Genomic DNA, 144,179 nt, shown 5'->3' with positions numbered 1-144,179 from the left:
CTACTGTAGCACCACATACATTGAATGAAATAAGTATTTGATCCCTTGCTGATTTTGTAAGTTTGCCCAATGTCAAAGTTATGAACAGTCTAGAATTTTTAGGCTCGGTTAATTTTACCAGTGAGAGATAGATTATATAAAAAAAAAAAAAAAAAAAAGAAAATCACATAGTCAAAATTATATATATTTATTTGCATTGTGCACAGAGAAATAAGTATTTGATCCCCTACCAACCATTAAGAGTTCAGCTTCCTCCAGACCAGTTACACGCTCCAAATCAACTTGGTGCCTGCATTAAAGACAGCTGTCTTAAATGGTCACCTGTATAAAAGACTCCTGTCCACAGACTCAATTAATCAGTCTGACTCTAACCTCTACAACATGGGCAAGACCAAAGAGCTTTCTAAGGATGTCAGGGACAAGATCATAGACCTGCACAAGGCTGGAATGGGCTACAAAACCATAAGTAAGACGCTGGGTGAGAAGGAGACAACTGTTGGTGCAATAGTAAGAAAATGGAAGACATACAAAATGACTGTCAATCGACATCGATCTGGGGCTCCATGCAAAATCTCACCTCGTGGGGTATCCTTGATCCTGAGGAAGGTGAGAGCTCAGCCGAAAACTACACGGGGGGAACTTGTTAATGATCTCAAGGCAGCTGGGACCACAGTCACCAAGAAAACCATTGGTAACACATTACGCCGTAATGGATTAAAATCCTGCAGTGCCCGCAAGGTCCCCCTGCTCAAGAAGGCACATGTACAGGCCTGTCTGAAGTTTGCAAATGAACATCTGGATGATTCTGAGAGTGATTGGGAGAAGGTGCTGTGGTCAGATGAGACTAAAATTGAGCTCTTTGGCATTAAAGAGGCTCTGTCACCAGATTTTGCAACCCCTATCTGCTATTGCAGCAGATAGGCGCTGCAATGTAGATTACAGTAACGTTTTTATTTTTAAAAAACGAGCATTTTTGGCCAAGTTATGACCATTTTCGTATTTATGCAAATGAGGCTTGCAAAAGTACAACTGGGCGTGTTGAAAAGTAAAAGTACAACTGGGCGTGTATTATGTGCGTACATCGGGGCGTGTTTACTTCTTTTACTAGCTGGGCGTTGTGTATAGAAGTGTCATCCACTTCTCTTCACAACGCCCAGCTTCTGGCAGTGCAGCACTGTGACGTCACTCACAGGTCCTGCATCGTGTCGGCACCAGAGGCTACAGATGATTCTGCAGCAGCATCGGCGTTTGCAGGTAAGTCGATGTAGCTACTTACCTGCAAATGCTGATGCTGCTGCAGAATCAACTGTAGCCTCTGGTGCCGACACGATGCAGGACCTGTGAGTGACGTCACAGTGCTGCACTGCCAGAAGCTGGGCGTTGTGAAGAGAAGTGGATGACACTTCTATACACAACGCCCAGCTAGTAATAGTAGTAAACACGCCCCGATGTACGCACATAATACACGCCCAGTTGTACTTTTACTTTTCAACACGCCCAGTTGTACTTTTGCAAGCCTCATTTGCATAAATACGAAAATGGTCATAACTTGGCCAAAAATGCTCGTTTTTTAAAAATAAAAACGTTACTGTAATCTACATTGCAGCGCCTATCTGCTGCAATAGCAGATAGGGGTTGCAAAATCTGGTGACAGAGCCTCTTTAACTCAAGTCGCCGTGTTTGGAGGAATAGAAATGCTGCCTATGACCCAAAGAACACCGTCCCCACTGTCAAGCATGGAGGTGGAAACATTATGTTTTGGGGGTGTTTCTCTGCTAAGGGCACAGGACTACTTCACCGCATCAATGGGAGAATGGATGGAGCCATGTACCGTCAAATCCTGAGTGAAAACCTCCTTCCCTCCATCAGGACATTTAAAATGGCTCGTGGCTGGGTCTTCCAGCACGACAATGACCTGAAACATCAAGCCAAGGCAACAAAGGAGTGGCTCAAAAAGAAGCACATTAAGGTCATTGAGTGGCCTAGCCAGTCTCCAGACCTTAATCCCATCGAAAACTTACGGAGGAAGCTGAAGATCTGAGTTGCCAAGCGACAGCTTCGAAATCTTAATGATTTACAGATGATCTGCAAAGAGGAGTGGGCCAAAATTCCATCTAACATGTGTGCAAACCTCATCATCAACTACAAAAAACATCTGACTGCTGTGCTTGCGAACAAGGGTTTTGCCAGCAAGTATTAAGTCTTGTTTGCCAAAGGGATCAAATACTTATTTCTCTGTGCACAATGCAAATAAATATATATAATTTTGACAATGTGATTTTCTGTTGTTTTTTTTATATAATCTATCTCTCACTGGTAAAATTAACCTAGTCTAAAAATTCGAGACTGTTCATGTCTTTGACAGTGGGCAAATTTACAAAATCAGCAAGGGATCAAATACTTATTTCCTTCACTGTACATCCCCCCGTAGGGAGCATCACACACAGCCCCCTATAGATAGCGCCAGACAGCCCCCCTGTAAAGAACGCCACACACAGGATACGGTAGATAGCATCACACATCCCCCTATAGCTACTGTAGCACCACATACAGTGAATGAAATAAGTATTTGATCCCTTGCTGATTTTTTAAATCCCTGTGGATAGCGCCACACACAGCCCCCTGTAGATAGCGCCACACAGCCTTCCCCCTCTTGTAAATAATCCCACACAGCCTTCCCCCTCTTGTGAATAATCCCACACAGCTTTCCCCCTCTTGTAAATAATCCCACACAGCCTTCCCCCCTTGTATATAGTGCGACACAGCCCTCCCCCTGTATGTTGCCACAGTGATCCCTCTGTATGTTGCCACACAGCGCTCCTCCTGTGTGTTGCCATACAGTGCTCCCCCCTGTATACTGCCACACAGCGCTCCCCCGATGTATATTGCCACACATCGCGCCCCTGTATATTGCCACACAGCGCTCGCCCTGTATATTGCCACACAGCGCACCACTCCTGTATATAGCCAAAGCACTCCCCCCTGTATATTGCCACACAGCGCTCCCCCCTGTATATTGCAACACAGCGCTCCCCCTGTATATTACCACACAGCGCTCCCCCCTGTATATTGCCACACAGAGCTCCCCCCTGTATATTGCCACACAGCGCTCCCCCTGTATGTTGCCACACAGCGCTCCCCCTGTATGTTTCCAAACAGCGCTCCACCCCTGTATATTGCCATACAGCGCTCCCCCCCTGTATATTGCCACACAGCGCTCCCCCCCAGTATGTTGCCACACAGCGCTCGCCCCTATATTTTGCCACACAGCGCTCCCGCCTGTCTATTGCCACACAGTGCTCCCTCCGTATATTGCCACACATCGCTCCCCCTCTGTATATTGCTACACAGCGCTCCCCCCTGTATATTGCCACACAGCGCTTCCCCACTAAAAAAAGAAAAATATATTGTACTTACCTTGCCCCGTTCCCTCGACGCTCTGGTTGGATGCATGCACATCCTGAGGACTCAGATACAAGTGAATGTGGCTGTCGCTAGCACCAGGGCCCCCTCCGGTGTTAGCGAAGCGACCGGGCATGAGGGGGCCCGTGCGTTTCGGACGGCCATGCACCCCCTGGGAGCCTTGAGCCGCGGGCGGCCGCCCGAACCGCCCTAAAGATGATTCGCAACTGCATATATAAACATAACAGTTGAAGAGGTTCCTACATCCTTATGTATATAAGCATAAGCAAAAGCTACACTCCAGCACAGTGTTGGACTGTGGTTCCTTAGGCCTGCCAGAGGATTTGATTTTGAGGGCCCACCCTCCATCTATATGGAATATGTCTACTTTTTATTTCATCATAGTTCTTGTTGTTATCATTGTACACACAGGAAATATCAATAAGGTCTAATTTGTGAATCAACTCATAAGAACTAGACCCTAGTGGCAAGTGATTACTCGAAAGTCTCCTCCAAATGGGGTTGTCTTCTGCTGGACCTTTAAGGCCCATTATTGTGTTAGAGCCTGGGCCCACCAGAGGATCCTCTGGTTCTCTGGTGGGCCAATCCTACCCTGCTCCAGCACTAATGGCAGAGAATGCAGAAATCCATAAGCCATTTAGACAATGATTGTAGTGTCTACATTATGTCAATAGGGGATCCCTTCATAATTTAACTCCTGCATCAAAATCGCTGGGATTCATTGGTAGACCCTAGGGCTGTGATATGCCATTACATTATAGTTAAAGCGACTTTTCAGTCAGATGGTTACTTTTTCTAAAATATTATGGGCTGATTAGCGATATATTATTTCTGTGAAAAAAAAAAATCACTACTGCAATTATAATGGTAGTCATGGCAATGGATGTTGTCATCATTTTAGAGTAATGCTTTCCCTCCTGGGACACAGGGAAAGTGATAGTCTGAAACTGCCTCCTGAGACCGTCCCGCTCTGAAGACGTCACCCAGCGGTTGGTTTAAATTAGACATTTGGCTGGATACATTTGCCTGTGGATTAAGGTACATTCCAATATGACTAGTTATGCTGTGTTTTGACCATGACTCTAACTCTAACCGTTGCCCTGCCTAAAAATGTTGCCTACGTCTTGATCCTTCTGGTTGTCTGGTACATGTAGTTTGATGTCTTTGTCTGCTCCTTTGGCTTTCCACATCTTGATCCGCTCTCTTGGCTTTGTACTAATTTTTCTCTTACAACTGCTGCAAGTGTTTTTACGGCGCACCAGCCCCTAATTGGTGACTACTTTGGGGACCGCAACCTGGGAATTCCGACCGGAAAAGACTGTACCAGGGAAGTTAAATAAGACCTACAGAACACAACTTTCCATTACTTTCAATCACTGCACTTACCAGATTGTTTATTCAGTGCTGGACTTCCGTTTTTATAGACTGCTGCTATGCAATGGCCCCGATGTGATATTTAGTGATAGAAGCAGCAAGAAAAAGTACACGTAAGAAGCTGACACATGTCGTGCTTTAATGGAAAACATGGTAAGTTTTAGTTTTGGGAGAAGTTTCCCTTTACATAAAGTAAATTTGAGCAATGCTCTGCGACCTGATAGGTTACACCCAGGAGTTCTTAAAGAATTCAGTTCATTTATTTGTATACCCCTGTAGATAATACTGACATAGTACTGATGGACTGGCACAAAGCAAACGTGGTGCCTATATTCAAAAAGGACTCTATAGACCAGTAAGTTTAACATACATTGTGGGAAAAATACTTGAGGGGCTCTTAAGGGACTATATCAGTGGCGTCGCTATCACCGGGCACCTGGGGCTCAAGCCCTGGATTTTTGTCCAGGTCCCCTGGGACGACTGCCACATTCAAATGGATCTGCGTGCTCGGGACTGTAAATAAAGTTTAAAAAAATACAAGTACATAGAAAAAATATTTTATTGAAATAAAAACACCCCACACAATCCTCGTTAACCATTTTATTGAGAATAAAAAAAACGCCGTCATCAAAGCAGTCTTCGAATCTGAAGTGGTCGAACAACCGAACCTGTAAAAAAATACAAACACAAGAAAAAAACCCGATTTAGATGTGTGATGGCTTTTTTTTTGCGGGGTGAGCTGTAGTTTTTATTGGTACAATTTTGGGGTATATGCGACAGTTTGATCACTTTTTATTTAATTTCTTTGAGGAGCTAAGGTGACCCAAATACAGCAATTTGGGAGTTTTCAAGGTTTTTTTTACCGAGTGTGTTAAATAACGTTATATTGTAATAGTTTGGACTTTTTTTTACAGACGTCGTGATACCAGTTATGTGAACTTTTATATATTTTTTAACATTACTTGAAAAAGGGGGAAAGTGTATTGTTTTGAACTTTGAATATTTTTTTTGTACATTAAAAAAACTTTAACTGTATTATATTTTTCTTTAAGTCCCCCCAGGGGACTTGAACCAGCGATCGTTGGATTGATTGCATGATATACTTCAATACTAATGTATTGCAGTACATCGCTATACTGACAGTCTCCTATGAAGCCCTGCTGGAGACAGGGTTTCATGGGATTACAAAGATGGCAGACCTAGGGACCTTCATTAGGCCCCCTTGCTGCTATAATAACCATCAGCACCCCGCGATTGCATTGTGGGGGGGGGGGGGGTGATGGCATGTCGGAGGGAGCCAACTGCTTGTTTTAACAGCTCAGATGCTGCGGTCGCTATTGATCGTGGCATCTAAGTGGTTAAATGGGCGGAATCAAAGTAATATTCGATTCCACCTATTGCAGTTGGGTGTCAGATGTAACATACAGCTGACACCCGCTCAGTATGGGGCACGCTCAGCCTGTGAGAGTGCTTCATACTTCCCCTTTGCAGCTGTTACGTACAGTTATGTGACTTGTTGCCAAGGGGATAAAAAGAAGAAATCAAGGACTCCTCCTAGTTTTAGGCCCTCCATTTCTAATCCTATAATGAAACATTCTCTACATTTATGGGATAATATTAAATATTCTGCAGGACTTATTTTTCCTGATATCCCACTTCTTCCTGTATATATTATATGCTTATTATATTATATGTTATTTGCCTAAATAAATCCCTCATCTTATTTTCTCAATGATTGGACTATCAATGGACTTTCATTGGTTTATGATTTCTTATATCGAGGTGGAGGTATACCTTTTTCCTGAATTACAGGAGAAATACCAAATTCCAGCAAGTGAAATAGTTCATTACCTACGTTTGAAACATTTTCTTGATTCCCATCTGCAAAATACTGATAATTCATTGAAACTTACTGCATTTGAGATTAGATGCCGCTCTTCCATTCAAACAACAGGTCTTATATCTTTTTTTATACTTCTGTCTTAACAGCGAAGTTAATAGTAGTTCCCCTCCATAAGGGACTAAATGGGAATCTGATATTGGTTCCAAATTACTAGAAAGTCAATGGCAACAAATTCTGGAAAGTACAGCTAAAAGTTCTATTAACACCCTATTATTAGAATCCCCTTAAAAGGATTAACTTATCTGGTATTTAGTTCCTACAAGTATTGCCCATACAATACCTAATTGTTCCCCTAATTATTTTAGAGGTTGTCATTTTCCTGGTACCATGTACCACATTTGGTGGGAATGCCCTATAGTATCAAAGTTTTAGAATAAACGTTACAGGCTCATTGGACTTAACCGGTTTTAATATTTCTGTATGCCCCTGGGAAGCTCTTCATAACAAATCCATAAGTGATATTCCTCGGGTCAAACAGAAATTAATAGAATTTTTTTCTTGGCCGCCAAGCAATCCATTACACAGGCATGGAAACAAACTGTTCTTGATTTTTCCCAAATTATAAAAAGGCTTCATTTCTATATGGTGAATGAGAAACTAACATCCATAACCCATGGTAGAGATGATTCTTTTGAAAGGATTTGGAAACCTTGGAAGATTATGTTTCCTTCTTTTTAATTATTTATTCATGTTTGTCTTTCTTATTGAACCTAATAATTATTTATTAATTTACCTACCCCCCCTTCCTTTCCTTCCATTCTTTCCTCTTGTATTCCTGTTTTTGGTGATTTATATTATTTATTGATACATATAGTTATATATGTTGGAATTTATATTTATTAATAATCTGAATGACCATATTGTTATCCTATGCTATGTTTCCAGGAGTATGCTATTATACTAAGCATTTTATTATTTATGTATCATACTGTATATTGTTTACTTGAAATTTTGAATAAAAGCAATGTTGAAAAAAACCAACCAAGAAATCATCTGTTATATTTCAATAATTCTCATAAACAAGTTTTTATGGTGAATTTACAATGAATTATAATTTCATAACTTTTCAAACACATGTCATAATTATACTTTTATGGTATTCGAACCATCATCTTTTTAATGAATAATTACGTCTATGGGTGAGATTGCTTATATCACACCAGTGGTTTATTTGCAGCACTGCTATGTAAACTTTACTTCTTAGATGCACCAGCGTACTTATTTAGGCTATTACCATATAATCCAGTAAATTGGAAACCGTAAAACACTTGGAAAAATTACATTTAAGTGTAGGTCTATTTTGCGCTTATTGCTACAATTTGTCCCTTGGAAATATTTACTTTATTTGGCTTAAAAACACATTTTTAAGGAAGAGACAATTATATGGCACCTAGAGGTCCACGTATTTCTATCACTCTTGTGGTTGCTGTCACTGGTTTTCCAAATATAATTATCTGCTTCCTGTGCTGAAGTGCTACAGATCAGGTTCACATCATTTGATTCTTAAATGTGTGGAGTGATTTTGCTGTTAATGTAGCATGCTGAAAGAGGTAAACTCATTGTAACCTCTACTCGTTGCACTACAAATGGTGTCCACTTGATTCAACTGTATTTTTCATATTGCCACTTCACTTTGTACACCACATTTGGTAAGGTATGTGTTTTTTAATGTAGAAAAAAAATTCTAGGTTGCCAAAAATGTGCAGACATATGCCTTAAAAAATACACTTCGCAAAAGTATGGTCAACTATGTTTGAAAATATTTTACAAAAAAAAATACTTATTTACCTTTGCCCTTTCAAAATCAATTAATACAATGTTTACAGCTGGGCAATATGGGCAGTGCATACCTTTACTATATCTCTGTATGCATTTGATTACATAAGGAGGTGTAGAGAAGTTTTATTTTCCTTAAAGAGCACTTATTATTAGCATTAGGGTACTTGTTTTATTAAAAAACAAATAAACATTAGCCCCTTAACCCCTTGATACACCATGATGTGCCGGTACATCACGGTGCAGGGGGAAAAGTATGAAGCGGGCTCACGCACTGAGCTCACTCAATATGCTGCAGGTGTCAGCTGTATATTACAGCTGACACCTGCACTAATGGTCAGGAACAGGGATTGCGCTTTTCCTGGCCGTTTAACCACTTATATGCCGTGGTCATTAGTGACCGTGGCATTTAACTCTTTAGAAAGAGGGGGCAGCCCCCTCCGACAGCCCATTGCCCCCCCCCCCACGACGTGATCGCGGGGTGCCGATGGTTATCACGGCAGCCTGGGGGCCTAATGAAGGCCCCCAAGTCTGCCTTCTCTCTGCCTCTGTTAAACCTTGCAGGGATTAACAGAAGCCTGTAAAAATGACTATACACTGTAATACATTAGTATTGCAGTGTATTGAACCAGCGATCTGACTATCGCCGGTTTAAGTCCCCTAGGGGGACTAATAAAAAGTGTAAAAAAAGTTAAATAAAGTCTTCAGTAGTGAAAAGAATAATAAAAAAAATTTAAAGTAAAAAAAAAACCTTTTCCCATTTTTTCTGTAAAATAATGAAAAAAAAAAATTAGTATAGCTGCGTCCATAAAAGTCCGAACTATTACAAATATAAATATAGCATTATTTAACTCACACGGCGAACGCCGTAAAACAAAAAAAATATTAAATGCCAGTATCGCTGTTTTTTGGTCAACTTAGCAGTGAAAAATTTTGGGGATAAAAAATGATAAAAAAGTCATATGTTCCAAAAAATGGTACCAATAAAAACCACAGCTCATGTTGCAAAAAATAAGCTCATATCGCTCAATCAATAATAAAAACAATTAAGGTTTTGTCTTTCACAATATGGCAACACAAATATTTTTTTGTTAACCAATAGTTTTTCTTTGTAGAAGGGGTAAATCATTACAAAACTATATAAATTAGAAAGAAAAGAAAAATGGAGGAATCACAGTTCTTCCCAATTCCACCCCACATAGAATTTTTTTTTCCGTTTCCCAGTACATTATATGGTACTTTAAATGGTGCCAATAGAAACTACAACTCCTCCCGCAAAAAAACAAGCCTTCACACCACTCCATTGACGGTAAAATAAAAAAATATGGCTCATGGAAGGCGGAGAGTAAAAAACTAAAATGAAAAAAGAAAAAATAGCTTGGACTTCAAGGGGTTAATAACAAGACCATTTTAGTAACTACATGTAATTAATTTTTTTTTTTTTTTTTCTTAAAAAAAAAAGCTCCTTATATGATCTAATTACAATGTGCTTTCTGAGCCTGTAGGCTGCTGTGGGGGATTGTGGGAGGATGCAGGGTATGCCAGGAATCAACAAAACCCAACAGTCGGGTTATTTGCATATTCAAACATTGTCAAGTAAGGAACTTTTTTGAAAAGCTAAAATTTTTATGACATGTATTTACTAAAGAGTATTTTATTAAGAGGCTAATATTTTTTTTTAAATAAAACAAGTACCCTATTCATGATGACAGGAATTCTAACTCTGTATAAACTTGATAATAGAAAAAACGCGGCATACTCTATTGGACTCCGTGTGCTACCATACAGCCTCTGTGTTGTGTGCATGAGGTCTAAATCTTTTGGTGTGATAAATGGGCAACACTGTTTAATATTTTAAAAAAAATCTGAATACTCTCTGGAATTACTATTTCTTAACTCTGGTGTAAAATAATTAACTCTGGTTCCTGTCAATCTTGGCTTACCCCTTGGTATGTCCAATAGACATTTTTTTTGTTATTCTTCCCCTTTATAATGTCTTAATTTTCATTAGGCACTTATGCCTGACCCTAAACATTTGACTTGTTTATTCTCTGACCCTTTGCCTGGGGATATTTTTAAATACATCCAGGGCTGTCACTATAATGCATCGTGCCACCTCTGCCATTACCCCATATCCTTGTATCATTATGTATAGCCTCTGAAAAGCTCACAACAGACACACTTTGCCATGGTTCATACTTCCAAACATATTCTCCTTTTGGATAACTTTCGGCTGTGGCTCTACGGCGACTTTTTGTTGCACAACTTTCCAATTTTAACTAGTAGAATGCTGCAGTCCACAGAAGTACAATGCAACTCAAAATATTCCTGTGAACAATAGCTGTAGCTCAGTAATTAAAATTGGAAAGTCGTGCTACAAAAAGTTGGAGTACCAGCCTAACTCTTTGTGGCAGAAAGTATTCATCTAGAACACCGTTATTACTTAATAAAATTAAAGTTCGTTTTGGTGCTAATTGCCCTCGCTGTGGTTTTGCTTCTTTTGACCTCTTACATATATTTCGGACATGAATATCATTGGGAAGATATTTGAATGATATTACATCACATATCCAATCCGTGTTTCAGGTTCAAATCCCACAAACACCGGTAGGGTGTGTCCTTGGGTGCGTCGGGGACATCCTGTGGGATGAATAGATGAAATTAGCTCTTATGCGTTTACTGTACCAAGCTAGAAAGTTGATAGCCTCCAGCCGGCTTGTTTATAATGTACCCACTAACGGAATTATTGGGTAAGATACATAAATGAACAAGATTAGAACATGGTGTACATTAAAAAATGTATGCTCTGGGAAAATGTTAGAAAGTTTGGGGATTATGGAGAAATGTATATGGTAGTGCTTCCTCTCTGTGTTTAGATTCAACTTCTGAAAGGGGTTTTCCAGCCACTAAAAATTGATGGCCTATCCTGACGACAGGCCATCAATAGCTGATTGGTCAGGGTCTGGCTCCCGGCCCCTTCAAAACAGCTGAATGGCAGGGATCCCAGGAGTCGGACCCTAACCCATCAGCTATTGATGGCTTATTCTGAGGATAGACCATCAATTTTTAGTGGCTGGAAAACACCTTTAAGACATACAGTGAAGGAAATAAGTATTTGATCCCTTGCTGATTTTGTAAGTTTGACCACTGTCAAAGACATGAACAGTCTAGAATTTTTAGGCTAGGTTAATTTTACCAGTGAGAGATAGATTATATAAAAAAAAAAAACCAGAAAATCACATTGTCAAAATTATATATATTTATTTGCATTGTGCACAGAGAAATAAGTATTTGATCCCCTACCAACCATTAAGAGTTCAGCCTCCTCAAGACCAGTTACACGCTCTAAATCAACTTGGTGCCTGCATTAAAGACAGCTGTCTTAAATGGTCACCTGTATAAAAGACTCCTGTCCACAGACTCAATTAATCAGTCTGACTCTAACCTCTACAACATGGGCAAGACCAAAGAGCTTTCTAAAGATGTCAGGGACAAGATCATAGACCTGCACAAGGCTGGAATGGGCTACAAAACCATAAGTAAGACGCTGGGTGAGAAGGAGACAACTGTTGGTGCAATAGTAAGAAAATGGAAGACATACAAAATGACTGTCAATTGACATCGATCTGGGGCTCCATGCAAAATCTCACCTCGTGGGGTATCCTTGATCCTGAGGAAGGTGAGAGCTCAGCCGAAAACTACACGGGGGGAACTTGTTAATGATCTCAAGGCAGCTGGGACCACAGTCACCAAGAAAAAGATTGGTAACACATTACGCCGTAATGGATTAAAATCCTGCAGTGCCCGCAAGGTCCCACTGCTCAAGAAGGCACATGTACAGGCCCGTCTGAAGTTTGCAAATGAACATCTGGATGATTCTGAGAGTGATTGGGAGAAGGTGCTGTGGTCAGATGAGACTAAAATTTAGCTCTTTGGCATTAACTCAACTCGCCGTGTTTGGAGGAAGAGAAATACTGCCTATGACCCAAAGAACACCGTCCCCACTGTCAAGCATGGAGGTGGAAACATTATGTTTTGTGGGTGTTTCTCTGCTAAGGGCACAGGACTACTTCACTGCATCAATGGGAGAATGGATGGAGCCATGTACCGTCAAATCCTGAGTGACAACCTCCTTCCCTCCACCAGGACATTAAAAATGGCTCGTGGCTGGGTCTTTTCAGCACGACAATGACCCGAAACATACAGCCAAGGCAACAAAGGAGTGGCTCAAAAAGAAGCACATTAAGGTCATGGAGTGGCCTAGTCAGTCTCCAGACCTTAATCCCATCGAAAACTTATGGAGGGAGCTGAAGATCCGAGTTGCCAAGCGACAGCCTCGAAATCTTAATGATTTACAGATGAACTGCAAAGAGGAGTGGGCCAAAATTCCATCTAACATGTGTGCAAACCTCATCATCAACTATAAAAAACGTCTGACTGCTGTGCTTGCCAACAAGGGTTTTGCCACCAAGTATTAAGTCTTGTTTGCCAAAGGGATCAAATACTTATTTCTCTGTGCACAATGCAAATAAATATATATAATTTTGACAATGTTATTTTCAGTTTTTTTTATTTTATATAATCTTTCTTTCACTGGTACAATTAACCTAGCCTAAAAATTCTAGACTGTTCATGTCTTTGACAGTGGGCAAACTTACAAAATCAGCAAGGGATCAAATACTTATTTCCTTCACTGTATAGGAATTACTGTGAATCTTACATGCCTTCATTATTCTACGCTTCATGGTTTATTGAATCTCTGTTATACATGACATGTAATCTGTTCTTTACATTGAATGTACTGTGGAATATGTATGTTACATGATCAATGCTTGTACATATTTTGGGAGGAGGGGTTGTTTTATACTGTTTTTTCCTCTGTTTTTTTTCTCATTTGAATGTAAATTGGAAAACCTTTAAGAAAAAAGTATCTAATTAAAAAAAAAAAAGTATTCAACTGGATTAATGATAAGAATTTAGTTCAGGTTATCAACATTTTCAAACATTTTTCTACTTTCTATTTGTATCCTATGCCGGATTCGTCAAGATGCACGTTCTGTTGATTAATCTGGGGCACGCTGCATTACTCTAATGCATTTTTTTAACCACAGAAAAAAGGAGACAACTGTATTCCAACCGACTGTATACAGTTGGAAATAGTAGGTATCCATTTGACAGATTAAAGCAAGTGAAGTTTTTCACTTATCTAGAAAAAGTATTGGCTTCCATTATGTGTGGTTCTGAAAGTGTTGTAGCATATGCTTTTGGGATTCTTAAGAATGAGCTATCTAGATATACACCTTTCAAATTAATGCAAAAAATAAAAACTTTTGGCATGTATCCACACAGTAGAAACCGATAGGTATGCTACAGTATATTTCTATATATACCGTATTTTCCGGACTATAAGACACACTTTTTGTCTTAAAAACTATGCTGTAATCTTGTGCTGTGTCTTATAGTCCGAATGCAAGCAGCTGCCAGTGTACGAAGAAACAGGAGACTGAGCTCCGTGATTCAAAGACCCTTGCAGTGAAGTATTATATATATTCTGTAAAATCTGACTGTTCAGTATGCAAATAACACACAGCACAGTAAATATATGCAGGTACTAATCTGCAAGGACCTTCTAGCTATGCCCCCTCCTATGAATGAGCAGCATCAAATCTAAAGCAGTGACCTGAGCAGATTCATCCCCATTAACCCCAGCCTCTCTACTACTCTGATGTCTGGTGATTTCAGCAGAGTGTGAGGGCACAATAGCTGCCAATACATTGTATCACTGTGGCTAGCATTGTAATGGGACACTGTGGCTGGCATTGTGGTGGGGTACTGGACTTGTACCATATCGCCTGAATATTATCCATATGAAATGTACAGTAAAAAAAAGAGCAAAAACATTTTTCTCCTATTTTATGGTCCAGTGCATCCTATAGTCTGAGAAATATGGTGCTTATATAAGTCAAGTGTAGGGCAAAAATAGGATCTAAGGAGTCTAAGTTTATCATCTCTCTCCCTCTGAGCACTCATTTTATTATGTTAAGTATTTTTCTTAATCATCAAATGTAAACAGATTAACAGCAGAGATCAGCATTTATTTTATTTTATTTCTGCTGCGTTTCAATTATTAAATGGGGTCTCTTGCTTTAATAAATTACCCTCATTTATCTCAGCTTTAGAAGTAAATGACAGGTTGTGAATTTAGTGCAGAATTTAGTAATTTGTTCATCCACAAGGCATTTTATTTTGAAAACTAATTGGGTGGTCATGTAAGACAAGGCTGGGCCAAGTTCTCCAAAGTTGGAGCCATTTTTAGCAGTTTTCCATTCTAGCTAATAGAAAGAGGTCTTACAGAGTGACTCTCAGTTTGGTTTATAAAGGGGAGTCCCGAACGGAGTATCCTACTACGTGACATCCATATGCCCTAATACTTTATATGTCAAGATTTGTTTTTACAGACATTGGTTATATGCTCCAGGTCTGCCCATAGAATTTTCCTGACAAGAAAAAAATTGACATTTTAGCTTATTATCCCCAAGTTTCTCTATATCTTTGCCATGTCAGTTTTTTGTTACTTGATGCGTAATGACACTTAACACCTTATACATGCATAACCTTACATGTTGCCATAATCTAATTTGCCAGTTCAGCCAGACCATTCACTTTCTCTGTAGTAGCCCCACTATAAACTGTAACTCTACTTGATTTGTTAATCTTTTTGGTTACATGATAGTAGAAGAATAAATAGCCCTAATATATAAAAAAAATTATATTAATAATTTCTTCTGTTTGGTAGAATTAAAACAAAAAATGAACAACTCCTTTTTAAAAGTTTTCACATACAGCATGGGTTACTGGATGACAAGACCTCAGAACACCTTTTGCTATATCTTTGATATGTAAGGTGTCCATATCACGACACACAATTTGACCATGAGGCCAATCTAGTTTATTCTCTGATTTATTTTATACATATAACATGAACACACACTTAAACAATGGTAATTTTTGTGGATTCATTAATTACACAGGAAACCGCAACCGTAATTCGCAGGAAAAAAACCACGTTTTTTATGTGTTTTTCGGTGCGTTTTTTACGTTTTATTGCATGAATCGCTGCATTTTCATGCTGCGGGTTTTGCTGCGTATTTCTGTAGAATTGCAGTGTTAGAATTCGCAAGCAGAATAGCGAGATAAATTTACATGCTGCGTTTTTTAAAATACGCACCGCGGGTCAATTTACGGGTCAATTTACATCCCGAAAAATACAGCAGAGTGAACATGACATTACCTGGAATCTCATTGACTATGCTGGTACTGTATTATGCTGCGGTACTGCTGCATTCAAATACGCGTGTCAAAACCGCATTTAATACGCATCATGTGCATTGACCCTAAAACTTGCAAAAGAGGAAGGGATATCACAGCACCGAAATATGGGATAAATGCAAAGTAATGGGTGGAAGCCTCAAAGGAGCCTGATCCAAAGTCCCACAAATGTAATCCACAGAAAAGAGAGACGAGATAGCACTTTCAAAATAAATTGGAATTTATTCACCCACCAGTGCAGGTGGGTGAATCAATTCCCATCTAATTTGGAAGTGCTATCTCGTCTCGCTTTTCTGTTGACCCTAAAACTGACTCACTATCCAGACCAGTGTTTCCCAACCTAGGATGCCTGGGGCTCCTTGACCCCTGGTCAGGGGTTTCCCAGAGCAAAAAACTTGTCACTCTTACAATAGAGAGGGCAAACTGATTTCAGCCTGTTCAGGAATGTTTATCTAAGCCAAATTATAGCATTGGACAAGAATTATAGAATGCTATACCTGCCCTTTCACAAGCTTCTCCAGAGTTTTTATATTTTTCAGGGGTTCCCCTGTGGTAACAAGTTTGGGAGTAAATGATATAGACACTACTGTGAACAGACATCTTAGAGACACCATGTGAACATATCCTTGTATTTGATAGAGATTGTACAAGATTAGAAAAATATGACTGATTTCCTCCAGAAACAGCCCCACCCCTGACCATAGGTTGTGTCTGGTATTGCAACTCATCTACACTAAAGTAAATGTGGATGAAATACAGTACAATACACAACCTGTGGACAGGTGTGGCACTATTTTTGGAAGAAAGCAGCCATGTTTTCCTAATTCCTTTGATTCAGATCTGTTATATTCGGGTCACTTATCTGGAAGCAGCATATTATTGAGCAGAGCTAAGCAGATAGTTTATGGGAAAAGACTGAGTATAATTTATTATAATGTATTTCTTTAAATTCCTGCTCACTTTGGGCTTACATGAATAAACATACCTTAAAGAGGCTCTGTCACCAGATTATAAGTGCCCTATCCCCTACCTAATCTGTAATGCAGATAACAACAGTGGTTTATATTTTGAAAAAGTATAATTTTTGAGCAAGTTATGAACAATTTTAGATCTATGCTAATTAGTTTCTTAATGCCCAATTGGGCTTTTGACCAAGTGGGCGTTGTAAAGAGAAGTGTATGACGCTGACCAATCAGTGTCATACACTTCATACGTCATACACTTCTCTCCATTCATGTCCAACTGTACTCACAGCACAGCGTGATCTCGCGAGATAACGCTGTGCTGTTACATAGACCCACAGTAACTTTACCGAAGTGTCTTGAGAGTGAGTAGACATTGCCTCCAGCCAGGATGCGATGTCTATTCACACTTCTAACACTTCGGTAAAGTTTCTGTGGGACTTACTCACAGCACAGCGTGATCTCGCGAGTGCTGTGTGAGTAAGTCCCACAGAAACTTTACCGAAGTGTCGGGTTTGTGAATAGACATCGCATCCTGGCTGGAGGCAATGTCTATTCACTCTCAAGACACTTCAGTAAAGTTACTGTGGGTGTATATGACAGCACAGCGTGATCTCACGAGATCACGCTGTGCAGTGAAAGAAGCTGGGGTGGAATGAAGAGAAGTGTATGACGCTGATTGGTCGGCGTCATACACTTCTCTTTACAACGCCCACTTGGTCAAAAGTTAAAAAACGCCCAGTTGGGCATTAAGAAACTAATTAGCATAAATCTAAAATAAAAACCACTGTTGTTATCTACATTACATCGCCTATCAGATTAGGTAAGGGATAGGGCATTTATAAACTGGCAGTATCTATGGGGGGCTGTGTGGCACTATCTACAAGAGGCTACCGTTCTCCACTCTAGGGGCTGTGTGGCACTAAGTACAAGAGGGGGATGTGTGGCACTAAGTACAAGGGGGGATGTGTGGCAATAAGTACAAGGGAGGGCTGTGTGGCACTAAGTACAAGGGGGTTGTGTGGCACTAAGTACAAAGGGGGCTGTGTGGCACTAAGTACAAGGGGTGCTGTGTGCGACTAAGTACAAGGGGGGCTGTGTGGCAATAAGTACAAGGGAGGGCTGTGTGGCACTAAAAACAAGGGGCTGTGTGGCACTAAGTACAAAGGAGGGCTGTGTGGCAGTATCTACAAGGGGGGCTGTGTGGCAGTATCTACAGGGGGGCTGTTACACTATCTACAAGAGGCTACCGCTCTTCACCCTAGGGGCCATGTGGCACTATGTACAAAGGAGGGCGGTGTGGCAGTATCTCCAAGGGGGTCTATGTGGCACTAAGTACAAGGGGGGCTGTGTGGCACAAAGTACAAGGGGCAGCTGTGTGGCACTATCTACAAGGGCGGACTGTGTGGCACTAAGTACAAGGGGGGGCTGTGTGGCATTAAGTACCAGGGGGCTTTGTGGCAGTATCTACAAGGGGGCTATGTGCCACTATCTACATGGTGGGCTTTGTGGCAGTATCTACAAGGGGGGCTATGTGGCAATAAATACAAGGGGGGCTGTGTGGAACTAAGCACAACGGGGGCTGTGTTGCACTAAACACAAGGGGGGCTGTATGGCAATAAGTACAAGGGGCAGCTGTGTGGCACTAAATACAAGGGGGGCTGTGTGGCACTAAGTACAAGGGAGGGCTGTGTGGCACTAGGTATGAGGGGGGCAGTGTGACACTAAGCACAAAGGGGGGCTGTGTGGCACTAAGCACAAGAGTGGCTGTGTGGCAGTATATACAAGGGGGGCTATGTGGCACTAAGTACAAGGGGGTTGTGTGGCATTAAGCACAAAGGGGGGGGGGGGTGTGGCACTAATCACAAGCGGGCTGTGTGGCAGTATCTCCAAGGGGTCTATGTGGCACTAAGTACAAGGGGGACTGTGTGGCACTAAGTACCAGGGGGGGGGGGCTTTGTGGCAGTATCTACAAGGGGGGCTATGTGACAATAAATACAAGTGGGGATGTGTGGCACTAAGTACAAAGGGGGCTGTGTTGCACTAAACACAAGGGGGGCTGTATGGCAATAAGTACAAGGGAGGCCTCTGTGACACGAAGTACAAGGGGGTGCTGTGTGGCACTAAGTACAAGAGGGGGCTGTGTGGCACAAAAAACAAGGGGGCTGTGTGGCACTAAGTACAAAGGAGGGCTGTGTGGCAGTATCTACAAGGGGGGGCTGTGTGGCAGTATCTACACTCTAGGGCCCGTGTGGCGCTATGTACAAAGGGGTGCTGTGTCGCACTAAGCACAATGGTGGCTGTGTGGCAGTATCTACAAGGGGGGCTAAGTGGCACTAAGTACAAGGGGGTTGTGTGGCATTAAGCACAAAGGGGGGGGGGGTGTGGCACTAATCACAAGCGGGCTGTGTGGCAGTATCTCCAAGGGGGTCTGTGTGGCACTATGTACAAGGGGGGCTGTGTGGCACAAAGTACCAGGGGGGCTTTGTGGCAGTATCTACAAGGGGGGCTATGTGACAATAAATACAAGGGTGCTGTGGGGCCCTAAGTACAAGGGGGGGCTGTGTGGCATTAAGTAACAGGGGGCTTTGTGGCAGTATCTACAAGGGGGCTATGTGCCACTATCTACTTGGGGGACTTTGTGGCAGTATCTACAAGGGGGGCTATGTGGCAGTAAATACAAGGGGGGCTGTGTGGCACTAAGCACAACGGGGGCTGTGTGGCACTAAGTACAAGGGACAGCTGTGTGGCACTAAATACAAGGGGGGCTGTGTGGCACTAAGCACAAAGGGGGTCTGTGTGGCACTAAGCAGAAGGGGGCTGTGTGGCACTAAGTACAAGGGGGGCTGTGTGGCACTAAGTACCAGAGGGGCTTTTGGCAATATCTACAAGGGGGGCTGTGTGGCAATAAGTACAAGGGGCGCTGTGTGGCACTAAATACATGGGCGGTTGTTTGGCAGTATCTACAAGGGGGGGCTGTGTGGCTTTAAGTACAAGGGTCTGTAAGGCACTAAGTACAAGGGGGGCTGTGTGGCACTAAATACATGGGGGGCTATGTGGCACTATCTACAAGGGGGGCTGTGTGGCACTACGTACAAGAGGGTGTGTCTGGCACTATATACAGGGGGCTGTGTGTGGCACTATATACAGGGGCAAAAAGCGGGCATTATTTCTGTGTGGGGGCACGGTTTCTGATGGGGCACTTTTATTGTATCGAGCACAGAGGGATTATTATTACGATCTGGGGCACTGTTGATTACAAGTTTGTTTGGTGGATGGGATATAGGTGTGGAGGGTGATGGAAAAAGAAGAAACTAACATGTCTGTGTGTCAAACTCTGCAGAGACGAGTCGTGGCTGGAATAAGTCGTCACAGTCGTCTGGGCCGGATGGAGAAAAAAAGGGAAAGTGAACGACTAATCAGAGAAAACATCAACTGTGCGTCACTGGATTTAAATATTCTGTAATCACTTATATCGTCTGCAGAGCTCCTTTGTATAACTGACACTACAACTACATCGTCACTACATGGTGGTAATATTGTTCTTTGTATAGTGTTTTTTATTCAGTAACAGTATGGGGGTATTATTCAGTCACTATGTGGTTATGGTGTGGCGGTATTATTCAGTAACAGTATGATGGTATTATTTAGTCACTGTGGTTATGGTGTGGCAGTATTATTCAGTGACAGTATGGGGTTATTATTGTGTTATTATTGGTAATATTGGTCTTATAATAGTGAGTTGTGTTCAGTAACAGTATGCAGGTAATATAAACTGGTATAGTGGTATAATTTAATAACTGTACATGTATATAGATAGATTTTTTTGCGTGAGACGGGGAACATATGCTTTGGGGCTTGCATCACTCCGGACATGCTAGAAATCAGCAATGCAGTTCTCTGCACACCACCTTCTGAAATTACTTCATTATTGATACAGTAATTCAGCATTTGGGGTCCCACTTCTAACTTTGCCTAGGGCTACACTTTGTCTAAAACAGGCCATTGAGGTAGCGGCGGTGGGAATGGAGTGAGTGGTGAGTGAGTCTGACTCACCAATCACAGCCCCACTTGCAGAATACCCACGCTACGTTAGCGGGGGGAAAGCTACAAGCGGGGCAGTGATTGGTTAGTCACTCCTAGCACAGTGCACAGGCAACAATTTTGTAATGTGTCCGTAAAAATTTGAGTCTGTCTGTGATTTTTAGCTCAGTTGTCCTAAAATTACTGAAGTGGAGGTTGGCAATGATCTTGTGCAGTGAGGTTAGAGCTATACATGAGCTGTACTCATGTACTCAAATCTGTTACATTAAAGTTATAATAAATAATAGACAACATACTTAGGCTTCAATTGAATTTGTCAATCATTTACTGAAAGAAGAAAAACATACAACGATCAGAAATGTTGAAAAACTCGTATGACAGAAAAGATTTTATGAATGAACATCTAAAGCATATGTTCACATTTGAATTCCATATTAGAGTTACAAAATATAGATTTAATCTACAAACATTACACAACCTTACATTGCATATCTTGGTCCTGACTAACAGCCTGTATTATTCTCCAGAACTGCCTTCACAATTTTTCAGGCTTCAGAGTAAAGCTTTTTCAGGTGATTCGATTCCTGAAAAGTTTAGTCATTTTATATATATATATATATATATATATATATATATATATATATATATATATATATATATATATATATATATATATATATATATTGTGTTAAAAATGCTCTTAAATGATGGACGAAAAGAAATGTGAAATAAAAACTTAATGTTACTTGACAGAATTAATAACATTCCACCATATACACGTATATGTTTGAGAAGGGTACTTAAACTTGCCAAGTGTTTGAGATGAAGCTTGTCTTGTAGCAACCATTTGTACAATGCACACTAGATTTATTTTATTTCATCTTAACAAACTTTGCAATAAAAATCAAGCTTGATGATCACATCATAAAAAAATAGAGCAACATCCCATAGAAAGAAGTCAAACACCGACTGACCTTTACAAATCAAAAACTGTGACTGTTTTTTTTTAAGGGTAACAGCACTGTTATTGTTTCTGTACTAGTTTTAGATAGGACCCCGACATGCCTTACAGTGTGAGTTCAAAGAGCAAAAGATTAGTGGACAGGGGGCAAACGTAGCGTGACCATAGCAGGACTAGTGTTCACGTAAGTGACTTCTGGAGATGTGATGTTGCCAAAAATAGAGTACTTTATTACAGGCAGCTCTATCATATAAGGTAATATCACCCAACTCTTGTCCATTGACTGTGTTTGTTACTGCAGCTCAGCCCCAGCTGTAAACATCAGGCTTGAGGTTGTAACCAATTTGAAAAACAGCTCTAGCTACTGTTCTTATAAAAGATTAATATGTGTAAATGGGCCTTAGGCTATCTTTAAAAAAAAAACTCTGAATTTCTGTACTATATGACTGAAAGGAGAAGAAGGTCAATAAAATAATATGTAGGTGGCTGAAAAATCTGAGTTGTCCAGTCTTTGCAGTTGGCTTTGTTAATATAAAGGTTGCTCATTAAATACCATCTGAAAAGAGAAGACATTATATATGTAAATGTGCAACGCTTTTCCCTGCCATACATGATCCAAAGTGTGACTTGTCTTTAGGGGCGTAACTATAATGGGTGCAGAGGTTGCGGTTATGTGGAGACCAGTACTACAAATGACACATGATAGTTTGGGGCCCTGTTACAGGTTTTGCATTGGGGCCCAGGAACCCCAAATCATGCCTCTGCTTGTTATCTCTTTATTAAAATGATGTCCATGACTGAGGAACTCCCCATTCTTCATCCACATCTGTTATAATCTATGGAAGAATACATGTCTTGCCTTGGATTTACTGAGTTATGTATAAGCTGTCACATTATTATAATTCATAATGTCAAAGCAAATATGCATTCCTTATAATGTATAACTAACTTTATACATTATCCAAACTGTATGGTTTAGTTACCAGGCAAATTATAGCCTCCTAGGCTGTGGATACACTGGATAAACTATTTTTAAAGGGTAACTTTACTTTCAGAAAACTTTTGACATGTCATACTGACATGTCAGAAGATTTGATCGGTGGAGGTCTGAACACTGAGACCCCCACCGATCGCTAAAACGAAGCTGCAGATGCGCTAAGCTGCTTGGTTTCTGATCAGATTTTCTCTGAAAGCCGAGCAGTCGGTGTACGGGCTTATAGACTTTCTTTTGAGCCCGTACACCAACTGCTCGGCTTTCTGAGAAAAGCCAAGTAGAATCCAAGGAGCTCAGCTCTCACCTGAGCGCTTCTGCAGCTTCATTTTAGCGATCGGTGGGGGTCTCAGTGCTCAGACACCCACCGATCAAAACTTCTGACATGTCACTGTGACATGTCAGAAGTTTTCTGAAAGTTTAGTTACCTTTTAAGCTTAGGAATAAAGAGAATACAAAGGCTTACTAAAGCCTGTTTAATAGTTTATTGATGCACCTTCATCTTTATATATGTAGTAGGGGTAGTCTATGGGGTAACACAAATTGAATCTCTATGTCTGTATCATTAAAACACACCATTATGGTGTTAAGTGATAGAAAATCAACAAGGAACGGGTACATGATTTATTTTAGATTGGGTTTTTTCTCTGTGGTGCTGCAGTTTGTTATAATAGGTTTTTAGCAACCCTCATCTATCATAATCAAATAACATATAGCGTAGTCTGTATCTCCCTTGATGAGCAACAATATTGTATGTATAAGTGTAGCACACTTATAGTTCAGTATCGGAAACAGTTTGTTTCTTAGTTGAATGCCCATTAGTTGCAGCAGGGGAGACTGTTTGACCTGTTCCATTCTCCCGGCTCCCACTGGTCGGTTTGTCCTGAGCATGGGCAGATACAGATACCAGAGTGTTTCCTTGGCTATCCGTTTCGGTACAGTATGGGTCTTCACCCTATACAGACATACAAACAGCAAGCAGGGTTAGTGTGGAAGACATTACAGCCAATCAAGCTTCAAGCTATATCATGCATTAAAAATAAAAATCATGATGGCTGTTGGAAAAATAGCAGCATCTAATGATCTACACATGACTTGACATGCACTAAGCTTTGCACTCAATATTAAGCAGAAACAATGGAAAGGAGCGCTAAATGTTGAAATATAAAATTAGTAGAGCACTGTATATCAAATTTATTTACACTATTAACATTTTAATGTCCACTGTTTCAAAAACTAAATACAGTTGTTTAGTGAACTGCACCAAGGTATAAAACCGCTCAACCGAGTGCTCATTTTTTTTTTTTTTTATTCAATTATGACACATCGCTTAACAATTACATCAAATTTCTGGTAACAAAAATTTTTTGGGTTCATTTTCCTTGAGGTTTTTCATGAAGCACCCACTACTGTATCACTACATGTTAACATTTAATTTATAGTACAGTTTTTAATGGGGAAAAAATATCCTTCTTGTATTTATGTATGTTCTAAAGATGTTCCTTAGTCAAAAATATTTGTCTGTAATACGTTACATGTCAATTTATGCTGCGTTTTCCTTGCTTTAATGTTGAGGGGTTTTCCCAATGAATACAATAAGGATGTAAAACCTGCAACAAATAGCCAAGTGTTGCGACTTTTGAGGCAGAATCATAACGATTCCGTCGCAAAAATCGAAACTCAGAAAAAGAAAAAAAGCTTATACTTACAACACAGGCTTTGTCATAACGACACTTTCTTCTGTCCTCCTTCCAAGCCAGCCTCGTGGGATGAGGTTTCATCTCATGTGACTGCTGCAGCCAATCACAGGCTGCAGCGGTCACATGGGCTGCAGCGTCATCCCGGGAGGCCGGACTTCACGTCAACGGAGGGACATGTCGTGATTACTACGGCCGGGGTAAGTATGAAAGGTTTATTTCTCTTACTAGCACTGCTTTCCACAGCGGAAATTCTGTGGGTGCTATGGGAACCCGGCCTAAAGATATATTCACACACAACATATTTGTTGTGGAAATTTCTGCAACTGCAAACAGAAAAAATGGGACATAAATATCATCAAAACCACAAAAAAGGCCATACTCACTAGGTAGGTGGGTGGGTGAAAACCCGTTCCCATCAGGACGCAGACGGGTCAAAGAATGCTGCAGAAGGAGTGTGCATTAAATAGTGATAGCCCCTCCCACTAGTCTTGAGGGGAGTGGCGGACTAAGTGCTCAAAGGTGTGCGATAAATGTGTGACAGTGAAGTGCTAGGGTGTGAATGGATGGTAAAAAATAAATATGTATGTATGAAAGTGTCAGAACTGTGTAATAATGTAATAAAAATAAATAAATAAATGTGATGAATAGGGGTCAGTGCTGTGAATAGTACATGGGGTGTCAGTACTATGTGTAATACGTGGAGGGATAATGTGCTGGTCGTCAGGCATGGCGTATCTTGCCGAATAACAGCCTATTTGTAACGCCGCTAGTGTTAGCTAAAGAAAATCTGTACCACGTGAATGGGGTTGTTCCTGCAGCCATTCAGATGAATAAGACAGTCACTGAGGTTTCTGCAACAAATTTGCCACATGTGAACACACCTTAAGATGACACCATACACTCTGTGCCTACAAGGGGTAGGCAGGTGAAGAAGTCGCATAGGATCACATTGTCCCCCAACTTGATCATTAGTAGTGCTCTTGCTGAGCATACAAAATGAGTCAGATGTCCGAAGACAGCTTTATGCTTCTTTTGGTGTGAATAAAGTGCTGTATCTCAACGTCCTTTAAAAAAACTATTTGGTTTTGGGGATTAGGATAGAGTAGGAAAGCCATCTTTACATTGTTATACTCATTAAACTACACTCTACAAACAAATGTTTTACTTGTCTTAGCCATGTTTACAGTTAGTCTTTCATTGCATATGTATCATTTTGGTATAATACCCTAAGGTTCACACTAACTACATGGCTTCCGATCATAATGGAGCCATGACACAGCTATGATGGATCTATTTTCAAATGGATCCCAATCCCGATTGCTCGAATAAACTTATAATGGGATCTGTCTGTTCCGGTATTTTTTATGGCAAATATTGCACAGCAGATTATGATATTCTTGCTGTGAAAATACTTCTGACGGAAATGGAAAAACGGTGATGTAAACAAAGCCCAAGCCCGACAGATGAAGCAAATTGATTCATCGGGGTCATAATTTACAATTTATAAATTTGCAAATGTTTACACATTGCTACATATAGGGGATAAGATTGGGTATTTTACAAAGCCTTGTCATATTGCTATCATAGATCCAGAGATGCCTTGTGAAGGCAAGGTTTTTATATGCTTCACTTTCGCAGAATTTCCAAATGTTAGAAAGAGCTTATTAATTCTTTATTAGCTTTGGGAACACATTAACCTGATTCTGTATTTTAGGTAATGAAATAGAGAGAACAAAATGTGATAATTGGCATTAACTGTCACTTTGCCAGCTGTATAAACTAACCAGTCTCTGTCTTCCAGGACTCCAGCTCTCTCTGTTGGAAAGAAAGTATCCAGCCAGAATAAAAGCAGCCAGCAAAACACCACAAGTGACTAAGGCAATCATAGTCTTCTGTGATCTTGTTTGATGATCAGAAACTTGTCCCCATTTCGTCTCGGTGGGTAACTGTAAATGAGAAATTATATAAAATGGTTAAAAATCTGGCTGTAGAAACTCAACAGATAGTTGTAATGTGCATTCATTGCCATGAGTTTACATGTCCAGGCTAAAATATTAAAATGTGTAAAATGTGAATATGAAGTTACATGGAGGCATTGGTCTTTTACTGTGTAGATAATCTATTTTAAAGAGGCTCTGTCACCAGATTTTGCAACCCCTATCTGCTATTGCAGCAGATAGGCGCTGCAATGTAGATTACAGTAACGTTTTTATTTTTAAAAAACGAGCATTTTTGGCCAAGTTATGACCATTTTTGTAGTTATGCAAATGAGGCTTGCAAAAGTCCAAGTGGGTGTGTTTAAAAGTACAAGTCCAAGTGGGCGTGTATTATGTGCGTACATCGGGGCGTTTTTAATACTTTTACTAGCTGGGCGTTCTGATGAGAAGTATCATCCACTTCTCTTCAGAACGCCCAGCTTCTGCCAGATCACGCTGTGACGTCACTCACAGGTCCTGCATCGTGTCAGACGAGCGAGGACACATCGGCACCAGAGGCTTCAGTTGATTCTGCAGCAGCATCGGCGTTAGCAGGTAAGTCGATGTAGCTACTTACCTGCAAACGCTGATGCTGCTGCAGAATCAACTGTAGCCTCTGGTGCCGATGTGTCCTCGCTCGTCCGACACGATGCAGGACCTGTGAGTGACGTCACAGCGTGATCTGGCAGAAGCTGGGCAGAAGCCTCATTTGCATAAATACAAAAATGGTCATAACTTGGCCAAAAATGCTCGTTTTTTAAAAATAAAAACGTTACTGTAATCTACATTGCAGTGCCGATCTGCTGCAATAGCAGATAGGGGTTGCAAAATCTGGTGACAGAGCCTCTTTAAATAAATTACATTACTTATGATATCCTGAACTAAAGCTATTAAAGCTTATTCTCAGGCAGAGGAGCATTTACAATTCTACTGGCTTCAAAGCTCACATTCTCCAGCATTTCATGCTTGTTCTGTGTTTGGGCGTAGTTTGTTCTGCTGATTTACATCCTGGGACTGTACAATAATCTGATAAGGAAAAACGAATTCTCATAGATTTCAGGGAAACAAAGAGCTTTGCATTTTAAGGAATCAGCTAAAGTATTAGGCTCTGTTCACATTAGCCTCATGATGGCTTCCATTTATAACAGAATCATGACAGCTACAATATACCGACTTTGTTTGCAAGCAGATACTGGTAAAACTTGACAGACTCCATTGACTTTAATAGGGTTCAGCAGGGTTCAGGTTTGGAAAAATTTACGGAAACCCTGGCGAAGGCTCTAAATGATATTGTGAACAGAACCTAAAGGGTGTTGTTTTTATTTTTTTTGACAAACAGTCAGTAGCAACCAGCAAAAATCTAAATGCACCTCTCGGCTATATTGTATTCAGTAACTCAGCATTAGCACAAGTAATGCAAATAATGCTAAGGATTTGTAAAGTTAGCGAGTTCACTATTTTGTTAAAAACAGATAATGAAGGATCAGTCCGTGGATCTTATTCAGAGGGATCTGCTCCATTTGTAATTGGAAGGGGAAGGCTAGGTGGGTATTAATTTTAGGTGCACTTTTTCTGTGTGGGGAGGCACTATGGGTGCATGATACTGTTTGGGTGTACTATGGAGGCGTAATACTGTGTAGGGGGCACCATAGGGGTGTGACACTATGTGGGGACACTTTGAGAGCATGGTATCGTGTGGAGGCACAATTGGGGCATTTTCCGGTGTGGGTAGCACCATGGGGGCATGATACTGTGAGAAGGCACTATTGGGTCATGATACTGTTTGGGGGCACTATGGGGGCATGATACTGTGGGGTAGCACTATGGGGCATAATCCTGTGTAGGGGCATTATACTTTGTGTGGGGCACTATGGGGCATTATACTGTGTGGGGGCACTACGGGGGCATCGTACTATGTAGGGCATAATGAAGGCATACTGTGTGGGGGCACTAAGGGGGCATCATTACTATGAGGGAGGACTTAGGAGCTATCATCACTGTGTGGGAAAACTATTATTGTGTGCCACAAAAAGAGGGTACTCTGAAAGTATATAAGGTACTCCTACTGCATGTTAAACAAAGGAGGGCACTATTACTGTGTGGGGGCACAAAGGGGACTGGGTGTGTATATACAGGGTTTAGGCAGGGTTAGAGATGTGGCTTAACAATAAAAAAATGTGCCGCTAAGTGTGCCACATAAGTGTCTCCCTTAACAGTCTTGGGAGGTATGCATATACTGCACTGTAAGTATTAGATCTTGTGTACACAACTAGTATGACCGCTTGTAAACAAGTTCCTGTGCTGTTCCTGCTGGAACACACCTCTTAAAGGGAATGTGTTGCTAGGAAAAAATTTATTATTTTTTTTTAGTTAAACAATTAGTGTGTAGGTGATTAAACATTGTTCTAATTTTTTTTATTTTTTTCACGAGTCAGGAAATATTATAAATTAGATTCTAATTTATAATATTTCCCAGCACTGGTCACTAGACACATACAGTTAATCGACACATACAGAAATGGAAAAAAAAATGGCAGCCCCCATAGGGAAGAAAAAGTAAAAAAATAAAAAAAAGTAACACACAAACACACAAATAAATACAAACGTTTTTAATAAAACACTAACATCAAACTGATATAAAAATATTTTTTGGGGTGACACTGTTCCTTTAAGAATAGTGTTGGGCTCATTGAACCTAATGCCTCTGCCAATAAAATGAACAGTTATAAAAGCATGTTGGACAGACAGGATCTTCAGACACTGGACCTTTTTAAATGCCTGCACTGATCACATGAAGATTAGAGACATTTAGGCATAGGTATTAATAATCCCACTGGTTTAGGGATATTCACAACAGGAACAGGAGTGAACCCTAAATTTAACAGAAATGTCAGAAGGATGTCCTGAATTCTGTGTGAAATAAACAAAATGAATATAGCATAGTATATATGATAACAAAAATCCACCCAAATGAATAAGTTATGGAAACATGAAGTTCTTTGCTGGCTGCCAATGCAAATTGCTAACAGATTTTCATGAGCTAAATGTTACCAATAACGTTATTACTGTGAATCCTGTTGAGCATTGTTCTATTTGTCTAGGTTTTTGGATTAATTTGCTCTTTGCACTGGAGCCAAAGATGTTGGGCGGATCCATCCCATTTAAAGGTTATTAAACTAGTCATACTGTGCCTAATACAATGAACTGTGTATACAGATGGGATCTGCAGAAGTATTCTGCTGACAGATCTGCTATGCTGTACTGCCCTCAGATGCTAAAATACTTTGATAACCTCTGTCTTATTTTGTAGCCCTTGATAGATGAAGCTGATCTTGAGAAGAGTATTTTTTCTCCATTTACTTGTGCATGCAGTGACTGCCTGGTGTGACAGACACTTTAGATATGATCAAGGGGTGTATAAAGGCCGACCATGCAACTGCTATTGGGTCCTTGGAAAGAGAGGGTCCAGCTGGTTGGTCCCATCCGGTTTGCTACTGGGTAGTGAGAACCTGTGCAAGACTGCCCTCTCCAGTGGAACAGCATTGTGTACTAGCCAGGGAGTGGGAAATTGGCCTAAGGGTCATAGAAAGGATGTGGGTGTAGGAAAAAACACCTTTGTCCTCGGTGGCAAAACCTGGAACCATAATGAGGGGCCCATTTTGAACTTTGCTATGTGGCTTCCCTTCTCTTCTATGTACGCCATTTCATTTGATGTCTGGTTTGAATAGCTTGAGATACTTGAGAAAATTCTTAGAAATGTTTTTTTTTAAATGCAATTTATTTTTGGGGCAAATATATTATTAACATTTGTCTTATGGCTGCAATATCACACAGAGTAGTCACAATCTAACATCAAACTGCGTAAAGCCATTAGTTAAGAAGGGCAAAAAAATATAAAAAATTGGATTTGGTTCGAACACTGTTTTATAACTGCAGTCTCCCACAGAAAACTGATAATAAAACCAGCCAAGTCATTCAAAGACACACCAAGCTGCACCATGACTAAATTGTAGTTTCAAAGCTGTGTTCACATTGGCATTATGATTTTCACTAAAATATCTATCACTAGAGATGAGCGAATTTCACAAAATTAGTTTCAGGTCCAATTCTATCAAACCAGCTATTAGATTCAATATAAATTTGTCCAAATCAAAAGTGCCCCGATTCCCCTGAAAACTCTTGTATAAGGGGACTGCATCCAACCCCTCTCAAGCTCTCTAGCACTAATGTCAAAGTGACAACAACATATATGGCTATGGACAAACAGATAGTAGCCGGTGGTAACAAACAGCCTGTTTAAAAACACACTGCACTGTCGGATATTTTATGCTTTTAAAAATTGAAAATGGTCCAAAAATTATCCTTTTTTGGTGACAGATGCCTGCCAGTGTTTATGTACACACGGTGGTATCAGAAGAGGCAAAGGCTTTTTAACCCCTTAGTGACCAGCCCATTTTAGGCCCTAATGACCAAGCTATTTTATTCGTTTTTCTATAGTCGCATTCAAAGAGCTATAACGTTTTTATTTTTTCATCTACATAGCTGTATGAGGACTTGTTTTTTGCGGGATTAGTTGTGCTTTTTCATAGCACCATTTTTGGGTACATATAATTTTTATATTAACTTTTATTAACCTTTTTGGGGGGGATTATAACAAAAACCTGAAATTCCGCCATTGTTCTATGCGTTTTTAAATTGATGCCGTTCACTGTGTGACATAATTAACATGTTACCTTTATTCTATGGGTCGGTACGATTACGGCGATACCACATATGTAGAGGTTTTTTTTATGTTTTACGACTTTTGCACAATAAAAACACTTTTGAACTAAAATTATTTGTTTTTGCATCATCGCTTTCCAAGAGCCGTAATTTTTTTATTTTTCCATCAATGTAGTGATTTTTTGGGCTTGTTTTCTGCGGGACAAGACGTAGTTTTGAATGGTACTGTTTTGGGGTGCATGGGACTTATTGATTCATTTTTATTATGACTTTTTTGGGGGGCAATGGAAAAAAATTGCAATTTGGCCATGGTTTTTTGCGTTTTTCGCGGCGATACCACATATGTGTACTTTTTTTTTTTTTTTTTACACTTTTACTAAATAAAACCACTTTTTATGGAAAAAAATGATTTTATTTATTTTTTTACTGTACTTTTTATTAATAATCTTTATTTCACTTTGATGACTTATTTTATTAGTCCCACTTATGGACTTTACTGTGCGATGTTCCGATCGCTGCTATAATGCTTTGGTATACTTCGTATACCAGAGCATTATTGCCTGTCAGTGTAAATCTGACAGGCAATCTGTTAGGACGTGCCTCCGGCGCGTCCTAACAGGCATATGTCCAGGGCAGACATGGGGGCTTTTATCAAGCCCCCGGCTGCCATGACACCCCATCGGAGACCCGCAATTGCATTCGTGGGCCGCCGATGGGTGACAGAGGGAGCGCACTCCCTTTGTAAACAAAGTTAAATGCAGCGGTCGCTATTGACGGCGCCATTTAACGGGTTAAACGGCCGCGATCGAAGTAAACTTCGATCGCGGGCATTGGAGCAGGAGCTCAGCTGTCATCAGACAGCAGAGCCCCGGCTCCTGCCTGCACGGGAGACCCGTGCAAGACTTAGACTAGGCTGACATGAAAAGGCGTCAGCCTAGCCTAAAGCCCATTAGTGACTCACGTGAAAAGGCGTATTGGTGGTCACTAAGGGGTTAACAAGTGGTCTAAAAATTATTCTATTTTGGGGGCAGATGGCTGCCAGTGTTTATACACATGGTGGTATTGGAAACTGCAATGCCTTTTTAACAAGCGGTCTAAAATTATCCCTTTTTTAAAGTAGCAAAAGGTTTGGTGTTACTTTAAAGAAAGTATATACATATTCTATCCACCACTTCCCCCGCCACGACTATATGTGTCAATGTCCGTGTGCCTGATCGTCCTGTAAAGTACAGAAGCAATTGTTTTTTACAAAAGCAATCAAACAATTATCCCTTTTTTTGAGAACAGGTTCAGCTATGTTATATTTACCCTGTGCAGGGTAGGATTTCCAGCAGCAGCAGCATAGTATGGAACATGATGGAAAAGGCAGGAGATGTGTAGCTGTGTAGGTGTAATAGTAGCGGCATCAGCGGTACAGTATGGAACATGATGGACAACGCAACAGATGTGCGACTGTGTAGGGCTAGTAGTAGATGCAGCAGTGGCAGCAGCAGTGCAGTACAGTCTAGAACATAATGGACAGGCAGACACCTGCAGTGGCATCATTGGACCAGTGATAAATAGCAAGTTCCCACTGTCCACAATGGCAGATCTATTCATTGGCATCAGACGGAGGTGTGTGAAAATCCTCATGGATCCATGCCTGGTTCATTTCACAAATATAATGTTTTCCACACTTGTGGAGGACTATTTTGCTTGCTATGCTGTGACGACACCATCTGCCATGATGAATACTCTCTCTGACAGTACACTGGATAGTAGACAAAACAGATGCGGTTTCTATGTCCTGCCCAACAACTTCAAAACGTTCGTGAAGAGCACAGGTAGCAGAATGAGAGCGACAGAACACTGCACCATTCTGCCATGACCACCTTGCCACTGCATCTTAATACTGGGAGCCACAACAAGCTATACGCAAGAATATAAAACCATCTAAGGCCCTGTTCACACTGATTTTTTTGACAAGTTTTTTGACGCGGAAACCGCGCCGCAAAACTCCTCAAAAACCGCCTGAAAATGCCTCCCATTGATTTCAATGGGAGTTGGACGAGTTTTTTACCGCGAGTAAAAAAAACGCGCCGCGGTAAAAAGAAGCGTCATGACCCATCTTGAGGCGGTTTCCGCTTCCAAAACCCCATTTCAATCAGTCAGAAAGAGGAAAAAACGCCTCGACGAGTGTTTTGTTGTGTTTTTGTCAAACCACTGTGCAAAAACCGTCTGGAGCAGTTTTTGCTGGAGGAATTTTCCTCCCGCAAAAAAACTCTGTGTGAACACAGCCTAAAAGGCCTGATCTCCCCTGACGATTCTGAAGCCTGGAGGAAACACGTTGGGAGAAAAATCCGAGAAGTGAGAGTGCAAACGGGATCCCCCTTAAAAACAATTCACCCAACAGAGAGAACATCTACAGGAATGGGTAGGGGGGTTATCATAGATAACCCCAAACTCAACTACAGTCCTAAACAACTCATGTATGGGAATCTTATTGAAAACTATTTGCACTCCACTAGTATAATGTATGTAGTAGTTTGTGGCAGATTAACCTACTACATAGTGTAGACAGTCACTATAAGGGTATGTGCACACACACTAATTACGTCCGTAATTGACGGACGTATTTCGGCCGCAAGTAGTGGACCGAACTCAGTGCAGGGAGCCGGGCTCCTAGCATCATACTTATGTACGATGCTAGGAGTCCCTGCCTCGCTGCAGGACAACTGTCCCGTACTGAAAACATGATTACAGTACGGGACAGTTGTACTGCAGCGAGGCAGGGACTCCTAGCATCGTACATAAGTATGATGCTAGGAGCCCGGCTCCCTGCACTGTGTTCGGTCCGGTACTTGCGGCCGAAATACGTCCGTCAATCATAAACTCATGTTTTGCTGCAGTGATTTATTATTCGAAAAGTATCAATTAATGAAATCATCCCCATGGTAAGGGAAAATTGCCATTGTCTATACGCCACAGTCGGGTAGGGGAAGTATGTTACAGCCGACACTTCAGAGTAACTAGCGGCATTGCGCTCGAGCACGATCCCGCTAGTTTAACTCGTTAAATGCTGCGATCAATACTGACCGCAGCATTTAAATCGTCAGAAAGAGGGGGGCGACCCCCTCTAACAGCTCATTGCGCCCCCCGCAACACAATCTGGGGGGGGGGGCGATGGTTGCTATGGCTGCCTGGGGGCTTAATGAACGCCCCCAGGTCCGCTGTCTTTGTACACCTATTAAGCTTTGCCTCCGACAGGGCTTAATAGGTGCCTGTCAGAATCACGATATACTGCACTACATTAGTATTGCAGTATAATGTACAAGCGATCTAACGATCGCTGGTTGAAGTCCCCTAGGGGGACTAATAAAAAAAGTAAAATGAGTTCAATAAAGTTTTTTTTGGTGTAAAAAAAAATAAAAAAAATTAAAAGTTCAAAAAACTCCCCTTTACCCATTTTCCCCATAGAGCATAGTAAAAAAAAAAAAATACACATAATTGGTATCGCCGCGTCTGCAAAAGTCTGAACTATTACAATATATAATTATTTAACCCGCACGGTGAACACCGTAAAAAAAATAAATTGTAAACGCCAGAATGTCTATTTTTTTGGTCACCTCATCTCCCACAAAAAATTAAATGAAAAGTCATCAAACTGTCGCATGTACACCAAAATGGTATTATTAAAAACTACAGCTTATGCCGCAACAAATAAGCCCTCATACCACTTAATCGACGGAAAAATAAAAAAGTTGTGGCTCTCTGAATTTGGCGACGCAAAATAAATTATAAATTTTCTTTTTTACATTTAGGTTTTTACTTGTAAAAGTAGTAAAATATAGAAAAAACTATATATATTTGGTATCGCCGTAATCGTATTGACCCACAGAATAAAGGTAACATGTTGTTTTAATTGCACAGTGAATTCCGTAAAAACGGCGCGCAAAAGACCATGGAGGAATCGCTGTTTTTTTCATTTTCTACCCCACAAATAATTTTTTTCCCGTTTCCTAGTACATTATACGGCAAAATAAATGGTGCTACGAAAAAGGACAACTCGTCCCGCAAAAATCAAGCCCTCATAGTACTATATCGACAGAAAAATAAAGACGTTATGGCTTCTGGAATGTGGGGAGGAAAAAACGAAAATGAAAATCTGAAAGTTGTTTACGACGGGAAGGAGTTAATACTGCCGGACACTTAATAATCATTGTCACCATCCCTGCGACTTTCTCAGACTGTGGTATGTAATTGTATTTAAATTTAAAATCTATTTATTTAAAATAAAATTGTCACCTGGACACAGGCTGATGTATAATCTCGTTGTATAACTGTTTGGTGCAGAATAATACACCAATTTTTGGTGGCACTATTGTTAGCAATTAGATATGTGAAAAACAATGAGTGATGTCACATCCTTGATGTGCGCATCAGCAGCCAGCGGCACGCTAGCAGCACCAGGATTTAAATTTTTATTAAAATCTGTTTATTTGAAAAAAAATTGTCACTTGGACACAGATTGAAGTATAACTGCGCTCTATAAGGGCAAAGCCACACGTGGCGGAATTGCTCTTGAATTCCGCTGCGGACACTCCGCAGCGTTAATCCGCAGCGAAGCCGTTTCTCCATTGCCTTCCACTTCTTTTTAGTAGGCTTAGTTTAGACGAGGCTGAAAATTCCGCTGCGGAGCATAGGCTGCGGTGCGGAATTTGGTGTCCGCAGCATACAATGGATGTTGCGGACCAGTGGCGGACTGGTTGCGGACTCATTGCGGAAGTTCTCCATTGACTTCAATGGAGATTCTAAATTCCGCAATGAAGTCCGCAGCTGTCATGCACATGTTATGTGTGCTGCGGATGCGTCTTGCTTTTTTGACATGACATTTCTTCATTCTGGCTGGACCTATGTATTTCTAGGTCTACAGCCAGACTGAGGAAGTCAATGGGGCTCCCGTAATTATGGGAGCGTTGCTAGGAGACGTCAGTAAATAGTCACTGTCCAGGGTGCTGAAAGAGTTAAGCGATCGGCAGTAACTGTTTCTGCACCCTGGACAGTGACTACCGATCCCAATATACAGCAACCTGTAAAAAAAATAGAAGTTCATACTTACCGAGAACTCCCTGCTTCTCTCTCCAGTCCGGCTTCCCAGGATGACGTTTCAGTCTAAGTGACGGCTGCAGCCAATCACAGGCAGCAGCGGTCACATGGACTGCCGCGTCATCCAGGGAGGTCGGGCTGGATGCCGAAAGAGGGACGCGTCACCAAGACAACAGCGGGTAAGTATGAAATTCGTTTACTTTCACTAGGGAAAGTGCTGTCCCTTCTCTCTATCCTGCACTGATATAGAGAAGGGAAGCACTTTTACCGCAGTACGCAGCAGCTAATCCGCATCAATTTACTGCACATTTTGGGCAGATCCGCCACAGAATCTGCAACGCAGATTCTGTGCTGCATTGATGCGGACAGTTGCGGAGGAAAACCGCCACGTGTGGGCATGCCCTTAATGCTTGACACAGAACAATACACCAATTTTTGGTGGCACTATTAGAAATATGCAAAACAATGCGTACCGTCATGTCCATGATCTCTATATCAGCAGGCAGCGGCACGCTCTCAGCACCAGGATTTGAATTTAAACTTAGATCTATTTATTTAAAAAAAAATTGTAACTTAGACACATACTGTAGTGAATTTATGAATGATCTGACGAAGATTTGTGATTCTCAAATTAATGTAAGAATAAATTGTTTTGCTGCAGCAGCAGCACTCACTTACATCAATGGCTGTCTGACTGTGCCTGCCTAACTAACACACTGACTGACTCCTATCTCTCTCTAAAGTCTATCTCTTTATCAACACGGTAGGGTTATAGGTTGGACCTGAGTGTTTTTCTCAATCTTATTAACTATGTAAATTATTGTAATTCTAACTATTCTCGAAACTCTTCTCCTTACTATAAAACACACTCACTGACACTAATCCACTATCTATCTGTATTCTCTGGTTTTGCTATCTCTCACTCTCTGTCTGACGTCCTCTCTCTCCTTCTCCGCACAAAGGACCAGCATTTCCTGGTTGGGCTTTTATAGTGCCTATTATGACTAATATCACTGTTATCTATTTCATTAGTAACGCACACACTATACGGGCTTATTCAGACGAACGTATAATACATCCGTGCAATGCGTGTGATTTTCGAGCGCCTCGCAAGGACCTATGTTAGTCAATGGGGCCGTTCAGACTGTCCGTGATTTGCACGCAGCGTATGTCCGCTGCGTAAAACTCACGACATGTCCTATATTTGGCCGTTTTTCACGCATCACGTACCCATTGAAGTCAATGGGTGCGTGAAAACTGCGCACGGCACACGGAAGCACTTCCGTGTGCCGCGCGCGATGTGCGCTACAGTAGTCAATACTATGAATGAAAACAGAAAAGCACCACGTGCTTTTCTGTTTACAAACATACAGAGTGTCATAATGATGGCGGCTGCGCGAAAATGCACGCGCAAAATGCACACGCTCGTGTGAATCCAGCCTGACACTCATGATTGACTTTGCTTGAAGGAGAGCTGCCTGCAAGGCATTATGAGGAATCCTGCCGGGCTGCCGCTTGAGTTTATGTAATCCTTCTTTTATGTCTTCTTCTTTTCTGATCTGTAAAATGGCGGCTATCATTTTGAGCGATTCGTGCGGGACAAATCCCCAAATTTTGGGATTCTCTAAAATCCGTAACTTTTGAGAAATTCGTAAAGAATTTGATTTGTGTAGAATCGATTCGCTCATGTCTATCTGTGACGCATATTACCAATCTAAGTTTGCATTGGCAAAGTGAGGCTGGGTTCACACGACCTATTTTTAGGCGTAAATGAGGCGTTTTACGCCTCGAATTACGCCTGAAAACACGGCTCCAATACGTCGGCAAACATCTGCCCATTCATTTCAATGGGTTTGCCGATGTACTGTGCCGACGACCTGTAATTTTACGCGTCGCTGTCAAAAGATGGCGCGTAAAATAACAGCCTCCTCAAAGAAGTGCAGGACACTTCTTGGGACGTAATTTGAGAAGTTTTTCATTGACTTCAATGAAGAATAGCTCCAAATTACGTCCGTAATGGATGCGCCGCAAAACGTGAGTACATGCAATTACGTCTGAAATTCAGGAGCTGTTTTCTCCTGAAAACAGCTCTGTAATTTCAGCTGTAATTGACGTTATCGTGTGCACATACCCTAAGCCTCCTTCTATGCAGATACAACTATGCTACAGTAACCAAATTACCCAACAGGAGGATTGCATGCAACACAGCTTTAGGGTATGTTCACACGGCCTATTTTCGGACGTTTTTCAGGCCGTAAACGCCCAAAAAACGGCCAAAATATCTGAAGCAGAACGCCTCCAAATATCTGCCCATTGCTTTAAAAAAAACTGCGTTCTGTTCCGACGGGCCGTTTTATTGCGCGGCCGCTTTGAAAAACGGCCGCATAAAAAAACTGCCATGAAAAAGAAGTGCAGGTCACTTCTTGGGACGTTTTTGGAGCCGTTTTTCATAGATTCTATTGAAAACAGCTCCAAAAACGGTCGCGAAAAAACGCTGCGAAAAACGCGAGTGGCTTAAAAAACATCTGAAACTCAGGAGCTGTTTTCCCTTGAAAACAGCTCCGTATTTTCAGAAGTTTTTGAGTATGCATGTGAACATACCCTTACACACCCTTAGGGTATGTTCACATGCCCTATTTACGGGCGTAATTCAGGCGCTTTACGCATCGAATTACGGCCGACAAAAAACAGCTCCAAACCTGATTTTTTTACGCGCCGCTGTCAAAAGACGGCGCGTAAAAAGACACCAGCCTCAAAGAAGTGCATGTCACTTCTGGGGATGTAATTGGAGCCGTTTTTCATTGACTCCAACGTCCGTAAAAAACGCTGCGAAAAACGCGTGCACAGCTCCGTAATTTCAGACGTAATTGGCGTTGCCGTGTGAACATACCCTTACATAGATTCTCCTTCCCCTGACCTGCTCACCTAACCTTCTCATTGACCTCGTGTGCGGGACATTGTTAGGGTATGTGCACACACACTAATTACGTCCGTAATTGACGGACGTATTTCGGCCGCAATTACCGGACCGAACACAGTGCAGGGAGCCGGGCTCCTAGCATCATACTTATGTACGATGCTAGGAGTCCCTGCCTCTCCGTGGAACTACTGTCCCGTACTGAAAACATGATTACAGTACGGGACATTTGTCCTGCAGAGAGGCAGGGACTTCTAGCATCGTACATAAGTATGATGCTAGGAGCCCGGCTCCCTGCACTGTGTTCGGTCCGGGACTTGCGGCCGAAATACGTCCGTCAATTACGGACGTAATTAGTGTGTGTGCACATACCCTTACAGTAAGGGTATGTTCACACGCTGAGTCAAAAACAGCTGAAAATTACGGAGCCTGAAAGGCGTTTTTGAGCTGAAAATGAAGCTTCTTTTAATTTGGAGCTTCTTTTGAGGCTTCTTTTCAGGCTTCAGTGTTCAATGGAAAATCAGCTCCAAAAAACGTCTTAAGAAGTGACATGCACTTCTATTTACTGAGGGTCTTTTTACGCTCCATTTTTTAAAACAGCGGCGTAAAAAGACGCCCCGTATGAACTAAATGCTGTTTTTCCCATTGATTTCAATGGGCAGATGTTTGTAGGCATTCAGCTTCCGTTTTTTCAGGCGTTTTTCGAGGTGTAAACCCCCCGAAATACGCCTGAAAACACTGCGTGTGAACATACCCTAAGTGGTTAGTATATCAGTTCTTACTAAGGTGAATATGTAATTGCCTCCTCTGTTGATTTTCTTGCAGACCTTGCAGAGACATGCAAAAAGGTCTGTAATGTTAGGCTGGGTTCACACACCCTATTTACGGATGTAATTCGGGCGTTTTAACCTCGAATTACGTCCGAAAATACGGCTCCAATGCGCCGGCAAACATCTGCCCATTCATTTGAATGGGCTTTACGATGTTCTGTGCCGACGGTCATTTTTTTACGTGCCGCTGTCAAAAGACGGCGCGTAAAAAAGACGCCCATGTCAAAGAAGTGCCTGTCACTTCTTGGGACGTAATTGGAGCCGTTTTCCATTGGCACCATAGAAAAACAGCTCCAATTACGTCCGTAATGGACGCAGTGAAAAACGCCGGCAACATGCCATTACGTCTGAAAAACAGGAGCTGTTTTCTCCTGAAAACAGCTCTGTGATTTCAGCCGTAATGGACGCTGCCGTGTGAACATACCCTTTGAGTCTGCAATATTAACCTGAGTGCTGCAAAACCCGGTGAAGCAGGTCCATACTTTAATACAAATAGTCAATATAGAACTTAGATTTGGGCAGTTCACCAGTGGCTTAGCTATAGGGTTCGCAGCGGTCGCAATTGCGAGGGGGGCCCACAGCCCCCCGCACAACGTCTGTTAAAAGTTACTACAGTAACTGTGGCCTATGTAATGAACTACACAGGCCCCTGTTACTATAGTTCCCGAGCGCAGTGGAGGTCCTGACAACTCTCCGCGTCATGACGTCACGATGCAGTGTGCCGCGCACAGCGTCACGCTGCGGATGGCGTCGGGACCTCCACTGCACCCGGATGGTGTGATCCTGTCTGCTGTATAAGATTACTGTCTGCATGGCCCTGCATCAAAGCCTACCACATGATAGGCTTGGATACATGGCTCATGTGTGATCCTGTGTGATGGGCCCTGTATCTAAGCCTACCAAATGGTAGGCTTAGATACAAGGTCCAACAGAGAGTATCACACATGGGCCCTGTATCTAAGCCTACACATGTGTTACTAATGTGGGTTTTTTTTGTGTTTGTGTTTTGTTTTTTTTACAGATCTGGGGCGGACACGCAGGCTGGTATTATTAGGCTGGGAAAGCTTAGAAACAGTGGGCCTTCCCAGCCTAGTAAAGCTGGTCAGCTGTTGCTATGTTGTGTCTGCCTGGTTATAAAAAATAAATAATTGGAAAAAACGATGTGGGCTCCCCCCATTTTTTATAACCAGCCAGAAACTACATAGCAGCAGCAGGCTACCAGGATGGGAAGGCCCACAGTTTCTGGCCTTACCCAGTCAAATAATACAAGCCGGCGGCCACCCCAGTGCCCCACCATCACTACAAATGGTCAGGTACCGGATCGTACCCTGCTCTTCCCGGTAACCCTGGTGGCGGTGGGTATGGGGGTAATAATGATGGTTTGTGTTAGTTTTTTCTCTGGCTAACAGTAAGCCCAACTTAGTAATGGACACTGTTAATCAGCCAGCGGCCATTACTAAGGTGGTAGTAATAAAGTTTTAAAAAATACAAGGACATAGAAAAAATATTTTATTGAAATAAGAAAAAAAAACATTAATCCTCGTTAACCAGTTTATTTAGAATAAAAAAAATGCTGTCATCGAATCCGAAGTAGTACAACAACCGAACCTGTAATAAAAATACAAACACACAAAACTAATTACCTTTCCTGGGTCCAGCAATGGAACCGCAATGTCTGCGAGCTGGGCCCTATATCTAAGCCTATCATACATATGTGATAAAGTCTGCTGAGCCACTGTATTTAATCCTATCCATAGCTATAGGGGTCATAGTGCTATAGATATGCTGTCTCCTTTATATAAATATAGAAAAAATCCCACAGCACTCCAATGTAGAAAAGAAAGTGATTTATTCAGACAACACAGTCAACGCAACTTTTTTTTGGGGGGACACACATATATTGGGGCTATTGCCCCTGACATTTTAAGACCTTAGTGACGCCCCGGGCTACTAGTTCTGCATTGTTGGGTCACTTAGGAGACCCAGCGATGCAGCTAAAAGCTGCGGGCCATCAGCCATGAGAAGAAGTTGGGGGGAGACCCAAGAAGGACTTTTGCCGTGGGGTCCATTAGCCTTTAGCTACGTCGCTGCAGCTCGCGGTTAGTTGACCTCAACTAAGGCCTAATTCACACGAGCGTGTTCGGTCCGTGATATACGTTCCATGTGTCGGCCGCATTTCCGGAACTGAACACACTGCAGGGAGCCGGGCTCATCGCATCATAGTTATCTAGGGTATTAAACAGGATCACTTTTTTTTACTCATTTGGTATTGCTGTCTCACTTTCCTTTATCTACTGTCCATATAGTGTTGTTAGGAGCGGTATATGTTGTTGTTTTTTTGCGGGATCTCTCAGGATGGAATAGCAGAGTCTACTACGCTATTCCATCTTTCGAAAGAAAAAAAAAAAGGTATACCGAAGTATACCAACCCGACGGAGACCAAAAGGACATAATGTATCCCTGTGAACACATTTATTGTGTATGTCGGGAACTTTTCCAATGTACAAGATAAACATAGGGCGATAACACGATGTAGAGAGCACCTTTAAAGAAGGTGAAGCACTTGTGAGGATGTAAGGAGCACTAAGGCAGGTAAAAAAAAAGCCAACACTTTCCACTCCACGCAACAGTCACATGGGATGAAACGTCATCCCTGGATGCCGAGATGGACACAGAAGCACAGAGTTCTGGGTAAGTATAAGCTTTGCAGACAGAGTTGCAGCTTTTCCAACGCAAAAATAGCAACATCTGCTATTTGTTACGGGTTTTACCTCCCCATTGAATTCAATAGAGAAAACCCTCAACAGAAAGCAGCGATTCTGTAACATAAATGGACATGCTGTGGATTAAAAAACCGCACCGCAGGTCAATTTATCAACGCTTTTCTAGTGCATTTTTTACGCAGCGTGTGGATGAGATTTGTTCAAATCTCATCCACTCTGCTGCTTCTTACGGTGCGGATTGTGGAAAATCTGTACTGTTTATGCTACGTGTGAATTTACCTTTGCAGATTTTGCTAAGGGTTTGCAGCAAATTAACCATTTGCATTGCAAAGGATGAAATGCGTGCCAATTTTTCAACATAATAGGCATGCTGCTGATTTAACAATCAGCAGAATGCCCTAAAGCCCATGCAGATTTTTTTTCTGCTGCATGTCAATGGCGTTTTGAAAACCCCATTCACATGAGTTGTATTGTAATTTGTAGTGGATTTTCAGCACCGGAAATAGGACACAAATCCACCATGGCTGAAGTGGCTTTAAGGGGGTTGGACGATTATCGGGCAGACAAGTGATAATAGAACGCTCGTTGCCAATAATTGTCCTGTGTAAACAGGGAAGCGATCAGCAATGAACGAGCATCTCGATCATCTGCTGGTCGTATAGTTTTAAAAAAGTAAAATATTATCGTTGTCGGGAGCACATCTCCCTGTGTAAACAGGGAGACGCGCTTCCGACTTGATAATAATGTATGGGGACGAGCGATTGGAGTAACGACCGCTCGTCCGCATCCATAGCTCCGTGTGACAGGGCAAATGAGCGCCAATAAACGATGTCTCGTTGAACAGCGCCCGCAGCACTGGCCGATGTTAAAAGGGCCTTCAGGGTCTATTCAAATAGTGCAGTCAATTCCCATTTTTTGCCACGATTTTTGCAAAATCGCAGCAAAAACGGGATTTGACTGCACTGTGAGAATATAGCCTAAAAGCACTGTTTTTTTCATGTTTTGTACCATTATCTTTTTTATGTAATTTTTGTAATCGCGGCACAAATAAGGCGGTTTTTCCGCGATTTTTAAAATCACGACAAAACTGCGCAATTTTTGCAGCGATTCCGAATATCGCAAGGTAAAAAAAATAAACAATAACTTTATTTTCTACAAGCGAGGTCAGGGTGGATGTGAGGAAGGATAGGGCACTCACCAGTCTTGCAGGGTTCTGTCGGCTGTGTCTGGTGGGCGACTCTTTCCACACAGAGCTGCTTTCATGCTTCTCATGTAGCAGCTTCCCCTACTGTCCTCTCAGGGTCCCAGCGGTAAAGTTACTTCAGAGGAAGGAATGGAAGGGTCCGTTCCTTTCTCCAAGTAACTAACTTTGGGGCCCTGATAGAAATGTCTACAGTTAGTAAGAATCGGGCAGCCGCGGGACCCTTTTTTTCCCAGCATTGTGGCCGGGCCCCTGACTGCAGTACCAGCTGTACTGCCCTGACGGCAGCCCAAGTAGTATCAATCACTTCTCAACTTCCACACTAACAGCAAAAGCTTTTTAATAGGAATTCATTGCTCAGCTTCATGATCTGTGCAGTTTTTAAAGAGCATATTTGGTTATAAAAGTTACACTGATTTTCTGTAAGGTTAAGATTATATATACAGTAGGAGCGTCACAGTATTGCCCATCAGATAAGGTAACAGTATAAGCTGCCCCTGATAGATTTCCTCCCATACTGTTAAATGCAATAATGCATGGATCATTTTTATTGTTGCGGATTGTTCAAGAAAATATAGTGGTAGATGTCAGGGTTGCACATCACCAAATAGCCTTACATATCTGCTCAGGTTACCTTGTATATAATCTTTATAATAATCTTGTGTCATTAAACGTGGGATTTATCAATAACTGCCATTAGTAGTCATGTCATTCACTGCTGTTGCAGTCCCATTGACAATGATAACCTAATTGGTACAACATATTGCCACCATTAGACTATTGTCACGGGGATCTAATGTTTTCAGCCACATGTTACAGTTTACTAACTGCATGCTTGCAACCATGCCTGCTAAAACAATGAAATATACAATTTTGTGTATAAAAAGTGTCAAGCATTAGGCCCAGGTATCTTTGTGTGTTAGGGTATGGTCACACGTACACGTCCGATACGCCTGAAATTACGGAGCTGTTTTCAGGAGAAAACAGCTCCTGAATTTCAGACGTAATGGCAAGTGCAGGTGTTTTTCGCTGCGTCCACTACGGACGTAATTGGAGCTGTTTTTCTATGGAGTCAATGGAAAACGGCTCCAATTACGTCCCAAGAAGTGACATGCACTTCTTTGACGCGGGCGTCTTTTTTACGCGCCGTCTTTTGACAGCGGCGCGTAAAAAAAAATGACCGTCGGCACAGTAAATCGTAAAACCCATTCAAATGAATGGGCAGATGTTTGCCGACGCTTTGAAGCCGTATTTTCAGACGTAATTCGAGGTTAAAACGCCCGAATTACGTCCGTAAATAGGGTGTGTGAACCCAGCCTTAGAGTCGCTTGTGATGTCTCTACGGGGTAAATAGTATACTGTGCTTTGTGGCCTATATATAGGATCTACAAAACACAATTACATTATGGTAGTGACCTATAGTTTTGTAACATGTCTCAGTGCTTTACTATGTAAAATTCTTAAGAAGTGGGTAACTGGGACAAGAGTTTTTATGATTGTAGTAAATCATGTGTTCTCAGCATATTACATATTACGTGTAGCGTGACAGGGTCAGAGTCACTGTATCATTTGGGATGTCAATGGTATAGTAATCCGCATATACACAGAAACATGCACTTGGTGAGTATTTTTCATTCACACAGTAGGAAGGAAGTTATTCTTAGGATAAAATCCAAGATTGAACTGTAAGACCCTTAGGCCTTATTTACACGAACGTGTTTAACGTCCGTGATACGCACGGACCTATGTTAGTCAATGGGGCCGTTCAGACATTCCGTGATTTTCACGCAGCGTGTGTCCGCTGCGTAAAACTCACGACATGTCCTATACTTGGGTGTTTTTCGCACATCACACACCCATTGAATTCAATGGGTGCATAAAAATCACGCGCAGCACACGGAAGCACGTCCGTGTGTCGCGCGTGATTCGCGCAACAGTAGATAAAGAAATGAAGGAAAAAATAAAAAGCACGTCCTTCATTTCTTTTTCTAAACATCAAAACTGCGTGTCATAAGGATGGCATATGCGTGAAAATCACGCAGCCACGCACCATTCACTGATGACTCACGGAACAGCAACACGCAAAACGCACACGTTCGTGTAAATAAGGCCTTACTCCAAAACATTCTCCAACAATGAGACATTTTTGTCTATAGAGGGGAGGAGTGTTTTTTCCTTCCCTGACTTTTTAGCTGTTTTTAGTCTCAAAGAAACTTGGCAAGCCTTGTTCGACTAAAATCCAAATAATTGACAAATGTTTCAGGTATTGAATGGACATTTACAGCACAGATAATAGAATATGCAAAAAAAAAGCAGTGTACAATGAGGGTGCAAATAATGTTATATTGAAATAGTTCAGACTTTTACGGACACGGCGATACCAATTTTGTTTATTTTACATTTTTTACATTACTTTAGAGGAAAAATGGGAAAAGTTTTTTTAAACTTTTAATATTTTTTTATTTTTTTTGACACTACTAAAAACTTTCTTAAACTTTTTTTTTTACACATTTTATTAGTCCCTCTAGGATACAATACACTGTAATTCGCTTCTTTTTAAACGGCCAGGAACAGTGCGATCACTGCCCCTACACAGTATAATGCCCCTATAGTGCCTCCCTACACAGTATAATGCCCCTATAGAGCCTCCCTACACAGTATAATGCCCCTATAGTGCCTCCCTACATAGTATAATTCCTCTAAAGCTGCCCCCACACAGTATTATGCCCCTATAGTGCCTTTCCTACACAGTATAATGTCACCATACAAAATAATGCCCCCATAGCTGCCCGCACACATCATAATGCTCTCATAGCTGCCCCCACACATTATAATGCCCCATAGCTGCCCCACACAGTATAATGCCCCCAGACAGGACAATTCCCCCATAGCTGCCCCTACATAGTATAATGCCCACACACAGTATAATGCCCCCTAACTGCCCCCACACAGTATAATGTCCCCATAGATGCCCCCACACAATACAATGCCCCATTGCTGCCCCACACATTATAATGCCCAGATAGCTGCCCCCACACAGTATAATACCACCACACAGTATAATGCCCCATAGCTGCCCCAAACAGTATAATGCCCCCACACAGTATAATGCCTCCATAGCTACCCCCACACAGTATAATGCCCCATAGCTGCCCACACAGTATAATGCCACATAGCTGCCCCTACACAGTATAATGCCCCCACATAGTATAATACCCCCATAGCTGCCCCACACAGAATAATGCCCTCATAGCTGCCCCCACACAGTACAATGCCCCCATAGCTGCCCCCACACATTAGAATGTCCCCATAGCTGCCCCCATACAGTATAATGCCCCCACACAGTATAATGCCCCATAGCTGCCCCCACACAGTATAATGCCCCATAGGTGCCCCAACACAGTATAGTGCCCCCACACAGTATAATACCCCCACAGCTGCCCCCACACAGTATAATGCCCCCATAACTGCCCCCACACATTACAATGCCCCCATAGCTGCCCCACACAATATAATGCCCCTATAGTGCCTCTCTACATAGTATAATGCCTCTAAAGCTGCCCCACACATTATTATGCCCCTATAGTGCCTTTCCTACTAAGTTTAATGTCACCATACAATATAATGCCCCCATAGCTGCCCGCACACAGTATAATGTCCCCATAGCTGCCCCCATACAGTATAATGCCACCTTACCTGCCCACACACATTATAATTCTCCCATAGCGGCTCAACACATTATAATGCCCCCATAGCTGCCCCTACATAGTATAATGCCGCCTCACAGGACAATGCCATAATAGCTGCCCCTACATAGTATAATGCCCCTACACAGTATAATGCCCCCTAGCTGCCCCCACACAGTATAATGTCCCAATAGCTACCCCCACAAAGTACAATGCCCCCATTGCTGTCCCCACACATTATAATGGCCAGATAGCTACCCACACACAGTATAATGCCCCATAGCTGCCCCCATGCAGTATAATGCCCACACACAGTACACTGCCCCCTTAGCTGCCCCCACACAGTACAATGCCACCATAGCTGCCCCCACACATTATAATACTCTCATAGCTGCCCACACACAGTATAATGCCCCCACACAGTATAATGCCCCATAGCTGCCCCCACACAGTATAGTGCCCCCACACAGTATGCTGCCCCCACACAATATAATACCATCATAGCTGCCCAACACAGTGTAATGCCCCCATCGAAAAAGAGAAAAAAAAGACAGCAGCAAAAAACCACAGGTGTGCTCACCCAATATTTCGTCCTGGGAACTCTGTAGTTCCTCAATGGAGTCCAGTTGGAAGGGAGGGGGGGCTTGTAGGCAGACAGAAAAATAATGCCCCCATAACTGCCCCCACACATTACAATGCCCCCATAGCTGCCCCCACACAGTATAATGCCACCACACAGTAAAATGCTCCCATAGCTGCCCCCACACAGTATAATGCCCATCTAATAAGATGTAGCTTTAGCTCAAAATTTCTTATTTTCTCAACAAATAAAGGAAAAAAAAACCACCCCAACATTTGTAAAGCAACTTCTCCAGAGTAGGGAAATACCCCATATGTGGTCATAAACTGCTGTTTGGATACATGGCAGGGCTCAGAAGAGAACTAGCACCATTTGGCTTTTGGAGCACAGATTTTGCTGGAGTGATTCCTAGGCGCCATGTTGCTATTACAAAGCCCCTGAGGTACCAGTACAGTGGAAATGCCTGAAAGGTGACTCCATTTAGTAAACTACACCCCTTGAGGAATTTAGGGGTGTAGTGAGCATTTGGACCCCACAGGTTTTTGCTGAATTTTTTAGAATTGGGTCTTGACAATAAAAAAAATACCATATTTTTTTTTAATAAAATGTGGTTCTAGCTCAAAATTTAATTTTGTTACAAGGAATACAGGAGAAAAGGCACCCCAAAATTTGTTACGAAATTTCTACCGAGTAAGGCAATAACTCATATGTGGTTGTAAACTGCTATTTGGACACACAGTCAGGCTCTAAAGTGGAATTTGACTCAGAAGGCAATTTGGTTTTTGGAGTGGAGATTTTACAAGATTCGTTTTTGGACACCATGTTGAATTGGGCTGAGGTACCAGTACAGTGGCACACCCTGAAAAATGACCCCATTTTGGAAACTACATCCCTCAAGGAATTTATCTAAAAGTATAGTGAGCATTTTGACCCCACAGGTGTTTTTCAGAAATTAGTACACAATAGATGTTGCAGATTGAAAATTTACATTTTTCCACAAATATGTCATATCATTGCCCAATTTTTTGTGTCCTGCTTGTGCCACTGGAGAAACACACACCCATAAATTGTTAAGCGGGTCCTCTGGAGTACAGTATTACCCCATATGTGGTCATAAACTGCTGTTTGGTCACACTGCCCTGCTTGGAAGGACTGCCATTTGGATTTTGCTTGGTAGTTGTTTTAGCTTGGGGTTTTGCTGGTGTTTCAGCTTATAATGTGGTGTCCCATGTAAGCTGGGCAGCGTACATCAGGGCATAATCGGGTCATGTAATAATGGAGTAAATTAATAATCCATCGATTGGTGTCTTATGCTTTGAACCAATCTTTTATGCACTGGCCAGTTTTTTTGGGGCAGGTGTTGCACTTATAAATGGTGTCCTTTCTTATACCCTTTTTGAAACATACTATGCACTTTATTTGGGTCTTTTCATTTTTTGCAGTTTGGGAAACTTTGCTGAGAAAGTGTTGCCCTACTACTATAAGGCAGCTTAGCTTCCAGCGGAGATGATGATGTTTTGGGGTAGACGCCCTTTGGCCCTCCCTGGTTTCCAAAATTTAGGGCCTTTAAAACTTTAGGAATATTCCCCTCTGGCCTGCAAATCAGGATAGCAAGTAAGCTTTATACAATGCCATTTGTACAATGTGCACGGCCATATTTATGTACCATGGGACACATCTATGTGGTAAGTCTGAGGGTATTGTACAAAATATCTTTCACTTCTTCACTAGCTATATAAGCAGCACAAGGTTTTAAAATGTCCTCCTCTCAGCTACATCTACGGGATCTACCTGTGGGGTTTAGCAAATAATGACGTTTGGTGAAAAACTACTGGACTGATAAAATTAGTCTGGGCCATAATTTTTCATCATTTATTTTTCCATTGACAGAGCTGTTTGAGGGCTTGGTTTTGTGGAACAAGCTGTAATATTTATTGATACCATTTACGGGTATATGCAATTTTTTGATCACTTTTTATTCCATTTTTTGGGAGGTGAGGAGACCAAAAAGGCAGCAATTCTAGCACTGTTTCTTATTATTTTTTTTACAGCGTTCACCGTGCAATATAGACAACATGTTAACTCTATTCTGTGGGTCGATACGCTTACGGCAATACCAAAATTATTTCGTTTTTTTATGTTTTCTTCTTTCCCACAATCAAAATACTTTTTTCTAAAAAAAAATCATGTTTTAGTGTCGCCATATTCTTAGAGCAATAACTTATTTTTCAGTTGATAGACCTGTGGGAGGGCTTGTATTTTGTGTGGCGAACTGTAGTTTTTATTGGTACCATTTTGGGGTTATTTGATCACTTTTTATTCCATTTTTTTTTTAGAAAATAATTAATTCTGTCATTGTATTTTATTTACCGTCATTTTTTTTACAGTGTCCACCATGCAGAAAAGATAGCATGATATTTTCATAGTTCAGGCTGTTATGATACACTTATGTATAGTTTTTTTTTTCAATTTTCCATTTTTTTCCAATTATAAAGGACTTAATCAGGGAAACAGGGCGATTCTTGTTTTTATTACTTATTACTAAAAAAAGCCTGATTCTTATACATGGCACTACTTATGGCACTACTTATGGCACTTGACACACGCATGACACACGCAGCTGTCAAATGGTTTTTGCGCTCGCAAAACGCTGCGTTGTTTGCGCGCGCAAAAACGCAACGTTCGTGTGAATCTCCCCTTAGGGTATGTGCACACACACTAATTACGTCCGTAATTGACGGACGTATTTCGGCCGCAAGTACCGGACCGAACACACTGCAGGGAGCCGGGCTCCTAGCATCATACTTATGTACGATGCTAGGAGTCCCTGCCTCGCTGCAGGACAACTGTCCCGTACTGTAAGGGGAGATTCACACGAACGTTGCGTTTTTGCGCGCGCAAACAACGCAGCGTTTTGCGAGCGCAAAAACCATTTGACAGCTGCGTGTGTCATGCGTGTCTGATGCGCGGCTGCGTGATTTTCGCGCAGCCGGCATCATAGAGATGAGGCTTGTCAACGCCCGTCACTGTCCAAGGTGCTGAAAGAGCTAAATCTTTCAGCACCCTCGACAGTGAATGCCGAACACAACAGCGAAAAACCTGTACAAAAAAAAGATAAAGTTCCTACTTACCGAGAACTTCCCGGCCGTTGCCTTGGTGACGCGTCCTTGGTGACGCGTCCTTGGTGACGCGCCTCTCTTGACATCGGGCCCCACCTCCCTGGATGACGCAGCAGTCCAAGTGACCGCTGCAGCCTGTGATTGGCTGCAGCCTGTGCTTGGCCTGTGATTGGCTGGAGCTGTCACTTGAACTGAAGTGTCATCCCGGGAGGTCGGACTGCAGGAAGGAGACAGGAGTAATCGGTAAGTTAGAACTTCGGTTTTTTTTTACAGGTTAATGTATTTTGGGATCGCAAGTCACTGTCCATGGTGCTTAAACAGTTTAACTCTTTCAGCACCATGGACAGTGACTATCTCCTGACGTCGCGTACCGATAATTTTTTTGCCGGGATCGGCCAAAACGAGTTTGGCCGAACCCGGTGAAGTTCGGTACGCAAAGACACTCCGTTTGGATGTTCGGAAACAGAAAAGCACGTGGTGCTTTTCGGTTTTCATTCATCCTTTTCACTGCTGTTGCGCGAATCACGCTCGTCCCACGGAAGTGCTTCCGTGTGGTGCGCGTGATTTTCACGCACCCATTGACTATTGACAGCCGCATTTAAGGGGCTAAACGGTGGAAATCGGAGATAACTGTGATAGCCGCAATTGCAGCGGGATGTCAGCAGTATATTACAGTCGACACCCGCTGCAGATGGCGCAGGCACAGCTCCTTCATCTTCAGGAGGAGACTGTACACCCATTTGCGTTAAGCTATTTTTAAAATGGATGTACAGTCACAGAAGGGGTTAAAGATAACCTTCAGATATCCAGAAATATTTGTCCGCCATCCCCATACTCCTCTAGAGTATAACCATGGGCAACGACTTAAGTGCATGGTTCAGCTGTACAAGTAAAAGTGTTCACATCGTCAAGATTAAAAAAAACGTACACTGTTCAGCTTTAACCTTCTAATGACCCTGCCTGAAAAGGCCTTAATGACCAGCTACATTTTTTTGATTTGACCTCTCTGCCTTTCAGCAGCCATCAATTTTTTTTTCTTTCATTGACGTGGCTGTTTGAGGCCTTGGTTTATGTGGGAGAAATAGTATTTTGTTTGGGGGTACAAATAACTCCTTAATGACCAGGCCCTTAAAGGCCTTAATGAACAACTACATTTTTCTGTTTTTCGCCTCTCTGCATTTCAGCAGCCATAACTGCTTTATTTTTTTCATTGGCGTTGCTATATGAGGCCTTGTTTTATGCAGGAGAAATTGTATTTTTTTTCTGCACAGTTTGAGTGTAGAAAAAATGTACTAATTGTTTTTCTTTGCAACGTGAATATAGGAAAAAAGCTGTTTTTGGCATTGATTTTTTTGTTTATTTTTTATCCCGTTCACGTTTCACGCTAAATAACCAGTTAAATTAATTCTTCAGGTTATTATGGTCGTTTAGATACCTAATATGTGTAGTTTTTATAATTATTTTTTTTGGGTTATTATGTAGCATATGAGCAATAAAATATATTTTATACTAATTAATGACTTTTTTGTGGACATTTCTTTATTTTGTTTTTGTTAAATTTTTTTGTCCCAAGAAATAATAACTTTTTAGTAACTTTATTTTACACTTACTATGTATTAGCATACTCCTGTATGCTTATACATTATACTGTGTCACTATGACACAGGCTGCTGTTAGGCCAACACCTAGTTTGCACTAACAGCAGGCTTACAGAACAGACAGCCCTGTGTCCTTTCTAGGTCCCCAGGGCTGATTGCAGAAAGCTCCCCCAGTCTCCAATCGTGTCACCGGGTAACCGATGACGCGTTAGAAGAGGGGAGTCCCATTTGATCATGTCGCGGTCATGTCGCGGCGATCAAAGGGTTAAACTGCTGGGATAGAAGTTTCCTCCTATCCCAGCTGTATTCTGGAGGCCTCTCTAAGTCCAGGAGATGTTAGCAACAGCTCCTGCTTAAAAGTATCATCGCTCACTGGAGCGCTCATAAGCCTTTTCTACAGCGATGCCAAAAGACGTTGCTGTAGACTCCGGACCTGCACCACCCGCCATCAAAAGACAGTGGGTGATCGGGAACAGGTTAAAACAGAGCTATGATTGAAGTTGGAAACTGGGGTTAAGTTTAAAAGAAAAAAAAAATGTATTCGCCCTACACAGAAACATTATGTTCAGTATTTCTGTTAGCCTATAGTTTGCCATTATGCATATAGTGTATTCAAATAAACTTACCTTAGATTTTGTTGTATTTAACGTGAGCCTGTTTTTTGCATCTGAAAGAATAATCATATTGTTTTAGTAATAGCAATTCAGTGAAAATGTGCAATAATTGTATATATGAAATTTCCAATCAACCGAAGTGGCAGATACTTGTTGAAATGGTTTACCAACATACTCGTAAATCACTTCATCAGTGCAAAAAAGTTTAACTCATTTGATGAATTTCTAGAAAAAGTTATTCATCTCGTCTAATGAAACGTTGTTGTGTGTTTGGCTAGCTTTAGGTAATAAAAATGATTTGCAAGGGTTGGATGATAGGTTGATTTTTGGCTCTTCCTTAGGCTGGGTTCACACAGAGTTTTTTAACAAGTTTTTTTACGTGGAAAACACACCGCAAAAATCGGATTGATTTCAATGGGAGGTGGAGGCGGTTTCCTCCCGCGAGCGGTAAAACCGGCTCGCGGGAGAAAGAATGGACAAGCCCTATCTTCGCACAGTTACGCCTCTGACCTCCCTCCCATTGACATCAATGGGAGGCAGAGAAAGCGTATTTCGTGGGCGAAAAATGCTGCAAAAATCTGCGTGCAGGCAGAGGAAAATCTGCCTCAAACTTCCAAACTGAATTTTGAGGCAGATTTTCCGCCTGCAAAAAACTCAGTGTGAACCCAGCCTTAGGATCCAAGCCTGTGAGAATGAAAATAAATCTTCAATTAAAAAAACAAACATACTTCCTTCTCTTCTTTAGTCTGCACAATATTACATTTATTAGCATGGCTTTTTGTGCTACTGGGCTGCTTTTTATTCTGTATTTGGTAAGCAGGGCTTGATGTCATAGCTCCCATTTTGGAGGCTATATAGAACTGCCCTTTGGCACCGAATCACAAAAGCTGCATACAACCAGATACAAACACCTGCTGCTTTCTTCCCTTCATCTCTCTTGACATTTGTCAATCTTGCATATCTACGGTCATGGTCCTTGTGCCTATCCGGATTAGTACACAAAGGAAGGCACTCCTATACTGCGGTAGAACACTCAGTGGGCAAAACATATCTTCCATGAGAAAAAGGGCATCGGGCATTTTGAAATCCAACATGCCCGACTCTTCATTCCCTCTGCATCTGCTGTCGGGGGAGAGTCAGCCATACACGTTAGATGGTTGGCTGGTCTTGCTGAAATAAGCATTCCACCGACATTCATCTAATTTGTGCTTATGTACAGCCCTGGGCTAAGGACACTCATATGACAGCCTACATGTGCCCTGGTAAGCTTTCATTTAAATGCATTTATAGTAAGACATGCAATAAAAAATACAATAGTGCGTCCTGAGGCATATTGCTGCTTGAAGTTGTATTCAGTCTTTATCCAGTCTATACATTTTTGTCACAGTATTTCCTGTATGAAACAATATGTTATCTGTTTTCCCTTATCAGATGTCAAGGGGAAGTAAAGAGAAAATTTCTCTCCATGCAAGTTTTATAAATAGACAGAGACATCAACAAGGAAACAGTTGAGACAAACATTTTCCACCAACTGGAAGAGGGTAGGTATGTGCCACTGAGATTTCTTATCTCAGTGTTGTAAATCTAACAAAGCACACTTGCACAGGTCAGTTGGTGTCTGCTACAGGGTGAGGACTTTCCATATTGTTTTTCCATAAGTTATATTTTTTCGTTTGTTGCTTTACCCGGTGGAGACAAGCCCTGTGCAGAAGGATCTGTTTATTTGGTGCAAATAAAAAGTACCCGCTGCTTATGTTTACCCCGTTTCCGTGTGCGTGACTGCCAAATACAGCAGCTTAAGTAATAGCCTACACATATCTGGTATGTCCTCCACTTTCACTACATTTTGCAATGTGGCTGTGGGGGACTCGTGTCCATTCAGTCACAAGTGTATTAGTGAGACCAGCCACATTCTTCCGCACCAAACCCGGCCAAACTGTGTGTATGGTCTCTCTGTCACACTAAAACAGAAAAATACTTTCACCAAACTATTGCTCAGAGCTTTCACTAAACTAAGCTGTGTTGCAGTTGCCTGTAAAGCCCATGGCTGGGAGCACTGCCTTGCAGGGAAAACAAAACTAGCGCTGCAGCTTTTTCATTCCCCAGATTGGCGGGGTTCTTAGAAATCAGACTCCCACCGATCAGAACCTGACAGCATATCCTAGTGATTTGCCATCACTTTCTGAGACGGAATACCCCTTTAATATTCTCCTTCACTGAAACTAAAATGCATAACCTAAACCATGAAAAACAGCCCAGGACCTTTTTTTCTCCACCCCCAGCTTTTACAATTGACACCATTATCAAGGAACATTCTTCCTTATGGCTAATTCCTTCTTTCTTGTAGGATTTTGCTCTTCGCATTATATAGTTTACCAAGGCAACTATAGTGTGGTGGAAAACGGCAAAACTGACTTTTTGGAAAAGTATCATTCTACGACATTGGCACATTAAAGATCACTGAGCACTGATTCTACTGCTAATGCTTGGCTGCAGAAAGTAATTTTCTCACTACGTGGATCTTGCTCACTAAACTTTAATTGATAATTAAACAATAAAGCAAAGACTAATTTAGTAAGAAAATCTCATTATAAGATAGGTTGATCTGGGAAAGCTTGGTGATTTTTGGTTTGATTTGGCCCAAATCACTGATTATAGCGATATTTTCTCAATGTACACTATACAATCCATTTAATCAAAAGGTCTTCTGATCTGCTCAATAATTTTCTAGCCCACTCTATTATAGCTTTTAAACAGTTTAGTATTTCACTAAAAACCCAAGAATGGGAAATAACAGGATAATATTTGCATATTTTATCTGTAAATCAACCCTATTACAGTCATGGTAGGGTTCAATTCACATTTGAATATTGGCCACACAGAATTCTACAAATAACCCTGTACCTGATTATTCACATTGGTCATTTATTTAATGCTGTTTAAAAACAGTTGCAAGAATTGGGGCCCATACGTCTTCTTAATTGATTTTCTTATGACAAGCACATATATATATATGATGTTTTCTTGGTCTTACCTTTTGAGGATGGAACCCAAAGAATACATTTTGGTTGCACTTCTGAGTGGTAAATGGTTACATTACACTGAGTGGTGTTCATTATTTCACACAGAAAATACATTAATTCTTCTTTCTTTTTTTTACCAAATGTTTCCTGCAATACAAATTGAATATACAATATTATGTTGACCACCAACACAACCATAGAAATAGACAGGGCTGGAGGACTTTATTTGACATCCATGTTGACTTTTGTTGCCTTGCAACACTGGGGTACTGGTTTTAAATCCTACCAAAGGCAAAATCTGCACAGTTTGTATGCGTTTTCCCTGGGGACTCCAGTTACCTACGAAACTCCAAAAACAAACTGACAGCTTAACTGCCTCTGTATGACAGTTGCCCTAGTGTGTGCGTGTGCCTGAGATAGGAAACTTAATTGTGTGCTCCATTGAGGACAAGAAATGATGTGTCCCTAATGGGGCTCACATTCTAAATTCCTTATCTTTTAAATATACTCACTCTATTGCCAATTGTATAGGTATCCAACTAACCTATGTTTTTGGAGTGTGGGAGGAAACCCATGCGCACATAGGGAGAATCTACAAACTCCATGCAGATGTTGCCCTTGGTTGGATTCAAACTTTTAACTCAGATTTTCCGTTCTGAAAATGCCTTAGTTACTGTAAGCTTGTTTATCAGAGCAGTTTTCCAGTCTACTAATAAAATCAAGACATAAGGAAAAAATTATTTCCATTAAACTTTTTAAAGCCTCTCTAGTCAAAACCTGAAAAATGTCAACTTTTAAAGACTAGTTCCTCGACAAAAACTATCCCTTACCAAAATAATAAAACCCCTGGCCCTATGCACATTACCAATTTTTTTTCTCTACATACATTATATACGTTCCGTCCTCCGCTCTCTAGTTCAAACGTGTCCTCCTAACTCATCCCAGTACAGGGAGCCATCTTCCTTAAACAACTCCCTACCCGGTTCTCTCCAAGGCCCCTTATTATTGTCTGTGACCAAGACATTGTCTGTTATGAGACTGGACTCTGTGGGCACCCCGTGGAAACAGGAAATTATGTTAATTGACAGATGCATAAAGAAGGACATCATTTGGAGCAGAAGGGGTTTCATACGGAAAAACCACTGCAATCATGGAATGTTGTATCAAACTCACCAGTATGAGGACCCTGATGTCACACCTTAATTTTAAAGGTATGACCGAAGTTAAAGATGTTGACCGGGCATGTGGCGGTTTTTCATACTGATGACCTATCCACAGGATAGGGTATGAGTATATGATCGGTGGGGGTACGACACCCGGACCCCGCTCCGATCAGCTGTTTCGGCTGCCTCCGGCAGTTGTCAGTGCCAGAAGGAGATGGCTCCGACCACTATATAGCGACCATGATACAGTACTGCAGCTCTGCTCATATTCAAGTAAATAGGAGCATAGCTGCAGTAACCTAGCAGGCCGCTATAGAGTGTACGGAGCCATCTGCTTCCGGCACGAACACTGCATAACTTCCAGTGCCGGAGGCAGCTGATCGGTGAAGAGTCCAGATGTTGGACCCCCACCTATCATATACTAATGACCTAACCTGTGGAGAAAAGTTGCCCCATGCCCAGACAATCCCTTTAAGTATTTTTCTTTAACACCTCACTTGGCTCATTTCCTGCCTTTGTTCCAAGAGTAAACATTTAATTTTAGTGAGTACAAGACATTATTATTGTAAAATTTCTATAACAAAAATACATTTTCAAAGAACGTTTTAACTCTCCTTTTGTTTTTGGAGTCAATATAAAATTAAACCGACATTATTCTGGATAAGCACATACCATTGCACAGAAACAGGAATGTTGTCATGTTTTCTAACAAGAGTCCAGGCTTTCTTCCATGTCCTTGTGTCATTTATAGAACAATTATAGGAAGAGGCAAAAACTGCCACAAGGGAATATTTACTTGTGAAACTTTGCAGAAGCTAAGAGTGAGCGAACTTGTGTTTACAATATGTCTGGCAGAAAAATGTTCCTGATGTTTTTATTTTTCAGACAATTCAAAATTTAAGTGGACCTACCAGAAAGTGTAACAGGCCCTTTATTGTACATTAAAATGTAAAACCACTTTTTAGTTAATGTTATAGGCCATCAGCCTGATGATGAATTAAAAAATCTTTTAACTTTTTTTTGGAAAAAAATGCCTTTTGTGTTTATTTTTTATTTTTTTCATTTAAATATTTTTAAACATTTTATTTAACTTTTGTTTTTTCTTCAGTCCCACTAAGTCAGTAGACTATGCAATTGGTTTGTTGCTCGAATAATACACTGCAATACTTCTATATTGGGCTTTATACTTGGTAACTGGTATGAGCTAATAGCCCTTATTAGGGCTCCTACGGCAACTGCACTATCAAGTGTGCTGTAGGAAACACCTTTTAGACAGAGAGAACTTCAGCACAACAACCTGGAAATCACACCACCGACCGTGCTAAAGAGCAAATATCAATTCACCTGCAACTAATGCAGCACGGCTATCTGGGGTTGCTGAATGAATACATTTGCTCAGCTCTCAGGTTATAAATGACAGTGCACGGGGTACAATTCCTCTATGCACTGTGAACTTGAAAACAAACTTATAAACGACATTTGGAAACGAAAGTGCCTAAACATATTTGATGTGGATAATGAAATAATAAAATATCATATTTATTAAAAATAGTTCACATAAAAAATATCTAAAATAAAAATACAAACATAAAGAAAAAAAAAAATAACAAAAACAATATAAAATAATACCACACCAGATATCACAACTATATAGAGACTAGAGCAATAATAGGCAGACTCTGTACATATATCTCGACCATTATATTACTGAGGTGATAGTAACAATGTAAGTGCACAATGCACTAGTAACAAATATTATCACATCTGCATCATCTATCAATACATGCAGAGATTACTTACTAACCAATATACAGTAACATCGATATTTTAATAAACACTTTATCCCTAAAAGATCGCAATCAGTGATAAAATAAGTACATACTCTGGGGAAAACTAACAAAGATATTTAAATAAAGCAGTGAATTCTAGCAATACTTCTATATTGCAGTACATTATGACTTTCAGCATAATGCTGACAGGCATCCTTTTAGGTGCAGCCTCTGGCAGGGTCTAATAGTAGTACTAACATGGTAGACCTGGGGGGCCCCGACTGCCATAGCAACCGATAGGCACACTGCAATCACATCTCAGGCAGGGGGTGATGGGCTGACAGAGGGATCCCTCTACCTCTGTCTAACCACTGAGATGCCGCAGTCAGCATTGACCTAGGCATCTAACAGGTTAAATTGTTATCTCTGATCCCGGCCATTAGACGAAGTATCGGCTGTTTATTACAGGAGTAAGAGGGGGGTAAAGGGGTAGTTTGAGATCAGAAACAAACTGTGCCATTTTTGTCCATTGCAGCTTAGACCCATTCACTTAAATGGTACTGAACTACAAAACCATACACAGCCAATGGATAAGAGCAACCCTTGTCTTCTGAAAAAAAATGCAGACCCTTTTTTATTAATTTTAGACAATCACCTATAATTTTCTTCTTGTAGGTCTTCTTTATATATTTGTTTTTGTGTCATGAGCCTGTGCTTATCCTGTACCTTTTTGCAAGGATATCCTGCCTCTTCCAAACACAATTTGAACTCCATACAAAAGGTTGCTCTGACCAGTAAGGTGCGCCATAGTTAAAGCATATTTCCCAGGATTTCAACGAAAACCGGTTAGATTATGTGTCTTGGGAGACAGTAAAATGACTGCATTTGTTTGCTAAAAAATGTCTTACTTTTATTTTGCTGCATATATGTCCCGGACTGACACCTACATTGATTTATATTGAAACCCAAAAACTTGCCACTTCCTCCCTTGCTAATGTCATCATTGAACTGCAATTTCCAACATTCAATGTTTTTCAACTTTTAATGCATCTGTACAGTGAAAAGGGTGGGAGGTTTTTCTCTGGAGGATCAGGTAACACATTTTCATTTTTGCAATGACAAGAAAACATTATCATAATAAAAATAAAAATCAGTTGATAAGAGGTACCAAAATAATGCAGATAATACTACAGATAAAACTGTCATTTTGCAAGGTATGGTCAGAAAAAGAAAACAAACAAATTTCTAGTTGTCTTCAAATTGTTTCCAAAGTATTGATGATTTATCATATAGAGGAGTAGTAAGCTATAGCTAGTGCTTTAGAAACTCACACAAGTTGTTTCTTCTTCATACTGGAAGCAGACCACTTGTATATTTGATGTATAGCTTCCAAGGCCTAGGCAAGTCTGTAAGTTGAAAAGAAGAAAAAACTATTTTTACATTTTACATTTTTGTAATTCTTCATGGGCCAAAACCCTACTGCATCTCTGTGGAATAAATACCTTTACAATTAAATACTCAATGAAATTGGCTAAAAGTTCATAATCTGTATATGCAGCAATGCACTATTAATAAAAAGAAAATAATTGTGCAAAATAAACATTCTGCTGTGTTAAAGAGGTTTTTCAGAATTTTTAATTGATGGCTTATCCTCAATGTATGTGAATGTCCAACCCCATGATCTAGGCGATCAATGCACGATTAGATAGGCCATAAAGTGGAAATTCCTGAAAACCCCATTTAATATGGTGATGAAAAAAAGTGCAGCTTATGCTGGCCGTAGACAAAAAGATTTGGCCACCATATAACAAGCATTCTAATTTGTTCTTAAATCGGAATGCTCCTTGGGGTCATACATGAAAAGATAATTCACACGATACAAACAATTTTTTCCATGGAAAAACATTTGGCCAATATTGTGCATTTGCAATGTCCCACATGTATTTTTCTAAGGAATAGTTAACTAAACTACTAATGACAGATAAATATTTTGAAGCATGAACAATAAGTGTCCATCGGTCAGAGCCAAATGTTTTTAGTACCATAGACATATCAATCATTTTTAATGATAGTAAAATCTCTCTACTGGTTAAATATAATTGTAATATCTATGGCTGGATTTATAGAGGAAAAACAGTTGCACTATAATCCACACAAAGATGATAAAACAGGTAATACACATTTCATCACATACTCACAATGATGCCGGGTGCCGCTGTTGTCTGTAACAATAATACATCCATTTTTAAGCTTGTAGATTGTTGGACTGTTGTACTATTAGGTGACTGCACAGTTTGAGTTGTAGGTTCAGTTTTTGTTACGGTGGTGTTTTCACTGCCCTGCGAAACTAGATTTCTGATATCAGTCACGTTAGATGTCAAAGTTGTGAAGGTTTCTTGGGAAACTTGCATTTCAGTTGAGTTTCTGTTATTTGATTCATTTGTTTTAATTAACGTTGTTGAAGTTGGTCCTGAAACTATATAACCATGGAGGTAAACTAACATTTTATGGTTCTACTGATGCAAAACATATACCGTGGTAATTGCCATTTCAATACAAAGTGGAAATATTTTCCAGGGTACAAAATACATATACTCTAGTAGTGAATTAATGTGAATATACTTTGATAGGACATAAATACAGCATGAAAAAAAATACAAAGCAGCAAGGCCTTGGTTGGTCACATTCCCCTTGCTGTTAGATGGCGAGAAACGCTCTCCAGAGGAAATACATTGTTAGCAAACAAGGGGATGAGCGTAAAGCTCTGTTCACATTTGCGTCGGAGGCTCCGCTTAGTGCCACCATCACAAATTGCATCAGATATTACAAGAGGCTCTATTCTTCCCGTCAAAATGACAGACACCATGACGGAACCCTGAAGTACTCCATTGTTAGTCATAGTGTCTAACAGGCACCGATGTTATACGCCATATGATGATTTCGGCAGAGCGTTGTGGCTTTTACCATGAATGGACTCCACGGCGCAAGTGTGAACATAGCTGAAGACAGGACTGCATGCTCATCCTGCTTCAGGTGGTGGCCTACAGTGTCTGAGGGCCGAGCACCCCTAACAGCCGCTCCCATCTGTCCCCCTGCGCTCCAATTGTATCTGCATCTACAGGACGCAGATATGATTGAATAGTGTATTCTGTGTCAGTGGGAGCAAGGACACCATCAGTTCCCTGCCCTGCGATTTGGCTCTTTTATGTGTTGTCATAGCGCTGCCTACATCGTTCCTCAGGTCTCGTGGACAGGTGAGTATGCTTATTTGTTTTACGTGGGCACTGGTAACACTCAACAGGGACCAATGTGTGGCACTATCTACAGGGGTCACAGTGTATGACATTATTTACAGGGGGCACTCTATGTGGTGCTTTATTTTCATAGAGCATCGTATGTAACACTATTTTCAGTGGGCATAGCGTGTGATACAATTGTTTTCCGGGGTGTAGAATGTGGGACAGAATTATATAATGGGGCACATTGCATGGCAGTATATTCAGGGGCACAGTGTGTGACAGTATATTTACCCCAGTGTGTGGGGGTATATTAAGAAGCACAGTCTATGGTGCTATTATACTCAGGGGCGTATTGTGTGGTTTGTAGATTTTGTGTTATTCTATAGGTTCGGATATGTTGGAAAAGTGAGGAGCCGAAGACATTTGAGCAGCAAACTCTGCAGAGATGAGTAGTGCCCAGAAAAAGTCATGAAGGTCTGGACTGGATAAAAAAAAAAAAGAGAACGACTCCAATCTAAGAAGACATCACTAAATGTAAATGTTTATTCTGCCTTTGACTACTCAGCACTGTATTCACTGTATGCGCTGAAGAGAAATGGTGGGTATCATTCCTTTTTTTGTGAAACAGCTACCTGCATATCCTTACTATTGTTCACGCAAATACTGAGAGCTGTAGTTCCAATCTGTACAAATTTATATGGCAGAGGCTAACCTAACTCTGCAAATGATCTCTGTACGGAGCTGTATTTGTGCTGGTGCTGTATATATGTACTGAGCTTGGTTTTGATACCGTATTTATGTTCTGAGCTTGGTTCTGATACTGTATTTATATACTGAGCTTGTTTCTAGTTCTGTATTTATGTGGACACAGCCAGGTCAGAAACGCTGATGAAGGATAGCGAGCAGGTGCTTTAAATAATAATAGCCACTCCCACTAGTCTTGAGGGGAGTGGTGTGTGGTGCATGGGATGTGTAGTAAGAAATAATAAATGAATAGTGTATGTGCAAGTGTAATAATATAAGTGAAATATAGGGGGCAGTAATGAGTAAAGTGCCTCAATACAAATAAATGAATAATGGGGTGCAAGTGTGTGAAACATTGAGGGATAGTGTGTAAGTCATGAGGCGCAACGTGTATAGCCAGGTAGAAGCCTATTTGTGACGCCTTGATAATTCATAGAGCGGGCTACCCTGCTTGCTAAGCCAAACAACAACACACCATACTCTCCCAGCATCAAAGACCCGGCTGTGTCCAAAAGAAGCAAATATAAGTAATAATGAAAAACACCTGGGGTATTAGTGATCATTTTGGCCAAAAGGACGCAAGCTCGCGATCCCCAGACTTGCGAGTCCCTAACTCCCTAACTGGAACGAAAATTGGCTTAGCAAGCAGGGTAGCCCGCTCTATGAATTATCAAGGCGTCACAAATAGGCTTCTACCTGGCTATACACGTTGCGCCTCATGACTTACACACTATCCCTCCATGTTTCACACACTTGCACCCCATTATTCATTTATTTGTATTGAGGCACTTTACTCATTACTGCCCCCTATATTTCACTTATATTATTACACTTGCACATACACTATTCATTTATTATTTCTTACTACACATCCCATGCACCACACACCACTCCCCTCAAGACTAGTGGGAGTGGCTATTATTATTTAAAGCACCTGCTCGCTATCCTTCATCAGCGTTTCTGACCTGGCTGTGTCCATTTGTAAGTATGGCCTTTTTTTGGTGTTTTTGTATATATGTCCCCTTGGTTTTATCTGTTTTTTCTGTATCTATGTACTGAACTTGGTTCTGGTTTTGTATTTATGTAGTGAACTTGGTTCTAGTACTGTATTTACGAAGAAAAAATTGCAGGACAGCTGGAATTTTTACATTGTATATTCAAAGGGAGCTTGTCAGGTTGTTTTAGTCCCCTAAACCACCATCATGCCATAATACATGGCCTGACAATGATTCCAAACATGCATCTGTATGTTTTTTCAGCTTGATCGCTGCACTGGGCATGCCTTTGGAGAACATTTTGACGCACACACTTTCTCAGGGAGTACAAGGCAAAGGTGCATCCACCAGATTTAGAGGAGGCTGGTATTTTTGTTGGATGGCCAGGGTGATGTCAATGAAGGCCTGGGGGAATACAAAGCAACTGTATCTCAAAAAGTAAAAGAAATTTTAAGTAAAATAAGTTGCACCAATCACACTGATGTTTTTTGTTTAAAAGCGCAATGTCAAAGGTGTACATAGCCTTTAAGGGGTTAAACGGGTGGAATCAAAGTGATCTTTGATTCCGCCCTTTGCAGTGGGGTGTCGGCTGTATACATTGCCTTAAGGGCTGTCATGTACATGTATGTGGTATTTCGTTAAGGGGTTAAATCCATTATAACAAAATGGAAAGAATTTGGCACAACTACAAACCTGACGAGAAGGCCGCCCACCAAAAACTCACAGACCAGGCAAGGACGGCATTAATCAGAGATTTAACAAAGACACTGTCAATGAAAGAGCTCAAAAGATCCACAGCAGAGATGAAAGTATCTGTCCATAGGATTGCTATAAGTCATGCTCCCCGCAGAGTGTGGCTTTATGGAAGTGTGGCCAAAAAAAGCCACTGCTTAAAGGAAAACATAAGAAAACACATTTTGAATTCACAAAACAGCATGTGGCAGACTCCTCGAACACATGGAAGGTTCTCAGGTCACATGAGACTAAAATGTAACTTTTTGGTCATCATGGAAAGTGCTATGTGTGGCACAAACCCAACACTTCTCATCAGTCCAAGAACACCATTCCTACAGTGAAGCATGGTGGCAGGACTGGAAAACTGGTTAGGAGTGAAGAAAAGATGGATGGTAGTAAATACGGGCAACCTGTTTCTCTCTACCAGAGATTTTAGACTGAGATGGAGGTCCAGCAGGACAATGACCCTAAACATACTGCTAAAGTTAAACTGTAGTGGTTTCATGGGAAATATTTGATTCTCTAGGAATAGCCTTGTCAAAGCCCAGACCTTTAATCCATTGCGAATCTGCGGCATGACTTTAAGACTGCTTTACACCAACACAATCTATCTAACTTGAAGGAGTTGTAGCAGTTTTACCCTGAATATTGGACAAAAATTCCAGTGTCCATATGTGCTTAGTGAATAGAGATATACCGCAAGAGACTTGCATCTGTAATTGCATTAAAGGTGTCTCCACAAAGTATTGCCTTTCAGGGGGGTGAATAGTTATGCACATTAAAGTTCTCCGTTTTTTTTATTAATTATTGTTTGTGTCACAGTAAAATATATTTTGTACCTTCAAAGTGGTCTGCATTTTGTGTAAATCAAATGGTAAAAGCCACCAAAAATGCTCGACCGCCACTCCATTCAATGTTGGTAAGGATCGCTGTGTCCCAGTGGTGGAGCCCCCAGCGATCAGAAAATATACTATGGATAGGTGATAATTTTTTACTCTGGTACAACCCCTACCAACTTTGGAAGCTCCAAACTTAAAATTCAGGTGTGAGTGTAGTTAACTCTGTTATCCCATTCACCCCCTGAGGCCTCGTTTACACGAGCGTGTGCGTTTTGCGCGCGCAAAAAAACGCTGCGTTTTGCGTGCGCAAAAGGCACTTAACAGCTCCGTGTGTCATCACCATATGCGTGAATTTCGCGCAGCCGCCATCATTATGACACTCCGTTTGGATGTTTGTAAACAGAAAAGCACATGGAGCTTTTCTGTTTTCATTCTTCCTTTTCACTGCTGTTGCGCGAATCACGCTGTTCGCACGGAAGTGCTTCCGTGTGACATGCTTGGTTTTCACACACCCATTGACTTCAATGGGTGCGTGATGCGCGAACAGCGCACAAATATAGAACAGGTCGTGAGTTTTTTTTCAACGGACTCACGTTGCACAAAATTCACGGACTGTCTGCACGGCCCCATAGACTATTATAGGTCCGTACGACACCCGTGAAAATCACGTGCGTCGCACAGACGGATAACACGCTCGTGTAAACAAGGCCTCAGTCACACTCACAGGGGTCTTGGAAGCTGAGTTATGAGGTTTTACATTGAAAAGCTGGTGGTCACAGTTATACATGGCCACTAAAATATCCAGTGACCAACAGCAATTCAGTGTGAGTACCCAACTAAAACTCCCCATATGGCCGGGATCACACACGCAGTTTTGCAATTTAAGTGTGTTTAACATGTAAATGTATATATACAGAAAATTGGTGATGACCTTTTGTATGTAAATACTGAAATGATTATGATCTTGAATGTGCACTATAAAATGATCAGTAAGGATTAAGTAACAATGTGTCTGTTACCTGTTAAACTGTGAACGGTAGGTCCTGTTTGCGCTGGTGCGGCAGCACTTGGTTGGTTAGAGCTACCAGGTGTTTGCGCAGGCACACTAGTAGGATGGTTTCCCGACTGACTTTGAGAGGAAGCAGCAGTATCAATAATAACAGCTGTACTGGTCTTTGTAGATTCTGTGGTAGTCAATTCGGCGACATCTGTAAACAAGGAAAAAGGTTCCAAAATAGTAGGATTAATAAGAGTGATGTGAGTTTGGAGACATTGATCTATGTATATCTATTGCACATGAGGTAGACATTCCAGTATTTTAACAAAAATGCATAACACAAACTCCAACATATAGACATGCTCTGTAGAAATCTACCACTGATCAGTTGTATTTTCAATAGTTTTGCATTCTCTATTTTAGTAGAGCCTTTTCTACTCTCCCAGCAACCTTTATTATATCCCTGATTCTACTGGTGTGTAGTGGACAGGATGCTCACCTGAATGGGTTTTAGTAAAAGAATATGTAACCCCTTAATGACCAGCCTATTTTAGACCTTAATGACCAAGCTATTTTTTAAGTTTTTCCATCGTCTCATTCAAAGAGCTATAACTTTTTTATTTTTGCATCGACATAGCTGTATAAAGTTTTGTTTTTGCGGGAATAGTTGTGTATTTTAATAGCACCATTTTGGGGTACATAGAATATCTTGATTAACTTTTATTAACTTTTATTTGAGGGGAATAGAAAAAAAATAGCAATTTTGTCACACTTTTTTACGTCCTAAATTTACGCAGTTTACCGTGTGGTATAAATAACACAATAACTTTATTCAGTGGGTTGTTACGATTTCAACGATACTAAATTGATATAGATTCTATATGTTTTACTACTTTTACACAGTAAAAACACTTTTTACTTAAAAATTATTTATTTTGTGGTCTCCATATTTCAAGAGGCATAACTTTTTTGTTTTTCTGCCGATGCAGTTCTATGAGGGCTTTTTTTTATGGGGCGACTTGTAGTTTTTATTGGTACCATTTTGAAGTAGATGTGACTTTTTGATCACTTTTTATCACATTTCTTTTAAAGCAAGATTCACAGAAAACACCAATTTTTGCATTGTTTTCTATAAAAATTTTTTTTACAGTGTTCCCCGTGAGGGTTAAATAATATTATAACTTTATAGTTGGGGTCGTTACGGACTCGGTGATACCAAATATGTTTAACTTTTTTTTTTTCTTTTTTTAATAAAGGGGAAGGGGAAAAAGTGGGTTTTTAATTTTTTTTTTAAATAGGCAACTGCTAGGCCATGCCTCTGGCATGGCCTAGCAGGCATAACTAGTGGCAGACCTGGGGGCTTTTATTAGGCCCCCGGCTGCCATAGAGACCACCTACACCCTGCAATCTTACTCAGGGTGCCGGTGGGGTGAGAGAGGGAGCTCCCTCTCTCCAAAACCACTCAGACGCGTGCTCGCTATTGAGCGCCGCATCTGAGGGGTTAAACTGGCAAGATCGATACTGATATCAATCTCGCCCGTTCAAGCAGAGCTGCGCCCAGCCCTCAGCTCCCTGCTCTGTTTATTTATTCTGATGCAGCGCCGTCACTAAAGGGTTAAAAACTATAGTAAATATTACGCACACCAATGGAGATAGATTTGCAAGTAAAATTATTTTTATTTCTTATGCCAGGGTGCAACGTTTCGGTCCAAACTTTGTCAAGCAATAGAAATATATAATGGTAGACATATATATATTATTATTTCCATATGATACATCGTATGAAGTCAGTTTCACAGAGCAATCAATTACTGTACAACATAAGGTACATACAGTGAAGGAAATAAGTATTTGATCCCTTGCTGATTTTGTAAGTTTGCCCACTGTCAAAGACATGAACAGTCTAGAATTTTTAGGCTAGGTTAATTTTACCAGTGAGAGATAGATTATATATAAAAAAAAAAAAAAAAGAAAATCACATAGTCAAAATTATATATATTTATTTGCATTGTGCACAGAGAAATAAGTATTTGATCCCCTACCAACCATTAAGAGTTCAGCCTCCTCCAGACCAGTTACACGCTCCAAATCAACTTGGTGCCTGCATTAAAGACAGCTGTCTTACATGGTCACCTGTATAAAAGACTCCTGTCCACAGACTCAATTAATCAGTCTGACTCTAACCTCTACAACATGGGCAAGACCAAAGAGCTTTCTAAGGATGTCAGGGACAAGATCATAGACCTGCACAAGGCTGGAATGGGCTACAAAACCATAAGTAAGACGCTGGGTGAGAAGGAGACAACTGTTGGTGCAATAGTAAGAAAATGGAAGACATACAAAATGACTGTCAATCGACATGGATCTGGGGCTCCATGCAAAATCTCACCTCGTGGGGTATCCTTGATCCTGAGGAAGGTGAGAGCTCAGCCGAAAACTACACAGGGGGAACTTGTTAATGATCTCAAGGCAGCTGGGACCACAGTCACCAAGAAAACCATTGGTAACACATTACGCCGTAATGGATTAAAATCCTGCAGTGCCCGCAAGGTCCCCCTGCTCAAGAAGGCACATGTACAGGCCCGTCTGAAGTTTGCAAATGAACATCTGGATGATTCTGAGAGTGATTGGGAGAAGGTGCTGTGGTCAGATGAGACTAAAATTGAGCTCTTTGGCATTAACTCAACTCGCCGTGTTTGGAGGAAGAGAAATGCTGCCTATGACCCAAAGAACACCGTCCCCACTGTCAAGCATGGAGGTGGAAACATTATGTTTTGGGGGTGTTTCTCTGCTAAGGGCACAGGACTACTTCACCGCATCAATGGGAGAATGGATGGAGCCATGTACCGTCAAATCCTGAGTGACAACCTCCTTCCCTCCACCAGGACATTAAAAATGGCTTGTGGCTGGGTCTTCCAGCACGACAATGACCCGAAACATACAGCCAAGGCAACAAAGGAGTGGCTCAAAAAGAAGCACATTAAGGTCATGGAGTGGCCCAGCCAGTCTCCAGACCTTAATCCCATCGAAAACTTATGGAGGGAGCTGAAGATCCGAGTTGCCAAGCGACAGCCTCGAAATCTTAATGATTTACAGATGATCTGCAAAGAGGAGTGGGCCAAAATTCCATCTAACATGTGTGCAAACATCATCATCAACTACAAAAAAACGTCTGACTGCTGTGCTTGCCAAGAAGGGTTTTGCCACCTAGTATTAAGTCTTGTTTGCCAAAGGGATCAAATACTTATTTCTCTGTGCACAATGCAAATAAATATATATAATTGTGACAATGTGATTTTCTGTTTTTTTTTTTATATAATCTATCTCTCACTGGTAAAATTAACCTAGCCTAAAAATTCTAGACTGTTCATGTCTTTGACAGTGGGCAAACTTACAAAATCAGCAAGGGATCAAATACTTATTTCCTTCACTGTACATATATACAAATATACAAAAAGGTGGTGGGGTTTCATACAATCTAGGAAAAAATGGACACAAACAATCACAGGTTTATACTAGACATGTATAATTTCGTATGCAGTAGAATGTGGCACCGAAATCCCTCAAGAACGAGCTGTGTAGTTTCCAAGTATACTAGATTCATGCATCTGTTAGTCGTTTTTTTGTAGTTTTAATATATAGAGACTTTCGGTTGATACATAATATATTAATTTAAGGATCATACGATTGGTACACAAGTAGGTTCAGTTATGCATTATTAGATGACTGTAGAAGTATAGACATACTGGTCTTGTGAATGATAGCGTGTTTTCAATGCATAATAAAAAAATTATAAAAAACATCCTTTGCTATATATGATTAAACCCCTATCACATTCATTACGGACGCATACGTGCAACAAGTGACTCTAAACTGAAGTTTCCGGAAGTCGTCTTAATGGGGAGCGCTGCACAGTTTGTCAGCACCTTCATTAGCGGTCATCCGCTCTACCTTGCGCCGTCACGCTGACCAGCCAGAATAAGGAAAGTAAGTACTCTGATGTTATAACATACATTTGTCTATTGACCACATTATGTGTAGTGAATTGGGTCCAGAAATTGAATGTGATAGCGGTTTAATCGTATAGAGCAACTTTTTTTTATTTTTTTTTATTTTTTTATTATGCATTGAATACCCGCTTTCATTCACCAGACCAGTAAGTCTATACTTTTACAGTCATTTAATAATGCATAACTGAACCTACTTGTGTACCAATCATATGATCCTTAAATTAATATACCATGTATCAACCGGAAGTCTCTATATACTAAAACTACTAAAAAACAAACAAACGACAAACAGACGCTTGTATCTAGTATACTTGGAAACTACACAGCTCGTTCTTGAGGGATTTTGGCACCGCATTCCACTGTATACAAAATTATACATGTTTGATATGAACCTGTGATGTTTTGTGTCCATTTTTTCCTGCATTGTATGAAACCCGCCACCTTTTCACCTTTTTGTATATTTGTATATATGTATGTACTTTATGTTGTATAATAATTTATTGCTCTGTGAAACTGATTTTATACGATGTATCATATGGAAATAATAATACACCGTGTTCCAAATTATTATGCACATTGGATTTAAGTGTCATAAACATTTAATTATTAGTTTTTCAATTAAACTCATGGATGGTATTGTGTCTTAGGGCTCTTTTGATCATTGTAATCAATCTCAGACACCTGTGATAATTAGTTTGCCAGGTGTGCCCAATCAAAGGAAAACTACTTAACGACGTTCCACATTATTAAGCAGGCCACAGGTTTCAAGCAATATGGGAAAGAAAAAGGATCTCTCTGCTGCCAAAAAGCGTGAAATAGTGCAATACCTTGGACAAGGTATGAAAACATTGGATATTTCAAGAAAACTTAAGCGTGATCGTACTGTGGAAAGATTTGTGGCTGATTCAGAGCACAGACGGGTTCGTTCAGATAAAGGCATAATGAGGAAGGTTTCTGCCAGACAAATTAATAGGATTAGGAGAGCAGCTGCTAAAATGCCATTGCAAAGCAGCAAACAGGTATTTGAAGCCGCTGGTGCCTCTGGAGTCCTGGGAACCTCAAGGTGTAGGATCCTCCAGAGGTTTGCAAGTGTGCATAAAGCTATTATTCGGCCACCCCTAAACAATGCTCACATGCAGAAACGGTTGCAGTGGGCTCAGAAATACATGAAGACTAATTTTCAAACCGCATTGTTTACTGATGAGTGTGGTGCAACCCTGGATGGTCCAGATGGATGGAGTAGTGGATGGTTGGTGAATGGCCACCATGTCCCAACAAGGCTGCGACGTCAGCAAGGAGGTGGCGGAGTCATGTTTTGGGCTGGAATCATGGGGAGAGAGCTGGTAGGCCCCCCCAGGGTCCCTGACGGTGTGAAAATGACCTCTGCAAAGTACGTAGAGATTATGACTGACCACTTTCTTCCGTGGTACAAAAAGAAGAACCGGGCCTTCCGTAGCAAAATTATCTTCATGCATGACAATGCACCATCTCATGCTGCAAAGAATACCTCTGTGTCATTGGCTGCTATGGGCATAAAAGGAGATAAACTCATGGTGTAGCCCCCATGTTCCCCTGACCTCAACCCTATTGAGAACCTTTGGAGCATCCTCAAGCAAAATATCAATGAGGGTGGGAGGCAGTTCACATCAAAACAGAAGCTCTGGGAGGCTATTCTGACATCCTGCAAAGATATTGAAGCAGAAACTGTCCAAATACTCCCAAATTCAATGGATGCAAGAATTGTGAAGGTGATATCAAAGAAGGGGTCCTATGTTAACATGTAACTTGGCCTGTTTAGTTTTTTTTGATTGAAAGAGCTTTTGATTTCTGTAAATATGACCTCCTGATGCTGCAAATTCAACAAATTACCATTTTAGTTCTTTTTACAACCTTTAAAATGTTTTGATCTCTGTTGTGCATAATAATTTGAAACAGTGCATTTTGAGTTTTTTACTTCTAAAAAAAATCTGTTATCATTAGGAGATTTGTTCAATAAAATTTGCATTATACTCCAACGGTTGATGGCTTGGAGATTATACTGAATGTCATTTGCATGGACTATTTAGGAAAATCAGCGAAAAATAACATTTGCATAATAATTTGGAATATGGTGTATATATATGTCTACCATTATATATTTCTATTGTTTGACAAAGGTCTATGTTTGAATCGAAACGTTGCACCCTGGCATAAGAAATAAAAATAATTTTACTCGCAAATCTATCTCTATTGGTGTGCGTAATACTTACTATAGTCTATAGTGGGTTGGGCCCCTATCTATGCATCCACCTTTGAAAACCTGGTGCTATCTAAACTTACTACGTAACGGGTTAAAAAAGGAGCTCTCTGCAAATCCTTAACCAACCTCATCACTAGACAACCAATGCTAGGTTTTTTTGTTTTTTTTTTCAAAGGAGAGAGAGATGAACAGTGGCAGTAAAAAAAAACCTGCTCTAAACCTGGGCAGCAAGGTAGCCTACCATGTTGAATTTGCTCAGGAGCCGATTAATGGCCACTAATGCCTGTGCTTTATGAGGAGACTGTGTTTCCTGCTACGTGCCTTGAAGGTGGCTTTTCATCAGACACCACACAAAGCCACTCGAGATGTTCAGCTCACATTTCAATGGTGACTGCTGTCTGTAGCCTCTCACTAAACAATAAGCTGGAACACACAGAGACAGACCTATGGGATTCTATCTCTCCCCAATGTCCTTTAGGCCACTTTCATATGACAGTATTTATGTCTGTGTTTTCATAGTTGCAAACAGTACTAAATTTGCCGGGACTGTGCCAATTTTACAAAGGCAATCCCGGCAAATTACTGTCCCGGACATGTTCTGTCAACTGGCGACTGCCATATTCAAATGCATCTGCGTCCTCATGACGCAGATACAATTATATACTATGGCAGAGCAGGAAACTATCCGCTTCATGCTCTGCCATTCACTAGGCTACAGGCCATGTTAGGCCTGCAGCCTATAAGATGCTGGGATACAGGATCCGTGCGCATGCTGGCGCGATGACATCACTGTATCGTGCCGGCCTACGCAAGGATCCTGTCTTGTTTTGGTGGCACCCGGGCACTAACTATAAAAGGAGAGTGTGTGGCACTATCATCTACAGGGGGCTGGTGTGTGGCACTATTTACAGAGGGAACTGTGGCACTCTCTACAGGGGGGCTGTGTGGCACTATCTACAGGGGGCATGTGTGGCACTATATACAGGGGACCATGTGGCACTATCTACAGGGGGCTGTCTCTGGCATTATCTACAGGGGGCACTGTGGTATTATGTACAGGAAGCAGTATGTGGCAATATCTACATTATCTGTTAATTATCAATATCTACATTATCTATTAATGTGTGCCAATATATACAGGGAGCAGAGTATGGCACTATCTACGCTGGATTTTACGCTTCCGGTAGTGGTCAGCACATATTGCCTAGCCCTAGTGATAAAGTGAGACATCATTTGCCTGTATACAACCATATAACCAGAGAGAGATACAGGCCACCATAGTAGTTATCAGCCAAACTAGTGCAGAATTTTTTGTTAGTTTATTTGTATGCAGAAATTCTGGGAAGAAAACCACGCCCATTAGCCGCACCCACCAGATAAATCACGCCACACAAGACATGCCCACCAGATAAGCCACACCCTAAGGCCCTGGGTACACAGTGTTTTTTCAAGGTAGATAAATTCTGCCTCAGAGAACGCCTCTCCCTCCCATTAAAATCAATGGGGGGTGCGCGATTTCTGCCATTTTTTTGGCGCTAATTCGGACTTCATTTGCGCATCAAAATCAACGCCAAAAAACTATGTGGACTGACCCTAAAGGCTTGTCCACATGTAGCGAAATTGCTGCAGGAAATTTCTGCAGCAATTCCATTGAAAGAAGTAGACATTCTGCTGTGGAAGAAACACACCATTTGCTGCGTTTTTCACAATACGCACCACAGGTCAATTTCTGGTCGGAATTGTTACGCAGCGTGTGGATGAGATTTGTTACATTTTACCCACTTTGCTGCTATTGTATTCTTCTGCGTATTTTCCATCCGCAATTCTACGTGTGGACAAGCCCTTAATGTTCCTAGAATTTTTTTTTAAATGTTGGCAACTTCTTTATTTTACATCAGTATTTGTAAGCCAAAACCAGAATTGGAGTGGCACCTACAAAGAAGAAAAGTACAATGGAAAGAGTTGTACCTCTTCCGTGATTTAGACCCTCTCCTTGTTTTGGCTTACAAATACTGATGTAAAATACTAATCAAAATACTGCCATGTAAAAGAGGCCCTGGGCTGAATTCACAATTGCAACATTTGATGCATTTTTTTTTGTTTTTTTTTAAGACAAAATCAGGATTGGATTAAAGAGTAAAGTTTGAAGGAAAGGCTATATGTCCCCTCTCTTTTGGCTTCAGACCTAAAAAACAAGGCAAAAAAGAATGCATCAAATACTGAATACCTCAAGAACAGAGTGATTTTTTTTTATAGAATATCTATATATAGATCTCTCACTCTGTATATACCATATATATATAGATAGATATAGATACTCACTATGTATATAAATATATATATATACATAGATATACATAAATACACCATGCATGTGTCAGAATATATTATCAGCATATGTTGCCATAGCTCCATCATTGGCTTGTAATATAACCTTGTTTAAAGTCCCGACCTGTAAAATTATCTGTATGATTAAAGGATTATTCCACCCAAAACGTATCTTTACCATCACGCTGATCTCTGCCAGATGTGTTTCTACAACATTCTCCAGATGCTATATAAACATAAGCTCTGGGCTCTTTCTATGGAATGCCATTAACCTTTTTTTTGACCCAGTTAATTTACTTTTTCTTCCCTCCCTTTTTAATTTTTTTTCTGTTAACTTTGAGCAATATTTTTATTACTGATCTACAGTTCATGTGCAACTTACCACACTAATATGTCTTATCATGAAATAACAGGGTATATTATGAATCTATGGATTGGATACGTTATGTGTTTCATAAACTTTTTACAGAATGTTTGACAATTGGGAAAATAAAGTTTCAGTAAAAGATAAGGAATAGGCAGGCATTTGTTAAGGAAACCAGAATTTTCCAAAAGATGCTCAAAACAAGCCATTCCTGAACTACACCCTCCTCCTTTAGTTGTACCTCATACGTCAGCAGAATGAATGAGATTTGTAGCAATAGGCTATCTACCAGAGAAGAACGGGGGATGTGCCTGGCACATTCTAATATATTTCCAGTCTGTGCATTTTTAAAATATTTTACATCGTTTTAGTAGATAGAAACAAATAAATATGAGTGATCATGAAAATATATCAGTGAACCTGGCACTGTAATAATGTAACTAACCCAGATAAGAAATGTACATACTTGACGTAGAACAAAATAACAAGGGTTATTATAAGGTGCTTATTACTTATTGTTTTTTCACATATTGGGGAAGGTTTCTTAACAGCGGTGCACTGTACAAACGGTGAGCCAGTCTCTCCCCAATGCAATGTCATTAAACTCTCATTGATTTTTAGTAGAAAAGTGGCGGAAAAATCTGAGTGAGTCGCCACCTGAAGCCCCCACTTTTTCAGACACAAGTATATTTCGATGTACTTAAGCATAAAATGTGATTACATTTGCCCTGATCTGTTTTTTTCTATTTTTTTTGGCAAAACTAGGAATGGATCCAAAGCAAAATACGTCTCTTGTTTGGATGCAATCTTGGTTTTGACTGAAAATAATTCATGCAAAAGAAAAAAGATGCTCCAAATTGCATTGTGTGTCAATATCTACAACAAAGTACATTGCAAGAGAATGGTGTTCTACGAAGATTCATCACAGCCTGGCAGCAAAAAGGGTTTTTACAGCTGATTAGAGGCATCTGGAAGGTTTTCACATCCGCTGCATGCCCAATCTGTAGATTTTTTACCACTGAATTTTCCCACTACATTGCAAATGGTGAAAGCTGAGGTTATATCCACATTTACATCCAAGGTAAAATTCACATATAACACATGATGAATTTGCCACAGATTTCAGTTTGGATTTTCAGTCTTGCTCCACCGTTGCTTTTCTTATGCTGCGTGTGAACTTAGCCTCAACAAAATGCTTTGCTCTATACTATGTCGTTCGCTCTCATAGGGAACTTAAAAATAAAATATGTTAAACGGACACTAACTTTTCAAACAATTAATGCTAATCTAATAGTATACCTAATATAAAACAATTTTTTTTTATTTACTTACTGTTAAATAAAATGTAAACTGTTAAAATTTAGACTGTTAAAATTTAGTTGTTTTATCCATAAAATTTCTGTGTGAAGTTACTGCCACTAGGCGTCTCCCTTCCTGTAATCTGCTCTCCATCCCCTGCTGTCAAGCAAAGTCCATCCCTGGTACAGAGCAGAGGAGACAAACTGCAGGAAGTGGAGGTGTGTCTCTTCACAGCCTGCCTATACAAGTCTATGGAGAGGGGAGGGGGAGCAGGTAGAGGAAGCAGGAGCAGAGTGAGAAAGGCACAGGCTGCTAGTAAGATTTCTATGTCACCCCAGTGCTGGATTCTCAGCTACACTGCTAATTACTGTTGTATAATCTCCTCCATGTTGCTGCAACTTCTATATTTGTGATAGATACAGATAGGAGAGCAGGAGTCTCCTCTTCTATATGTGCGGTGTATAGAAGACATGATAGCAGTTAGGCTCCACCCACTAGCTAGAGACAACTGAGAATTAGGGCGGATTCAGATGAACGTGTTTTGCGTCCGTGCCGGCCGCATGGTTTTCACGCGGCTCGCGCGGACCTAGAGAAGTCTATGGGGCAGTGCAGACAGTCCGTGAGTTTTGCGCAGCGTTAGTCCGCTGCGTAAAACTTGCGACATGTTCTATGTGTCAGCGTTTTTCGGGCATAACGCACCCATTGAAGTCAATAGGTGCGTGAAAATCACGCATGCCCCACGGAAGAACTTCCGTGGGACAATCGTTATTCGCGCAATAACAGTAAAAGAATGAATGTAAACAGAAAAGCACCACGTGCTTTTCTGTTTACAAACATCCAAACGGACTGTCATAAAGATGGCGGCTGCGCGAAAAGCACGCAGCCGCGCATCCATATGAACAGGGCACACGGAGCTGTCAAGTGCCTTTTGCGCACGCAAAATGCAGCAGTTTTTCCGTGCACAAAAACGGCACGTTCCTCTGAATCAGCCCTAAGAGATAGAGCCTGCAGAGGAGAAAACTGCTAAAAAACGCAGAATACAAGTTTAAGAATAGTTAGAAATAGTTTTATTTCTCATGTACACACATATAACAGCTTATTCTGAAAAGTCACCTGAAAAGTAAGGTACATTTTAAAGAGTTGTATAAGTAGCATTTTCCCAATAAAACAACATAAAAGGATAAGAGGATAGCCAATGAAAAATCAGTGGCCTGCCTGTTATCCTGAAAGCAGACTTCAGGCCCATTAATTTTTTTTATATATTTGCACACATTGTATAATAGATGTAAAAAAATTAAACAGTTTTTTTCAAAATCCCATTCACACTTTGCAAAAAACAAAACAAAAACATATTATGCAGATTAGGATTAAATCTCTATTTATTGCTGATTTACTGTAGCGATGGCTGTCTGTAGGAGTTTTATAATAGACTTCCAGAGTCTACCTGATTTACAGCCCATCATATTCTGATAAATTGGGAGAGCAGTAGAGAATTTTATATTCCTCACATCCCTTTTTTTAATTTTCACATAGTTTTTTTCCCCAGCCTTTTTGAGATTGGTATTTATATCCTCTGTCTCTGAAATATTAACTCTGATCTAACTCAATCACTAAAGTAAGCAAATAATTTTATCTCTATTGGTAACAGCTTCTAAACTTGTACAAGAGAAATATTCCAACAAAAATACATTACACAGAGTAGTTAATTGTTCCCAAATCAGGGACATCAATCATGTAAACAACAGTGACCTAAACGACAAAACAAAGTGGCTGCATTTGGCCTGGAATCAGATGCTTTGCTAGAAAACGGAAAGAAAGTAACATGTATGTGTTTTCATAAAATTTTGGATTTTGCTGCATTGTGTTCAGAGCTGACCTTACGTTGGATGTTGCTCTGTGCGGTGCCTTATTTTGGGGTCCCCCTACCCCATATGGTGTTTTGCCATACAGTGTACAAATAACCATGCCAAACAGTGCCTATTATAAGTGCTATACAGTGCTAAATTTCGGCCAGATAATACTTCTATACAATTGCCTAAATAACAATGCTATGTAGTGTAACCACCACTACCATACACTGCAAAAATGAAATACTGTCCAGTCTCTAAGCTGCAGTGAAACATAATGTAAAATACCAACACATAATGCTCAAATAATACCAACATATGGTAAACAAATAACAGCTCCATGTGTAAATTAACAACAATGCTATACAATTAATGTTACGATTTCTGGTGGTCACAAATGCCCCTGAGGCAACCTCTTCAGCAGGGGTGGATGATGGGACTGCACAGGTCGCACACTACTAAGGCCAGCCATGACTGTGTTATGGATACCAGTGCTGTATCATCAGTCATGTGTCCATAAAAGACCACAAATTGTGAATGCACCAGAAGTCAATTAAAAAGTGTAAGAATATCTTGATGTAAAGATTAGAGTGAAAATAATCCATACTTTGTTTGAGAAAAATCATGATAGTATATGTATTATCAAACAGGAAGGCAGATAATGGCTGACCATGGGGCAGAAGAGATGCGGTCAACTGTCGCATTCAAGAGTTCAATGATGCCTTCAGTTTTCTAAATAATTAATGCTGAACTGCAAAGTGAGATCATTGTCAAAGACTGTGTATGACCCTTGTAGGAAGGATCCTAGTGAAAAATGTTTTACCCATGTGTATAATAGGGGTGGGTAAGGGGAATATCTTCAACATCTTTCATACACACACAGTGGGGTAAAATCCTAATGCTGGGTTCACACCACGTTTGGGCATTGTGTTCGGCCAAAAAGTTTGAAACATTCTGTCAAATGTATGCCCTAAAGATATACAACTGAATGACTTAGTCTTCCACTGAATCCAATTTTAAAAAGTATGCTAAGTGGTATACAGTATGTTTTTTTTTATTTTGCATACTGTTGAATTGAAAAGTGTAGATGATTATGCTTTTCAATACAGTTGTGGAATAGGTATACGACATATACCAGCCAAATGTGTACCAAAAGGTAAATAGCATTCATCTGGCTAATAATAGTTTATGGGCACATTAGATGTCAGGAGAATTTCCCATTGGATATCCTAAAGATAATGGCCAAATATGATGTGAACCTAAGACCTCTAGTGAAAATGCATCTAATTTAATTTATTTTCTAATTTAATCGAAAGAATAACCTTAGCAAATTATATTACCAGCATCAAAGAGGCTCTGTCACCACATTATAAGTGCCCTATCTTCCACATAATATGATCGGCGCTGTAATGTAGATTACAGCAGTATTTTTTATTTTGAAAAACAATCAATTTTGATGGAGTTATGACCTATTTTAGATTTATGCTAATTACTTTCTTAATGCCTAACTGGGCGTTTTTTTTTAGCTTTTGACCAAGTGGTCGTTGTAAAGAGAAGTGTATGACGCTGACCAATCAGCGTCATACACTTCTCTCAATTCATGTATTCAGCACATAGTGATCTTTCTAGATCATGATGTGCTGTCACTTACTCACACATTAACGTTACTAAAGTGTCTTGAGAGTGAATAGACATTGCCTCCAGCCAGAACGCGATGTCTATTCACAATCCCGACACTTCGGTAACGTTTGTGTGGGACTTAATGACAGCAAGCGTGATCTTGCGAGATCACGCTGTAAGCAGTCATTTAAAGTGTGATCTCGCAAGATCACGCTTGCTGTCATTAACTCCCACACAAACGTGTCGGGAGTGTGAATAGACATCGTGTCTTGGCTGGAAGCGATGTCTATTCACTCTCAAGATACTTCAGTAAAGTTGATGGGTGAGTAAGTGACAGCACATCGTGATCTCGCAAGATCACTTTGTGCTGAGTACATGAATGGAGAGAAGTGTATGACGTTGATTGGTCAACGTCTTACACTTCTCTTTACAACGCCCACTTGGTCAAAAGCTAAAAAACGCCCAGTTGGGCATTAAGAAAGTCATTAGCAGAAATCAAAAATAGGTCATAACTCCATCAAAATTTATCGTTTTTCTAAATAAAAAACACTGCTGTAATCTACATTACAGCGCCGATCACATTATGTAAAAGATAGGGCACTAATAATGTGGTGACAGAGCCTCTTTAAGTTAAAATAAGCATTTATGAAATATTTACATTCTGTTTTCAGTATTTGGTACTGTATGTACTCTAGCTATGCCTTTGATTTGAGAATGCATCAAAGTGTGTGATGTCACTAATGCTTGGCATTCTCGCTCTTTAAGTGACCTTATAAATGTTCAATGGGACCTGAGGTCAGGAGACTGGAGTGAAGTCCATGGCAGACAGGGCAACTTGCGAAGCTTTGACGTGTTTTGAGTCAATGCAATGCTACAATGCTTTCCAAAAGCACAAGCATGTAATCATATTAGACAAAGCATTCTCACAATATGAATGAATATAATGGGGCAAATTTACTATTCAAAATGCGCCAGTATTCTGACGTACATATTGTGCGCCACATTTATTAACAGTTTTAGACAAAAGGCGCAGCAAGGCCGGAAAGGGGCATTGTCAAAATTTTGGTGCAAAAAACTGCTGTAAACTAAGCCAACTAATAGGTGGTATAAGAAAGAGAAACGTGTCTTGCAAGATGCTCCAAATTTATCATGTAGCGTGCACCACTTAGACAAGGTAGTCAGGAAACTTGCCAAAATTATCAAAGTTTATGCTGTCTAAAACTTAGACAGTATTAGTAAATCTGCCCCATTGTATGCCATGTAGAGACCCTCCAAGTGAACAAATTTTGGAAATTTTTTTTTACATCTATTTACTGTTAAATTGTTACAGGGCGTCCAGCCGCTACATTACGTCCGGGTGTCCTCATGTTCAAGCACAACTGTGACAGCTAAGCCTGCAACCCGGACTATTATGTACCTATGTGGTAGGCACATTGTGGGGGTATCTGAAGCAGGCACCTCATAGGAGCATCTGTGACTGGCACACGATGCGGTCATCTCTGGCAGACATTTTGCAATTCACGCCACATACATGGTCGAGCTTGCCTATTTTTAATTCCAAATGCCCTAGGACATTCAAGCCATGTCCACTCTATCCTTTTGATTAAATAAGGAAAATATTCTTTTGTGAATAGTCTTACTTGATAGATGATGCGGTTATAAGCTTCTGTGCAAACATTGAGGGTGAGTTCATTTTTGCAAGCAGGAAACTATGACGTTGTGTACGGTACAAGTGTGCAGTCTAAAAATCTTGCTTTAAATAATAAAAATACTGACCCATGGTGTAGATGCAGAAGACTCTGTCATATCAAACTGAATGTATTTATAATGCAGCATAGGCACTTTTCACTGTGTAGATATCATCTGAATTTCCCTGTCCTTGCTCTCCGGAGCTGTGAGGTCTGATGGGCCTAGATCTCGGTAATGGAGCTCAGCATCTAATCTTACAGTTGTGTTTTTAATGCACATTTGTTTTCTTAGCAGGGAGATTAAACTGAATCCAAAACAAAGCTCATAGTTAAGGCATGGCGGTGACGTGATGGAAGGAATGGGCAGCCAGGTCTGGGAGAGCTGCAGACTCAGCGGTCTCACAGTAAATGAGAGTTAAAGGTGGGGCGGGCTAGCAGTGCCACACAACTGCTGTCTGCCTGAGGCAGGGGTCAGAAGGATATCTAATGAACTATTATAATATAGGAAAACTGTTCAATGGGCCTATATATATAGACTATATAGACGGCTATGCTACATTACACTGCTTTATTTTTCAGCTAATTTCAGTATTCCTTTCTTTTTACCAAAGAGTCTTTTTTTTTCCAACAGCATCAACCAAGGTACGTCAGATACTCTATTAAAGCCGACCTGTCATCACGCTATACACTGTATGGCCAAAAGTATGTGGACACCTCTCTTATATATTCAGGTGTTTCATTGTCAATTCATTGTCAATAAGCCAAGACTAAGGACGCAGTCAGCGTCTGAAACGCGTAGGCACCGCCTATACCATTAACCACCTTTTGTACTCGTGTCAATGTTCTTGAATTGTAACTACTTTTGGAATAAAACTTGGAAGAAGTTTCCCATTTTAACAGATACACAAAACTCAGCGCTGGATCTATTTTTCCACTTTCCTGCATAAAATCAAGCACACAGGCATGCAATCTTTATAGACAAACAGTAGTAGTATTGGTTGTACTGAGGAGTTCAGTGACTTAAAAGCTGGCACTGTCATAGGATGCCACCTTTGCTAAGAGTCATGGATTTTCTGTTCTGCTAGAACTGCCCCAATTAACTGTAAGTGCTATTGTTGTGAAGTGGAAGCAACAAAGAGTAACAACAGCTCAGCCACGAAGCGGTAGACCATGCGAGCTCACAAAGCAAGATCACCAAGTGCTGAAGCCTAAAATTTGCTTGTCCTCTGTTGCATATCTCACTACAACGTTCCAAACTGCCTCTGGAAGTGACATCAGTACAAGAACTGTGTGTCTGGGACTTCATAAAATGGGTTTGCATGGGTGAGCTGCTGAACACAAGCCTAAGATCATCGTGTGCAATGCCAAGCGTCGGCCGCATTGGTGTAAAGGTCTCTGGCGTGATGAATCATATTTCACCATCTAGCAGTCTGATGAATGAATCTGGGTTTCAGGAGAACTCTGCCTACCGAAATGCATAGTGCCTGTTGTAAATTTTGTTTTGGTCTAGGCTCCTTGTTTCCAGTGAAGGGTAATGTTAATGCTACAGTATACAAAAGACATTTTGAACAATAGTTTGCTTCCAAATTCATGGCAACAATATGGGGAAGAAGGCCCTTTTCTATTCCAGCATGACTGTGTCCCTGTGCACAAAGCAAGGTACATAAAGGCATGGTTGATGAATTTGGTGTGGAGGAACTAGAGTGTCCTGCACAGAGGCCCCGACCTCAACCCCATTTATGCCCAGTATGATTTTATTATTATTATGTTAACCGTCACATCTAATATACCCTAGGATTAGGGTATATTTCTATATATATATATGCTATATAAAAGCAATAGCCAGGGGCGTAACTAGGAAAGACTGGGCCCCATAGCAAACTTTTGACTGGGGCCCCCGCTCCCCTGGGTGTCACACAACCCCCCCTTGTAGATAGTGCCTTTTTTACAGCCCCCCTGTAGATAACGCCATACAGTCCCCCTGTAGATAACGCCATACAGCCCCCTGTAGATAGCGCCATACAGCCCCCCTGTAGGTAACGCCATACAGCCCCCCTGTAGGTAACGCTATACAGCCACCCCTGTAGGTAACGCCATACAGCCCCCCTGTAGGTAACGCTGTACAGCCCCCCCTGTAGGTAACGCCATACAGCCCCCCTGTAGGTAACGCTATACAGCCCCCCCTGTAGGTAACGCCATACTGCCCCCCTGTGGATAACGCCATACAGCTCCCCCTGTAGGTAACGCCATACAGCCACCCTGTAGGTAACGCCATACAGCCCCCCTGTAGGTAACGCCACACAGCCCCCCTGTAGGTAACGCTGTACAGCCCCCCCTGTAGGTAATGTCATACAGCCCCCCTGTAGGTAACGCTATACAGCCCCCCTGTAGGTAACGCCATACTGCCCCCCTGTGGATAACGCCATACAGCTCCCCCTGTAGGTAACGCCATACAGCCACCCTGTAGGTAACGCCATACAGCCCCCCTGTAGGTAACGCCATACAGCCCCCCTGTAGGTAACGCTATACAGCCCCCCCCCTGTAAGTAACGCTATACAGCCCCCCCTGTAGGTAACACCATACAGCCCCCCCTGTAGATAACGACATACAGCCCCCCTGTAGGTAACGCCATACAGCCCCCCTGTAGGTAACGCTATACAGCCCCCCCCCTGTAAGTAACGCTATACAGCCCCCCCTGTAGGTAACACCATACAGCCCCCCCTGTAGATAACGACATACAGCCCCTCTGTAGATAACGCCTTACAGCCCCCCCTGTAGGTAACGTCATACAGCCCCCCTGTAGGTAACGCCATACAGCCCCCCTGTAGGTAACGCCATACAGCCCCCCCTGAAGGTAACGCCATACAGCCCCCCTGTAGGTAACGCCATACAACCCCCCCTGTAGGTAACGCCATACAGCCCCCCTGTAGGTAACGCCATACAGCCCCCCTGTAGGTAACGCTATACAGCCCCCCTGTAGGTAACGCCCCTATCTTCATGCGTTTACATCTCTGACCTCCCATTGACAATAAGAGGCAGAGAAATTTGCCCGCGGCGCACAATGTCCGCAGCCAAAAAACGCAGCAATAAACACGGCAAACGGCGTTCAGGCATGTGAAAATCTGCCTCAAAATTACAGAAGGAATTTTGAGGCAGATTTTTCTGCCTGCAAAAAACTCTGTGTGAACAAGACCTTAAGGCTTCAGAATAGGTGTTAGGGGGAGTTCACACTGAGTTTTTTGACGCGGAAACAGCGGCAAAAAACGTCCGAAGGTGCCTCCCATTGAAATCCAAGAAATTTTTCCTGCGAGCAGTAAAAAATGCCTGCGGGAAAAAGAAGCGTAAGGCTATGTTCACACGGAATATTTTGCAGGAGGAATATCTGCCTCAAAATTCCGTTTTGAAGTTTTATGCAGATTTTCCTCTCCCTGCACGCCGATTTTCGCTGCGTTTTTTGCCCGCGGCCATTGAGCGCCGCGGGCATTAAACACCGTGAAATATGCTATCTCTGCCTCCCATTGAAGTCAATGGGAGGTCAGAGGCGTAAACGCCCGAAGATAGGGCATGTCGCTTCTTTTTCACGAAAGGCAGTTTTACTGCTCGCGGGAAAAAGACGCCGACGCCTCCCATTGAAATCAATGGGAGGCATTTTCGGGCCGTTTTTGACGAGTTTTGCGACGCGGTTTCCACGTCAAAAAACACGTCAAAATACTACGTGTGAACATAGCCTAATGCCCTTTCTTCGGGCGTTTCTGTCTCCGACTTCCCATTGACAACAATGGCAGGCAGAAAATGCGTTTTTTTGCGGCGTTTTTCTACCCACGGCCCGATGGACGAAAAACGTCACAAAAAACGCAACGAAAAACGCGGGAGGTGTTCAAAATATGCCTCAAAATTCCGGAAGGAATTATGAGGCAGATTTTTGTACCTAAAAACTTTTCCCTTCTCCCATGAAGTTTTTAACTTCATGTACCTGTCCTCTGCGGTCTGCACGCCCTCCACCCGTCCTGTGAGATACCTAGTACTCTAGCAGTCCTGACTGTACTGTCCTCCGCCCGAAGTCTCGCGTCGTTCGTTCCCTTTAGCTCCGCCCCCTGTCCTCTCCCCTGCCTCCTATCGCCGTCCTATTCAACTGTGTGGCAGACTATCAGTGCACGGCCCCCGGAACCCCCCCCCCCCCCGCGGCTATCAACCGGACCCGCGCCCCCCCCCGATGCCTAGTGTAATGTTAGTGATGCTGCTATTAGGCATGAGGGGGCCCGTGCCTCCAGCCCTGGCACATAAAGTAATGTGCCTGACAGGGCGACACGGGCCCCCCCATGCCGCGGGCCCCGTAGCAGCTGCTACGGCTGCTACTGTGGTAGTTACGCCACTGGCAATAGCTAAATCGATTATAACATATATGATGTTTCGGCTACAACATATGATGTATGCATGAACACTTGTTATGGTATTTATTTTTGTCTTTCTTTGTCAGTATTTCCGCCCTTAGACCCTCAGAAAGCCATATTAACACAAAGTCTTTTGAATATGTATTTGCAAGTACAAATATGGCATGACACCACGACCAGCTACATTAGATCTTGAAAGTATATATAACGTACCTCGATCAAGTGCACATGCGCAGGCGTCCTTAGCGACCCACTACGAGACGGTATCTTGATGTACGCGTGACAAAAGGCGCTGCGATGATATAATCACGCGCGCATATATCGTGGTACATGACGCCCATATCACGTGATGAGCAGCTATGGACAAACGCGGTCATGACGCCGATGAATGATTTAGGTACTTATTTAATATATTCTTCACCTGGTAGACTTCCATGTAATTGGTCATTGTATAGGAAAAATAGGAAGTGTGAATCTGTAAGCGCCACCCCCAGACGAAGGCGAAAGCCAAAACGCGCGTCGGGGCAGGTCGCCAATCTTGAGTTCCAGCCATATGGGTCAGTAATTCACTCTCCATCTTGGATTTCCTCTGAAACTTTCTTGCACTAAGCACTTTATAGTCCGTACTTGTAAATCAAATGGAGTAGCGACATAGGCTCTATGCTAGATTCCCCGTAGGGACTGGTAATAACATAGGCCAAACAGTCTTTTGACTGTGCATATTATGCTGGACTTCTTCTTTGCACTATGCACTTTTATTATTGTGGCCTGTATAATACACATTCTGGTATACTTGAATATTTGCTGTATACTTACTCTTGCTTGGCAATTCTCTTTTCATCTGTGATTCTTTTTTTTTCTTTTTTTCCAATTCAAAATTTTTATTGGTTTTAATATAAACATTTATCAAAACATTCAGAGAAAATGTGTCCGCATAATAAAAGAACATTACAAATAGGGCACAGCCTGAACAGAGGATAGACATCACATCCTATGAAGAGCACACAGTACGCCAGCCTTCTGAGTAGTCATAACTGGAAGGAACATTGCTTAAATATAAGGAAAAACAATCATACAATAATTAATCGACTTTCTACAGATCCTAAAATGCACTGGCCACAACAGGTGAGCACAAACACAGGAAGCAACGACCCCCAAAGTAGACACAAGAAAGAAAGAAAGAAAAGGGTGACAAGAATAGGAGACACACAAAGGCAAGGGAAAGACAGGAAGAGTTCATGGTGAACCTGGACTCCAATTCCAGAAAAGCAATAAGAATAAGAAAAAACAGCCGTGTACCTGATAAATACCTAGGTGGAGCAAGCAAAATCCCCCGCACCTGTCCACAGTCCTCCCCCACATGAAGTCTCAAGAGAGTGGATAGGCATTAGACCTCAGGCCCCATCTCCAGTATGGTATGTGGGAGAAAACAGAAACAGAAGCCATGGAGACCAAGTATCTCTATATCGTGCAGAGGCCTCCGGGGATTGAGCCAGGAGGAGTTCCATACGCTGAATCAGGGCAACCTCCTGAAACCGTTCATCTAACAGTGGGGGAACTCTCGATTTCCATTTGCGGGGGATAATCGATTTGGCAGCCTGAAGGAGGTGCCTAACCAGGGAACGTTGATAACTAAGTAGTGGCATAGGAATCATAAACAAAAGCTCCGACTCAGGAGAACTGATGACCGAGACCCCAGAGACTTTCAGTATTATTTCAAGTACCACCTCCCAAACACTCCGCAAGGAGGGGCAACTCCACCAAATATGAGACATAGATCCCCCGAGGCCCCGCATCGCCAACACGTGTCCGGTACAGACGGGTACCACTTATGTAGAGCAGAAGGTACCCGATACCACCTAGAAAGGATTTTGTAGCTAGTTTCCTGGGCTTGTATGGCTATCGAGGTCTTCTGGGACAGGTAGAAAGATCGCCTCCATTGTGCGTCCGCAAATGTCATGTTCAATTCAGTCTCCCAAGCCTTGCAGAAGGATGGGAGATGAGGGGATTGCTGGGCAAGGAGTAATTTGTAGAGTGTGGAAATGGCATGTGCAGGGGACCAGGTGGAAACACATAAATGCTCAATATCTGTAAGCGGTCGGTGGAGGCGAGCCCTACGCTTAGTGGCACTATAGAAGTGTTGAAATATATGAGTATTGAAATATATGATGCGGCGAAGGCGTTTCAGCGGGGCAGATAGTGGTTAATTAATGGGAGTAAAGAAAAATCAGATAGGACCTGAGTGAAGTACATGGGATTGATGGAAGACCTACCTGGGAAGGAGAGATTCCCCTCCCCAGCAGGAAATGCTGGGTTGTCAGTAATAGGGGTCAGTGGTCCCAGCGGGTCCACAAGTGAGCCCCCTCTCCCAGAGGAATGCAGCACCAGGAGGGATGGAAAACAACAAAGGAGTCAGGTCTCGGTCTGTTTCCAGTTAGGGTCCATGGCAAAGTAGAAAGTGTACGGGTACAGAGCTGTTGGGCTAACCGCACCCAGAGTTTAGAGTCATGATTATGGAAGAAGTCGAGGACCCGAGCATGAGTCGACGCCATATAATAAAGACAACAGTCCCGCAGACCAACCCCACCCGTGTCCCTGGAGTGAGTAAGGAGTGTCCTACTCAGGCGAGGACGACCCATTGGCCAGAAGAAGGATCCAAAGCACTGTTGGATACGTAGCCAATAAGAGGGCGAGATGGAGACAGGGATAGTCTGCAGGAGGTAAAACAATCTGGGGAGGAGTGACATTTTAATAATATTTATACGGCCAAACCAGGAGAATTCCCTTTTATGCCACGAGGTGAGATCTGCACGGAATTTGCCTAATAAAGGGGCAAAGTTATTAGTAAACAGTTGGGATAGGTTAGAACCTAGGCGCACCCCGGATGGAGGCCATGAGATGCTCCATAACGAGGACATACAGCAATGGGGAGAGAGGGCAGCCCTGCCTAGTGCCGTTATGAATAGCGAAGGATGCAAATAGGGAACCGTTTATTTTTAATTGCGCAGATGGGGATTGATAGGAGGCCATAATCTTACTTATAAGGGACGGTCCTAGGCCTATATGTTGGAGAGTCTGGAGGAGGGAGGGCAAGGATATCCTATTGAACGCCTTTTCGGCATCCAGAGACAGGATCATGAGAGGGATGTGATGGGACTGGGCATGATGAATGATGTCTAAGGGTTTCAGGGTATTATCACGCGCCTCCCGGCCAGGTATGAATCCCACCTGATCCGGATGAATTAAATGGGGAAGATGTTTATTTAACCTGTTAGCAAGCAATTTGCCATAGATTTTTAAGTCCACGTTGAGCAAGGAGATGGGGCGATAGCTGGAGCATAACTGGGGGTCCTTACCTGGTTTAGGAATAACCGTGACATGAGCCAAAGTGGAGCCCATGGGAAACAAGACTTCAGGAGAAATAGAATTAACCCCTTAATGACCAGCCTATTTTAGACGTTAATAACCAATCTATTTTTTTAGTTTTTCCATCGTCGCATTCCAAGAGCTATAACTTTTTTATTTTTGCGTCGACATAGCTGTATAAGGTCTTGTTTTTTGCGGGACAAGTTGTATTTTTTAATAGCACCATTTTGAGGTACATATTATTTATTGATTAACTTTTATTAACTTTTTTTGGAGGTGGGAATAGAAAAAAATCTGACATTTCGCCACACTTTTTTGCATCCTAAATCTACGCTGTTTACCGTGTACTATAAATAACACAATAATTTTATTCAGCGGGTTGTTACGATTGCAACGATACCAAATTTGTATCGTTTTTGTATGTTTTACTACATTTACACTGTAAAAACGCTTTTTTTTCAAAATTATTTGTTTTTGTGTCTCCATATTTGAAGAGCCGTAACGTTTTTATTTTTTCGCCGATGCAGTTGTATGAGGGCTTTTTTTTTGCGGGACGACTTGTAGTTTTTATTGGTACCATTTTGGAGTAGATGCGACTTTTTGATCACTTTTTAATCACATTTTTTTAAAGTCAGGATTCACAGAAAACAGCAATTTTTCCATCTTTTTTTATTTCATTTTTTACGGCGTTCACTGTGCGGGTTAAGTAATGTAATAGCTTTATAGTCGGAATGTGGGTTGTTACTGAAATGCCAGTGTGTGTAAAATCTGTGCCTAATAACAGGGGAGTGACCTTCCTTAAAGTGTGTTTCCTGGAAACATGCAATATGTGTCTTACGCTTATGAAGGTGGTGGAGGATTTGCACTCTCTTCTCATGTGTATTCAACCCCTTCACATTGAAGGAGGCTACATTGAGCTCCGCCATGGACGTATGCAGAACCACATTCTGAAATGCGCCGGAAAGAACGGGAGAAGTAGGAGTCCAGGATCACCACAAGTAAGAGGAGAAGCAGATGGGGGCATATTCTAGGGAAAGAAAACACAGCATGAGGGAAAAACAACAACAAAATAAAAGGCAGCAACACAGAGACTGCCGCAAGAGCTAAACACAGAAATATGGCGGACCATAGAGCGACAACTGCGCCCCGGAATGGCCCAGTACTTACGGGGGGAAGGTGACAGCTACACATGAGAGCGACACGCTCTCCCCAGCATATAATAACATAAAAAATAGGTATTAACAGCTATTATTATAGATACTGTACATTGGAAATAGGGGGGAAGGCGTACGATAACAGAGATGAATACAATTTCTAAGGCAAAAAATAAACTAGACATCTCACATTAAGTAAGAACAAAAGAGGACTTCCAGGAATTAAAAAAATCATGTAAGGCAAATTAAGTCCTGGGGTGGTCACGTATGACTCCAAGCAACACAAGTCCTCAAGCAGAGCGAGCAGTCTCCTCAGACTGTACAGGTTCCCAGTCGCATCCGCGAGCGGACTGTCTTCTGGGACCCCTCATGGGCTGACCCTCGCTAAAATCCGGGTGTGAGGAAGGAGGGCGCCCTGCATTGGATCCTCCACCAGCAGAGGACAACAGCGTGGGCCACTCCTGGAGGGAGACGGAAGGAAGACTTCGATTCCTGAGGAAATCCGGCAAGTCACCGGGAGATCTCAGCGCGTATGTGTGACCGTCTCGCCTGACCATTAAGGCGAAGGGGATGCCTCATCTATAGACGATACCTCGGTTCCGAAGAACCTCCAAAAGGGGTTTAAGATCAGCTCTTTGTGCCAGGGTGTGCCTAGAGAGATCCAGCAATATAAGTATCTGCATCCTGTGGTGAAACATGGTGGGCTGTTGTCTGTTTTTTTGCAGGATAGCGTCTTTTATGGCATAGAAGTGTATCCGGCAAATGACATCTCTGGGCTGCTGGTCATCAAGGCTTAATGGACGGAGAGCTCTATGAGCACGATCAAGTTCTATATGGGTATTTGGTGGACTGCCCAGTAACGTATTGAAGAAGGTGGACAATGTGGGAAAAGAGATCAGAGGCAGGAATAGATTCAGGCAGTCCCCTAATACGGATGTTGTTTCTGCGGTTACGATTTTCAATGTCATCAAGATGTTGTTGCAGAGTGAATAATTGAGCAGAGTGATGCTGCAATGTGGACTGCATGGTGACAATTGTTGCATTGTCAGTGACACGGTTATGAGCAAGAGTATCAACTCTCACAGAAAGTGAGGAAAGTTCAGCTTGGAACTGTGAAAACTCCAATTTACATTCTTCCACAATTTGTTTAGCAAAGGAAGTCATATCCGCCCTAGTGGGTAGTGTTTGAACCATCTATCGGATGTCCAAAATAGTTGCCGGTCTATCCTCACAAACAGGCACTCCTGAGATGTCTGTATGACTTAATCTGAAATCAGCCGACACTTCACCCGGATTCCGGGCAGAGTTCAGAGCATGCTGGCATGGTGAGAGGATGGTGGAACACTGGCTGCGGGCATGGGGGGGAGACAAGGACAGATGGGGCAAGAGGGGCCCCTGGGGGGGGTCAAGGACGGCTGAGCATTGGGGGAACTATCTCATGGGGAGCCAGAGGATCATGCGGGGGAACCTCACAGTGATCCAGGGCCCTTGTGAGGCTGGAGGTTTATGCGGGCCAGAGCAGTGGAAAGGGGCACATGAGATCCAGGACCCCCCGTGCTCACTGTTTGGACCCCTCGGTGGAGAGGATGCATCCCACAGTGTCCTGTCCTTAGGGCCGGGTCGGAGTGGAGGTGCAGGGTCCAAGGCAAGGAGGGGGACCGCCGCTCTGAATGGCCGATCCAGACGGGAGGACGCCTCGAGAGGAGACCCAGCATCCACTTCCGGTCTCCTCATCTCCAACATCCATCTTGGAGAGCCGCATGGGAGGCATATGGTGCCTGGAGACGAGCGTCGGCGTCTGCAGCGTTCCCTGAGGCATCAGCGGAGGATAGTGGGGTCCCCACCGGCAAGACCTCCCCAACAGGAGAGGCTGGCCGGGATGCAGCAGCAATAATGGCCCAGTTGGGTTCTGTCACGCACAGGCCACGGTGGCCATCTTGGAAGGCCTCTCCGCCTGGGGCCTAGAAGCCAATCTTCAACCCATCAACCGTTGGAGTATAATGCAAATTTTATTGAACAAATCTCCTAATGATAACAGATTTTTTTTTAGAAGTAAAAAACTCAAAATGCACTGTTTAAAATTATTATGCACAACAGAGATCAAAACATTTTAAAGGTTGTAAAGAGAACTAAAATGTTAATTTGTTGAATTTGCAGCATCAGGAGGTCATATTTACAGAAATCAAAAGCTCGTTCAATCAAAAAAAACTTAACAGGCCAAGTTGCATGTTACCATAGGACCCCTTCTTTGATATCACCTTCACAATTCTTGCATCCATTGAATTTGTGAGTATTTGGACAGTTTCTGCTTGAATATCTTTGCAGGATATCAGAATAGCCTCCCAGAGCTTCTGTTTTGATGTGAACTGCCTCCCACCCTCATAGATATTTTGCTTGAGGATGCTCCAAAGGTTTTCAATAGGGTTGAGGTCAGGGGAACATGGGGGCCACACCATGAGTTTCTCTCCTTTTATACCCATAGCAGCCAATGACACAGAGGTATTCTTTGCAGCATGAGATGGTGCATTGTCATGCATGAAGATAATTTTGCTACGGAAGGCACGGTTCTTTTTTTTGTGCCTCGGAAGAAAGTGGTCAGTCATAAACTCTACGTACTTTGCAGAGGTCATTTTCACACCCTCAGGGACCCTTAAGGGGCCTACCAGCTCTCTCCCCATGATTCCAGCCCAAAACATGACTCCGCCACCTCCTTGCTGACGTCGCAGCCTTGTTGAAACATGGTGGCCATTCACCAACCATCCACTACTCCATCCATCTGGACCATCCAGGGTTTCACAGCACTCATCAGTAAACAACACGGTTTGAAAATTAGTCTTCATGTATTTCTGAGCCCACTGCAACCGTTTCTGCTTGTGAGAATTGTTTAGGGGTGGCCAAATAATAGCTTTATGCACACTTGCAAACCTCTGGAGGATCCTACACCTTGAGGTTCGTGGGACTACACAGGCACCAGCGGCTTCAAATACCTGTTTGCTGCTTTGCAATGGCATTTAAGCAGCTGCTCTCCTAATCCTATTAATTTGTCTGGCAGAAACCTTCCTCATTATTCCATTATCTGAACGAACCCGTCTGTGCTCTGAATCAGCCACAAATCTTTTCACAGTACGATGATCACGCCTAAGTTTTCTTGAAATATCCAATGTTTTCATACCTTGTCGAAGGTATTGCACTATTTCACGCTTTTCGGCAGCAGAGATATCCTTTTTCTTTCCCATATTGCTTGAAACCTGTGGCCTGCTTAATAATGTGGAACGTCCTTCTTAAAGGAACAGTGTCATCACAAATTTATTTTTCATATGTTAAAGATGTTAGTGCTTTATTAAAAACGTTTATATTTATTTGTGTGTTTGTGTTTTACTTTTTCTTATTTTTACACTTTTTCTTCCCTATGGGGGCTGCCATTTTTTGTTCCATTTCTGTATGTGTCGATTAACGACATATACAGACATGGAATACGGCAGCCACAGTCCCATAGGGACTGCGAACGGCTCCCGTCCCATCCACTTCTGTGTACGCCGTCTGTGTGGGAACTGCGCATGCGCCGCTCCCACACAGTCCAATTTGAAATTGGCGCCGTCCGGCGCCATTTTCCTGTGGACCGGAAGTCGCGGCCGGACAGTAAGATTACTACTTCCGGTCGCGGCTTCCGGACTTGTGCACTTGGACCAGCGGCAGCAGACGGAGCGGACGGGCCGGAGGGAGCCGCGGCGGCAGGAGCAGGTAAGAGATTTCAGTGTATGTTCGTGTTTGTGTACGTTTACTACTGTATGTTAACCTTCTACACTGTGTGTTAGCTCAAAAAATGGCGACACACAGTGTAGGAGGTTAGACCGTTCAAACCCCTCGTGTATCACGGCACTAGCCAGGATAAAGGAGGGGGGGATGCTGAGAGCTCACTAGAGCGAGGGCTTTTTACCCAATTTTGCAATGCTGCAATTTTGGGAATAGCTCCATCTAGTGACCAGCAATGGGAAATATTATAAATTAGAATCTAATTTATAATATTTCCTGACTCGTGAAAAAAATAAAAAAAATTTGAACAATGTTTAATCACCTACACACTAAATGTTTAATTAAAAAAACCAAAACATGTTTTTCTGGCAACACATTCCCTTTAAGTAGTTTTCCTTTGATTGGGCACACCTGGCAAACTAATTATCACAGGTGTCTGAGATTGATTACAATGATCCCAAGAGTCCTAAGACACAATACCATCCATGAGTTTAATTGAAAAACTAATAATCAAATGTTTATGACACTTAAATCCAATGTGCATAATAATTTGGAACGCGGTGTATAGGTTCTATTATTTTGAACAATTGTTTGCTTCTAACTTTATGGCAACAATATGGGGAAGGCCCTTTTCTGTTCCAGCATAATTGTGTCCCTGTGCACAAAGCAAGGTACATAAAGGCACGGTTGATGAATTTGGTGTGGAGGAACCCGAGTGTCCTGCACAGAGGCTTCGACCTCAACCCCAATGAACACCTTTGGGATGAATCGTAACACTGATTGTGAGTCAGGCCCTCTCATCCAACATCAATGTCTGACGTCACAAATGCTATTTTGGCTGAATGGGCAAAAAGTCCCACAGACGCTCTCCAATATATTGTGGAAAACCTGCCCCAAAGAATGGAGGCAAAAGGGGGCCCAACTCCTTATTAACATCAATGATTTTGTAATGAGATGTCCAACAAGCTCATAAAGGTGTAATGATCAGGTATCCATATACTTTTGGCCAGATAGAGTATATAATCCATAAACATAAGGAAATGTACATTTAGTCTTATTAATAATGAATAATACGGGGGCAACCATACATTTTTGCTCCAAGTATGTAAATGAGAAAGTCAAGCATGCATATTCATTTTCTATGAGAGATTACCATACCGTTCTGCAGGTGCGGGGGCACAGGGTAATGTAATGCTTAATTAAATTCCAAGCTTTCCTGTAACGGCAGCGCTTGGCCCCGGTCTTAAAGGGCCAGCGCGCATAGATTTAAAATCTTCCCTGACCAATCCCCAGATCACCCTGGACTATAAAAAGGGCTCTGCTCTTCCAATCCTTGCCTGAGCATTGTTGTCTACCCATGTACGTATTGAAAACAGTCCCTTGGTTGTTTCTTGCCCCCACTGTTCCTGTATCCTTCTTCCTGTATTCTGTATCCTGTTACTGTGTTTGTTTCCTGAGGCTAAGAATTTAGTTGGAGTTGAGTGTGTCATCTGCCACATCTGGTGTTATCTGCCAGGTCAAGCTCCATCTGTGCCTAAGCCTGTGCTACACCTCATGTCTGTCTGGACTCTTACAGGTACTCTTGTGCTAAAGACTTTACATAGCCTTTACATAGACTATTGGTTGGCCAGCTGCCACTCCGCTACGGCGGAGCGGCCTAGTGGGTCCACATACTCCTAGATCGTGACATTTCCCATTCACAGGGTACTGAAATCTTGTGAATGACCAGCACACACATGCATGGTTTAAGTACACTGGGAATAAAAAAAAAATCTGATTATAATGTATATGCACAAGATTTTAATACGTCCATGCACCCATGAGATTTAAAATATGGAGTGATGGTGCTGCTGCAGAGCGGTATATTAACCACTCCCTAGAGGGGCAGAGAGCTAAGACTATGCCAAATTCTATATTTATTTTTGTACTTCCCAATAATCTCTTTACTGCTTTATTAACATGTCTGGCTCAAGAGTTTTTGCTACTCATTACTCAGATATTAATCATCACTAAACATACATTACTGTACCTTATGTAATAAGAATATTGTGCAAGTTGATGGAAATCAGGGTGCAATACCGTATTAATTATCATATAACACAAGAGCTCCTATATAGAGGTGTAGAGATACAGTATGTGATCTGTTAGGATATGCCATCAGTGTGTTATCAGTGAGGGTCCAACTGCTTAGACCCTCCCCCGATCCTGAGAATTGCTAATAGACACAGCTTCACTGGCAACCCGGTGTAGTATCTGATATTGCAACACAGTCTCATTCAAGCAAATTCTGCTATGCTGCAGTTCCTACTCAGTGCTAAATAAAGTGTGGCGCAGTGTAAGAAATAGTACAATGCGGCAACATCGCTACATAAAGCTCCTTTCTCATAATCAATGGGCATTCCAGTAGTCAGACCACCACCAGACATTGATGACATGGCATTAATCTCTATCACTGGAAAATTATTTTTAAATCCATAGGCATTAATATGGAGTTGGTCCCTCCTTTTCAGCTAAAACAGCTTCCACTCTTCTGGGAAGCTCCCTACAAGATTTTGGAGTTTGTCTGTGGGAATTTTTACCAATTCATTCAGAAGAGCATTTGTGAGGGCAGACAATGGTGCTGGATGAGAGGGCCTGGTTCACATCTCTGTTCCAGTTCATGCCAAAGGTGGTCGATAGGGTTGAAATCAGGGCTCTGTCCGGGCCACTCAAGTTCTTCCACACCAAACTCACCCAACCATACCTTTATGGACCTTGCTTTGTGCACTCAGACACAGTCATGATGGAACAGAAAAGGGCCTTCCCCAAACTGTTCCCAGAAAAATGTCCAAAATGTCTTGGTTTGCTGAAACATGAAGATTTCCCTTCTCTGGAACTAAGGGGGCCTAGGTCAACACCTCAAAAACAATGCCATTGCATTATCCCTCCTACATCAAACTTTACATTTGGCACATTGCAGTCAGGCAGGTAATGTTCTCCTGACATTCACCAAACTTAGACTCGTCCATCAGACTGCCAGAGCATGATTCGTCACTCCAGAGAACAAGTTTCCACTGCTCCAGAGTCCAGTGGCGGCTTGCTTTACACCACTCCATCTGACGCTTGGCATTGTGCTTGGTGATGTAAGGCTTGAATGCAGCTGCTCGGCCATGGAAACCCATGCCACGAAACTCCCGGGGCACAGTTTTTTGTTGGGTAGTCAATCCAGAGGTTGGTTAAAAATTCTGCAGTTATTGAGTCAGCAGAGCGTTGCCGACTTTTATGCGCCTCAGCACTAAGCGACCCTGCTCTGTAACTTTACGTGGTCCTCCACTTCATGGCTGAGTTGCTGCGGTTCCTAAACACTACCACTTTGAAATAATACTGCTCACAGTTGATCGTGAAATATCTAGGAGTGAAAAAATTTCACAAACTGACTTGTTACAACAGCGACATCCTATTACCACGCTCGAATACAGTGAACTGTTTAGAACGACCCATTCTTTCACAAATGTTTTTAATGGCAGACTGGTGCTGGATTTTATACACCGGTGGCAATGTGACTGAATGAAACACCTGAATTCAATGATTAAGAGGTCTGTCCCAATACTTTTGTTTATATAGTGTATGTGCTCTGCATTGTATCTGTAGTAAATACACAGTGGCACGAAACTTTGACTTTTTTCAATGGCTTTTGTTTTGTGATCTCACGCTGCAGCAATTTATCAGTCAAGATAAACTTGACTACATCTGTATAGCCCTCTCAATATTGTAGGGCCCTAGGTTACTGTAGGACTAAGCACCTTCTCCTTGACTAGAGAATTGTTTCTCACAGTCCCACACCTGGCTGCAAGACACAGAAGTCTGATCCTTTTGTAACAAACCCCGAGCTGCAAGAGCAAAACATGGACACAAGGGTATATTCATATGTGGCAGAGCTGTTGCAGAAATTTCTGTGAGACTATCTCATTCATCTGAATGGGGTTTACAGAACCCCAAGCACATGCTGTAGAAACAACCCCATTCAGATGAATGGAACTGATTTTCATTGGCAAAAATTTCTGCACAAATCTGCTGCTTGTGACCTTACCCTAAGTGCCAGTTCACACTGATTTTCTTTTTACATGTTTTTTGACACGGAAACCATGTCGTGCCAAAAAACGGCCAAAAATGCCTCCTATTGATTTCAATGGGAGGCGGACGCTTTTTTTCCCCTAGTTTTCCCTAGTTTTTGCTAGCAGTGCTCAATGGCCGCACGCGAAAAACGCAGCGAAAAATGCGGCAAACGGCGTGCAGACAGATGAAAAATCTGCCTCAAAATTCGAGACAGAATTTTGAGGCAGGATTTTCTGCCTGCAAAAAACTCTGTGTGAACACACCCTCACAGGTTTTCAGCCTCTGAATACATAGTAAATACATTGCATAACTTATTAAATAATAATGCTATATTTACAGAAGACTGGACATCTATCCTATAATTTATAATGCTGCATTAGGGCAGAGGGATTGCAGGGGAACAGGCGTGGGAGTTGCTAAATAAAAGCATTTTTAAGTTCTCTCTCTGTACTAAACACAATATGCACCATTTTTATCCTTGTAAACTTTTGGGAAAAAAGAAAGTTTACCTTAATTTTAATTGACCATGTTTGGCTATTTGTGGCAGTGGAAAATTACTAACATTATCTTTGACACTGACATTTGTTAAGCCCCATCAATCAGTAAGGTTGATGAATGGCTGCAGATTTTCTGCTCCCAGTTTGGAGACTGAGTACTTGGAGGCCTGAGACATATCTTGTTTAACGTTTAATATCCTGTAGCCCACCCATGAAAAGCGAACGTGTTTATTTAGTGTAGGTATCCCCCAATTAAACCATGCACACATGCTAAACACTTTTAGTATCCAGCTACAGGCTATCTAGGCCTCTATGTGGGAGAAAGTTTACTAAGCTTGTGTATTTCACTGGTAGAGGTTGGTAGTACAGTCATAATTAGAATTGTGTCAACTTTTTAATCTTTTATTTCAAGGTTTAAGCAAAAATATGTAATATTCATGGTGTAATTATAACAATTTCTACTTGTTATTGAATTTGTAATGATACATTTTACTGATATGTTCCCAATCTGTCGTGTGAACAAAGTTTATTGGCTCTCAAATATTGTCCATTTATAGAAAATGTCCTGGAAAAATCACATATCATGGCAAAGGTGAGCCATGTGGGCCTCCAAAATGTCAATTTTAATAAAGAATTCATTTGAATTGGTTCAAGAGTGTATTTATGTTTTCTTATTGTCTAATATTTCAGAAACTGTTATATCAAGCAACACCCATCAATCAAGTTTAAGGCATGACCATGGATTTATAACTAAATCCCTATTATTGGAATCTCATGAAGGATCCTGATCTAAAGAAAATAAACCAATGTAAAATGAAAGGCTACTACCCAGTGTGGTAACAGTAAGGCTGGGTTCACACGACCTATTTTCAGACGTAAACGAGGCGTATTATGCCTCGTTTTACGCCTGAAAATAGGGCTACAATACGTCGGCAAACATCTGCCCATTCATTTTAATGGGTTTGCCGAAGTACTGTGCAGACAACCTGTAATTTACGCGAAGTCAATGAAGAGCAGCTCAAGATTTACAAGCGTCACAGACGCCTCGCATATTACGAGGAGGAGCTTTTACGTCTGAAACGAGGCAGCTGTTTTCTCCTGAAAACAGTCTGTCTTTTCAGACGTAAAAGCCTATCATCGTGTGCACATACCCTTAATGTATAGTTGCTATATAAGAATTATTTCATTGTGCGCTGGGCATTAAAAGTATTAGAGGTGGGGCATATATACATTTTAGGCTTCCAATTTAGTTTGAAACAGTTCAGTATGGATGGCAATAACTGATATCTACTGTATTTTTATTAGTTTTTTATCCATGTTCATCAATTATCGGCAGTTCTTAAAAACCATTTAGAAGCGTTTTGATAAATTCTTACACAATAACCTTGTTGTAGCGAACACCCAACATGCTGCAACTGTGTATGAAATAATGAACAATCTGGATCAGGGACCAAATCAGATCTTAGCCTCTCAATATACAGTACAATGCCGGACATTACAATGTATGGGGATGAACAAAAGGTGGCTCAAAAAAGTTTTACGTCGGTGCTTATAATAAACTGGACCCAAAGCCAGGGGCGTAGCTGGGGGGGGGGGCAGGACGCAGATACAATGGAATACTATGACGGAGCAAGGAGCTAGCTCCCTGCTCTGCCGTTCACTAAGGCGCTGGGACAGGATCCCTGCTAAGGCCGGCACAATGAGGTCAATTGATCACGCCGGCCTATGCAAGGATCCCGTGTCATAGGCTGCTGAGGAAGCGGTGGAGCTGCCCTGTTCGTCGCAGGAACAGGAATAGTTGAGTACAAGTTTTTTTTATTTGTTTGGGTGCTGTGTGTCGCTATCTACAAGGGGGAGCTGTGTGCCGCTATCTAGAAGGGGGGGGGGGGCTGTGTGCCGCTATCTACAAGGGGGCTGTGTGTCACTATCTACAAGGGGGGCTGTGCGTCGCTATCTACAAGGGGGGACTGTGTGGCGCTATCTACAAGGGTAGTCTGTATTGCGCTATCTACAAGGGGAGCTGTGGGGCACTATCTACAAGGAAGGCTGTGTGGCATTATCTACAAGTGGGGGCTGTGTGGCACTATCTACAAGGGGCACGGTGTGGCATTATCTACAAGGGGGCGCTGTGTGGCACTATTTACAAGAGATGGGGTTGTGTGGCACTATCTACAAGAGGGGGCTGCGTGGCAGTATCTACAAGGGGGGCTTTGCGGCTTTATCTACAATGGAGGTGTGTGGCACCATCGACAAATGTGTGTGTTTGACACTATATACAATGGGGTGTGGCACTATATACTAGGGGGGAGTGTGGCACTATCTACAGAGGGGATGTGTGGCACTAACTACAAAGGGGGGGGTTGTGTGGTACTATCTACAAGAGGGGGCTGTGTGGCACTATCTACAAGAGGGGCTCTGTGGCTTTATCTACAAGGAGGGTGTGGGGTTATCTACAGTGGGGGATGTGTGGCTTTTTCTACAAGGGGTGTGTGTGGCACTATCTGCAAGGGGGGGGGTGGTACTACCATCTAGTGGGGGAGTGTGGCACTATCCAAAGAGAGATGTGTTGCACTACCTACAAGGGGGGTGGTGCTGTGTTTCACAATCTACAAGGAGATGGGGGGCACTATCTACAGGCGGCCCGTGTGGCACTATCTACAAGAGGAGGCCATTCATTATTGTAACGTCTATGGCCACGGCCCGTCGTTCTGACTTACCCCTCGACGGCCATGGACATGTGAGTTCCCTGCAGCATCGTCCTCCTGTGAGGCGCAGTCACTCACTTCCTGGCATCGAGATTGTCTCCGGAGGGCGCCCGCGCGTGCACGGTCTTAAAGGTCCAGTGCGCACATAATTGCAGGAAACCAGAATGCTAATGGACTAGAAAAAGGGCTCCGCCCTCTTGTTCTTTGCCTGAGCAATGTTCGTTACCCAAAGTTCGTCTTGCAAATGGTCTCCTAGTGTCTTCCAGTTCCCAAGTGTTTCCTGTATCCCGTATCCTGTATCCTGCATCCTGCATCCCGTGCTGTCCTGGTCAAGTGCCATGCTGAGGCTATTGTTGTGTTCTGCTACTCCACTCCTGATGTCTACCTGATGCCTGGTTCCAGCCGAGCCTGCCTTGCTACTGTCCGAGTTGCCACAGGTACCCTTTCTGGACTATAAACTCTGTACTATACCTGTTCTGTCAACTGCCATCCCGCTACGCGGTACGGAACAGTGGGTTCACACCCCGCATCGTGACAGTACGCTCAGGCCATGGACCCCGCTGGTCAATTCAAGGGCATGCCACCTTCCCAAGCCATGCAGGCGTACCTGCAGGATCTCCGAGAAAAGACAGGATCAACTTCTTGTGGCAGTGGACTCCATTGCACAGCAGCTAGGGACGCTTCCCTTCCGGCTCTTATACAAGCTCCTTCGTTCGACCCTCCTGCTACACATCCTAGCAGTTCAGGTTCGGATCCTCGGTTCTTGCTGCCATTGCCTTCTCGGTTCCATGGAGACGCAAGTACGTGCAGAGGGTTTCTGAACCAATGCCATATCCATTTTACCCTGCACGCCCAAGCATTTCCGTCGGACGGAGCCAAGATTGCCTTCATCGTGTCTCTACTTGCTGGCAAGGCCCTGGCATGGGCGAACCCAATCTGGGAATGTCAGGGACCCGAGACCCAAGACTTCCAGGGATTCGTGCAGTTATTCCGTACTGTTTTCTAGGAGCCAGGACGAGTCTCGTCAGCAGCCACTGCTATCTTTAACCTTCGCCAGGGGGACACCTCCGTGGGCGAATACACCATCCAGTTCCGGACCCTGGCAGGAGAACTGTCCTGGAACAAGGAGGCCTTGATAGCATCCTTCTGGCATGGTCTATCTCCCGATATCAAGGACGAACTTGCTCGAGATCTACCACCTGCCTAGGACGACCTGATTCTACTTGCCACTCGAGGGGACATAAGGCTCAAAGAAAATTCTCGAGAGGTTCGAAAAGAGAGATGGCTCCCTAGACTGGCCCCCTACTTCCAGCAACCCCTCTTGCCGCCTTCTACTGCTTTGCCCGAGGTTCCGGTGCAGGTGGATCGCCTAAAATTGTCCGTTCAAGAGAAACAGCGCAGGCGCACCTCTGGACTCTGTTTATATTGCGGCCTCGCTGGCCATGTCGTGCGTCTGTGTCCTCAGAAGCCAAAAAACTCCAACGCCTAGGTTTGGTTGGAGAGACAACCCTGGGCTCTACTGCATTTAATCTTGAACTCTCCTCCAAACTGTTCATTCCCGTGACCATCATTGCTGGCGAGAAGCCCCATCCGGTCTCTGCCTACCTGGACTCTGGCTCTGCAGCCAATTTAATCTGCCAAGACTTTGTGGATCTTCTTCAGTTGCCCACTGTCCTGCTGGAAAGGGCGTTGATCATTGCCTCGGTAGATGGACTACCTTTACCTCACCCAGTTTTGTCTGTGACCAAGCCTTTGAGACTTCAATTGGGAGCTCTTCACTCTGAGCTCATCTCCCTGTTTGTCCTGCCCAAGGCCGTCAACCCCCGTTCTGCTGGGTTTGCCTTGGCTCCGTTTGCACGCCCCAGTCCTGGATTGGAACTCTGGAGAGGTTCTCCAGTGGGGTCCCAAGTGTCTTGACTGCTGTCTGTGTCATATCCATCCACCACAGTCTTCACCAAACTAGTCATTGGCAGGGTTGCCTTCTTGTTACTCTATGTTCTCTGATGTCTTTGATAAGAAGCAAGCAGAGACCTTGCCGCCACATCGAGCATATGATTGTCCGATCGACTTGGTTCCTGATTCATCTCCTCCTCGCGGTAGAGTGTACCCTCTCTCCTTGCCTGAGACCCAGTCCATGTCTGCCTACTTTAAGGAGAATCTGGAGAGGGGCTTCATTCGTAAATCCTCATCCCCGGCCGGAGCTGGATTTTTCTTTGTCAAGAAGAAAAATGGATCCCTCCGTCCCTACATTGACTACCGAGGCCTCAACCAGATCACGGTGAAGAACAGGTACCAATTGCCTTTGATTTTCGGAACTGTTTGATCGCATACGGGGGCAATTTTTTTTTCTAAACTGGACCTGCGGAGGGCCTACAATCTGATCCGGATTCGTCAAGGTGACGAGTGGAAGACTGCATTTAATACACGTGATGGGCACTATGAATACCTAGTTATGCCCTTCGGCTCATGTAACGCCCCCACGGTGCTTCAGGAATTTGTCAATTACAGTTTTCGTGATCTCCTCTATGTCTGTGTTGTGGTGTATCTCGATGACATTTTGATTTTTTTTCCCCATATCCAGTAACTCATCAGAGTCTGGTCCGCCAGGTGTTGCTTCGTCTAAGGGAGAATCATCTTTATGCCAAGCTGGAGAAATACGTGTTTGAGAAAAAGTCTCTTCCCTTCCTGGGCTATATCATCTCCGATCAGGGTCTTAAGATGGACCCTGAGAAGGTGAAGGCTGTCCTGGAATGGCCACGCCCCCAAGGCTTAAGGGCCATACAACGCTTCCTGAGATTCGCCAACTTCTACTGGCTGTTCATTCCCAACTTCTCATCTTTGACAGCTCCTATATCTACCCTCACTAAAAAGAGCATGAATGCCAAGGTGTGGACTCCGGAGGCAGAAGCTGCATTTGAATCCTTAAAAAAAGCCTTCACGTCAGCCTCTATTCTTCACCACCCTGATTTGTCCCTACAGTTTTCATTAGAGGTGGACGCTTCCTCTGTTGGTGCTGGTGCACTGTTGTTCCAGAAAGGTTCGAAAACGCAAGACTGTGGTATGTGGCTACTATTCTAAGCTGTTTTCTTCCGCAGAGCGCAACTACTCGATTGGGGATCGGGAGTTACTGGCTATCAAGCTGGCTCTGCAGGAGTGGAGACACCTACTGGAAGGCGCAGACCATCCTATCCTGATCTTCATGGATCAAAAGAACCTGACCTATCTACAGACGGCTCAGCGGTTGAATCCTTGTCAAGCCAAGTGGTCATTGTTCTTTGCTCGGTTCCGGTTCGAACTCCACTACCGTCCTGCCGACAAGAATGTGATGGCCGATGCCTTGTCTAGGTCATTTGAAACAGAGGACACTGTGGTGTCCCCAGAGAATATTATTGATCCTTCCTTCATCTTCTCTGTGAACCCTCTGCAAGTTAGAGACATTCCTCCGGGAATGACTTTTGTACGTCTGGCAGACAGAGGAAGAATCTCACTGCTGGTGTCACATTTCCAAGCTGGCAGGTCACGCGGGTGCTCGTAAGACCCAAGATCTTATTAGTCCGTCAGTTCTGTGGCCCACGCTGCCCAAAGACGTCATGGACTTTGTCTCCTCATGTACGGTATGTGTAGAAAATAAAGTTGCCCGCTCCAGACTGGCTGGTCTGTGCCCGTTGCTCCCTGGCAGTTTGTTGCAATGGACTTTGTCACGGATCTCGCTCTCTCTGCGGGTTGCAGTGTGATCTGGGTGGTGTTGGATCAATTTTCTTAAATGGCTCATTTTGTTCCCTTGACTGGTCTGCCTTCTGCTGCGCGATTGGCCGACCTCTTCATTCAACACATCTTCCGTCTACACGGCTTGCCTCTGCATATTGTCTTGGATCCAAGGGTCCAGTTCACCTCAAAGTTTTGGAGAGCACTCTGCGGTCTCCTCGGTGTAAAGTTGGACTTCTCTTCGACCTATCATCCCCAATACAATGGGCAAGTCGAGAGTGTTAACCAGACTATGGAAAACTATCTGCGTCACTTTGTTTCCAGATGGCATGATGACTGGGTGCAGCTGCTCCCGTGGACAGACTTCTCCTATATTAACCACACTAGTGAGTCCATCTCCAGTCCGTTCTTCATTGTCTACAGCCAACACCCTCAAATACCTCTTCCTGTCTCTACTATGTCCCAGGTACCTTTAGCTGACTCTACCTTCAGGGACTTTCTGCAGATATGGCAACAGACCCGAACTTCTATCCTGATGGCGGTGGACCACATGAAGAGAAAGGCAGATACTGGAAGACTGGATCCTCCTCAGTTTCTTCCAGGTACTAAGGTCTGGTTGTCTTTAAAGAATATCTAGCTGTGGGTGCCATCCTGCAAATTTGCTCCTAGGTTCCTCGGACCCTCGAGATCCTGCTACAAATTAACCTGTTTTTTTTACAAGCTGCGGATGCCTCCTACCCTCAAGATCCCTTCCATGTCTCCTTGCTGAAGCCCGTGTTCCTGAACTGCTACTCCAGGACTCCTAGTTCCTCAGTGGCCCCTGGTGGATTGTCAGGGACTTTCGAAGTAAGGAAGATTCTGGCCACCAAGAAGATAGGAGGAAGGACGTTTTATTTGGTGGATTGGAGGTGATTTGGTCCAGAAGAGAGGTCTTGGGAGCCAGAGGAGAACATCGATGTTCACGTGAGAAAGTTTCTCTCCCGCTCTGGTCCAAAGAAGAGGGCGCGTAAGAGAGGAGATACTGTAACGTCTATGGCCACGGTGCGTCGTTCTGACTTACCCCTCAACGGCCGCGGCCATGGACATGTGAGTTCCCTGTGAGGCGCCATCACTCACTTCCTGGTATCGAGACCGGAGGGCGCGCGCGCCCGCGGGTGCATGGTCTTAAAGGGCCAGTGCGCGCATAATTGCAGGAAGCCTGCATCAAGCCCAGAAAGCTACTGGACTATAAAAAGGGCTCTGCCCTCTTGTTCTTTGCCTGAGTGTTGTTCGTTTCCCAAAGTTTGTCTTGCAAATGGCCTCCTAGTGTCTTCCAGTTCCCAAGTGTTTCCCGTATCTTGTATCCTGTATCCCGTGGTGTCCTGGTCAAGTGCCGTGCTGAAGCTGTTGTCTTGTTCTGCTACTCCACTCCTCTACCTTCTGCCTGGTCCCAGCCGAGCCTGCCTTGCTACTGTCCGAGTTGCCACAGGTACCCTTTCTGGACTATATACTCTGTACTATACCTGTTTGGCCAGCTTCCATCCCACTACGCGGTACGGCCCAGTGGGTCCATGCCCCGAATCGTGACAATTATGTCACCATATAGTCTCATTAGCCTCAGTTATACAATCTGTTTTACTCAGGTACTGACCTCTTTAATTTATTTTCTTTTAATTTATTGTTATGTTAACTCCCTTATATAACTATATTGCTTGTAAAATGTACAAATGGTTTTAAGCTGGAGTTACATAAAAAAAAATTTGGAAAAAAAATACACCTTATTGATTAGTAGAGAAAGCAAATATGGTGAGGGGGAAAGAGATGTTGGGTAAGAAGTTGGGCGGGGGGAGCACCTCAAACGGAAATGTTATATCTTTCTGTATTAATTTCTCAAGATCTGTTTGCTGTCATTTAAGCCCTTCCTTCTGCAGCCATTTTTTTTATTTTCGTTTTCGCATTCTCCTCCCCACCTTTCAAAAGCTATAACTTTTTTAATTTTTCATCGATTGAGTATTGTTTGGGCTTATTTTTTGCAGTGGCGAGCTGAGCTGTAGTTTCCATTGGTTTAATTTTGGGGTACATGACACTTTTTGATCACATTTATTCAATTTTTTTGTAGTAGAGGAAGTTAACCAAAAAACAGCAATTCTGCAGTTTCAACCTTTTTTTTACAGCCTCCACCGTGTGGGTTAAATAATGTTATACTGTAATAGCTCAGACGCAACGATACCAGTTATGTTGAAAAAATGTTACAATGCTTTTAGGGGAAAATTGGAAAAGGTTTTTTGTTTTTAAACTTTTAATATGAAAAGGGGACTTGAACCAGCGATTGTTGGATCGCTTGCACAATACACTGCAATAAGCCGTATTTCCAGCAGGGCTTCATAGGAGTACAAAGATGGCAGACATGGGGGCCTTCATTAGACCCCCACGCTGCCATGACGAACATCGGCACCCTGCGATGCTACGGCTTCTAACGGCTTTGATGTCACGGCATCTAAGGCGTTAAACTAGTAGGATTTTATACAGTCGACACACTGAACTTATGGAGCGGGTTCAGCCTGTGAGCCTGCTCCATGCTCTCCCACCTGATCTCTGCTGTATATATGCAGATAATGTCGGGAAGGGGCTAAAGGGAACATTCATTGTTTACTTCCAGTGGGAGAAAAAAATCTTTCCTGGTCATGTTCTAACCAGTAAAAAAAATAAAAAGAAGCTCTTTTGGACTCATGAGGCGAATGGGAGCCTAATGATACATTTAACGTAAATTCCGGAAGCTTTCCCGGCATATATGGTAAACGTCCACAGCATATTTCTGTGTTCGGCAGTTTCCGTCACTGCCACAGACTTCAAATGAAGTAGCAGGGCGCATACTCATCCGCTGCTCCATTGAACTCCTGTGGCAAGCGGTTTTGCAGCTGAGAGGAGCAGGGGACACTGGACCATTGGTGCTGTGCCAGCGGTCGAACTCCCATCTATCTAACAGTTATCTCCTGTCCAGTGGATAGGGGATAACTTGAAATGTCTGGAATATTCCTTTAAGTTGTCATTAAGGCTGGTGTCACACGTTGTGGTCAAAATGCGTGGTCTTGCAGTGGTTTTGCTGTGAATCGCAGGGAAAAGCCCCCACAATTTTTCCCCTTCGTGAGAACCCAGCCTATCTGCTTCGGGCTGTCAAAGTGACAGTTCATTTTTTTGCACCGTGTCAGGGAACTGAAATAATCAGTTCCCTGTCAGAAAGCGAAACGTGTCACTTTGAGTGCTGTGTCTCTGTATACAGAAGCCACTTGTTCAATGTCGGGCTGTTGTTCTGATGACCCAAGACGTCAGTAATCCTGTCACGTATTTCACAAGACATAAGCGGCTGGGAGTAAAGCTGAAAAGACACGTGTGTCTTCTGAGCATACCCCTATATGCAAATCAGTGGTGAAAGAGATCTAATTGACAATCACTAAAAATAATAAAGCTATTGTTAAAAGTAGGTAAAATACAATGCAAAAATGACCCATCCTCATTCAAAGCATAAAAAGACATTCCCCAAACCCCCTGATAAACTATTACAAATAAACTTGTGCACAAGAGTCGTTAGACACTCTGCATGACACTTGTAATGCGTTTATGCGATAACGCAGCCATATCACACTGAATGTACATATCCTAAAAATACAAATTACTCCTGGGCCCCATTTTTTGGTCTATTTTCCCCTGTCCCTATCAGCTCCTATGCCTTCCCTAAAATATTCTGTGTATGCCTGCTTAGCACAAAATGTGCCAATGAATGTTTACAGCCCTCTGAACTGGAATTAAGGGTTGCTGTATACTACTGTTGCATCTTATTGAAAAATTTGTGCCAGTGCAAATTCAGGACATGAGCCCAGTCAGTAGTTCTCCTCCTATCAATGCTGCTATCAGTCTATGGCCAATATTAGGTTATTAGATATCCATAGCAGATGTTTTTACTGTTACATCCACTTTGGTTAAAAACAAAACATATAACATGACATAAAGTGTAACTGAACTATCATACACCATCCTACAACACATACTTAAAGGGGTATTCCCATCTTAGACATTTACATTCAACTTATTAAAAGGACGTTTCCATAACGCCCATAGAAGTGGAAGGAGAGAGCTGCGCGGCCACCTCCGCCTGGATGGGGCGGCCAACTCACCAGGCAGGGACGGGGTCGAAGGACCACCATTCTGGAGATAGATTCGGATCCCAGAGGTCGGACCCACATCTATAAATGTCAAAGGGGGGAATACCCCTTTAATGCTATTGCCCTGTAGTTCACATAAGATATCACTTAGTGATACAGTGACTAAATAAAGCGAGAGAAGTAAAAAGAGTAATACAATAGGAATGCACAAAGTTTGGGAACCTATGGCATCTCTGGCAGGATATGCTGGAATCTGTAGTTCCACCTGTTGCTAATATATTAGCGCTCTGTAGATCAGTGTGACTTGTGGAACTACAGATTCCAGTATAAACCCAGCAAAAGCTTTGTGACTTTAAAACCATAAATGCCCCCTGAGCAGTAGGAGCTGGTGCCTCTAGAATGCCAGAAGGTCAGGACTCCCATGAGAACAGGACATACAATAGAGGAGTAGGGGGAACTACAGAGACACGGGGGCTGCTGGAGGAGGAGCAGCAATCTCTTCAGAAACTCTGGGGCTGGCACTCTGAGATCTGTGAGTCCTAAGCGGGGCCTGCTAGGAGTGTGTTTCGGGGGTTGTATGCAGTTTCTGTACAATGTTTAAATGGAGTCTGTCACCAGATGTCCCTATTGAACTACCAACAGGCTATTATAGATTGGGCTAACCTGATTCTGACATGTATTATGTCATTTTACAGAGTGCATCCTTTGAAGAAAAAGCTTTTATTACATTTATGCAAATTAGCATTTTGGAGAAAAGAGGGCGTCTCTGTTGCTCCAAAATGCTCTCTCTCATCATTCCCCAGTTCAACCCCTCTCCCTGCTTCCTTTGATTGACAGGGGCCAAACAGCGTACTAGTTTACGCCTGACCCCGTAGTGTAGTGAACGCGCGCCCCTACATCCTTATCGATGCATGTGCAGTAGTGCCGATTAGAACAATGAGCATAAAAATTACACTGCGCATGTGCCAATTAGGATGTAGGGACGAGCGCGCGTTCATTACACTACTGGGCCGATCTAGGTGAACTGGGTGAACTCGCCTAGTACGCTGCCTGGCCCCAGCCAATCAAGGGAAGTAGGGCAGGAGGGGTGGTTGAACTGGGGAATGAGGGGAGCATTTTGGAGCAACGACGACACCCTCGTTGCTCCAAAATTCTTATTTACACAAATGTAATAAAAGCTTTTTCTCTTCAAAGGAGGCACTCTGTGGAAGACATAATACATGTCAAAATCAGGTTATCCTCGTCGGGGCCCACTAAACTCCATTCTACCTCTCTGTGTTGTGGCTGAAAAGTGTGATTCCTGACCATGAATTACAGAAACACCTTAGCCCACTGAGCTACGCTTTTTCCGTAAGTCCCATAGAACTGAATTGTAGTTACAGAAACAGCACAGCTTGCATGCTACTCTGCGTGCGTAACTGCCATTCACTACTGTATGTTTTTATCAGAAGATATTTGCACAAAAATGTACTAATGTACACTTGAAGGGGGAGAAATGTAGCTGTGTAATCTACCATCTCTACAGATACAACAGTTTAAGGGAGTGCTTGAAATTTTTGATTGGGAATAACAGTTTCAGCAGATGATTTGAGCATACTATGGCAACCATTTATAAAAAGTACAGGAAACAGTTGTCTTGCACATAATATAAAGCAGGTAATGTAATTGTGTCCGACATGAGCAGCTCTCTAGGCAGCTGCCTCTTCCTGCCTATTAGTCCTCAGCTTAATTATGTTTAGTCCCTTAGAAGATTATATCAATAATGATGAATAATGGAATAGGCCCCAATTCCAACATGATATATTAAAAGAGTATGTGCAAAAAAACAGCCATTATACTGAAAGGCTGTCACAAAAATGAATATTTACTTCATATGTGTAAGGGTATGTTCACACGCAGTGTTTTCAGGCATGACAGCTCCTTGCTCCAGCATTCACTTTGGTGAGCACTTAGCCATGAGCGGCTCGGAGCAGACAGGCACGATGTTGTGATGTCATCGCGCCTGTCTGCGCTGCACAAACTGAAGAGCAGAAGGATCTCCTCGACCCGTTGTGGAAATGGGCATAGGTGAGTATGTATTTTATTATTTTTATTATGCACTATTGGGGCTGTGTGGAGTCAGCTATGGGGGCATTATACTGCGTGTGGGCAGCTGTGTGGCATTATACTGTATGGTGGCAGCTATGGGGGCATTATACTGCGTGTGGGCAGCTGTGTGGCATTATACTGTATGGCGGCAGCTATGGGGGCATTATACTGCGTGGGGGCAGCTGTGGGGCATTATACTGTGAGGTGGCGGTTATGGGGATATTATACTGTGTGGGGGCATTTTACTGTGTGGGGGCAGCTATAGGGGCATTATACTGTGGGGAGGGCAGCTATAGGAGCATTATACTGTGGGGTGGGCAGCTATAGGGGCATTATACTGTGTAGGGGCATTATCCTGTGGGGGCAGCTATAGGAGCATTATAATGTGTGGGGGCAGCTATAGGGTCATTATCCTGTGGGGGCAGCTATTGGGTCAATATACTGGTGAGACTAACCTATAGGGCATTATACTGTGTGGGGGCAGCTATAGGGGCATTATACTGTGTGTGGGCAGCTATATGGGCATCATACTGTGTGGGTGCAGCTATGGGAGCATTCTACTGTGTGGGGGCTGCTATAGGGGCATTCTCCTGTGGGAGCAGATATAAGGCATTAAACTTTGTGTGGGGCAGCTATAGGGGCATTATGCTGTGGGGTAGCTATGGGGTATTATAATGTGTGGGGGACACTAAGGGGTCATTATACTACATGGGGGAAGCTATAGCGGCATTATACTGTGGGGGCAGCTATAGTGCATTAAACTGTGTGTAGGGCAGCTATAGGGGCATTATCCTGTGGGGGAAGCTATTGGGGCATTATACTGTGTGGGGGCAGATTTACAGGCATTATACTGTGTAGGAAGGCACTATAGGGGCATTATAATGTGTGGGGCAGCTAAAGGGCCTTATACTGTGTGGGGGTAGCTATAGGAGTATTATACTGTGTGAGGGCACTAAGGGTTCATTATACTGTGTAGCGGCAGCTATGGGGGCATTATACTGTGTGGGTGGCCTCCTGGGTTGAGGCCCACTCAGATGTGTTTCACCACCCCTGTTCTAAACCCCTAGCTACACCTCTTTAGTCACTAATGGATGGGTTGAGTCACCATAACCCCATCAGCAGCCATAGTCATGCCTCAGCGACACACAGCAGCAGGATGACTTGAGACCGCCTCATACCAGGTCCGCACAATTGTCGCTGTGTGATGTTGCAGGGAGTGCGGTAGTCCCAAACAAAAGTATTGGCCAAAAGTGGGTCCCGGCCTTAGAAAGTTTGGGAACCACTGCTCTAGAAAAAACTAATACACTATAATAAGTATAGTGCAGGGCTTGTGGACACTCTCTCTTTAGTGTTCTTTGAATGCTTGAACCAGGCACCATTCACTCCATCCCTGCACAAGGAATAAGTGTATGGTCATTTACACACATGGCTATAAATCTAGCTTGTCAGTTTATTTACTTTTAACGTTTCTTGGCATTCTATCCGCTTATCACTTCTACTAAATGCAAGCTTTTTATCTGACATGTGGTTTGTCTTATTTTATTGATTTCATACTCCCTAGGAATTACTGCTCATAACACAGATACTAACAGGCAGGGCACTTGGAGTATGTGAGATATATATTTCTGATGGAAAAGAGGGAATGTCATAGGAAGATCTAAAATAGACATCATTGTCCCACAATAGCAGAGACCTGGGAGTCTGTTCTAAATTAGTCATGGAGACTTCAAGTATGACATGTGGAAGGAACCAGAAGGGTGGGACCTTCTGCCCTCTGGAAACAACTGATAAAATAAGTCCCCTTTTCACTCAGTGCCAGACAGGATGCCGGTGAAGTGTGTTCAAAGGCACGCAGGAATAAACATGGGAAATCAATCTGCACTATGACATCACTCTGGTCTGGTACAATCTTTCATTAGACGTCTAACTAGTCTGAATCGTCACTGATAAGACAAAAGAATGTGAGATGGATCACGCTAGGTGTGTCATCCTCAGTGTGCTCATTTGTCATATTACTACAAACTTTCCAAAACATGCCAACAGAAAGATATATTTTATCTATAAAGCAGTGTTAAAACTGTAGTCCTATGTGGAAAAAAAATACAATACATCGCTACCACAATTTTTAAAAACAGAAGCAAAGCACTCCATGAGAAGTCATCAGTGATAGTATGGCACTACGGTATGTGTGATCGTGAGGCTTTGATTTTACAGTCTTTACCACATATCTTTGCATCACATACCACTACGTGACTTCCAGCAGAAGGTCTTGAAAAAAAGAGTAAAACACCATCTACTGCTTTATGGCTGCTTAGCAGCTTAAGGCCCTATTACATGGTCCAATGATCGGGAAAACGAGTGTTCATAGGAACGCTTGTTCCCGATCATTGCCCTGTGTAATAAAGGCAACTTTCAGCCAATGAACAAACGCTCGTTCATTGGCTGATCTGCTCTTTTATGCAGAATTAAAAATCATCGTTGTCGGCAGCACATCTCCCTGTGTAATCAGGAAGATACGCTGCCGAGATGAGGAAAATTTATAGGGATGAGCGATTGTAGTAATGAGTGCTCGTCCCTCTACATATCCAATCATTGCTCCGAGTGATAGGAGCAAATGAGCGCCGCTCAACGAGCTGTCTCGTTGATCGCCGCTCGTTTATGCGACCCATGTCAGGCTGTGTAATAGTACCTTTAGAGACTTTCTTGGCTAATCTTGTTTTCTCTCATTGCAAAAATTGGAAGTGACCCCACACAATGTTTTGCCCAGTGCCCTACACAGACATTGATCCAGCCCTGATAATAGTTTATATGTGGTTACGTCACTGTATATTGTTACTGCCTTGGTGTATACATAATGTATATAATGTTCATTAAAAATTAGCCTTTAATAAAACCAGGCCGTGGCCAGAAATATTAGTTCACCTGTACAGTGAATATAAGGTCCATGGCTAGTGATTATGAAGTATGTAGCCTCTGGTGAAGTGGCATGAAAGCTGCAGAAGCGCTGACTGTCAGTTTTAGATCAATGGTGGTTGTACTCAAGTTACCAGGTCTATTATTGCACTTTCTTGGAAGATTCTACTTACCTTAAAGGTTATGGACACCTTTGAGGGCATTTTTTTTAAATTGTTTATTTTAAAATAAATAGATCAGTCAGTGTGTTTTGTGTAACTTTGTAAGTAGTCTTTATTTAAAAATATCGCTTTACTTTTGGAGATACATCTGTTCTGTATTCTCTATACAGAGCAGCTGTATCATTCGTTTTACAATGAATCCGTTAGTCCCGTGGACCTGCAGCTTCAGGGTCGGCGGATCCTGCGTGTCTCTCTCCACCTGTAATCAATTACATCTAAGTTCATAATTTAGATGTGATTGATTACAGGTTTGACCCGCCGACACTGAACCCGTCAGGACTTTGGGACTAATTACAAAGACTAGACTAATCTATTTACTTAAAAAAAAAACAAAAACAAATGCCCTCAAAGGTGTCCTAGCCCTTAATGTCTTAAATAGGAAAATTTTCAATTCAGCCCGCCAAATGTACCCTACATACATCAGTGATTACCTCAGTGATTAGTCCACATGAGATTGAGAAGAGGTTCAGGTTGGAGATCAAGAAACAAAATCGTGCTGAAACCATAGGCCCCATCAAAATGACAACGTCCACTTATCCATTTAGCAGTGAGATGTAAGAATCAGGTTGCTTGGTTATGATGAGGGTAGAGAGATCCATTAACTTCATGTTGTATCAATTACTATAGTTGATAGTCAGCTTATGTGACGTAGTTAAAATGTATGATGGATTTATCTCTATTGTGGGTAAGCTAACGTTTCATCTTAAATGCAGCATTCTATAGTAGATATTTTGTTCATGCCAGTAAAACAGATGTCTTATCAGATATGGCATAGCACATGTCTTATGTTGAGACAAGGCAATGCGTGGCTTTTGTATCTTTAGATGTGCACATTTTGTTCACTGTCCAGTCTCTTAATCAGTCACCCAAATGTGTTAGGAAACATAATAAATAACTAATTGGAATATAATAACGGTTTTATTTCAGTTTGATGGGGTATATAACGATTTTCTTTGATAAATCATAATGTAAGATCAAAAGTGTACTGGAATTTTACAAAGGATCCCCTGGTTTTATAATGAAAAATAATTTCTTGAATAAGGTTCTCCGTTCTAAATTTATTTTTACAAAAAATATTGTTAATTTAGCAGTGAGGGAAGTATAAAAAAAATCCTATTCCCTTAGTTCATTGGCAATTGTACTGTAAAATGAAGACCCAAGACCTAATGGCATACTAACAACCCCATTGAAAATTTTTTGATTGTTCGGCAATGTATCCCTAGCTAACAGACAGTTAGACAATCAATTGATCATCTTAATGCTGGCTTGGTAAGGTTCCTGGCAGCAGGTGAGGAAGAGCAGGAGTAGGTAGGAGGGAAAAATAGACACACATAGACACACAAATGTGCTGTAGCTACTGGTAAGCGTTATATGTTACCCCAGTGCTAGATTCTCACCTACACTGCTAATTACTGCTGTATAATGTCCTCCATGCTGCTGCAACTTCTGGTAAGTGGTATATCTCACCCCAGTGCTTGATTCACAGCTACACTGTTCATTATTGCTGTATAGAGATAGGGTAGCAGTATTCTCCTCTTCTATGTGTGCTGTGTATAGAAAACATGACAGCTGTTATGCTTTACTCACTAGCTGAGAATTAGAGATAGAACCTGCAGAGGGGAAAACTGCTAAAAAAAATAATGCCATATACAAATATAATATCCATAAATAGTATTATTACTCATATACACACATATGTCAGCTTATTCTGAAAAGTCATCTAAAAAGTTGGGTATGCTTTGAGAAACTTTTAACCATACTTATAAAATAGAGAGAAATAAGACATAACAAAAGAGAAGGTATATGAAATCACAGTAGCTTGCTAGTGAGCCATGACCCGGACGGAGCCGTAGACAGTGGCGGCTATTACAGTAGGAGATTCAAGGGGCGCTAACAACAATAGCCTGCCTTGGCCAGGGTATTTAGATGCAGGGCTAGGGAGCACGCCTGTGTCCTTCTTTCTACCACTGAAATTTCAGCATAAGGAACCCCTGTGGAAAGTCTATGCCTTTGGTATGCGGTTTAATAGAACTGCAGTGATGCATATCATTCCTGTCCAAATAATAAAATAAATGTTTTTGGTTGGCATAAATGGAAGGATAAAACACCATGCCACAAAAAAAAATTAAAAAATTAAAAAATTATATATGTATATACACACACATACACAGTACCAAATGATTCGTGCATATGTGCTGTAAACCCCTTTACTCTGCTGTAAAGTCAACCATTTTGAGTACCATGTTACATCAACAGTTAGTTATGTTCCCAGTTCCTAGTAAATTGATAGCTGCCTATGTGAATATAGAAAGTTTGTAGTTCTTTATATTTTATGTAACTTCCTTGCTATCAGAAAATGCCAATTCAATGTTAACTATTGCAGTAGAAAATATAATGCAGCACAGATGAGACACAGAACTGTCCTTTTATAATTTTAATGTATTTACAAAATATAATTAAACTGTTACTCAAATGTCAACATATGCTACATGAGAAGGAGCCAAGTCTTCACCATTCGTGCCAAACTTGTTTTAAGTTTCCTTTACTTCAAAGCAATGCTAAATTACTTGCAAGTGGTGTGTTCTGTTCCAGTGCAGATTTTTTTCTCCAGTTCTGGCACTTTCTCGATTCATTTACACATTTGTAGTGTGATTGCCAAACTATCTTATTGGAAACTTTGAACAGGAAGGGAGTTCCTTGACTTTTCAGTGTTCTTGAGAAATGTTTGAGAATGGACAATATTTTCACATGTCCATCCACATGGGTTCGGGAATTGTTGGTCATGTGTACAACTATTAATACATTTACTGTCACTATATCAATGGTCTGTCAAATTCACAAAATTACTGTATGTAATTTTCACTTGTTGTACAAAGGAGAGGGTCATGTAAGAAGGAAAAAAAGAACATCAGGGGTTTTGCCAGGATTATACATTGATGTTTTTTCCTTAGAATAGGCCATCAACGTGTGATCGGTTGGGGTTAGACCCCCGCACCCACTCTGATCGATAGAACAAAAGCACTTGAATGGAGCTGAGCTGCTACACAAGGCACAGCCGCATGTACTGGAGCGCTGTGGTCCCTTTATACTGCTAATTGGTGTGGGTCCTTCGGTTGTACCCTCATCGACCACACACTAGGGGCCTATCCTAAGAATAGGTCATCAATGTAATTTCAGAGAAAATCTCATTAGGTCCTCTGTAACATCCAAACAAATCAGGTTTTTTTTATGATATCTTGGAGCTGTTAGTGAAAGAGGAAGTCCTACTGGGAACAGGGACATGTGTGATGTGTGTGAATACAATTTGGGCAAAGTGCCGTGGAATATGCTGGCACTATATTAATAATATTAAATAAATTTAACTAAAAAGTAGTCTGGTTTAGAAAACTAAGTTAAGAGTGTCTTGTTTTCTGGAGGACCTGTTACATTTATACATTACATGGATAGCCCATTGATTTAAATGGTCACTGTGTAATGTTTAATTTTCTCTAGGGTGCAACTGCAGGAAATGTGAACAGGTGATCACTGGTGGTCTCATCAGGATACTCTGTGATCATCTTATTGCTGGGGTACTCCTCAAACAAGAAGGAATTGTCCAAAACTGACAACCCCATTAAAGTATGTTCTGATATGTAATCTCCCCAAATTAAGTAACAAGTGAACTTGGTAATGTAGCCAACCCCTTTGGAGATTTCAGTAAATATGGAGCAATGTCAGAGATCATGGATAATCCCCAACAAACATTGAAAGGCTTAACCTCATTGAAGCCCAGTGGATAAAAATTATTTTTAAACCAACTCACAATCAGACAAAAAAAAACCATACTCACCTCACCGATCAACCGGTGCTTCCATACCGACAGTGCCCAGTCCCACCGGTCTCTACTTCCTGCTGCAGCGATAATGTCCCGACACAGGGACATGGGACCGTTGCAGCCATTCACCTACTATGGCTGTAGCAGGTCACTGCTGTGGCCTGTGATTGGCTCCACTGGTCACATGTCTCTGTGTTGGGTTGTCATGGCTGCAGCAAGAAGCAGAGACTGGTGGGAGACCGAGCAGCGTTGATACGGGAGCGGCGGGGGAATCATGAAAAGAGTATGGCATTTTTATTTGTGCACACCATCATGAGCTGGTTTAGAGATAAGTTTAAATTCGCCGGATAACCACTTTAGATAGCACTGCATTCCTTTGTTCTGGGAATTGGTGAGGATTCCATTACCATGATCTCATTACCTTCTGCCATTTTTCTGTGATAGTTCAGAAAATAACTAATATTTTCATCCTTAAACTGTAACCAGTTTAGTAATGCCCAATCTCCTAGCTAATCTGATAGGCGCTGTCACACTGATAATGCTAGTGAAAACTTTGTCCCAAAACGTATTTTAAAAGTTATAAACGTTTTTCTAAATATGCAAATCAGGCTATAATAGACAAGTGGGTGTCAACACCAGCGATTCTCCTGAAGTGGAGCTACCTCACAGCCTCTGACGCTGTCCTATCAGCATGAAGCTGCTTCATACACAGTGTGAGAGACTGAGGCTGGAGGGAAGGCGGGTCATTTCAAATAGCCATATCTCTGGATGTGGACCACCTAGAACCTAGATTCTAATCTTTCATATGGCACCAGGATCGCAGTTCTCGCAGTGAAACAACCAGAGGCATCACAACTGTATGATGCTGACTGGACAGCTTAATACAGAAAACATTACAACACCCCAAGTGAAAAGAAAGCGTTATCTCCCATTTGGCAAGTATAGTCGAATTAGCATATTACGAAAAATGCACACAACTTTTCATATAATAAACGTTTTTGAAAAAAATTACACTGTAATCATAGTGGCTATTAGATTAGTTAGGAGATAGGGAATTAATAAACTAGTGACAGATCCACTTTAATGAGAGCATGTCAGCACTTTTTTTTTTCCCTTTGGAATAATCAAAGTCATAACAGATCGTACAAGTCCTTTAGACAGTGTTTAGAGTTACTTCTTTTAGAGCTACGTCTTTTATTTAAAAAATTGCTGTGTATTCGAGATTGGAATCCTAAAATCTTTCAAGGTAAATTTTTCTTGCAGGAGTCCCAGGCAGAGAAGAGTTCCTCTTTAATTTTCATGTGCAACTTTTTAGCCATTCACATACAAAAAAGGAACCCTACATATTATGTCATGTCCCCAGACCCGTGTTTGCTAATGCAACATGATCGTAAGCTGCATCAGCTTCAAAGAGGTGGTGGCTGCACTTGTGTGTGAATCTCTCCATTGAACAGGGGATTCTCCTGATGAGGTGGGGTATATGCCATTAATATTTGGGATGGAAATACCCATAAAAAAAAGTATTAGTAATCGAACACAAGATCTTATTTCCATAAATCATTATAACTACTTTTATATCATAACTATAATAATTTGAGATGTGCACAATCTTTATGGACTATACAGTTATATAAGTGTTATATTTATCTATATTTAGAGATATTAAACATTAAAATATTGAAAACTTACAACTGAAAAACTGTTAAAGGAATTTTCCTCTGGTAGATACTACTAGGTACAGTATATGTAGGATTCCAAATATTCCTTCTTCATGGTGACAGACACCCACTACAGTAAGTGTTTGAATCTATTATTTTTAAAGAAGCACTAAATGTAAATGTCTCTTAGAAATGTACCAGAATTGGAGACATTTAAAATAGTTATGATGGGGCAGATATTTTCCTGGACTTCCTGTTAGTAATCCCATTGATGAGCATTACAATCACCTTTTCCTAGCCTTAAACGTCTTCACATTATAAACTGTCAGAAGTTTATGTAAATACATAGGACATATAGTCTTAGACAACTAAATAGTACTGGTTTCGTATTTGTTCAATTTATTGTATTAGGCTATACTTAATTGATCATTGAAGCACAATGCATTGACAAGAATTGTGCTCAGGCTACGTGCCATATTTATGAAGACTGCCAAAACTTTTTTTTTTTACAAATTTCCCGTAAATATTAGAAAAAGCCATGTGTGTGGCTTGTACGTCACACACTATGCAACATATTTAAAACATATTTCCAACAATTTTCCGCACATAAATGTGATGGTAAGCTATTCCAGGTAGAACTTAGCATAACTCTGGAGCTGCGCCACATTCTTCAATCAAAGTGGACTATGTTGATGAATACGGTTCGCGCTCCTCTAAAATTCCATACTGTCTCTATTATACAGTAACGTGTAATTATTGTGGGATCGTTCAGGGATCCTGTGTAGATTATATGACCTGGTTTTTAATGCAATTAACCTAACATAATATATTGCTTAGTTTCAATATAAAAACAACAACACACTAATTACTCCATTTTTCCTAGATATGATATGCCTTTCTATAATACTTTGGCTAAGCAGCAACGTCTATACAAGAAATACACCATTATCCCAAACTTTATGATCTGCATGTGACAGTAAATGAATGGAAGCAAAAGAAATAACAATCATAAATAAATGAAATGTGATATTTGTTGTGGATGTAACCAAAGAAAATGCATGTTTACCAAGGCATTATTTTACTAAAAGCTTGCGCACAATGCCTGACAATGGACAACTGTGTAGCTTTCAGTGCTACCCATGAGTTAGCATGTAATGGTACTATAAGTCCTCGCATACTATCACTGCTACTCACCCAGCACAGTCAGGATACTCATCATAGCAAGCAGGATTTGCCCTCTTGTCCAGGTCCTAAGATTGAAGGGAAGCATCTTTTTGTCTGTCAGTAGTAGTAGAGCAGAGAGAATCAAGTCCTGGGTTGCAATGCCCTGTAAGGTCAGAGCTGCAGAGAGAGAAAGAGCGTTGTGTGTTCCAGCCTCAAGCACAAGTGAGGTGGAGTTACAAAGGTCCCATGTTTCATATGATATGTTTATGTGCCCCCCTTCAGTGCTATTACGTAAAGTAGGGGGAGGATTACATTCATGCAAGGAAATCTACTACTTAAACACACCACAGAACACTAAATACCACTACAGGATAAAATCACAGATTTGGATGTGATGCTATTCCTTAGATTTTACACTTTACTTTTGTGAAATTACTTTTTAATATATATATATATATATATATATATATATATATATATATATATATATATATATATATATATATATATATATATATATATATATATATATATATATACATATATATATATTTATAAATTATTATTTAATATTTAATTTGAAGCTCCCTCTTGTCAGAAGCGGAGTTAAATCTAAGAATTCCGGTAGCCCACAGTTACTGCTAGAGGTAGCTGCATATGGATTTTTACGTTGAATTAAAATCTGAATGAGAGACGTGATGCTTCAGGATGACTTGAGAGCTATGTAAGTCTATTTGGTCTGAAGATGTAACAAAATAATTAAAATTTTTTAAAAGAAAATTCCAGTCAAAATAATCTTCTCCCATTTTAGCCAGAACGTGGGAAAAAAAAGCGGCATGTTCTTTCTTGCCGCGGTTCCACCTCTGACCTCCCATTGAAATCAATGGGAGGCAGAGAAAGCGTTTTTCTCAGCGTTTTTTGAAAGTGCAGTGATTTTTTTTTTCTCCCTGCAAATTCCTCCGTGTGAAGTAGGCCATATCGTTTTTTTTATGTTTTACTACTTTAGCACAATTAAAAGTATTTGTTTTTGTGTCGCCACATTCTAAGAGCCTTAAAGTGTAGCTAAATGTTCGGCAAACTTCTGACATGTCATAGTGACATGTCAGAAGTTTGTATTGGTGGGGGTCCGAGCACTGAGGCCCCCACCAATCGCTAGAACGAAGCAGCTGAAGCGTTCGTGTGAGCGCTCAGCTGCTTCGTTTCTGTTCGGCTTTTTCCGGAAATAAATGTGTCGTGTACGGGCTCATAGACTTACTATTGAGTCCATACACCGATACATTTATCTCCGGAAATAGCCGAACAGACACGAAGCAGCTGAGCGCTCACACGAACGCTTCAGCTACTTCGTTCTAGCGATTGGTGGGGGTCTCAGTGCTCGGACCCCCACCAATACAAACTTCTGACATGTCACTATGACATGTCAGAAGTTTGTCGAACGTTTAGCTACACTTTAACTTTTTTTTCTGCCGACGTAGCTGTATAAGGACTTATTTTTTGCGGTTGGTAAATAAAATAATTAAAATAAAATATGGGGCACATAGAACTTTTTGCTCGCATTTTATTGCATTTTTTGGAAGGCAGGATAAACAGAAAACAGCAATTCTGGCATTGTTTTTTATTTTCATTTTTACGTTGTTCATTGTGTGTTTTAAATAACGCAGTAGTTCCGGATGTGGAAATAGCAATTATGTATACTTTTTTTTATTATTTTTCTTAGTTTTTTTATATTAAAGAATTTTTAAAGAGGAAAAAGTGTTTTTCATTTCTTTATTATTTACTTTTTTTTTTTTTTAAATGTAGTCTTTAGACAGCCCGATACCCGCTCAAGCAGGCACATGACAAAAGGTATATAGGCAGTCATTAAGAAATTAATAACATTTTGACACTTATTCTATCGGTTTCTCATTTTAATTAATGCTGTCCCTACACAATGGAAAAAATAAAAAATAAATAAAAATATATATATATATTTTCCGTATATTGGCCATTAATCATTATAAAAGTCTGGCATGTTTTTAGGAAGATCTTTCTATAGCATATTGGCCGCTGCTTTTTATCTTATCTGTATGGCCAGCTCAAGTGAAAGGATAATTTCCTCTTTTGAATAATTACATTTACCTTAATTCTGAGGAAGCCAACTGAACAAGTGTCATTTTACGCCTGTTCTTTTTGTAGACAAACTTTCGGTAGTTGTAAACAAAAGTCTAAAATACTTATTAAATTTGGTGCATGCCATATAATCCTGGCATAAATACATTAATAAATCTGTCGCAACGTGTCCATGTCTCTTAAACAATGTTTCTTTCAGGTTATCAGCGCTTACAAGTTCATGTTCTTTTGTATTGCTCTAGTATATGATGTCTTCTAACTACATTATGTGTTCACATTCAGTCTGAATTTTGGCTTGCATATCTGGCAGCAAAAACACACATACTGGCACAGTGAGACATTCTGTTTTTTTTCCCACGTCATTGTTACTCATCGTGGATTTAAGGAGAAGTGATTTTGGACTTGCTAAAAGTTTAGCAATTAACAGGGGTTAACTACCTCCTGCACTGTTAGGCCCTATTCACACAGTGTTTTTTTGTGCTGATTTTCACGCTGGTTTTCATAACCAGCCAGATACAATAAATCAGCCGCAGCCTTTTGGCCCTTCTCAGCATCATAATACCAGCCTGTGGCCACCCCACTGCACTGGATTGTTTCCGGCACCCCTGGTGGCGGTGGGTATGCGGGTAATAATGGGGGGTTAGTGTTAGCCTTTTTACTGGCTAACGCGAAGCCCTGCCTTAGTAGGGGACGCCGTCAATGAAACAGCGGCCATTACTAAGGTGGTAATAAGGTTTTAAAAAACAAAGAGACATAAGAAAACATTTTTTATTGAAATAAAAACTCCCTCATGTAACCGCCTTTCACCATTTTAGTTAAAAAAACAAAACGTAGATTATCGAAGTAGTCCAACGAATCTACGACTTAGTCTAAATGTTCCGGCGGAACCTACCAAAACAAGAAAAGTTAGCATAATGAAAAATAAAAAAACGTATACTTTTTTCTCCCCTGTGCCGCAATAGAAACTAGAGGTCAAGGACAAATATTTCCCTTCATGTAACTCTGCTACCTGTCAACCTTAAATTCATCCGCCAGAGGGAAAAATTTACCCATGGTGGAGTACAAGAAAGTCTAATTCCCAGGTGAGGCTTTCTTGTAATCATCGGGAAACATTTTTCCTTCTGACAGATGATTTTTCCGTTGACAGGTAGCAGAGTTCTATAGGGGTGGTGTTAGGGGGGGCAAACTCGGCAATTGCCCCGTGCCCCCACAATTGGCGGCTACTCTTGGGCAGTGCTGTGTGCTTGATTGCGTTTTTTCCACCCCTAGATTTCAATCCTATATCCGCCACTGTGTGCAGAATACCACAAGTTCACAACAGAGCGAAGAACTTGAAGTGGAGAAGAGCACGCCCCTGCGGATCACGATACAGAGAGCGCGTCTAACAAGTGAGTATGGTTGGCTTTGCAAATCTGCACCTGCATCTCTTCTCCTCAGCCTTCACATTTTATTAGATGAGAGGAGGAGAAGGGCGGACTTTGGCTGCTAGCATTCACTGCTGGTACTCTTTTTATTAGAAAAATATTAAACTTATACAAATATACAAAATTTACAAGACAAACAAAACTTATGTACATTCCTGTACATCTTAAAGAGGCTCTGTAACCAGATTATAAGTGTCCTGTCGCCTACATAATCTGATCGGCGCTGTAATGTAGATAACAACATTTTAAAAAACTGCTATTTTTGAGCAAGTTATAAACAATTTTATATTTAAGCTAATTAGTTTCTTAATGCCCAACTGGGCGTTTTTTAACTTTTAACCAAGTGGGCGTTGTAAATAGAAGTGTAAAGAGAAGTGTATGACGCTGACCAATCAGCGTGATTGTAAAGGATTTGCCTGACACAGGTTCTGTGTCGACGCCCGTGGTTAATCAGCCTGCATCTGTTCCTAGGTCTACTAGAGTGATTCGATCTGCTACCACTGGCTGAGGAGTGGGAGTGCCTATCGCAGCCTGGCCAGACGGTTCTAGCTCCCGCCTTTGGTCTACTTATACCTTCATTTGCTGCTTGTCCTTTGCCTGTGATTCTCCTGTTTCCTGTCTCTGCTGTTTCTGCTGTTACCATTGACCTCTGCTTAATACTGACCCTGGCTTGACTGACTATTCTCCTGCTCTGCATTTGTTACCACGTACACTCCTGGTTTGACTCGGCTTGTCCACTACTCTGTTGCTCACGGTGTTGCCGTGGGCAACTTCCCCACTTCCCTTGCTTTGTGTACGCTGTCTTGTTTCGTCTGTCGTTCACATATTCAGCGTAGGGACCGTCGCCCAGTTGTACGGATGGGCTGTGCAAGTAGGCAGGGACTGAGTGGTGGGTAGATTAGGGCTCACCTGTCTGTCTCCCTATCCTGACATTACATAATCACAGAGCCATTTACCTTTTCTACCCTGGTCCCTGACACACTATGGACCCCCTTGAGGCCCTGGCTCAGCAAATGCAGGGTCTCTCCCTACAGGTCCAAGACCTGGCTCAGAGGTGCAACCAGCGTGATGCTACCCAGGTAGTACCCTCCACACCACCTCTTGAACCCCACCTCAAGTTGCCTGACCGGTTTTCAGGGGACCGGAAGACTTTTTTTTCCTTTCGGGAAAGTTGTAGGCTCTATTTCTGTTTAAGGCCCCACTCCTCAGGTTCTGAGAGCCAGCGAGTGGGTATTATTATGTCCCGGCTCCAGGACGGCCCCCAGGAATGGGCCTTCTCCTTGGCCCCTGACGCCCCTGAACTCTCTTCTGTTGACCTTCTCTTTTCGGCTCTCGGACTCATCTATGACGAGACTGACAAGACTGCCTTTGCCGAGAGTCAGCTGGTGACCTTACGTCAGGGTAAGAGACCCGTTGAGGAGTACTGTTCTGACTTTAGGAAGTGGTGTGTAGCTTCTCAGTGGAATGACCCAGCCTTGAGGTGCCAGTTTAGATTGGGTCTGTTGAACGCTTTGAAAGACCTGTTAGTTAGTTAGTTATCCCTCTTCTGACTCTCTAGATAAGGTTATGGCTTTAGCGGTACGTCTTGACCGACGTCTCAGGGAACGACGACTTGAACGTTTTTGTGCCTTTTCCTCTGGCTCCCCTATGATAGCTCTCGGGGCTCCGTTGCCCCGTTCTTCCACGGAAAACTCGGATGAACAGATGCAAGTCGGGGGCCTCCGTGTCTCCCCAAAAATGTAGAGAGTTCCGCAGGAAGAATGGTCTCTGCTTCTACTGTGGAGATGGCAAACATCAAGTGAACGACTGTCCTAGGCGTAAGAATAAGCAACCGGAAAACTTCCACGCCTAAGTGACCATCGGGGAGGTCGCTTGGGCGCACAGGTATTTCCCGTATACATGAAACCTAATAAGATCTTGCTTCCCTTTCAGGTCTCTTTTTATGGTAGATCTGCCACCGGCAGCGACTTCGTGGATTCAGGGTCTTCTGCTAATATTATGTCTGTGGAATTTGCTATGTCTCTAGCTATGCCATTGATTGATTTGCCTAAACCTGTCCCGGTAGTGGGTATCGACTCCACTCCACTTACTAATTGTTATTGTACGCAGCATACCCCTGTTTTTGAACTCATTGTGGGCTCCATTCATTTCGAGCAGTGTTCTGTGTTGGTGATGCAAGGATTATCGTCCGATTTGGTTTTAGGCCTTCCTTGGTTGCAGATGCATAATCCCATGTTTAACTGGAATACTGGGGATCTCACTAAATGGGGTAATGAATGCATGACGTCCTGTTTTTCTATTAATTTGGTTTCTCTCGCTGAGGAGGTGGACACTCTACCTGAGTTTATTCAGGATTTCGCTGATGTTTTTTCTAAAAAGGCTTCCGAAGAGTTACCTCCTCATAGAGAGTACGATTTCACTATCGATTTGGTACCAGGAGCTGAGCTCCCTAAGTGTAGGATGTTTAATCTCTCTTGTCCTGAACGTGAAGCCATGAGAGAATATATCCAGGAAAGCCTGGCCAAGGGTCACATTCGCCCCTCTACTTCTCCGGTAGGTGCTGGCTTCTTCGTAGGGAAGAAGGGTGGTGGTCTTAGGCCGTGCATCGATTACCGAAACTTGAATAAGGTCACTGTAAGGAACCAATATCCCCTTCCTCTGATTCCTGATCTCTTCAATCAGGTTCAGGGGGCCCAATGGTTCCCTAAGTTTGATCTTCGGGGGGCTTATAACCTTATCCGAATCAGAGAAGGGGATGAGTGGAAGACTGTGTTTAACACTTTGCAAAGGCATTTGACACTGTCCCTCATAGACATCTAATGGGTAAATTAAGGACTATAGATTTACAAAATATAGGTTGTAATTGGATTGAGAATTGGCTCAAGGACCGTATCCAGAGAGTTGTAGTAAATGATTCCTACCCTGAATGGTCCCCAGTAAATACGTGGTGTACCCCAGGGTTCAGTGCTGGGACCACTATTATTCAACTTATTTATTAATGATATAGAGGATGCGATTAATAGTACTATTTCTATTTTTGCAGATGACACCAAGCTATGTAATATAGTTTAGTCTATGGAAGATGTTCGTGAATTGCAAGCGGATTTAAATAAACTTAGTGTTTGGGCATCCAGTTGGCAAATTAAGTTTAATGTAGATAAATGTAAAGTTATGCATCTGGGTACCAACAACCTGCATGCATCATATGTCCTAAGGGGAGCTACACTGGGGGAGTCACTTGTTGAGAAGGATCTGGGTGTACTTGTAAATCATAAACTAAATAACAGCATGAAGTGTCAATCAGCTGCTTCAAAGGCCAGCAGGATATTGTCGTGTATTAAAAGAGGCATGGACTCGCGGGACAGTGATGTAATATTGCCACTGTACAAAGCATTAGTGAGGCCTCATCTAGAATATGCAGTTCAATTCTTGGCTCCAGTTCATGAAAAGGATGCCCTGGAGTTGGAAAAAATACGAAGAAGAGCAACGAAGCTAATAAGGGGCATGGAGAATCTAAGTTACGAGGAAAGATTAAAATAATTAAACCTATTTAGCCTTGAAAAAAGACGACTAAGGGGGGACATGATTAATTTATATAAATATATTAATGGCACATACAAAAAATATGGTGATATCCTGTTCCATGTGAAACCCCCTCAAGAAACAAGGGGGCACACCCTCCGTCTGGAGAAAAAAAGGTTCAACCTGCAGAGACGACAAGCCTTCTTTACTGTGAGAACTGTGAATCTATGGAATAGCCTACCGCAGGAGCTGGTCACAGCAGGGACAGTAGATGGCTTTAAAAAAGGGTTAGATAATTTCCTAGAACAAAAAAGTATTAGCTCCTACGTGTAGAAATTTTTCCCTTCCCTTTTCCCGTCCCTTGGTTGAACTTGATGGACATGTGTCTTTTTTCAGCCGTACTAACTATGTAACTATGTAACACGCCCAAAGGTCATTTCGAATACCTCGTCATGCCCTATGGATTGAGTAATGCTCCCGCGGTCATCCAGAATTTCATAAATGAGATTTTAAGAGACTACCTGGGGGTATTTCTTGTAGTGTACCTTGATGATATACTTGTGTTTTCCAAGGACTTTTCCTCCCACATTGATCATGTCAGGAAGGTGCCTCAGGCCCTTCGGGAAAACAAACTCTTTGCTAAAACTGAAAAATGTGTGTTTGGGGTGCAGGAGACACCTTTCTTGGGTCAAATCCTCACTCCTAACGAATTCCGCATGGACCCTGCCAAGGTTCAGGCAGTGGCTGAATGGGTCCGACCTGCCTCCCTGAAGGCTTTACAGTGCTTCCTGGGGTTTGCTAATTATTATAGGAGATTTATTGCTAACTTTTCGGTCATCGCTAAGCCTCTTACGGACCTTACTCGCAAAGGTGCCGATCTCCTCCACTGGCCTCCGGAGGCGGTCCAGGCTTTTGAGGTCCTTAAGAGGTGCTTTATCTCGGCCCCAGTGCTGATTCAGCCTAACCAGATGGAGCCATACATCGTGGAGGTTGACGCCTCCGAGGTGGGAGTGGGTGCTGTCTTGTCCCAGGGTACTTGGTCTCTCACCCATCTCCGTCCCTGTGCCTACTTCTCCAGGAAGTTCTCCCCCACTGAGACTAACTATGACGTTGGCAACCGTGAACTCTTAGCCATTAAATGGGCATTTAAAGAGTGGCGCCTCTTTCTGGAGGGGGCTAGGCACCAGGTAACGGTCCTTACCGACCACAAAAATCTGGTATTCCTAGAATCCTAGAGGCTAAACCCGAGACAAGCTCGATGGGCGTTGTTTTTTTACTAGATTCAACTTTGTGGTCACCTATAGGGCTGGGTCCAAAAATATTAAAGCTGATGCGCTGTCGCATAGCTTCGTGGCCAGCCCTCCGGAGGAGGAGGATCCTGCTTGTGTTTTGCCCCCAGGTATAATCATATCCTCTGTTGATTCTGACTTAGTCTCCGAAATTGCGGCTGATCAGGCGTCAGCTCCCGAGAACCTTCCTGAGAACAAGTTGTTTGTTTCCCTGCAATTCCGGCTAAGGGTACTCAGGGAGAATCGTGACTCTGCACTGTCTGGCCATCCAGGCATCCTGGGTACCAAGCACCTCATTTCTAGAACCTATTGGTGGCCTGGGTTGCCTACAGACGGTAAGGCCTACGTCGCCGCTTGTGAAATTTGTGCTAGGTCCAAGACTCCCAGGTCCCGACCAGTGGGCTTACTATGTTCTTTGCCCATTCCCCAGAGACCTTGGACCCATATCTCCATGGATTTTATCACCGATCTGCCTCCATCTCAAGGCAAGTCGGTGGTGTGGGTTGTAGTAGACCGCTTTAGTAAGATGTGCCCCTCAAGAAACTACCCAATGCCAAGACGTTAGCTACCTTGTTCATCAAACACATCCTGCGTCTCCATGGGGTTCCTGTCAATATTGTTTCTGACAGAGGGGTATAATTTGCTTCATTGTTTTGGAGAGCTTTTTGTAAGAAGTTGGAGATTGATCTGTCCTTCTCCTCGGCCTTCCATCCTGAAACTAATGGCCAAACGTAGAGGACTAATCAGTCTCTAGAACAATATTTAAGGTGTTTTATCTCTGACTGCCAAGATGATTGGGTCTCCTTCATTCCCCTCGCCGAATTTTCCCTCAATAACCGGGTCAGTAACTCGTCAGGGCTATCCCCCTTCTTCTGTAATTTTGGATTTAATCCACGGTTCACCTCCGTTTCCCCTGGTGGTTCTAAAAATCCTGAGGTAGATGTCGTTCATCGAGAACTGTGCACAGTCTGGGACCAGGTTCAGAAGAACCTTGAGGCGTCCCAGAGCATACAAAGGACTCAGGCCGATAGAAGACGTTCTGCTAACCCCTTGTTTGTGGTCGGGGATATGGTGTGGCTGTCTTCAAAAGATTTGCGCCTTAAAGTTCCGTCCAAAAAATTTGCTCCCCGGCATATAGGGCCATACAAGGTCTTTGAGGTCCTTAACCCTGTCTCCTTCCGCCTGGAGTTGCCCTCGTCTTTTCAAATACACAATCTGTTTCATGCCTCCCTCCTGAAACGCTGCTCCCCGTCCTTGGCTACCTCGAGGAAACCACCTGTCCCTGTTCTCACCCCTGAAAGAGTGGAATTCGAGGTGGCCACGATTGTGGACAGTAGAATGGTCCAAGGCTCCTTCCAGTACCTGGTCCATTGGAGAGGATACTGGCCTGAGGAGAGGACTTGGGTACCCGCCTGGGATGTTCACGCCGGGTTATTGCTCAGGAAGTTCCACTTTCGGTTCCCCAACAAACCAAGTCCACCTAGGAAGGGTCCAGTGGCCCCTCATAAAAGGGGGGTACTGTAAAGGATTTGCCTGACACAGCTTCTGTGTCGACACCCGTGGTTAATCAGCCTGCATCTGTTCCTAGGTCTGCTAGAATGATTCGATCTGCTACTACTCAGGCTGGTAGGCTGAGGAGTTGGAGAGCCTATCGCAGCCTGGCCAAACAGTTCTAGCTCCCTCCCTTGGTCTACTTTTACCTTCATTTGCTGCTTGTCCTTTGCCTGTGATTCTCCTGTTTCCTGGCTCTGCTGTTTCTGCTGTTACCATTGACCTCTGCTTAATATTGACCCTGGCTTGACTGACTATTCTCCTGCTCTGGATTTGTTACCACGTACACTCCTGGTTTGACTCGGCTCATCCTCTACTCTGTTGCTCACGGTGTTGCCATGGGCAACTGCCCCACTTCCCTTGCTTTGTGTACCCTGTCTTGTTTTGTCTGTCGTGCACATATTCAGCGTAGGGACCGTCGCCCAGTTGTACGCCGTCGCCTAGGATGGGCTGTGCAAGTAGGCAGGGACTGAGTGGCGGGTAGATTAGGGCTCACCTGTCTGTCTCCCTTTCCTGACATACAAGTCATACACTTCTCTTCATTCCAGCCCACCTTCTTTCACTGCACAGCGTGATCTCGCGAGATCACGCTGTGCTGTCACTTACTTACACATTATCTTTACCGAAATGTCTTGAGAGTGAATAGACCACTTCCAGCCAGGATGCGATGTCTATTCACACCCCTGACACTTTGGTAAAGTTTCTGTGGGACTTGCACAACACAGCGTGTGCTCTCGAGATCACGCTGTGTAGTGAGTACAGATGGACTTGGATGGACATGGACATCGAGATCACGCTGTGCAGTGAAAGAAGGTGGGCTGGAATGAAGATAAGTGTATGACTTCTCTTTAAAACGCCCACTTGGTCAAAAGTTAAAAAAAACTTCCAGTTAGGCATTAAGAAAAGAATTAGCATAAATCTAAAATTGTTCATAATTTGCTCAAAAATGATCGTTCAAAATGTAAACTAGTGTTGTTATCTACATTACAGTGCCTATCAGATTATGTAGGATATAGAGCACTTATAATCTGGTGACAGAGTCTCTTTAAACAAAATTACCCGCCTGGCCATTCTTACATACATCCCCATGCATACTTAACTATAAACCCATACTCATTCATACTCACACCTATAGCCCCAACCCCAAGAAAACATAACTATAACACAATTATACTACATACTTAATATAACACACTCTTATAACCTTGTGCCAACCAATGGCCCCCCAAAAATCCCCACATATATAAATCAAATAACAATAATCAAAAATTATAATAATAATAATAGTAATAAACTCTAAAAATAAAAATGACCATCCCATGGTGCACTTACCTTCAGTGCATCATGTAAAAGAAAAGAAAAGAAGAAAAAAGACAAAAAATTTTTTTTTTTCCTAACTTATCCACATTCATACCTAAACTTATCCACACTATCTTATCCATCACCACTCATCACCTCACCCGACCAGCATCACTCCTCATGTACTCCCACTTCTGCATAGTTCAGATGCTGGCCCCCACCACCCAACACAACACCCACCCAGCCCAATCCCACGTCTCATGTACTCCTCATGTCCACGTAGTCCATGATCGGGCTTGGCACCCCCCCAGGCTCTCCACCCCACCTATCTACTGCCCATCTTAACTAAAAATTCACACAAACCCATGCATACACCTGTACACCATATTATATCATAACAGAAACACATGACTATAACCAAATACAATACTATATATATAAACCCGAAAACCTAAGTTTGGCCTCCTGTAAGCCCTTTTTCTGTCTCAAAAAAAACCCCTCAAAACAAAAACCTATTTGTGCTTACTGTAGCCCATGACCAGACGGGAGAGAGAGAGGAAAGCCACCCCCAACCACCACCCCGGTCCCTATCGCTAAACCTATCCGACTTGCCCTATCTCTATCCCCTATTTACTTTATAAAACTAATCTGTCCCTCCTGCTGTCCCTCATTCTGTACCTATCGCTATTTTCCTGATGTCATTCCGTGATGCAGACCCCTACCCCCAGTCTAATACCAAGGGACACCCCCTCCCCTCCCCCTGAAGGTTGGTTCGACCTAGGGCACCCCAAAGTTAAAGCCCCTCCAAAGTGGAGAGGCCTTGGGTGCACCCAGTCTCTCAACCTCCAGAGACCGGACCTTCACCAGGTCACCCATGATATTCCTGCACACCTCATCCCCCAGGAGGATTTTTAACCGAGTTGACACTAAACACCATGCGTTCCACGTGAAATACCTGACCACTACACTAACTAAAAAATAAGTGCAATGATCACAGTTCCCCGAAAGCCCCATAGGCCCAACCAGCATAGGGGAGGTTGGTCAGACCGGCCAATCGATGGAGGCACCCACCCGCTTGTAAACCTCTGCATTGAAGTTCACTGAAGCAAGAAATGGTCCATGATTTCCAGCGTGTCACTGCACTCCTCCTGAGGACAACCTCTTTCAACAGAATTTCTGTACTTTAGATTGTACCATACATACAGCCTCATATGGAAGCAGCGCCAAGCCAGATCCAAAAACTTCTGGGGAATACTCACAGAGTTTAAATTTTTTAATCCCACCCCGATGAGCACCAGAGGCTTCTGGAAGCAGGTCAACAAGACCTTTCTGTCAAGAAATTTTCTCGACATGGTCTTGATCTCCCATGTTCCCAGAACCCATCGACGAACAACCTTCAGAACCGGGGCAGCATAAGCCAGGAGGTGCCCATGGGGTGCACGCAGTTCTTTCACTTGGCCTCCTGTCTCCCATTCCTGGAAGAAAAGCTGAAACCATCCCCTGCAGGAGGATATCCACAAAGAAGCCCATTCTCTTTCAAAGAGGTTCGCCAAATTAATTTTAATGAAGGTGTTTACTGGAAACCACTGGGTTAACCATACCTAACCCACCAAGTCTCCTCGGTAGGTAAGTAACCTCCCTCTTGATTAGGTTAAGCCTGTTTCCCATAACAGTCGGAAAAACAGGCTATAGACCGAGTCCAGAGAGGTTCTGGCAATATGCACACACTGCCAAGATAGAGCAACAAGGGCATCAGGTAAGCCTTGGCCAGGTGAACCCTTTCCCTAAGGGATAAAGACCACCCCTTTCATTGGTCAACCTTCTGGGCAGCTATTGGTAGCCTACTATCCCAGTTCTCCTTGGGGAAATCACCCAGGCCAAATTTAACGCCTAAGATTTTGGCAGACCCTTTGGGCTCTGGGAGGTTGTCCGTGAGATTAAACGTGGGATTCCCCCCCCCCCCAGCCACAGGCTTTTACACTTGTCCCGATTGATCCTGGACCCAGATGCCTTTGAGTAACGTTCCACTTCTGACATCAACCGCTCCGCCTCCCTTCTCGAGGAAACGAAGATAGTGACGTCATCCGCGTACGCAACCACCCTCTGAGTGGCTTCCGGCCCTTTCAAGTCCATCCCGCCAATGGTCCATGATCGACCCGCCTAAGAACGGGTCAATCACAAATACATATAGCAAGGGACTTAAGGGACAAACCTGGCGGACACCAGACCCAGCCTCAAAGGGGTTTCCAGTCCAACCGTTCACCAGTGCAAAAGACTCTGCCCCGGCGTATAGGGTCTGGAGCCAATTGACAAAATCCCCCGGTAGGCCATACCTCAGAAGGACTGACCAAAGGTACTTGTGGTTCACCCAGTCAAAAGCCTTGGCCTGATCCAAGGGCAGGATGTACGCCCCCATCGGCCAGAATTTCCCTGCTCCACTGCCTCTCTGACACTGAGAACTGCACTAAAAGTGCTGCGGCCTGGAACAGAGCAATGCTGGGTCGACGAAAGGAGCCCGGGTGCAAACTTCACTAGCTGATTAAACAGCACTTTTGCGAGAACCTTTCTCTCTGTATTGAGGATCGCTATTGGACGCCAGTTCTCAATACGGGACGGATCCTTACCTTTTGACAGGATGATCAAGGCAGACCTTCCCATTGACTTTGGCTGAGTGCCCGAGGAGAGACACTCATTAAACACCGCAGTCAATATGCGAACTATGGCTCCCTTAAAGGTTTTATAGAACTCAGATGTTAAGCCATCTGGCCCTGGTGATTTCTTGATGGCCAATCCATCAATCGCTAGTCCCACTTCCTCTTCTTTGATCGATTCTGTGAAAACACCAAGAGAGGGGTCTACTCCTGACTCAGGGATGGTTTCAGCTAAGAAACCCGACATCTCATCTTAGTTTAGATCCTGCTCACTCAAGAGCTACGAATAGAAGGATCTGATGACGTCCAGAATGCCTGACTTGGATCTAATCATGGAGCCTGTACGGTCTACCAGTCCTGTTACCACCTTACGACTCACAGACATCTTGCAGTTCCTGTACGGGTTGGCGAGTGTTATTTCAAGAACCAAAGACGTGTGCCTATCATATTGGCATCTCTTGAGCAGTGCTTTCCCCCAGGAGATCTCCTCGTGGCTACCTCCGGTTGAGACTAAATGCTTGAGTTTCCTCCTCAGTTCTTGATACAGGCGATACCTGCTCATGGACCTGAGGCTTCAGATCCGGAGGAAAAACCCCGCCACCCGTTCTTTGAACAAATGCCCACCACTCAGACTTAGTACCACCTAGAGCCAACAAAAGGTACCTGGCTCTGAAGAAAGTCCTTGAAGACCTGTCTTATATCTGCTTCTTCCAGAAGAGTAGAATTCAGCCTCCATAAACCTCTTCCCATCTGGAGAGACTCTGCAACTTTCACAGAAAACATAATCAGACAGTGGTCGGAAAACTCCACCTCACCGACTGACACTGCCGAAGAGATAGCTTCCTCCTTTATAAAAAACCTGCCTATTTTAGACCTACAACTACCTCTGGCCTGGGGTGCACCAAATGTGGATATCCTCCAGACAAGCATCAGTAACTATTCTATTCAGTGCAACTCTATCATAGGCCAGTATGTCTCTGGAACTTCCTCCATCCCTCGGGGACAGTGTTAAATTCCCCTCCAAAGATGACTTGTCGGCCTGTAAACAGGAAGGGCTTAATACTCATGGAGACTTTTCCGGTCCCACTTAGTTTGGGACCGTAAACGTAAATCAGTCTCAACTCTTGTCCCTCCATGAGGACATTTAAGATCAAGCACCGCCCCATTTCTAACTCAATCACCCGCCGGGATGTAACCGGTGCGGTAAAAAGAACTGCCACTCCACTATATGGCTCAGCCTCAAGAGACCAGTAGGAGGGCCCACGTTGCCACTCCCTCCTAGCTTTCATGACCTCTGCCAAAAGTAACAGTCGGGTCTCCTGCTAAAATAAAATGTCAGCTTCAACACGGCTAAGAAAATCAAAGGCTGTAAATCTAGCCATATCCGACTTAATGCTGGCAACGTTAATCGATGCCAGCATCAACGGAGTGGGTGCCGTCATCATAAATGATTGAGTTAGACGATTTTCTTCTACCCACCCCTGGACTTATCTTCCGATGAGGACCCCTCACCCTCTTTCCCTCTCTTCTTTGAGACTGAGGAGTCCATCATCATCTCAGCCCTATCCCTCCCATCCTCATCCCCAAGGTCCGGGCCAACCCCCCCCCCCCCCGATGGACAGTGACTCCCGCGGAGAAGGGGGCTAAGCAGCTCCTAGATTCCCTGCCGTGCCCTTCCACCGACTTGGGGGGCTGGAATGTCAATGAGGACACGGTATCGGTTGGGGGAGAGCACCAGGGGGCTGCAGGTTTTGCCTTCCTTAGCCGGGGCAGGGCAGTATTTAGCCCTTTTTGCATTGTTACTCGGTGTCCCATATTTTGCTTTAGGCTGCGGCCTCCCCCACTCGTCCACACTTTCATAGTGGGAGGAGTGGGAGTCCTCAGCCCTCTGCATCCTCCTCATCTCCTCATCCAACATGGCCTCCCCAATGGCATCAGTCTCCTGGGGCTCATCCAGGTCCGAGGCAGAGGAGTTCCCAGTCTCCTGGGCCCCCCTGCTCTCTTTCCCTTCTGCGCTTCTCCGCCCTCCTCTGACGAGAAGGGGGTCCCTTCCTAATGTTCTTCCTCTGCCCCTGGGCTCCGTCATTCCTGTCCACCCCCTCCCCAGTGGAGACCTCCCTCCTTACATTCTCCACAGGGTTGGAGCAGACATTGATAACTAAGTATCGACACCGGCTGAACGGGTGACCTAGGTCACCACACAAGTTACACCGAATCTGGTCAAACGATGCAGCCAGATGGCCTACCCCCCTACAATGAGTGCACTTCTGCACCGTGCAGACCGTCCGTTTAAGTGTGAGGGGTCGCCACACCGGTGACACAGCTTCGGCTGACCCTGGTAGAAGACAAGGTTTCAATCTCTACCCAAGAAAGCAGACGCTATGTGGGACACGGTCTGTCCCAGATGTCTAAGTTTAACCATAAACATACAGGCTCCCGACCAGATGCCAAACTCATCCAATTTCTACTGTGGCATCTGTGCTACTTCACCGTACCTACCCAACCAGGTCACGATGTCTACACAAGAAAGTGACTCGTTACTGAGAACGTTTAAATTTCTTGAGACCATTCTTGCGAGAGATTGCTTTCAAATAATTCCCCCAGAAGACCTCAAGGCCTCCCAGGTGAACGAAGCTGATGTCAAACTCGGCAGTACCATGAGGATGTATCAAGGCACAGATGTCATTTGCCTTAAATCCCATCTCCAGCAGCAGCTCAACCACCCGTTTTCTAGGAGGGCACGCTTCATTGCCACACCACCGGAGATGGACCACATTCCTCCTGGCCACAGCCGGCCACGCGTACTGGCCCTTCAAGGCCGTGCACGCGCGGGCGCGCGCGCCCTGCGGGACACAGTCCGAGGACCCGGAAGAGAGTGCCTGGTTCTCCCTGGAGGGAGTGAACGCAGAGAAGAGAGACGTCCATGGCCGGGATCGTCAAGGGTTAAGTCAGAACGACGACCCCCGGCCATAGACGTAACAGTATCCCCCCTCTTACGCCCCCCTTCTTCGGACCAGAGGGGGAAAGAAACTTCTTCACGAGGACAGGGGCATCGATGTTCTCCCCTGGCTCCCACGACCTCTCCTCTGGACCAAATCTCCTCCAATCCACCAGGTAAAACGTCCTGCCTCCTACTTTCTTGGTGGCCAGGATCTCCCTCACTTCAAAAGTTCCGGATGAACCGCCAGGAGCCACTGCGGAACTAGGAGTCCTGGAGTAGCGGTTCAGAGCCACGGGTTTTAGCAGGGAGACATGGAAGGAGTTAGGGATCTTGAGGGTAGGAGGCAGTCGAAGCTTGTACGACACAGGATTGATCTGTAGTAAAATCTCGAAGGGTCTAAGGAACCTGGGAGCAAATTTGCAAGATGGCACCCTCAGCCGGATATTCCTGGAAGACAGCCAGACCTTTCTACCTGGAAGAAACTGGGGAGGTTCTCATCTTCTAGTGTCTGCCTTTCTCTTCATGCGGTCCACCCCCAGCAGAATAGAAGATCGTGTCTGCTGCCATATCTGCAGAAAGTTCCTGAAGGTAGAGTCGGCTGCAGGCAGCTGAGACATAGTAGAGCCAGGCAGGGGTATTCGAGGATGTTGGCCGTAGACTATGAAGAATGGACTGGAGGTGGTGGACTCACTGGTATGGTTATTATAAGAGAACTCCGCCCATGGGAGCAGCTGCACCCAGTCATCATGTCTTCTGGAGACAAAGTGCCGCAGGTAGTTCTCCAGAATTTGGTTAATCCTCTCAAGTTGTCCATTGGACTGAGGGTGGTAAGCTGAGGAGAAGTCCAACTTTACACCGAGTAGGCCGCAGAGTGCTCTCCAGAACTTAGAGGTGAACTGGACCCCTCGATCCAAAACAATATACAGAGGTAATCCATGCAGACGGAAGATGTGTTGCATGAAGAGATCAGCCAGTCGAGCGGCAGAAGGCAGACCAGTCAGGGGAACAAAATGAGCCATTTTAGAAAAACGATCCACCACCACCCAGATCACACTGCATACCGCAGAGAGAGGCAGATCTGTAACAAAATCCATAGCAATATGCCGCCAGGGGGCATCGGGCACAGGCAGTGGTTAGAGCAGACCGGCTGGTCTGGAGTGGGCAACTTTGTTGGCTGCACACACCGTACAGGGGGAGACAAAGTCCATGATGTCTTTGGGCAACGTGGGCCACCAGAACTGACGGGAAATTAGGTCTCGGGTCTTACGGGCACCCACATGTCCTGCCAGCTTGGAACTGTGACCCCAGCGAAGGATTCTTCCTCTGTCTGCCAGCCGTACGAAAGTTTTTCCTGGAGGAATGTCTCTAACCTGCAGAGGGTTAACAGAGTAGATTCAGGAAGGATCGATAATATTCTGTGGGGACTCCACAGTGTCCTCTGTCTCAAATGACCTAGACAAGGCATCATCCCTCACATTCTTGTCGGCAGGTCGGTAGTGGAGTTCGAACCGGAACAGTGCAAAAACCAATGACCATCTGGCTTGATGAGGGTTCAGCCGTTGAGCCGTCTGTAGGTAGGTCAAGTTCTTGTGGTCCGTGAAGACCAGGATAGGATTAGCTGCGCCCTCCAGTAGGTGTCTCCACTCCTGCAGAGCCAGCTTGATGGCTAGTAACTCCCGATCTCCATTCGAGTAGTTGCGCTCTGCAGAAGAAAATCGCTTGGAGTAGTAACCACATACCACAGTCTTGCCTTTCGAACCCCTCTGGAACAATAGTGCACCGTCCACCTCTAATGAAAACTGTAGCGATACATCAGGATGGTGCAGAATGGAGGCAGACGTGAAGGCCTTTTTTAAGGTTTCAAATGCGATTTCCGCCTCTGGAGTCCATACCTTGGCAGTCATACCCATCTTAGTGAGGGTGGAGATGGGGGCTGTCAGAGAAGAGAAGTTGGGAATGAACAGTCTGTAGAAGTTGGCGAATCCCAGGAAGCGTTGTATGGCCCTTAAGCCTTGGGGACGTGGCCACTCCAGGACAGCCTTGACCTTTTCAGGGTCCATCTTGAGACCTTGATCAGAGATGATATAGCCCAGGATGGGTAGAGACTTCTCTTGGAACACGCACTTCTTTAACTTGGCGTAAGGATGATTCTCCCTTAATCTAAGCAACACCTGGCGGACATGGCCCTGATGAGTCACAAGATCTGGGGAAAAAATCAAGATATCATCGAGATACACCACAACACAGACATAGAGAAGGTCACGAAAAATGTAATTCACAAATTCTTGAAATACTGCTGGAGCGTTACACAGGCCGAAGGGCATGACCAAATATTCGTAGTGTCCATCACGTGTGTGAAATGCAGTCTTCCACTCGTCTCCCTGACGGATCCGGATTAGATTGTAAGCCTCCCGCAGGATAAGATTGGAATTCCCCCCCCCCGTATACGATCGTAGATCTCAGAAATCAACGGCAAGGGGTACCTGTTCTTCACCGTGATCTGATTGAGACCCCGGTAGTCAATGCAGGGTCGAAGGGATCCATCCTTCTTTTTGACAAAGAAAAACCCGGCTGCGGCCGGGGATGAAGACTTTCGTATGAAGCCCCTCTCCAGATTCTCCTTAATGTAGGCCGACATAGACTGGGTCTCTGGCAAGGAGAGAGGGTATACTGTACCGTGAGGAGGGGACGAATCAGGAACCAAGTCGATAGGACAGTCGTATTATTGATGTGGTGGCAATATCTCTGCTTCCTTTTTGTCGAAGACATTAGCGAACTGAGAGTAACAAGGAGGCAACCCTGTCAATGACTGAGGTGAAGAAGGATGGGATGGATGAACATGACCCAGACAGCGGTCTAGACACTTAGGGCCCCACTGAAGAACCTCTCCGGAGTTCCAATCCAGGACATGGGGTTGATGGCCTTGGGCAGGACATACAGGGAGATGAGCTCGGAATGAAGAGCTCCCACTTGGAGTCTCAATGGCTTGGTCACAGACAATACTGGGTCAGGCAAAGGCAGTCCATCTACCGAGGCAACGATCAATGGTCTCTCCAGCAAAACAGTAGGCAAATGAAGAAGATCCACAAGGTCTTGATAGATGAAATTGGCTGCGGAGCCAGAGCCCAGGTAGGCAGAGACTGGATGAGGTCTCTCGCCAACGACGATGGTCACAGGAATAAACAGCTTGGACGAGAGTTCTCTATCAAGTGCAGTAGAGCCCAGGGTTGTCTCTCCAACCAATTCCAGGCATTGGGGTTTCTTAGGCCTCTGGGGACACAGACGCACGACATGGCCAGCAAGGGCGCAGTACAGACAGAGTCCAGAGGTGCGCCTGCGCTGTTTTTCTTGATCGGACAGTTTAAGCCGATCCACCTGCGACGGAACCTCGGGAGCAGAAGAAGAACAAGGCAAGAGGGGTTGCTGGAAGTTGGACGCCAGTCTAGGAGGCCGTTTTCCTGAAGAATCTCTCGGGATCTCTCTCTGAGCCTTATGTCCACACGGGTAGAATCAGATCATCAAGGGCAGTTGGGAGATCTCGAGCAGCCAGTTCGTCTTTAATCTCAGGCGTTAGGCCATGCCAGAAGGATGCTACCAAGGCCTCATTGTTCCAGGATAATTCTCCTGCCAGAGTCCGGAACTGGATGGTGTATTCGCCCAAGGAGGCGTCCTCCTGACGCAGGTTAAGGATAGCAGTGGCCGCCGATGAGACTCATCCAGGCTCCTCAAATACGGAACAGAACAACCACACAAACCCCTGGAAGTCTCTGGTCTCGGGTCCCTATCGTTCCCAGATTGGATTCACCCATGCCAGGGCCTTGCTGGCGAGTAGGGATATAATGAAGGCGATCCTGGCTCCATCCGAAGGAAATGCTTGGGCGTGCAGAGTGAAGTGGATTTGGCATTGGTTCAGGAACCCCCTGCACAAACTTGCGTCTCCATGAAACCGAGGTTGCAATGGCAGCGAGATCCGAGAGTCTGAACTGGATCTGCCAGGAGGTGTAGCAGGGGGGTCGATCGAAGGAGCTTGACTTGTAGTGGTGACGGAAGTAACTAGCGCACCGAGATGCTGTGCCATGAAGTCTACTGCCACAATGAGTTGATCCTGTCGTGCTTGCAGATCCTGCAGGTCCGCCTGCATTGCTTGGGAGGATGACAGGCTCTTGACTTGGCCAGTGGGGTTCATGGCCTGAGCGTACTGTCACGGCGTGGGGTGTGGACCCACTGGGCCGTACCCCGTTGCGGGGTAGCAGCTGGCCAACAAGGTACAAAACAATGTCTATAGTTCTGAACGGGTACCTGAGGCAATGTAGACAGTGGCAGGAGCACGACTTGACTTTCACAGCAGGTGATGCCCTCGGATGCAGCGGGAGGACACGACTTGACTTTCACAGCAGGTACGATAGCGCGAGACGCAGGGTACAGGCAGCAGGAACGGGTAACACTGGGAACTGGAAAACACTGGGAAACCTTTAGCAAGACAAACTAGTGTATACAACAATGCTCAGGCAAGGAACTGGTGGGCAGGAGCCCTAATTATAGTCCAGCAGCCATTTGGGCTGATAATTGATGTTAGGCAGCTGGACGCGTACTGGCCCTTTAAGGCCGTGCACGCGCGGGCGCGCGCGCCATGCGGGACACAGTCTGAGGACCCGGAAGAGAGTGCCGGCATCTCCCTGGAGGGAGCGAACGCTGAGAAGAGAGACGTCCATAGCCGTGATCGTCAAGGGGTAAGTCAGAACGATGACCCCCGGCCATAGACGTAACACTGGTATTATACGGGTGGTATATTCACTGCTGGTATATATTTATTTGTGCGGTATACTCGCTGCTGGTACATATTTATATGTGCGGTATATTCACTGCTGGTTTATATTTATACGTTCGGTAGATATTCACTGCTGGTATATAGTTATATGTGCGGTATATTCACTGCCGGTATACAGTATATGTATCTGTGTGATATATTCACTACTGGTGTATATTTATATGTGCGGTATATTCATTGTTGGTATATATTTATTTGTGCCGTATATTCACTGCTGATATACATTTATATGTGCCGTATATTCACTGCTGGTACATATGTATCTGTGCGGTATATTCACTACTGGTATATATTTATTTATAGGATGTGCGCGGTTTATTCTTTGCTTTAGCATACAAGAAAACGGCGACAGCACACTGCGAACACTAATGCCAGCTAAGCCACGAAATATAAATAAATATGCATTACTACTAAATCTACTTATAATAGGGAGGTTCTTAGCGCACATTTTTTATCAAATTGTGTGAGCCCACCTGCCATGACAAGGAG

General features: G+C 42.8%; 1 protein-coding gene across 1 annotated transcript; it reads right to left on the bottom strand.

Moving 5' to 3' along the window:
* Nucleotides 1–23,229: 23,229 nt before the first annotated feature.
* Nucleotides 23,230–122,316, bottom strand: CD34 (CD34 molecule). The gene is made up of 8 exons (XM_075853681.1): nucleotides 122,107–122,316; nucleotides 67,041–67,229; nucleotides 61,668–61,945; nucleotides 60,801–60,875; nucleotides 56,549–56,684; nucleotides 53,527–53,567; nucleotides 26,248–26,409; nucleotides 23,230–23,718 (listed from the first exon to the last, which is right to left on the bottom strand). The coding sequence occupies exons 1-8, from the start codon at nucleotides 122,180–122,182 to the stop codon at nucleotides 23,536–23,538; spliced, it is 1,140 nt and encodes a 379-aa protein (XP_075709796.1). The 5' UTR covers nucleotides 122,183–122,316; the 3' UTR covers nucleotides 23,230–23,535.
* Nucleotides 122,317–144,179: the final 21,863 nt, after the last annotated feature.

This window comes from Rhinoderma darwinii, chromosome 2 (assembly GCF_050947455.1).
Source record: "Rhinoderma darwinii isolate aRhiDar2 chromosome 2, aRhiDar2.hap1, whole genome shotgun sequence".
NCBI classification, from domain to species: domain Eukaryota; kingdom Metazoa; phylum Chordata; class Amphibia; order Anura; family Rhinodermatidae; genus Rhinoderma; species Rhinoderma darwinii.
Note: the sequence above shows the minus strand (reverse complement) of the source record. Positions and strands in the feature narration are given on the sequence as shown.

Bases quoted from the DNA above. Each gene is read 5' to 3' on its own strand.
- CD34 (XM_075853681.1), bottom strand. From the start codon at position 122,182: ATGCTTCCCTTCAATCTTAGGACCTGGACAAGAGGGCAAATCCTGCTT. The intron at 53,568-56,548 runs GTAAGACCAAGA...TTATTCTTTCAG, and splicing joins TTGGGTTCCATCCTCAAAAG to ATGCAAAAAACAGGCTCACG. The intron at 26,410-53,526 runs GTAAGTTTATTT...TCTCATTTACAG, and splicing joins TAAATACAACAAAATCTAAG to TTACCCACCGAGACGAAATG.